Consider the following 127042-nt stretch of genomic DNA (forward strand, 5'->3'; position numbering starts at 1 on the left):
CTGTATCTTATTTAATTTTATCTTCTCTCTTTTTCCTCATCATTTTTGTTAGAGTCTGTCGATCTCATTTATCTAGTCAAAGGAACAGCTTGTGATTTTGCTAACCTATTTTTTTATTGAGATATAAATGGTTTTTTATTCATGTATAATTCATATACCATCAAATTCACCCTTTTAAAGTGGACAATTCAGTGGTTTTTAGCATATGCACAAGAATATGCAACCATTACCACTATGGAATTCCAGAACCTTTTCATTACCCTAAAAAGAGTGCTCATACCCATCGGTCGTTACTTTCCATTCCTTTCCCCCTGCCCCTGGAAAGCACTGATCTGCTGTCTCCATGGATTTCCTATCCTGGATAGTTCATGTAAATGGACTCATGCAATATGTGGCCTTTATGCCTGGTTCTTTTCAATTAGCATAATATTTTCAAGCATGTATCAGTGCTTCTTCCTTTTTAAGGTGGAATAATATTCCGTTGCATGGATATACCACATTTAGTTCATCTACTCATTACTTGATGAATACAACAACTCAAAGTTATTTCCAGTTTGGGGCTATTATGAATAACGCTGCTATGAACATTTATGTACAAGTTTTTGTGTGGATATATGCTTTCAGTTCTTCTGAGTATATACCCAGGAGTCAAATGATTGGGTTCCATGATAACTTTTTGAGGAACTACCAAATGTTTCCACAGTGGCAGCACCATTTTACACGCCCATCAGCAAAATGAATAAGGGTTTCAATTTCTCCATATCCTAGCGTGTGTAAAGTGGTAACTCATTGTGGTTTTGATTTGCATTTCCCTACTGGCTAATGATGTTGAGCACTTTTTCACATGCTTATTGGCATTTGTATATCTTCTTTGGAGAAATGTCTTCTCGAAGTCTTTGCCCATTTTTAAATTGGGTAATTTGTCTGTTTCTTATTGTGTTGTAAGAGTTACTTATATATTCTGGATACTAGAGTTTATGTTGTTATACCCACCACTTTTGAACATTCCTTTGGCCAAGATTTTACCTGTCAACTCAGGGAAGAGCAGCTTTGAGAGGAGGCAGTCTCCTGAGATTGTAATCCATCAGTCCTGGGAGCACGGAGGGGCAGAGGTTGGAGTGGTAAATTAGGAAAGACATGGTTAGCTTGCACATGCTTTTATCAACTGTTCACCCGTCAGGGCTCCGGCATCACCTGGATTTTACTGTCCCAACATCAAAGACTTGGATTCTAAGATTTCTGCAATAAATCCCTATTTTCAGTCCATGATCTTAAGCATATTCTTGATTCCTCAGTACCTCATCTGTAAAATGGAGATAGTATCCTTGAAACGTTGTCTTGAGGATTATATGACCTAATGTATAGAAATACATGGCTTATAATTAAAATATTAGACCCTCCTCTTCTTATTTTAATGTTTTTCCCCATATTCTGCCTTCCAACACCTTAATTTCTTTACTGTTTAAATATAATGAAGATTTTCTTGCCAAACTATAAATCATAAAGACTTGGGCTGCCCTGCTATGGGAAGAGGTACTTTTGCCTAGTTATATAACTATAAATCTAAATTTATATCTATATCTATATCTGTCTATATATATCCAGCCTTCTATGATGAGTTTATATCCTACAAGATTAAAAGTCAGGACTAAGTTAAGAGCTAGTCTTGTTTTCTGACTGCATTTCTGATACAGTTTGTTGTTTATCATTTATTTCCCATAGGTGTTGCTGAATGGACTTTTACCCTGAAGGTTCATTTGTTAAAAAGGACATTAACATAAAAGAATCCTCACCAGAGCTCCAAGGAAGATATATTACTCCATTTTTTTCTAGCCATCTAGTTGCAGAAAGCACATATTTTATTAAAAAGACTCAAAAGACTATTGATTACAAAAATGACACATGGAGATCTGATTCACAATTTATTTCTAAAAAATATAATGGGAAGATAAGTCATATAGTGGACATATGAGGAACTGAGGAATCTTTCTTTTAGTCAGTGTCTGATATTACAGTCAGTCTTCTAAAAAACAATTTCAGTCTTTACCATTTCATGATGGTCTGATAGGGAAACTATTCAGCCAAAAAGAATGCTCAATAAGGAATAATTAGCTCAGCATATAATATTCATAAAAAAAGAAGAGGTAATTTTATAAAATTAAGAGCCCCTTACCTTGGGGAAGGTAAGGCATTCCCAAGGTGATATTTTTGTTTTGTATGTGGTTTTTCCTTTATGCATATAAAGGTTCTCATTTTCAAAATCCTTGAGTTTGGCTTGAGGTAAAATTTGTTTGTTTTTAATTTTATATTCTTTTTAGTATAACTCTGTGACCAAAAATCTTACTCATCCTTCATTTGAATGTAGCTGATTCTTCCTATTGTTATCTGGAGAAAGGGAGAGAACATTCTTACTGTGCTGTCCACACAGTAGCCACTTAATAAATTCTGGTTACATAGATTAAGGAAAATATTCATAAAATTCCATATTCCAATTGGAATTCTTTACATTACCAAATTAATTAACCTTAATGTGAAGGGTATATTTACATGTATAATGATTTGCAAGAGGGCCTTCACGTGTAATCCTTATACCATTTGATTCTCATCATGGACCTGTTACATAACAGAGCCAAGGCTAAATGACTAAAAATCCCATGACTCTTTCTCCCTGCTGATGTGGCCTCTGAGCTGGCACAGAGTTGAAAATGTAATTTCTGCGAATGAAAACTGCCTTTATTGAAATTCAACAATTTCACAGTAATTATCCCTCCATATTTAATTTTTATATGATTTCATTTGGATAAAATTTCATTTTATATCATCAAATAAGTTCCCTTTTGGGTATAGTGATTTTCATATTGTCAGTTTAATAATCATTAGTCAAGTGTATGTCTTGGTGTTTCCCAGAATCATCCTTTTTCCTTTTCCTTTTTAAGTCAGTACTCCCCTTCTTAGGTTTAGGAGTATTTTATACTGAAGACACAAGATATCTTCTAGATTTTTAGAAAAAAAATCTTGTTGTTGGATTTGTAGCCAACTTTAACACCAAATTCAACGTCCTATTCACTCATTTACCACCTGAGAGCTTACAAACCAAGTTCCAATCTTTACCACCTCACCAGGAAATCTCACGGTCCTGTCACTGAAATCCACTGATGGCACGTAGACCAGTGGCCCTCAAACTTGAGCATGCATCAGAATCACCTGGAAACTTGTGAAAACAGACTTCTGATTCAGTAGGTCTCATCTGCACCCAAAAATTTGCAATTCTAACAAGTACCTGGATGCTGCTGCTGCTGCTGTTTCAATGACCATAAGTTGAAAACCACTGCATAAATTCCCGTGCATTAACCTCCTGTCTAAAAAGGTACTAATTCTTCTCAACACATGTCAACTTCAAAGAGTAAAAAGATTAGAAAAACTGCTAAAACCTTCAAGAACCCATTTGTAGCCTGCACCACCTCTAGAGATCATGGATTCCATAATCTTGCTGAAGTCACTCTCACTGATTCTCTGGCCTTCTGGATTCTGGACACTGCTCCTTTGCCTAGATTTTCAGAAATTTCCAGACTCCCTCTCCTTCTCTACCAAACCATTGTTGCCCTTGTCTCAGTATCAAGACATTATTGCTATATATCTTCTCGCTCTGATAAAAGCCCAGTGAAGAAAACATTTAGCCCATCTTCTGAAGGCAGCTGAAAACTGCTCACTAGGTCATAATTCCTCTAAAACATAAGCTCTTTAAAGAGTTTAACATTTATTAGCAATTTGGTAAGTCCTTGTACATTTTAAAACATTTCTAAACTAATGGGGAGGAGAGGTGCCTGACGTTAGCTTCCACTACTGCAAATATTTTAATAGCTTGTGAACAATTCAGAGAGGCAAAACCACATCCTCCATGAGCTGATGACTGCAATGGAGACTGCGCAAGGGCAGGAGAGGTGATATGTGCTGGGTCTCACACCCCCCACCCCCTTACAGTCCTCTTCATTCATTCTTCCTCATTCCAAGTAACTTACAAATGCATTTAAAATATAGCTTAGGCTCTGTCAGAGTCCCTGGCACAAAGGAGGTTTGCATAAGGCGCTGTTATTCTGGTCATGGAGGAAAACTATGTACTGATTACCTTACATCTAATACTGTATGTAAGATAATTCAGGGAGCAGTCGTGGGTAATCTTGATTAAAAACAAAAAACCCTTTCTGAATTATCTTCTCACAACTAACTCAAAGATTTATGACAATGTCAAAGCATATTAACAACTACAGTTAATTTATGGCAAAGAGCAAGGATTTAAAAGCACCAGTAAAAACACCCTGTCTTAGGAATCACAGCTCACCTGTTTCTCCCGTGCAGTCCAGTGTCTATATAACAGAGCCAGAGAGGAAAACCCAGTTGTTGCAACATCCAAAACGAGGCGGCCACCCTAGCACCTAAATTCATGGGGAACACGTGTCAGCCATGCTTGCCATCCTCTGGTTTTGGCTCCTTAATCTACCCTTGCCTTCTCTGAAGCTCTGATGCCTCTTCCCATCACACTTGGAGAAAGGAAAACCTCGTACTGTCGAGCAAAGAAATTGATTTCCATGGGCCAAATATACAGGGAGGCTTCTTGCTTCAACAGCACACCTCAGGGCTCCTCTTGGCGTCTTCCCTGCCTTAGGCATGAGAGGACGCAGAAGTGAGAGAGGCCTTTGTCAGTCCACACACAGACTAGAGTGAGTCAGGAGCAGCCTCTTCTGCTTTCCAGGCACCATCCCCATCACTTTCTTCCCCTCTATTTAGGAAAAACTTTCCTATCACCACCTAATATTTGTTGACTGATTATACTTTAGGGAAATGAATTCCAATGCTTCCTCTCAACCAGTTGTTTACTTTCATACATTTTAGCACTGATTACAGATTGAAATGCCTTCTCTTTTTACTAGTATTTTAGCCATCAGCCAGTAGACAGAGAGCAAATTTGTAGGGATCACTTAAGAACTGCTTTTTGGAAATAGAGGGTATAGGGTGAGTGGGTGGCATCAGCCAGAGGAAACTGGCACTCTATAAACACAGCCTGAGGGACCGGAGCCCTTCCTTCCCCAGCACAAACATCCCAACTTCGGTGCAGTCTCAGTCTGAGCACAGAGAGCGCTCCCTCTCCTTTCCCACCTCCCCGCCGTACCCACCCAGCGCCATCTACGCAGATGTCAGGCTCCTGGGCCCATTTGGAGATGTGGGGGTGTTTCTGGTTGTCACAAGAACTAGGGAGTAGCCCTAGCATTCCCCTGGCTTCCTTGCTCATCTTTTTGAACTGGGCAGAGGGTGGTAGGTCACTCTATCAATGGCCTTCATCGGGTCACACAAATGTCCAGTGATTCCCCTAAATGAGGGGCTCTTGGTAAACAGAACTGGAAAACACAGCTTAGGTCTGAGGCACCAGCAAGGCCTTTTATGTCAATCTGCTGTGTCCAGGAAGTATGTATGCTGTAGAAGAGGATACAACCTAACACTAATGCTATCAAGAGCTATGGACACGGCAGATTCCTAAAAAGGAGAGTGTGGGTGGACCCGCAATGACTGACTGCCATCTTTAATACAGGGGCCATGACTGGAACCTGATACTTAGATGCAGTAGCTTTGCATTACAGTATGAATACGTATGAGGGGGCTAATTTTTTATTATGAAAATGTTTAAATATGCACAAAAGTAGAGATAACAGTATAATCAACTATCATATCACTTCAACCCTACCTAATTCAGTATGTATGTCTGTAACACAAGGACGTTTTCCTACATAACCAGAACACTGTTGCTGTCCTTAATAAAATTCCTTGTTATCATATAACATTGGACAGAAATGTTTTTATTTTGTATGGAAAGCAGGAAAACTGATAACGTTGAAAAATACATAATAGAAATGCTGATTATTGAAAAGAAACAAAATTTACAAACATTTGGCTTGTTGAGCTGTATAAAAATAACACTAATTAAAACAATTTATTCAACTGCTCGACATTTATCCCCAGTGACCACAGATCATAATAACAATTATGCATGTCATTAAATGTGCACCAGATTAGAGTTGGAATCAAATAAAATGTACACAGAAGTACAGAAATCTGCTTGCAACCTTAAAAGAACATTGTTCACTTGCAAAGAAATTGAATTGACCTAGATAGTCTGTGTTGAGAACCAGGGAAGTGTAGTTGATATCAAAAGTACCAAAATAATTTGGACCTCATCAAACTCCTGACAACCTTCTCTCATTACCTTTACAATGACACATTACGCTCTTAGCTAGGTAAGAGAAATGCTGATAAGAATCTTCAGCACAGTTACAGAAAACGCAATTGTTCTGGGATCTCTGAGGAGGAACTCTTTTTCATATAACAACGTTGTGCCCGAAGGACCAGTTTTCACACTGTAATTGTTTAATAACTCCTCTTCCTCCTTCTCCTCCCTAAACCCACCTCAGTTTGCAGGACTGCACTTAGGTAAGGGTTCAGAAAACTGACCTTGAGTAAATTCCTTTTTGTGACTCAGTTTGTCACTTGGGAAACACTGATGGTCACATCAGAAGACTTTCTGCAATGTTACAGCACTGTCTTCACAGCAAATTGGCACAGTCCTTTCTAAATGTAGATATAAAAAGGATGCACTTGGTTCAAAGGAAAAAGGACTAAACAGAAGGGGAGCAGGAGCTCCATGCACTTAAATCTCCTTCATTCTGGCAGTTGGTGTTTGACATTAAGGCAGACCTGGACCTTTGTTCTCATCCTCTCCAGGTCTTGTGGCCACTTGGTTCTTTGGACGCAGAATCTAGTGAACTCAAGGACCCCAACCTGCCCCAGTGGTCAATCAGACTGGCTTAGAACCCTTCTGTCCATACCACCCTCTGAAATGTCGACCTTGACACATTAGTGAGGTTGAAGCATAACTGGGCAGCTTTTGTTAAGTTCACATTAGCCTCAGCCTTCTGCAAAAGGGAAGGAAGGGAGGCAGGGAGGAAGGCAGGAAGGAAAGAAGGATGGAAGGAAGGAAGGCAAGAAGGAAGGAAGGATGGAAGGAAGGAAATAAGGGAGTGAGGGAGGGAGGGAGGGCGGAAGGAAGGAAGGAAGGAAAGAAAGAAAGAAAGAAGGAAGGAAGGAAGGGCTGGCTATGCTTGGAATTGAACTCTCAGAAACTAAAGCACTGGTGAGCTTGTTAAAGATTTTAAATGACAGCCCAGGTTTCCCAAACCATGGCAGCCACAAAAGAAATATAATTATACTTAACAGAAGCCACCTGCATTTTGAAGTTGCCCTAAATTTAAAGCTTCTGGGAGATTTAATTAAATTTAATGAAAACCATAGCTGCTAAACAAAGATGTACTGTAGCTCCCATTGAGTTATTCCTGAGGAAATTAAGTAGCAGTCATGAAGACCTACCTCAGTTTTCACATTTAAACCTCTGGATATTAACACCCAACATCTATAAATAAGGTAACGCTCTCTTCTTTTCATTAGCTGATAACATTGTCAAACTACTCACCTACTCCTGTAGGAAAAAGGAGAAACAGAACTAGAAGGAAAATGAAGAGGAAGAAAGAAGGAAATACAGGAAAGTTGTCCTGAGTGTGAAATAGTGTAATATCCTAACTGACTTCTCACCCCTTGAGCCTCTCCACCACCTCCACCACTCCCTCCAGTGGCATTTCTTTCATTTTTAAACAAATTGTATGTTATTTGCCATTGCAGTGTAAGTGCCCAGTTAATTCAGATCAGGATGGATGTCTGTAAATCACAGCACAAGAATATGCAGCTCTTATGGTCCCATAGTAGTCTCACTTAACCTAGACTATTTACATGTAGAAACAATAGTGATCCTTTTGATGGATTTTAGCAACAGGCTGGTAGAGATACAGGGAAAGCTGACACCAGACAGAAATTCTACTCTAGGACTAGGACAGGAAGAAGGAGGAATTAAAGTGGCCTGATCTGCCTTCACAGAGGTCAACCAGACAGTGGCAGAAAGGGTGCTCAGGCATTAATGTGCATCAGAATCCCCCAGAGGGCTTACTAAACACAGATTGCTGTATGCTACCCTCAGAGTTTCTGATTCAGTGGTCTGGAGTGGGGCCTAAAAACTTGCCTCTCTAACAAATTTCCAGGAGATGGTGATACAAATCATCCACAGACCATATTTTGAAAATCACTAGTCTAAGACATAGTGTCTCAGAAGTTTAGAAAATTGAGGCACTATTTAGGAAGTGGTTTGGTACTAGGTGAGTCCAATCCAAAACGCAGAATGTAGTGTTGAGAATACTCAGTTGCCAATGATAGGAAGTAGGCAGGTAATGGCTGAGTCCCAGAAGGGCAGGCCCTTCGCCCTCAGGTGAGGAGCAAAGTCTCTCCCCGGGAAAGGTGAACAGAGCCAGGTGAGGTCCTATAGCCATGATCCACCTGCTGGAATCAAATCAGGGCCTTGGCCCTTAAGGAAACCAGCCAATATGTGTGGAAGGTCCCTGGGGGCTGAGGAATGAATCTGGGACAGAGAGCTTCAGGGCAGAGAACCTGGGAGCATCTCTCCCTACAAGAAAGATCTGACCCGTCTGCATATAGACTAGAACACATGTTCCCTCTCCTGATAGCAGATCTTTGACAACAAGAACCCACCCCCCTCCGACCCCCACACAGACAACCTCTTGCCCAAAAGTGCTCCAGGTCTTGACAATTCCTGTATAATTAAACAAAGCATCTGAATCACTGAACTCTATGCTCATCTGCCTACATCTAGAGCTTTGTCTGCACCAAGTGAATGAATCATAAAGCACAGAACTATAAGGCGGTGTTATTAAAACACTTTGATATTCACTTTCATTTAACTCTTAAAACAACCCCAAGAGATGTGACAAGAGAACAGCCAAGAGAAGGGATTCTCAGGCACCACATGACTGGTCCTCAGACACACTATTGTGTGAAGCTGCGGCCAGCCTCCTGATGCCAAGACTGGCCTCCTGACTCCAAGTCTAACGTTGTTCCCATCAGACCACATTCCCTCTCTTTCAAAAAGGATTTCAACCAACTCTACAGAACAAGAGAAATTTAATCTCTCCTGCTTCATTAAGTAAAAACCAAAATCAACAGATTATACCAGGAAACATATTTGATCATTACACTGAATTTTCTAACACTTAGCACAACCCACTTTCCTGAAGAAGTCTCTCCCTGCCTTAGGAAAAATAGAGTTCTCCATCACTAGAGGTAACCAAGCAAATGCTACATAACCACTATGGCAGGTATATTAAAAAGGCAATTCAAGTATCTAGTGGGATGGATATTGACTGATGCTACTGATTCTAAATTCTCTTAATTTCTCTATTAGGCTACTGGTTTTTTTTTGTTTTTGTTTTTGTTTTGTTTTTTTTGAGGAAGATTAGCCCTGAGCTAACATCTGCTGCCAATCCTCCTCTTTTTGCTGAGGAAGACTGGCCCTGAGCTAACATCTGTGCCCGTTTTCCTCTACTTTTTATGTGGGACTCCTACCACGGCATGGCTTGACAAGAGGTGCCATGTCCGCACCCGGGATCCAAACTGGTGAACCCCGGGGTACCAGAGCAGAACCTGCACACTTAACTGCTGCGCCACCAGGCCGGCTACTCTTTAAAAACAGACACAAGATCCCTATCACTCTTTCTGTAATTTTTACATGTAAAATGGATCTGTGGGCACATAATTTCAAAAAGACAATGAAAACTCAGTACTTCCACTGCAACATTCAACATAAATGACAACGTGTTTTTTCGTACATGCCAGTTAGCTTATTTTTGACAAGTTGAAGTGCGTGGTGAAATCTTTCTTACCAGAGTCCATGGGTTTGGAATTCCAAAATTAAATCAATACTAGTACCTCACAATCCCAAGAGCATGTACTTCTTGCGTGTCGTATCTTTACTACCTAAAGTGCCTTCTTTAATCTTTGATGCACTCTTTCTCTTTTTCTTTCTATTGTTCTCACTATAAACTTTTGAAATAAACATCCTTAGGCATCAACTCTGTGATGTTTATTATAAAATCTTGCAAATTTTTCATGGAATCATTATAAATTCTGTTTGTTAAACCCACGTAAAAGTCTAGATAACTTAATATTCTAAATGGAAAACCCATCAAGGCAACATACCACATGGACTTAAGAGTTGAGGAGCTGGGTTTGACTCTTGGCACCACTACATCCTGACTCCGTGACTTTGGGAAAGTTTCCTTTTTGGAAAAAATGATGAAAATTGCACATAACTCACAGGAATAAAATGCATTAATGTGTGTGGGGCACCAGCGTAACAGACAAGGCAGCAGCCTTTTACAGTGATTAAGCACAAGGATCACATGGCCAAACCCCAGATCTGCCCCTTCATAGCAACACGATCTTGAGCAAGTTATTTCACCTGCCCAAACCTGTTTCCTCATCTTCATAACAAGGTAAAGATCTTACCGACTTTATCAGCTTGTTTTCACCATTAGCTGGGATGATACTTGTAAAACCCTCGGCACAGGGTACTGCGGGTGACGGGCAGCTCGCACACCAGCTCCCTTTCCCTGCATCCTCTTCCTGAGCCATCTCCACGTCTTCCTACTCCACTTCTCCCTACCTCTCCATCCTACTTTGCCAGAAGGAAAAAATACACGTAAGCTGGAGGCAGAATTCCTCCGAGGGAGAGAAATGTCTTTCTTTAGACATAGCCATTGGAATCTTCATTAACTGTGAAAAGAAACACTCCAATGGTCTGGTTGAGAAACAAAGCTAAACTTTTATGTTTTATAAAGTAGGAGGAGTCTGGAGCTTCTGGAGGAGTGGGAGGGCAGATGTAAGAGGGATCAGCCTGTTTGGAACTTTGCAACAGTGAGAGTGGCCAAGCACTTCTAAGAACCAGAGTGTCTAGTACATTCCACAAGTAACCCACTGGGCTAAGCTGTGATGGAGACCCTCCATGTTAACCCTAACACTTCAGTGATGGTCGACTGCACGTAATTACCTTAAGATTGTATAGTTTGAGGGAAAATATCAATGAAAATGAATGCTGTTCCACATTTAGATTCAATGCATGATAAAAGAAGAGAGAGCTGAATAAGGTGAGATGAGAGACTGAATTAAAAGGAGTCAGAAAATCATATCAAAAGGTGGTTAGAAAAGCCACTAAAACCCTCCAAGAATACTGGGGCATGTTGGTGGGGACAGTGGATTTCCCACTGTAGGCAGGATGGGGATTCTTTTGATTTAAATACTGAATAAGAGGTGACCCATAGGGCTGGAAAACCTGGGGTCTCACCACCTTTTCTCCAACAAGACTGCTGACATCTTGATTATACCATTTTCTCCTTTTCATCACTGGCTTTTCATCGGACATACATATGCAGTATAATTCTTACTCAATAAAGTTAAATACTGGATTTCAATGCAAGGTTGGAACTTGAATGCTCATAGACTCCTAAAATCTTGAAACTAGAAGACCTTTGGTCATGATCTAGTCCAAGCTCTTAACAGCTAGGAAACCAGCCTAGAGAATGACTTGCCCAGTTCTCACCGCAAGTTACCAGCAGCAAATGGACTTGAATTTTTAGCCAAGGGCAACCATTCCCTTCCTTATCATTGGGCTGGCTGTTTTAGGCCAGAAAGGGAATAAAAATAAGCCTGAGTATGTAAGGTGGCTCACAAAACTAGGGAGCTATTTCTAGGTGCCTACAGATCTTCCTGAACTGAGACGTTAGTAATCCATTTCAACAATGGATAATCTCTATTTCAACTACATCAGTCAGCTCTGTCAATACGTTATCAGATAACTTTCTAATGCTCTCCTTAGAATAAATATCATGATGAAACTCATTCTTTGATATATAGAAGTGAATTTAAGTGAAACTGGTAGAGAGTAAGCCATTGATGATTAAGTAGCTAGGAATGAAAGGGTTTTTTTCTTTTTGCAATTACTGATTATAGCTTTTAGCTGTTTAACCCACCCATTGTTAACTGTGCTGCTTAGGCAATATGCTATCTGACTCCCACTAGGCTCCTAGAGATAACATCTCCCTGGAGCCTGGGTCCCCATGGTAATGGGTATGTGAGCTGTTTTTCAGGAATTAGAACTCCTTGTCCAATTCACGCTGGTTGGGACCACCATCTCTTCAACTGGGCCCACGCAGATGTCTGATAGGTGACATTTTGACATCAAGAGGCTGAAAACTCCACCCTCAGATCATGCTCACACCACCATTTTGTGAACATGGGTCCTATGAAGAGGCGTGGAGTCTGACTACGCTTGCACAGATCATCAATTCCCTCACCTCTCCTCACCTCCCATCACCTCTCTCCACACTTCAGACCACCTTGCCCCCATCCCATAAATATCTCTGAGTCTCCATTGTCGGGGAAGTGGATTTAAGACTAATGCTCTCACTTTCTCACATGTCTACCTTGGGATTAAACCTCTATCTGCTGCAATCTCGTCATCTTGGTGTTTGGCTTTCTGGGCCGCAGGCAAAAATGAACCTGCTTCGGTAAGAAAAGTATGAAACAAGCCCATTTGATTATCAGAACTTCCAAAGTTTTCATTTGCTTTCCTATGACTTGAACTGATTTTCAGGTGAGTTGAATTAAAGTGAACACAGTTTAGAAAACACCTAGAATGTGAGACTATGAATAATTTTTTTAGTCTAATATTGAATAAGCAATAAAACTAATTCTCATTGGACTTATAAAATGTAAATCAACTAAACATTTTAATTAACTCAATTTGGAGATTTGAAATCTGTGATTTTTTTTAAATAGTTGGATAATAAAGTCACAGTTTTATAGCAATTCAATATGTTTATAATAGTAACAGTTTCAGTTTTAAGATACACAAAAAAGATAAAGATGAGCTACTGTATAGAAATTGGAGTTAACAGACCATGTGTTAGGACTCTAAGTGTAATTCTTTTGTCATAGTTATGGTTATAGGGCTAATTAAATTCAAGAGAGAATTTGACTTTGTCAAATATAAGATTTTATCTGAAAAATACAAAGGATATTGGTTTGGATATTTGGATATTTGGAGGAGGGGTGGAGGTCCGGAAGAGATGAGTCCTTGAGGTGTTGTAAAAAGGCACTCAGGGAATGGGACTGTAATACATACAGAAAGCAGCTATAAAGGTATAAGCTACGGGCACATTCTCAACTCTGCAAGGAGAGTCAGAAATAAAAAAGGTCAAAGATAAAGGAGCTTCTGGTCCAAGGAGTTATACAATACCCAGGTTTCTCCTATTTCACCGTTAGCTAGAGAATTTTCTATAATTCCAAAGTTATAGAGTGAATATACTGCTGGCTTTAAAGAGACAGCACTCCTCAGAGCCCATTCACCTTCATTAAGGAGTCTAGGGCAAATCATGTTCCCCTTAAAATACAGGGACGGAAAGAGATTTTTTAGAGGCGCTGCTTGGAACGCATAGTAGAACAAACACGAACTAGCAGTCAGAGACCTTGTTTTTGGTCTCATACCTCTCCCAGTGTTACCTGGGACAACTCAGTAACTTCTCCGAGTTTCATTGCCATCAGTCAAAAGGGTTTTTTGTTTTTTTGTTTTTGTTTCTTTTAAAGATTGGCACCTGAGCTAACAATTGCTGCTAATCTTTTTTTTTTTCTGCTTTTTCTCCCCAAGTCCCCCCAGTACATAGTTGTATATTTTAGTTGTGGGTCCTTTTAGTTGTGGCATGTGGGACGCCACCTCAGCATGGCCTAATGAGCCATGCCATGTCCGCACCCAAGATCCAAAGCAGGGAAACCCTGGGCCACCGAAGCAGAGCACGTGAATGTAACCACTTGACCCTGGGGCCAGCCCAAAAGGGTTTTTTTTAATTATAAACTCCAGAGAATAGAAATTGACAATTCACATGTGAGGAAACACATATTTCTTAAACAATACATGGGAAAATGTTAATTCTCTAATTAATTAAAAGAACACAATTTAAAAACCAAGCTCATAGATACAGAAAACAGATTGGTAGTTGAGTGCAAGGGGCTGGTGGTGGGCGGGGGGGGGGGGGGGGCGGGTAAAGTGGGGTGGTTTCTTTTAGATTAAATAAATTGCATCAAAAATTTTTTAAAAATGAGATTTAAATAAAACTTGCAAAACCATGAACATCTGCTAAAGAGTAAGAATTTATTTAAATAATAACAAAGGTATCCCCTGCTATCTGAAAGATCGCTTTACGCCACTTTGCTTTATGAAAGACATACATTAGTACCTGTTTTCACTAACTGAAAGAAAGCAGAAGAAAATTTCTGTTTTAACGAGAAAAGGTGAAAAGTGAAAAATAGGGTACAGAGTTTGTTTTGCAGAGACCCTTACAGAGGCAGCGCACACCCCAAGCAGCCAGAGCAGCGCCACCCAGCTCCTTCCCCTGGAACTGCCCTCAGCCTCTCAGCATCAAGCCACCCTAGCTTTGAACTGTGTCAGTGAGCATCTGTACTTTATCTCTATTTATTTTGGTAGGTTATTTTTCGGCTCTGGGACTACTTAAACATTTTTCCCAAATAAATTAATCATAATTGCTTCGTCACTTTATGCCATTTCGGCTCATGAGAGGTTTCATAAGAACACTCTACTTTCGGATAGGGGGAAAACAGTAATCCTTAAGCAGTAACGTTAAAATTGAATTCGTTCATTCAATGCAATCAGCTACTTAAAGTCAGATTTTCTCTGTTCCTTATTCACACCTAAATCTCCAGTGCCCAGTACACATTAGGAGTTCATAAATACTGACTATCCACTGGCGGTCTTGAAAATTGTTATTTGGGAATCAGTACGGTTATATGCAGCAGAAGCCATATTTCTGGAATAGCTCCCATATTAAGCTGAAAGGGAAGAGCGAGGGGAAATGGTTTGTTCCAATGTGCCCGAACTCACCATAGTACTCTTAACCAGGCAGAAGAAAAAGAAGAGAGGCTTATTTTTATGGGGGACAGTGGTCCAGAAGGTGGTGGTACCAAACACCCCTCTCTCTACTTTTCCAGGTCTGAAATCTAAAGTGAAATACTTTCACTGTCCAGGTGTCCTCCCTCCGGACAAGCACAAAGGTGGTGGCTCACTTTGGACTGAGGCTTGGTTGCCAAGGAGCCCCAACTTCAGCTGATTATTCAAAAAGGCCAAAGATTCAAATCATTTAAATGCACAACACTATTTATTTTCTCATGACATTCTGTGAACGAGACTGCATATTCTGATAATGTCCCCATTCCCAGTAAGAAGCAGGGGCCTGCTCCTCCTGGTCCATCATCTACACACAGGAGCGCATACTTCTTGTCTAATTTATTCCCACGACCACCTCATTTGAATCAGAGATCTAAGTCTCATTGTTTCAATTGCCTTTTCTTGCTTGGTGATACAAAATTGAGTAACACTGGGAACCACAGCATTGTTGCAATCAGCAGGCAGTGACTTGCACAAGGCTGTCAGCTTTGTTTTTTATAAGGGAACTCGCCATTCACAAACATACTGACATTTGCTCTCCTTTCCTTACCTCCCACAGTGGGATAAGCACAAACAGAACCTTGTGGTTGCAAAGGACTCTCATAAAGCTGCTCTTACCCTTTGACCCAATAATTCCACTCCTAAAGTTTTAATCTAAGTCAATTCAGGAGAAGTGAAATGTCTACAATAGTATTGTTTAAATAGAGGGTAGCGGCTCATGAATGTTGATGGGATGAAAAGGGAAGATCAAGGTGATACTTGAGTGGCTGGTTTGGAAAACTGAGGAGACGTTGGTGCTGCTCACTGACACAGGGAATGTCCAGTGTGGGCCGGTAGGAGCAGGGCCACTGTGCGTGCCATGCACTTTAACTGCCCAGGTGCAGGAGTGGGAGATGGCCCTTCACACGTTCATAATTCATATGAATTCATACTCTCATAATTGTTTAAAGCCAATGAAGACAACAGTTTAAAATTTTCTTTTCTAAACTGGCACTCTCAACATCTATACTCAGGTCCCACCCTACAGGCCAAACCCAGCCTGTTGTTGTACAGGTTTTTACATTTTTTACAAAGCTGTTTAAAAAAAGAATACGCTACTGAGACCATATGTGACCCCCAAAGCCTAAAATATTTACTATATGGCCCTTGACAGAAAATGTTTGCTGACCTCTGATTTAACCCATCATTGTTCCTTTGTTTTTGTTTTTTCTTCCCCCACTGGGAAAAAGCTAACACCTGTTGCCAATCTTTTTTTTTTTCCTCCCCAAAGTCTCAGTACATAGTTGTGTATTCTAGTTCTAAGTCCTTCTAGTTCTTCTATGTGAGCCACCACCACAGCATGGCTACTGACAGACAAGTGGTATTGTTCCATGCCTGGGAACTGAACCTGGGCTGCTGAAGAGGAGCACACTGAACTTTAACCACCAGGCCATAGGGCTGGCTTGACCCATCGTTGTTCTTGACTGACATACTTGTAACTTCAAAAGAGATTAAAGAATATAGAGCTGCTCAGTCTTCCTTCTCTTGATACTCACTTGAAGTGATACTTTTTAGCCTCTGTTTTCTGGTTTCATTTTACATCTTCTTCCGTGCTGCCTTCAAAAACTTCTCCAGCCAGTGCTCCCCACAACAACACACGGCTCTTTCTACTTCTCTATTTTTTGATTCTTGTCAGCTGTGGACCCAAAAGTTATGCAACCAAGCTTCTTAAAAGATAGATTCTAGATGACGCTATAAACACCTCTTACACAAGTAAATTTTTAATTTTAGTGCCTCAACATTTTCCCCACCTCCTCAGATAGCCTTTTATTTTTTTAAGCTATGTTAACCCTGATATCTAGATGCCAGTAACTAAGCAGCTTCAGCCAATATACTGCATATACATGTCACACAAATCTGGATTCATTTTTAGCCAAGGATTGAAATTTTTCTATATTGCCCATTTATGGGTTTTTAAATAGGTTTCCTTTCCTCTCCCCTCATAAACAGCTTAGTCTGCATTGACCTAAAATCTGCTCTTCAGAAAATCACTTTCTATAACTTTCAGCTTTTGAGGTTTCTTAACTTCAGATTTCTTGGTGGAATTGGATTATCATTTAGTTTTGCTGCAAGATTTGTTGACCTAAAGGATAAAGTTAATGTTGGGCTGGCATTATTATTAGATAATTATTCAAATCTATTTCTGCCCAATAGAAAAATCAGCTTTCTCAGATTCTTCGCTTTAAAATATACAAAGTTCTGTGAGAAGTCGGAGATTTTTCAATCAGAGTTGGTTGAGAACAGCTCTGCACAGGTGACACACTTAGGAGGCTTAAGGACATAGAGGAGTTTTACCAGGTAACGAGGTAAAAAACTAATTTCCGAGAGCTAAAGAGCCTTTGTGGTGGACATTTGCCATTTGGCTCCCCACTACTCTCAATTTCCTCTGATATCACACCGGGGTCACTCTTGGGCCATGTAGTTTGGGAGGGGCTGATCCTACCAGTGGGGAAAAGAGTTACCACGGCAGGCCTGAGGCTGCGCTCCTTAGAAAGGTTGGCTTGCAAGGTCAGCCCTTGGCTGGCATCTGGGAACTTAAGATTTTGGGAAGGTTCCCACCATTCCCTCACTGAGAAGACTGGCTACCTGTGCCCAAACTGTACAAACAATGTGGTTTATGCTAAATACCTGCTTTCCTTCTAGGAGTCTGGAATTTTTGTATGTGCTTTGGCAGAAGAAGCCTGTGTCACCAGCCTCCTAATTAAAACCTTGGACACTTAGTCTTGGTAGACATTTCACGTGTTGTCACAATTTGATGCTGGGGGAATTAAGCAAGTCTTGTGTGACTCCATGGGGAAAGAACTCTTGGAAGCTTGTATCTGATTTCCTCTAGACTTCACTCCATGCAGTCTTTTCCCTTTTCTGATTTTGCTTGTATCGTTTTGATGTAATAAATCATAGTCATGAGTATGACTATATTCTGAGTTCTGTGAGTCCTCCTGGCCAATCACCAAACCCACCAAACCCAGGGGGCGTTTTGGAGACCCCCAACACACTATCCTCAGCTACACGTATGGGCCCTGACAGACGCAGGCCAATCAGCGAATCCAACACCTCTAGCTATAGTGATGGGCTCAGGATTGGCTTATGACCCAAGCATAGCTAGTGAGACCAGATGAGGCCTTCGTTGAGGCATTTTAGAAAATCCAGTGCTTTCTCTTCTGCTGGTTGATTCGGGATGGGACTGTGAGGCTGCACCTGTTGGCTGCCTTCTTGTGACCACAACAGAAATAACTGGGAGTTGCCAGGGTGGGTACCACATGCAGACTGTGGGTAAGCAGGCAGAGAGAACGGCAAGGAATTGGGCCTGCATAACACTGAATTACTTGGTCAAATCCCTTCAAAGCCAGTCCTATCCTAGAGTTTTTTCAGTTATGTGGAAAAGTTTTATACCAATTTGAACTGGTTTTATTACTTGCCACTGAAAGAATGCCTACTGCTGCAACTGTGAACCATGCTAAAGCATCTGACAAGAAGATGGCCAAGTAGGAATCATCACAGGTTTCTAAGTTGGGAAGTCACATATTCAGATGTGTGTTTTAGTAAGGCCTCTGGTGGCTGCAGGGAAGTGGGTGGTGAGAGAGTGGTGGCTAAAGACTGAAAGGCCATTAAAATGAGCTATTAAATATGAGTGCATACTTGAGGAGTAGTATCATACAGTAAAATAAATGACAAGAGTTGGTGAAGGACTGAATGTGGGGTGTAAGGAAGAGAAAAGTCAAAGATGACTCTGGTTTCTTAGTTTAGTTCAGCAAAAGGTGATGTTCTTAACTAAGACAACAAGAATAGATGCAGATTTAGGAGTGGAGAGGAAGATCACGTTTATTTTAAATGCATGTCTGCAGTAACTATACGACAACAGTATAGTAATGATTTGGAACTCTGGGTGAACTATGGAATTATGGAGAGATCAGAGGTAAAGATATAGACTCTGAGTTACCAGCACTCAGGTGATGGCTGAAGATATGACAGTAGATGCAACAATCCAGGAAGAAAATGTTTACCAAGAAGTGGAGAGGTATGAAACCTTGATTAAAAATCCTGAAAAGATAGACGGATGGAGGAAGTTACAAAAGAGACAAAGTAGAAGTCAGTGAGATTAACCCATAGGTTCATCAAGAAGTGAACATATTTCTCATTGGACTATAAAAGAGAAGTAAAAAATTAAGAAGGATAGTGCATTCAACAATAGTAAATATTACCAAAAGGTTACTGAGTATTAGGACTAATAAGAAGCCCCTAAATCTAGCTATCAGTAGCTCTATGACCTTTAAGATCGACAGAAATGGGTTAGTAAGATAATTAAAAGATCACTTTCTTAATATGTTTTAAGCATCTAGGGTTTATATTCAACACTTCCATTAATGTATGGTGGCATCTGATTAATTTTAATATGCTAGTTCTATTTGGAAGAACACTAAGCTTTTCCAAGCTAAACAGGAATAATAGCTGTTATAAAATACCAACATTAAAAGACTGCCATTGTTTTTTTTTATTCAGTTCGCATAACAATGAATTATTCTAAATTAAACTTATGGGATGCAACAAAAGCAGTTCTAAGAGGGAAGTTCATAGTGATAAAAGCCTACCTCAAGAAACAAGAAAAGTCTCAAGCCAGCCCTGATGGCCTAACAGTTAGTTTGGTGTGCTCCACTTTGGCGGCCCGAGTTTGGTTCCCAGGCACGGAACCACACCACTCATCTGTCAGTAGCCATGATGTGGCAGAGGCTCACACAGAAGAACCAGAAGAACTTACAACTATATACAACTATGTACTGAGGCTTTGAGGGGGAAAAAGGAATTTAAAAAAAAAGAGGAAGATTGGCAGCAGGTTTACCTTAGGGCAAATCTTCCCCTACAAAAAATAATAATAATAATAATAAATTTAAAAAAAGAAACAAGAAAAGTCTCAAATAAACAGCATAACTTTACACCCTCAAGGAACTAGAAAAAGAAGAATAAATGAAGCCCAAATTTAGCAGAAGGAAGGAAACAGCAAAGATTAGAGCAGAAATAAAAGAAACAGAGACTAAAAAGACAATAGAAAAGATCGATGAAACTAGGAATTGGTTCTTTGAAAAGATAACCCAAAGTGACATACCTTTAGCTAGCGTCCCCCCCAAAAAAAGAGAAAACTCAAATAAATAAAATCAGAAATTAAAGAGAAGACCTTAACAACTGATACCATATAAACACAAAGGATCATAAGAGACTACCATGAACAATTATATGCCAACAAACTGGATAACCCAGAAGAAATAGATAAATTCCTAGAAAAATACAACTTATCAAGATTAAATCATGAAGAGAGAGAAAATCTGAACAGACTGATTACTAGTAAGGAGATTGAATCAATAATCCAAAACATCCCAACAAACAAAAGACCAGGACCAGACAGCTTCACAGGTGAATTCCAACAAATATTCAAAGAAGAATACCACTCTTTCTCAAACTCTTCCAAAAATGGAAGACTCATTACCCTGATACCAAAACCAGAAAAGGACGCCAAAAGAAAAGAAAATTACAGGCCAATATGCCTGATGAACACAGATGCAAAAATCCTCAACAAACCAAATTAGCAAACCAAATTCAACATATATTAAAAGAATTATACACCACAATCAAGTGAGATTTATTCCAGGGGAGCAAGGATGGTTTGACATTTGCAAATAAGTCAATGTGATACATGACATTAACAAAATGAATGATAAAAATCATATGATCACCTCAATAGATGCAGAAAAAGCATTTGACAAAATTCAACATCCATTTATGATAAAAACTCTCAACAAAGGGGGTATAGAGGAAACATTCCTCAACATAATAAACTCCACATATACAAGCTCCATAGCTAACATCATACTCAACAGTGAAAATCTAAATGCTTTTCCTCTAAGATCAGGAACAAGACAAGGATGCCCTCTTGCCACTTTTATTTAACATAGTATTGGAAGTCCTAGCCAGAGCAATTAGACAAGAAAAAGAAATAAAAGGCATCCAAACTGGAAAGGAAGAAGTCAAACTGTCACTATTTGTGGATGACATGATTCTATATATTAAAAAGCCTAAAGAATCTACCAAAAAACTATTGGAAATAATCAATTCAGCAAAGTTGCAGAATACAGAATCAATATACAAAAATCAGTTGTGTTTCTATACACTAATAACGAGCTATCAGAAAGAGAAATTAAGAAAACAATCTCATTTAAAACTTCATGACAAAGAATAAAACACCAAGGGATAAATTTAACCTAGGAGTTGAAAGCCCTGTTTACTGAAAACTATAAGACACTGATGAAAGAAACTGAAGACACAAATAAACAGAAAAGTAATCCATGTTCATGGACAGGAAGAATTAATATTATTAAAATATCCATACTACCCAAAGCAATCTACAGATTTAGTGCAATCCCTATCAAAATTCCAATGGCATTCTTTACAGAAATAGAACAAACAATCCTAAATTTGTATGGAACCACAAAAGACTCTGAAGAGCCAAAGCAATCTTGAGAAAAAAGAATAAAGCTGGAGGCATCATACTCCCTGATTTCAAGCCAGATTACACAGTTATACTAATCAAAATAGTATGGTATTGGGATAAAAAGAGACACATACATGAACGGAAGAGAACAGACAGCCCAGAAATAAACCCAAGCATATAGGTCAATTAATTTACAACAAAGGAGCCAAGAATACACAATGGGGCAAGGACCGTCTCTTCAATAAATGCTGTTGGGAAAACTGGACAGCCACACACAAAAGAATGAAACTGGACCACTATCTTACACCATACACAAAAATTAACTCAAAATGGATTTAAAAACCAGAAGACCTGAAACCAGAAAACTCCTAGAAGAAAATACAGGCATTAAGCTCCTTGACATCAGTCTTGGCAATGGTTTTTTGAATCTGACACCAAAAGCAAAGAGAACAAAAGCAAAAACAAACAAGTGGAACTACATCAAACTAAAGAGCTTCTGCACAGCAAAAGAACCATCCACCACATGAAAAGGCAACCTACAGAACGGGAGAAAATATCTGCAAATCATATATCTGATAAGGGATTAATATATAAAAAACTCATACAACTCAATAGCAAAAAAACAAAGAATCTGATCAAAAAATAGGCAGATATGAACAGACATTTTTCCAAAGAAGACATACAGATGGCCTTCAGGTGCATGAAAAGATGCTCAACATCACAAATCAAAACCATGAGATATTACCTCACACCTATTAGAATGACTATTATCAAAAAGAGAAGAGATAAGTGTTGACAAGGATGTGGAGAAAAGGGAACCCTTGTGCACTATTGGTGGGAATGTAAATTGGTGCAGCCACTATGGAAAACAGTTTGGAGGTTCCTCAAAAAATTAAAAATAGAACTACCATATGATCCAGCTATTCCACTCCTGGGTATTTATCTGAAGAAAACAAAAACACTAACTCAAAAAGATACGTGTACCTCCATGTTCACTGTAGTATTATTTACAGTAGCCAAGATATGGAAACAACCTAAGTGTCTATCAATGGATGAATGGATAAGAAAATGTGGATGGATGTGTGTGTGTGTGTTTGTGTCTAATATATTACACACACCAAAAAAAATGAAATATTATTCAGCCATAAAAAAGAATGAAATCTTGCCATTTACAAGAACACAGATGGACATCAAAGGGCATTATGCTAAGTGAAATAAGTCAGAGAAGGACAAATACTGTATGATCTCTCTTATACGTGGAATCTAAAACAATGAAACGAAGCTCATAGAAACAGAGAACAGATTTGTGGTTGCCAGAGGAGGGGTAGAGGGGGTAGGGAATGAGAGAAGAGAGTGAAGGGGGTATTAAATATTAAAACTAACTAAATAAATAAAATTAAAAGTATGCTACCAAAAAAAGGTTAATTTTATGATACCATACAGAGTTCATGAAACTAAGGCATAATTGGCAAACATGTAACTTTTCTTCTACGCCTTCTATATATCCTGCTCATTCATTAAATCAACAATAATACACTGACATCCTCAACTATGTTCCATTACTGTGCAAAGTATTACAATTTCAAATTTTTGAGACTTTCTCCCTTGATCCCCAAGCTCTAGTTCCTTCAATCTTATTCCCTGAAGCAAACTGCTGTGCTGCACTTCCAGAAGCCCCATTCAGCTGATGACATATTATTCCCCCAGGTAGATTATCAACTGACATAAGAACATACCTGGAATCGCTCTGCTGCTTTGGCCCCTTTGCAGGGCAGGCTATAATCAATGACGAGTTAGCTCAGAACAATTCTGAAGGGCAGTCCCAGCTTCAGAGCTCCCAAAAGAATGGCTGAGGGCTTGTGGTAACTGCACCACAGCCTAACTTCTCCCTCGGCACAGCGCTGCTTTCTTTGCTTACCACCCCTTACCCCCAGGTATTGATCCCAAGAACACTCTCAAACAAATTTCCTGCCCATGAATCTCCTTCTCAAAGTCTGCTTCTCAGGGAACTCAGCCTATAACACCCACACAACCAAACATATTCTCCTCAGTTGTGCTCCATGATTGAAACTTACTCCATCCCTCAGCTGAGCATCCCACTAATTGGTCACCTTTGCAGCCAACTCATCAAAAGAGCATCTCCTCAACACACATCATCTCGCCAAAATGTTGGGGAAAACAGTGATATGACAGTACTTGCCAGTAACATGTTTATGATTTAAGATTATTGATTAAGCAAGAAAGCTATATATTTGGTAAATTTACAGCATCATATGAAAGCAAAGAATTTCTAGCAAAAGGGAGGGAGGAAGAAAGAAAACTATTTGGAAACCCAAAGACCTTTCTCTTGACTTAAAGCAGAGCATTATCTATTATAGCAAAGTGTGAAAAATGAGTACATGCATAAAAATTCATGTTAAAACTGGAGTATCAATTAGAGAACAGAAAATAACAAAATGAAGTATAAAAGGCATCCAAGTGGCCTTTATTTATTTAATTTTTCCTTCAACTTATAAGTGCTATCACAATTCTAAAGAGATTGGACTTGGGGGAAATTTTTTATCAAGATAGAGATCTAAGAACAGAAGGATAATCATGTGCTACCTTACAGTTTCTTGTAAAAATAATGATAACATGAAAAATTAGTAGAAAATGAAAACCTGAAAAGTTATCTGAAATCTGAAAATGTTAACCAATTTCCCCTGTATCTTAGTTTTGATCACTTTTGCACATTTGAGTGAAGAGAGTATTTAATTTTTCTCTTTTCATTAATAATGTAGTATGTCCTTCAGAGCTTGGCGTAGTCTTTCAGAATCTTCTGAAGCTTCTGGCTCACCATGATGTTCCCTTTGGCCTTCAGTTTGCCACTAAAGAATGCCTGGAAAGGACAGAGAGAAAAAGAGTACCTTCATCATGTTACATTTTATTTCTTTCTTTTAAAAGATCATTGTTCAGACTAAACACAATTGAGTTGTTAATTCTGGACAACAAAGGCAACTTTTATCTAGCAATGATAGTTTAATGATTACAGATAGCACCCATATTTTTAGATATCTAAGAAAAAATAAATGTTTCTTGTGTAGTTTAGAAAACCACAGAATAATTTATCTGCACTGACAGATCTGGGAGTTATGCTTCAACCTATGCTTCTGGCTTCAGTCTACGTTCTTAAACATAAATTTGAGACCATATGAATAAAAAGCCTTTACTGTATTCCTAAGAATAAAAATATTCAGAGGGGAAGAGGTAGGGGGTAGGGTAAAGGGGCGCATGCGTATGGTGACAGATGGCAACCGGACATCTGGTGGTGAACACAACACAGTCTATACAAAAGCTGAAATATAATGTTGTACATCTGAAATTTATATACTGTTATAAACCAATGTGACCTCAATAAAAAAAAATTTAAAAATTCAATTCAGAACTTTTGAAAGCAGATCAAAAATATTTATTACATCTTCATGAAATAGAAAGCCATATAATGCCAAAATAAGATAATATAACAAAGTCGTGAATAGATCCTAGGCTGTAGCATCGGAATGCCTGGGTTAAAATCTAAGGTCTGTCACTAACTAGCAAAGTGAGCTTCGGCAAATTAGTTAACCTCTCTGAGCTCCCACCTCCTCATCTATAATGGGCATGACAACAGTACCTAAAAAAGACAGCTTTGTTGTGTGAGTTAAATGAAATGGTGTGTAAAGTGCTTAGCTTAGCGCTTGACATGTTGCATATTAAGCTCATCATCACTAAGCACAAGGCTGGCAGGTTAAAACACTAAGAGCTTCCGTACTACCTCCGCATCTGACCTGACAACAGAAACTTGTGCAAGTTGCTTAAATTCTCCCTCAGTGTCAAGTTCCCTATCAGTAAAATAAAAATAGTAAATCACAGATCAGAGTTTTTACAGCTTATTGAGAAAATAACATGGAATATCAAGTGAAAAAGAAGTCCCTAGATTTTTAGCTAGATTGAAAAGTTAGTAATATCCATGTATACTTAACATTACAAAGCAGCCCTACAGATACTCTCACTTGAGAAGCACAGTCATCGACTTGAAGTGGCCATGTCAGCAGTTCTCATCCCAGTTGACAGATGAGAAAACTGAAGTTCAGGGAGCGTAAATAACCTGCTCAAGGCCACAGAGCCAGCAGGAAGGAGGGCCAGGACCTGAACTCGGTTGATCTTTGCTCAACATCATCTCCTGCTTATCAACTAGCAGCAACTTGATCTCAAAAGTAAATTCTCACCAACTTGACGAAAAGCAAAAACTACTTAAACTTTTCATCCCAGAAATAATAAGGGAGAACGCATTCAATCAGGATCAAGTGCCAGGTATTCAAACTGGAGATGGGAATTTCAAAACGAAGACTGCTTTCCCTGTACAGTTACAAAAACAATGGTCTGTGACTCCTGCAAAGAGGGCAGTACTTAGACTTGCTTGCCAGGGACTAAAGGCTGAGAAGAATTTACAACCTAAAATACGAACACCTAATTCCTTGAAGTAAATACACCAATATTTGATGGCTGTTATTGAGTGGAAGGATTTTGTACATAAGTCTTTGTTCCTATCTATTTTCTTAGGATGGATTCTTAGAAGAAGAATGACTAAATCATGACATTTCTTAAATAAGGTTCCTGACTATACTTTCATATTGCCACAATTTCCAAACTGTGCACCATGGCGCACCAGAGCATCACAGCAAACTCCCAGGGATACTGTGGAATATTTAAAATTTTCCAGGAAAATCCAGTAACATTGGTAAAACACAACATGAAAAACTACTATTGTTTGGGCCTAACTACTTACTTAACAGGACCTTTAGGTATTTCTTTTGGTCTAGGAGTGCCATGCAGAAAGTGGTGAGACCCTAAGTTGCTATAAAGGAAGAAAGCCAGCGAACCTCTGCCACAATGCTTTCCAGAAAGACTACACCAAACTGATATTCCTTCCAGCTATGTGTGAATTCTCTTATCCTGACCTTAACAATGCTATTTTCTTAATCTTTGAAAATCTGAGGGAAAAATGACATGCTTTAATTTGCATTTTTTGGATCCTGAGAAAAATTAATAGTTTTTCTCATGTATGTTATTCATTTCCATTTTTTTCATTAATTATTGGTTCATACCTTTCGCCCATTTTTTATATTGAGATCTACTGCTTTCTAGACTTTTTTATAGGTTACTGATACCAACATAGTGTGTATCATTTTCTTTCCCCCAGGCTTATGGGAATATCTTATGGAGTCTGACATGCAGAAGTTCTTAATTTCTAGATAGCCTAAACTACTGCTATTGAGCTTATGTTCCTTATTTCTATCCTTGCTTCAATCTACTCAAGTATTAGATTGGCAAGATTCTAGGCTAGGAAATATATCTCTCTCCCTGTGCTCATGAGTAACATTATAGAAAGGGAGTCAAAAAATAAAACGTAAACAAGTAAAGCCTGTTATAAATGCTATGAAGGAGAGAATAGGATGCTATTAGAGAGTCTAACAGGAAGGAACTACTTTGGATGAAATGAAGCTAGCCATGCAAAAAGTTGAAGGTAGAAATTTCAAAAACGTCAAATGCACAGACAGCAAAGGGGTGAAAGCTGATGGGAAGGAACTGAGAGGAAAAACAATGTTAGTGGAATTAGCATAATAAGTGATGAGGCAGGGCCGGCCGGTGACGCAGCAGTTAAGTTCGCACGTTCTGCTTTGGCCGCCTGCGGTTGACTGGTTCGGATCCCGGGTGAGGACATGGCACTGCTTGGCAAGCCACTGTAGGCGTCCCACAGATAAAGTAGAGGAAGATGGGCACAGATGTTAGCTCAGAGCCAGTCTTCCTCAGCAAAAAAAGGAGGATTGGGGGACCGGCCCCGTGGCTGAGTGGTTAAGTTTGTGCACTCCGCTGCAGGTGGCCCAGTGTTTCGTCAGTTCGAATCCTGGGCACGGACATGGCACCGCTCATCGAGCCACGCTGAGGCGGCGTCCCACGTGCCACAACTAGAAGGACCAACAACTAAGAATATACAACTATGTACCAGGGGGCTTTGGGGAGAAAAAGGAAAAAAATAAAATTTAAAAAAAAAAGGAGGATCGGCAGCAGTTAGCTCAGGGCTAATCTTCCTCAAAAAACAAAAAAAAACACAACTAAGTGATGAGGCAGGCAGTGTGGGATGAAGCTGAAAAGATGAGCAAGGAAAACATCATATGTAACATAACAACAGGTAGTTTGGATTTTATCCAAGTGCAAAAGGAAATCTTGGGAGTTTTTTATCAGGTGGAAAGAACTATAATCTGATCTACATTTTTAAAGTACTACCCTGGCTCCTGTGTGGAGAACAGATTGGTGGAGAGGTAAGACTGGAAGCAGCGAGATCAGTCAGGAAGCTACTGTAAGCCAAGTGAGAGGTGACAGAGGCTTGGATCAGGGTGCTATCCTTAGTGAGGAAGATGAAGTCAAAATATATTTTGGAGAAAAATCAGGAAGGATTAAGGATAGAAAGGACACACAGAGGTACAGAAGGAAACCAAGATGATGCTTACATTACTGAGCATATTAATTTGGGTAGACAGATGACAGCGCCATTTCCTGAAAACTGCTTATAACACTACGAAACTCAGAGAGGACGACCAAGCGAGACATTTAAATTTGTGAATTGTCAACATATAGATGGCTTTAAATACCATGGGATGGATGAACTCATTTAAGGAGAGTGTTATTTAGAGAAGCTCCCTGAAATGAGCCCTGAAAAACACCAAATTTAATGGTTGAGGGGAGAAGAAGACACCAAAGGAAATTAGGAATAGCCAAAGGTGGAGAAAGCGAAAAACAGGAAAACACAGAATCATAAAGCCAAGGGATGAAATTATTTTAAGCAGTTGGTGGTTGACTGACTTGAACATGACTGAAAGGTTGAGTAAGATGCAGATAGAGAAACAGTCATTGGATTTAGCAAAACAGAACCTTGACAAAAATGCTATCAGTGGACTAACAGACGTGGATGGAATAATAGACGTGGAAGTCAGATAAGAGAGGATAGAAGAGCAAAGTTAAGACAGAATGTTTAAACCGGTGCTGCCCAACAAAGTAGCCACTAGCGTATGTGGCTGCTGAGTACCTGAAATATGGTTAGTCTTGGCAGAGATGCACTGGATTTTAAAGATTGAGTATAAGAAAAAGGATATAAAATATCCCACTAATATTTTTAACATTGATTACATGCTGAAATATTTGACTGTATTGGGTTAAATACATGAAATTAAAATTAATTTCATTTGTTTCTTTTTAACTTTGTTTAATGTGTCTACTAGAAAAATTTTAATTATATATGTAGCTCACATTACATAACTATTGGACAGTGCTGGTTTAGACAATTCTTTTGTGAAAAGAATCACAGACATGCTGGATTGAAATCTGATATCAAGAGAAGGCATTTAGAGGCTGGCCCAGTGGCATAGTGGTTAAGTTCATGCACTCCACTTCTGCGGCTCAGGGTTTGCAGGTTCAGATCCCAGGTGCAGACCTACACACTGCAAATCAAGTCATGCTCTGGTGGCATCCAACATACAAAATAGAAGAAGATTGACACAAATGTTAGCTCAGTGACAATCTTCCTCAAGCAAAAGGAGGAAGACTGGCAACAGATGTTAGCTCAGGGCCAATCTTCTTCACCAAAAAAAAAAAAAAAAAAAGAACAGGAAGACATTTGCTTTAGAATCAAGATATTAGCCTGCCTGTATGCTGTGTGAGAATTATGTAGTGGAATGGGAGAGATTGATTCAGAAAAGAGAGAAAAGGGGAAGCAGCAATGATCTTGAGCAGATATCTGGAAGAGAATTGAAGGGACTAGTCTTTGACAGGAAGAGAAAAAATTCCTTTAATATAGTATATGGGAAGAGAAAAAGATGGATGCAGATGCTTATAGAATAGACCTGATGATAGGAGGGTAAAAGTGTTCATCTAAAAGCCTTTTGTTTTCAAGGAAACACGAAGGATGTTTGAAAGGGAGGTGGGGGTGTGTGAGAGTTTAGCGAAGACAAGTACGAAACAGTCAACAGGAATGGAAGTTTACTGGAAAATCATAATAAGATTGCTAGACAGTGCTTAGAGACTCTTTGAGGCTTGTGATCAAAAACTTAAAGGGAAGCCAATCTGTCTAGTTGGATGGCTTTTTTCCTGCCACGTTCATCTATTCAGGTACAGATACAAAAATGGCAGGGAATGGGGTTAAAACAGGGTGGAGTTTTCCAGGCAAGTAAGATGAGAGCGATACAAGGGAGTTGAGTATTTTCAAGGGAGATATTATGCAGATGAACCATGGAATCTAAGGTGAACAAGGAGAGAAGACAAAACAGAAGGGACCTGATGGATAGAAAGTGGTGGTGTCAACAAACTGAAGCCCTCAGCTCTAGTAATAGGAATAACATAACAGGTTAATGGAACTGTAGGTGATGGTATTGAAAAATAGAGATGTTTTGAAATAGATGTTGAAGTTGTACATTTTATGCTGCTAATAAGGACTAAAGCTGATATACAATAGAGTAAAAGATAATTAGAAGTGAGATCAATGAACGAAGAGAAGTCACTTTTATGAATCTTGAAGTAAGCCACCAAGGTTGACAAGAACTGGTGGCAGAGAAAGACTGTCCACTAGCAGACAAGGTCTTTGATAACTGAAGAAGAGTGATGACAGCACCGCGGTGGAGAAGGTAATAAAGCCAAATAAGTCTAGAAAATCCCTGATATTCAGTGTCTCTAAGAATTATCATTAAGAACAATAAATATCCAAGTTTTCATCAAGTTTTTGCTTTGCTTTTATTTTCCACATTTAATTCTATCCCATGTGCTATGATTTAGGTATACGGAATGACAGAAAGCACTACCACTTCCTACGCAACTCCCCAGTACCATTCACTGAATAACCCATTCATCCCCAAAAGGCCTGGTATTCCAAGCAATTATATAAATGTTTCCCTAATCCTACATTTAATCTTTATATACATGCATCTCAAATATAACATATCTAAAAAAGAACTCTTAATTACCCATTCTCTGCCCCAAAGTCAGCTTTCCACTTTAAAACTCAGATGCTGCCATTCCACAGCTCAGCGGCTTCCCACTACACAAGAGCTAAACTCCTCGGCAAGACCTACCAGGTCCTGTGGAATCTGGCCCTTGCCTACTTCTCCCATCTCACCTCCTACCACTCTCCTCCCTGTTCGTTTTACTAGCTCTACTGGCCTCCTCACAGTTAGAAAACCACAATAAGCCTCCAGCCTTTGCACTAGTTGTTTCCTTAGGCTCAAGGCTCATTCCCTCACTTCGTTTAGGTCTCTATCAGGCCTTTTCAGACAACTCTATCTAAAATAGTGCCTTTATCCCGTCACACTCTACTCTAGGGGTTGGCAAACTACTCCCTGTGGACCAAAACTAGTCTGCTGCCTGTTTTTGTAAATAAAGTTTTACTGGGACACAGCCCCATCCACGGGGTTTACATATATTCTACAGCTACTTTAACTCTTTAACAACAATGAAAGTGAGCAGGTGAAACAGAGAACCCTGGGCCAGCAAAGCCCAAAATATTTATTATGTGACCCTTCCAACCACTGCTCTAACCCATTACTCTAACCTGCTTTTCTTCATACCTGAAAGAAAAGTTGAATTCTATTTCTTTTCCATTCCCCTCTAGAAGTAAACTCCACACAGTAGGGGCACTGTCTTGTTCAGCCACACTTTGAATCCCAGTAACAGTAGGTACTAAATAAATTCCCGGGAAGGAACTAGGTGAGGACTCGGTGCCAAGCACTACACTAAGCTCTTCATGTATATTACTGGATTTAGTTATCATAACAATCCTTTGAGATTACTGCAATTATTATATTCATTTTACTAATGAGAAAATTGAAGTTTAGAGAGTAAGTGGCAGGGCTAAGATTCAAACTCAGATTTAACTGATGCCAAAGAACATATTTTTAACCACTATACTACTTTACAATTCTTTTTAAATAAATCTTTCTAGCCAGGAAAATTGAACATTGTCTTATTTATTCAAATTGTTTTGTGTCTCGTAAAGTTGTATAGTTTTCATCACATAAGCACTGTGCTTTTCTTGTTAGCGTGGTCATTGGTATTTTGTAGCCTGGGTTGTGATTATCAACAAATTTATTTCAATTATATCTTCTACTTGGTTTTTGCTTCTCTGTGAAAGCTATTTTTTAATAATTATTGTGCATTGAACCACTTGTTTGAACTCCTTTATTCTAAGAATCAATAAGTTGATTCTCTTGGGATTTCTAGCTACCAAATCATGATTTGAAAACAATAAACTTTTCTCCTCCATTCTAATTGCTAAATCAGTTACTTTAATTTTGTGTGCTTGTGGATTGGCTAAAGGCTTCAGAAGATTAACTCATAATGGTCAGAGAGTCTCTTGTCTTAATCATGATTTTCCAGTGACATGCCTCTAAATGTTCCACTTCCAATAAGACACTGACTGCTATGTTCTATCCTTCTATTTCCAGTTTTCAATAACAGTAAAGACTAGTTCTTAATCTTATATATCAGGAACAAATATCTTATTTTATAAAATATCTACTAATATCATACGGTTTTTCACCTCTGAACTAATGGCAATAATACATTAAAAGATCTAAATGTGGGTTTTATACTGTTTACAGACTAAAGAAGAATTTCACCCAAAAATTCAGTTTTAAAAAGTGTTCAGTTCAAACTCCATTAGAAAAATATATGATCTGTCAACTCAGATATTGCTATCAACTGTCTTCTTCAGAGTTGTAAGGGATCTATCTTAGAATTTGGGAGTCAGCTAAATACTTCAATTGTCAACAGGAAGCAATAATGATGAAGAAATGAACATTTTAAGAGTGTTACCTTCTGAGGATCAAGCTTGCCCTGGACTACCTCCATGAAATGCTCATCTGAAAGTGTCAAGGTTGTGTCAGCAGAGCCTCTTGCAGGGCCTTGATACACTTCTCCAGAACCATTTTTCAGGTCAATAGCTGGGAAAATAGGAAGAAACCAATATGTGCCATTTTTTCTTCACAACATGAGAGTAAAATACACCAACTAAAATGCAGACATTTCTATAGTTTCCAAGTGGTTACTTATAGTTAATGTGGTAGTTATTCTATGTTACATATTACCTGTCATTCAGAAAAACTATATAAATCCTTTATTTTTTGAGATGTCCTTTCTACAAAGAAGTTCTTCAAACGTCAAATCAATAATAGATTTTCCTCATTGAAGAAGTTTACAAAACAGAGATACTTTAAATGTGAATCAATGTAGGATGACATATTATAAGGAAGTTGTTGGAGGTTATATGGTTAAGGTCTTTAGGTTCAAATACAGACTCCACAGTCAACAAAGGACGAAAGCTGGATTTTAAAAGAGTTGTATGTTGTTGGGTTGGGAGAAGGGAAGACACACTCTACCCACCTTTCAAATACCTGAATTCATCAAAGGTTCTGTCATATGGATAGCAAGATAGTCAAAACACATTTTAAAAAGATTTTAATTAGTTTGTTATACTTATGATTTATTTATAAAGTTTTTATTGCCATAACTGTTGTAAACATTAAAATTAGCTTCTTTTTCCTTAACTCTTTTTGACAGTAGGCTTAAGTGCCCCAGAAACAGTCTGGGTAAGTGGGAAAACTACTAAAAATTTACCTTTATTGCTCTCTATCTAACACTTGTAGAGCTGTATGCCAAAGCTACATTTTAGAAAGTTTGAACTGTCTCATACATGACCGAAACCAGTCATCCAGGAAGCCCAATTACACTCATCCAGCTCCAGCCACATAAACGTGCTTTCTCTTGCCACAGTGAAGGAACTACAATTGCATCACTTTCCCTAAGAGTGTGAAGGGAACCCTCAATTTAGGGTCAAGGAAAAGCTACGCGTACATAAGAAAACAACAAGTGCTTAACTACATTCTGCTTAGCCAAGCCCTGCTCCAAAAAGAAAATAAAATCATTCCAACTCTCTTCAAAAGAGAATTTTGCCAACTAAACTAAAAATAACTTGTTGATAATGGTTACCTTGAGGAGGAGAAAGAGTGAGGAGGACCTTTTTACTTTGTATACTTCATTCACTCGCTTCACTGTGAAATTTCTACAATGGGTATCAGACCATGCAAGGTATCAGAAGTGAGGCACGAAGAGCAAAGGCTCTGTTCTTATTGGCACCTACATATTGTGAATGTGTTTCCATGTACTATTGGTACAGTTAAAATGAAAGAAAGGGAGAAAAAGAGAGTGATGGAGGTGGGGGGCAAGAGGAAGGAAAGGAGAGGAGAAGGAAAGAAAAGCAAGCCTCTGGCATTCGGCAGATAACATTCACAGTTTTAACTCTTCACAACTAAGACTAAGACCCACTATATACACTAGTCTTGCTCAGGAATAAAATTGGACCATAAACATCTTAATGCTTGCGTGTGGGAGTAAGTCTCAGGTAATGAAGGTTCTTAGCTGTCCACCTGCCCTCACACTCCCCTGGTGCTGCCTCACGGCCATGACTCTTGTAAGCAGTAAAACCTTTTTTTTTTTTTTAAAGATTTTACTTTTTCCTTTTTCTCCCCAAAGCCCCCTGGTGCATAGGGGGTCCTTCGTTGTGGGTCCTTCTAGTTGTGAGCAGTAAAACTTTTTACTGTGGAAAGCTAATAGCTAGGGCTGATAAAAGAAAAGAAGGCTAACAAAGGGAAGGTTCTTAGCAAGAATACAGAAATTTGGGGTGAAGGAGTGGAAATTCCAGTTCCACAGTGGCTCAAGTCATGCATGCAACATGGCTCCTGTGGGAGAATCATCCACCACCGTCACCTTGAGTTTACAGATGCCTATAAGGTCATGGCTAATCTTGCTAAAATGAAGAAACAGACTGTATGTATTTTCTTTTAGTGGAGATTTCAGAAGCTTTATGAATAACTTTAGCTCTGTTTTTACATAACCATTAAGGCTCTGAAAGAGTTCATAAAAATTTCAGTTATAGTTTACAGCATTTAATGGGGGAGGGAGAGGTGTTCAACAAGAACGTGCATCTGGAAACCTGGGGACCTTTGAAGGTCTTGGGATAAATACCGTACAAATTACAAAAGGCTACCACAGGAGAAAGGAGTTATTTTTATTGCTGCCTCTACCCCTTAAGATTATAAATTCTTTGCTGGAACAAGAACGTCTTGTCTTTGTATCCCCTACACTTCCTTGAATAGAAAGTACTTAGTAACTATTTGTTAAGTGTATGATCAGAAAAGCACATGGAAGAAGCATCTCTATAAAAAAAAATAACAACAAAGAAAAACTTCAGTTAAAAATAAAGGATTTTTTAAAAAATCACACCAAGAAGGACACAATACTTTTGTGCTAGTCCTACCAAAAATTCATAAACTCAGTCTAATAATCATGAAGAAACATTAAGCAAACACAAACTGAAGAAAATTCTACGAAATAACAAGCCTCTACTTTTCAAATATGTTGAGGTCATGAAAAACAAAAACAGACTGAGGCATTCATCCAGATTAAATGAAACTAAAGAGATCTAACAACTAAATGCAATATATGATCCCAAATTGGACCCTGATCAGTTCTTTTTCTTTCTTCATTTCTATTATTGTTATTATTATTATTATGATTACTATTATTATTAGTTTGCTACAAAGGACACTACTGGGACAATGGTACAATATTAATAAGGTCTATATAATAGATAATAATACTATATCAATGTTAATTTCCTGATATTGATAATTGTTCTATGAATAGATAAGAGCAAGACTTTGTTCTTAGGAAATGCTACTAGAGTATTTAGGGATAAAGGGACATTAGGTCTGTAAGTTACTCTCAAGTCCTTCAGAAAAAAAATAATATGTATGATGAAAATAAAATAGTAAAAAGCAAAAATGGAACAAAATGTTAACAATATGGAGAAACTTGGTGAAGGACAGATATAAGTTCTTAGTACTATTCTTGCAACTTTTCTGTAAGCCTGAAATTATTTCAAAATTTAAAAAAATATATGCTATTAAGATGAATCACATGCACAGCAAGATAGGAAGCCGTAACAGTTTTCAGTGGTTTTGTGTGTAAATGCACATGGGCAAGCAGTCAGGGGCTGTCCTGGTAAGAAGGGAAGCAGCCGCTGTTGCTAAGGGAATATAGAGTAACCTGAAGTAGATGACTCTCCAACAAAAAGGCTCCCATCCTTTACCGGACAGCATATTTCTTTCCAAAGGTCATCTTTCAAGTCTTTTCTATAAACACATGAGACTCTCATTTGGATCCCAATTCAAAATTTGGAAACAATACCTTTAAGATTTAGTTTATATCCAAGATGAGAAATCCTAAAGACCGGTTTGACTACTAAAAGATGAGCACCAACCCAGAAGCTACTAGGTTCTAATGATCAAATGGTATCCTCAAGAATGAATGTATCCTGATCTTAAAAGAACGCCAGTTGCCAAATCTGTCTACATTTTCCACATTCTGGCAAAATTCCAAGATCCAAAAGAGATGACCTCTAACATTCAAAGAACATCTTCACCCAATCATTGTGACATAGTGCATAACAGATGCCTGGATTTAATCCAAATATGCAGACTGAGCTCTACAAAATCACAGTATATATTTTTTAAAACCCAACTCACTTCATTACTTAACAAAATTCCAGCAAAATTGGACAGTATTTCTAAAATCTTGCTATATAAATGTAAATTCCAATTATGTTCCTTCAATGGAAAAGATTACAAATATGTGAAAGGAAACCAAAATTCCTTTAGGAAGAAAACAACCAAATTGCTCAGTGCTAACCAGCTTAAACCTATCATCCTAAGGAAAACAAAATATATTTTTTACTCAGCAACATTGTAACACTGTTACATGAAAAAAAATCTGTCTTTGTCAAAAGTTTCAATTGTATGGCTATTTTACCGGATACATTCAAACAAGTAGATTCTTACTTGGAAATATGGGATTATATTTCTGCCTAGAGTTACAATAAATTGCATATTTAAAATCTGTGGGCCAAATTCTAAGATGTTCAACTTTATTTATGGACAAATGGAAATACTGGTGTCATTACTCTACAAACCATGAATAGCAGATAATCTTGGAGGACAATGAAGATTTCTTTCCATTTTCTCCCCGCGTGTCATGAAGCAGAGTAGCAAAGCTAATGCTCTGAGTTCCAACTACTATTTCCATAAATATGGTTTCCAACTGTCTGTCTCTGGCTGTGAACTTACCCCTAAATTCCAGGCTGCAGTTCCCAGAATCCAGTCCAGATCTCGGTCTGCTATAGTTTTGGCACCACAGCGTGTCCTCTTCTGGCCTAAACTTCTCTCCTCTCCCATGTTTTGCATTTCTAGTAATGGAGTCAATATCCTTGGTCACTCACGCCAAAACCTCAGCATTAGTTTTGACTCTCTCTCATTCTTCTTGTTTTATTAACTGTCTTGTTTTTCAGACATCAGTCAATTCTATCTTAGCAATAGATCCAGTAAGGCCCTCTCCTCTCCATTATCACTTTAATTTAGGTCTTCCTTCCCTTTAATCTGCAATGCAACAACCCTTGTATCCTGAACCCCAGGATTTCACACTTTCCTAATACATTGCCTCTAACAGTTATTACCATGGACAAAAAAAGATATCCTGTCTTCATATTTGTAATCTACAACATCACAGAGAACTGGGTACACAGTAAACGTTCAAATTTTTGTTGAATGAACCAGCTTCCCATTCTGTGAAAGCCAATAGCACCTTTTCCACGTCTCTTATCACTTGTGTTCTATCAGAATTACTTATATATATATACACAAGCCCCAATTCCTTATTTGAACTCCCTGAGGCCAGATGTGTTTTGGAATTCAGAATTTTTCAGATTTTAGAAAGGAAATACAGTACATAAAACATGTATTATATATTATGAAAGCCCCTCCAATGGTGCAAAACTCTATAAAAAAATACATGATTTCCATACTCAACTAACCCACGGTAAGTGAGAGAAAGACAATCAATCTCATCGTGTAGGTTCAGACCAGGTTTTGCCACCAATGAGTTAGGAGAAAAAACATTCCATTTTTAGAGCTTATGGTTTCTGAATTTGCAGATAAAAGTAACTATGTTTTAATTTTCAGGAGCAGACTATTCTATAGGGCATATAAAGCCTCTGATTCCTTATCTTCTTTATGCCTTCCTGCCATCTTTTATTTTCTTTGAGTTTTCACTCTTGCTTACAACAACAGAATTGGATCCAAAGGGTTTACCAGAACAACTTTTGGGTGGTTTTAGAAATTAATAGTGATAAATATTGTAAAATATAATGCTTACTTATAAATGTTTTAATGGTATCATACTGTTCCCAGACATTTCACTCATACTAAATAGAAAATAAACGTCACTATCCATATGATAAACTTATTATTTTAATAGCGGGAAAGCTACTAATTCAGCACTTTTTTAAAAAGGCAGACATCTAATTCCATCTAAATCTATGCATTCTACGTGGCTTTTAGCATTTATTCAACACATACGGAATAGGCTACTATGTGTTATAGATCATACTAAAAGTTGGAAATAAATTAATCTGCAGCTCTTTCTCAGGGTTAAGCCCAAGACCAAGTGGGAGGAAACATACAATTATAAATGATAATACAGTAGGATAACTGTGACAAGCAACAGACTCTATTTAAACAGAATTCAGAGATTTATTTCTCTATCTGATGTCCATGTCACCTTTTCAACCTAATTGAAGAATCCCTAGCAAAATAAAAAGCTAAAGGACAACCATTATTCAAAATGGTAGAATACCTGAAGGCATAGGATATTGGAAAAAGGTGTTCAAATACGTCTGGGCATTCAATTACATTTTGGAGTAATAAAAAGACATAGATAAGATCACTGTGTTCTTTTTCTATTATTATTATTATTTTTTGCTGAAGAAGTTTTGCCCTGAGCTAACATCTGTTGCCAATCTTCTTCTTTTCGTATGTGAGCCACCACCACAGCACAGCCACTGACAAATGTGTGGCATAGGTCCACACCCGGGAACCGAACCCAGGCTGCTGAAGCAGAGCATGCCAAACTTAACCACTAGGTCACTGGGGCTGGCCCAAGATCACTGTGTTCTTGACATTATAACAGATATTAATAGTGAAGTAAGAAAGATAGGCTTCTATCTTGACCTCTACCTACCTAAGGAATCACTACCTACGGATATTTTTAATAATTCTAAGACAATAATTCATGATTAAAACATTGTCTCCAGGGGCTGGCCCCGTGGCCGAGTGGTTAAGTTCGCGCGCTCCGCTGCAGGCGGCCCAGTGTTTCGTTGGTTCGAGTCCTGGGCGCGGACATGGCACTGCTCACCAAGCCACGCTGGGGCGGCGTCCCACATGCCACGACTAGAGGGACCCACAACGAAGAATATACAACTATGTACTGGGGGGCTTTGGGGAGAAAAAGGAAAAAATAAAATCTTTAAAAAAAAAAAAAAAAACATTGTCTCCAGAGGTAGAAATTAGAAGGTGCCAGTGACTATTCCAGGATATGGCTTCCTTCCCAAAGGCAGCTCACTGAGGCCCTTCCTCTGGCTTCTTATGCAGATGAAGGGCCTCTATCTCTCTGTTACACACTCTCAGCCCACAGAGAAGACAAAGGGCTCTCCAGCCTCTCTCAGATCATCTAAGCCCAGAGAGGCAGAGGCCACACTGGCCCTCACCCCGGCAGCCCTCCTGCTCCTAGATGACCAGGCACAACAGGCTTCACAGGGGCCTAACCTTAAAGGACACAGCTACGACGCCTCCCCCTCCACAGCCAAAACCAACCCTGACCCAGCACTGAAATGAGAACTCTCCTAATTCTCTCTAGACTCAGACTAATTTGGTTTTAAAAGACCCCCAAGACATACATCCTGCCCAGAGATTTGTTGTTGGTGTTGTTTGGATGGCAGAATGGGGGAGGGATCAGGGAAGATGGGCACAGTCTAGCATCTTTGGGTTCGAATATGCCTTCCAGGTCTCTGAGCACAAACCCCTCAGTTCCAAGACTTGCTCAAGGTCAGTCACTTGTCTAACTCCACTGATACCTGTCCCCAGCCAAGGTGAACTGAGGAGCTTAGCCTTGTTGTCTGTAACCAGATTCTGGTATGCTATAATGTAAACAAGGCTGGGACAACTAACAGCAATTTAAAATACAAAACATTTGTAATTAAGTGTTTAGCAAAACATTTTTAAAACTGCTTGTAAAAAAAAAAAAAGGTAGGTATTCCCTAAGTCAAAGCATTCAATCATCTATTTGATGTCATTAAGCACCAAGATGCAAACTAGAGATGCCAACGTGGAATCTTCTAAGACATCATAAGTCAAAAGACTTAGATAGTTTCTACTGCTGCCAGCTACCGTGATTTAGCTCGGTGACACAAAGACTACGAGAAAACAACCAGAACTAAAAGAAGTTACACAGTTGAGAATCAAATCAAATAACAGATGGGCAGACAACCAAAGAGAACGGTAAATGCTTTTAGAGAAAGCTTTAAGATCCAATTTGATTGTTAGCTTTAATAAATAAGGACCTGAAGAAGAGATGACAAAACAGACAAAAGCCACAAGGCATCAATAATAAGTAGTTACAAACAAGATTTCCACATTCCCATTTTTCCAGTGGAAATGTAAGGAAAAACCCTTTTCCTAAGTTAATCAAATGTTACTTTTAAATGTAAGCACATTTTCTAATATTGCCTACAAGGAAAGTGCCACCAAGATAAGGCAACAAGCTTAGTTGGTATTGACACTACATTGAAGGAAACTGTCCTGTTTGCTAAGAATTAATCATCTGTACACCGTCACGTGTCACCTAATGACAGGGATACTTTCTGAGAAATGCATCGTTAGGCAATTTTGTCATTGTGTGAACATCACAGAGTGTACTTACACAAACCTAGATGGTATAGCCTACTACACACCTAAGCTATATGGTACTAATCTTATGGGATCACCATCTATATGTAGTCCGTCATGCACCAAAAGTTGTTCTTCAGTGCATGACTATACTTTATAAATCCCTACAGAGTTCTATTCTGCCAACTTTGAGACACACAATTCCAGCATATTTTTCTCACCCTTATAGATCACATTCCTCTCCTTCACCAATATCTTCAAAAACCTGGTGCTTTACATTTATAACTTAAATTTTAATATGCTTTCATCCATAGAGAAAAAGTTTAATTCCATCATGGACGGATACAAAGAAAGAAGGACAGAAAGAAGAAGGAAAGGAAAGGAATAACACCTACATATACACTGTTAATCTATGAATTTATTTAGAAAATATTAGGCACTTTGAAATTTGAGGGACTAAATACAGACTACATTTTTGCCTTCCTTTATCCCCCTTCTGAATTAATTAACTTTCTATAAACACAAACGTCTGTCAGAAGAACAAACATCAAAATGTTAACTGTGGGTAGTGGGATTATACATCATTATTTTCTTCTTTATATACCAAATTTTATATAATGAACATAAATTCATTTATATAATGAACTCCCTAAGAGGAACAGCAATTGTTATATTAAAAATAAACTTGTTTATTTTGAACCAAAATCAACTGAACAAAATTCCATAATGTTTTATAGGAATATGTAATAGAAGATCATCTCAAAAAGTTTCAGTTGATTTAGATACACAGTTTAATTTTTTTTGTTTAAGTGAGCATTTACAGTGATCTTTAGTTGTAATGAGGAATAAAACAATCTGATTTTTAAGGCACTTAGGCATTCTAAAATAGCAATCAGAATAAAAATAATGGAAATCTGTAAAATATTAGCTTCTACTGTACAAGTAAAAACCCAAACCTATAGATTTTTTTCCTTAAAAAAATGGTTTGAATAGACACATTACTTGCATGGTATGTGTTGTAGAAATATTGAGCGACGATGGTTCATTCCATCAGTTATGGGATTTTCAGAAGACAGCCTATACTCCTTGCTTTCCAGTACCACCTGAGTATACTACATCTCATACACTAGCCCATAGTCCCTAGAGAAGGATTACAACCAGGCTTCAGATGGGCCTAAAAGTTTAGATGGTCCTAGAGTATAAGCCAATCACAAGCCACCTCCAGGAGTCCCTTAGCCTTACAGGGGCTCTCAGCCAACCTAAAATACATGGGATCCCATTGTATTTCACAATAATGAAGGAAGGGAAGAATCTTATGAGCTAAAAACTATTCTGGATGCTTCCTACCCTACATTAGTAGACAGACTCAGGGGACCACAGCTGTCTGACTACAAATGAAAGGATCCTGTCCCTTAGGACTTCCAGGTAGAAAACATGAAAAATCAAAAAGCTTCAGCGAACATTCACTGGTACACCATATTTCTCCAACAACTCTAGAGGTCAGAATACTCTATAACATAAAGGTAAAAGAAATGATGGTCAACGTTCATTAATAGCATGTTTCAAGATTCAAAATATGAATAGCTGTGAGCCATGGAATGAATGTTTGTGTCTCTCCAAAATCCATATATTAAAGCCCTAATCCCCAATATGATGGTATTTGGAAGTGGGGCCTTTGGAAGGCAATTAGGTTTAGATGAGCTCATGAGAGTGCAGTCTCCACGATGAAATACATTAGTGTCCTTAGAAGAAGAGACATGAAAGAGATGACCTCTCTGTCATGTGAGAACATAGCAAGAAGGCAGTTGTCCACAAACCAGGAGGAGGGCTCTCCCTGAACCCAACCATGCTGGCACCTTCATCTGGGACTTCCCAGCCTCCAGACTATGAGAAAATAAATTTCTGTTGTTTAACCTACCCAGTCTAGGGGTAGTCTATTTGTTATAGCAGCCTGAACTAAGATATTCTCTTTGTTAGAAGCAGTGGCTCATCAATTTATAACTGATTGATGAGAAGAGAGAATGCATGTGTACTCTCTTCACTACTCTCCACTGTCCTGTAACCTACTTGGAAACAGCACAGTGAATCTGATACAGCCACACATTTTTCTGTCATGACAGAAAGACACTGGATGCTTCCAAACTCGCTAACGGATGACTGATTAGCAAAGTCAGCCCACAAAAGTGCTAGTGCCGTACTATGTATACAGAGAAAATTCTCTAATCTAGAAAAAACCTTTCACTCAACTTTAGTAATTTCATCTTACCTTTCCCGATTTTACTTTAAGAATTAAATTAAAATTGGACACTGCAATCTATTATATCCCACAACATAGAAAAGTTTGTGCCATGATTAATATGGGTCACATTCTTAAAAGTAGATGCAAAAGGTCTGGTAGGAATTTTTTTTATCTTCTTTCTCTTTTTATCACCTAATTTCCCTTTCTTTATAAAAGGGTACCAAGGTCCTTTTGGACCTCCATATTAGTGAATGGAAATGTGACTGCTTTCTTTCTGCAGCAACTTAGTTTATACAGGATGCTTTGCCAGGTTGCTAACATGGCACTCTAACAGATAATTTCCCTAGACTAGATATAATTAGCACCTTTGACTGCCATCCGTATAAGTCAAGAAAATAATTATGACTTTTCACTGATAATTAAGGTGATAAATCCAAATTATTAATGTTTGAGGATGAAAAAAGAAGTTTTAAAACTGTCAAAATTTAACAATTTAAAAACATTTCATTTGACCTGATATACTTTATGTTTAAAAGGAATTTGGAGATTAAAGAAGCATACAGCTAAGATGACTGTTTAAAACCACTATTTGAGGTTACAATGAAATCTTTAAAACAGATATTTTCATTTTAATTGATTCCCTATCTGTCTAAAAAACATACATGTCTTTGGGTGTCCTGAAACTTGCTACTTCCCAGGAAAAGCAATTTACCTAAGACGGTAGGATTTATTTACCTTCAAAAGACAGGCTTTCATTATAACAAGGATATTTCATCTCTATTTACTAAGAGTTATCTTAGAATATTATAAAGGCAGAGATATGACTTACTCCACGTAGCTGCGGTATTTCCACCTTCAGTGATATGCCACTCAAATACAGCGTTTACTGTCTTTACCACCTGGTGCCCAATATCCTTAAGGCGGCGACCTATTTCCTCAAAAACAAGGGTACTCTGAAGCTCCCCACCCTAGCAAAAAGGAGAAAATTTAAAGATTTTACTCTTCCGTTTTCTCCCCAAAACCCCCTAGTACCTAGTTGTGTATTTTTAGTTGTGGGTCCTTCTAGTTGTAGAAAATTTAATTTTAAAAGTTATATAAAAATGACTCAAGGGGAAAAATTATTACAAAATATACGTGCAATAAGGTGACGTGCAATATGGTTTTAAAAACCTATACATAAATAAACTAGTTTTTTTCACACCAGGCTTCTTTCACACTTTCCTTATGTTTATTTATGTCATGCAGAACCTCAGTCCTCTTAATAAAAGGATTTTACTTTGATCAGAATTCAGAAATAATATTTTAAAAGGAAACTAGGAACTGGACAGCCTATGTCCTAACTAACTTCAGCAGGGAGATACTGGACAAATCAATCTTCTGTGGTCTCATTTCTTGATTTGTAAAATGGGACTAAATTACATGAAGCCTGAATTTCTTTCTAGCTCTAAAACTTCTTAAGAGATTCTTTAATTCTTCTTAAAGGGACTTTAATTTTAGTTATACGATAATACGGCTGACAGACAATTAAAGACCATGGGTATGAAAACCTCAACATTACAAAGTTAATATTTTGGAGACAGAGAATACAAACATTTTTATTAAAAGTCTCAGTATGTTAATAGAGAATAACACAAATGTTTTAATAAATAATACATGCTATTGTTTTTATATTTGCATACAAAGCTTTATACAAATATTTAAATCAAGAAAAAGGTATAGGATATTTCTTTTTAATTGATTTTTCTCCAAAATACCATTATTTCTCATTAAATAACTGACTTAGTTACTCTAAACCTAGAAAATTATTTTCACTTGAAAGATACACTAATATCTTCGAAAAAAATTTTTCTTAAATTCCTAAGTTGTCAAAATATTCCCCTTTCATTCCAAGCAGTTCTGATTTAATGTCCTCCAGTTCAAGAATTAAGAATCTTTCATAGCTCTTAATTTTCTAAAGTAGCCTGAACATTCTTAAAGTGATCTTAACTGAAATTCATAAATCAGGAAATGACTTGGGTACCAGTTTTTACAACCTACCTTAGAGGGTGTCTTAGCTAACATATCAGATGTTGGCACAAGATCCACATATGCATTTGAAATGACGATGTCTCCAGTTTCTTGGATCTTATAAGGAGTACAAGAGAAAAAAACAGTTCACTCTTATGATTCCAATGAAAACACAATCATTGTGAAACAGTATAAAGTCTTTTTTTTTAAAAGAAATTTACATTTTTTCCTCATATGAAAAAGAAAATAACAATCCAAATTAAATAGTTTATAAATTAAATGTCAAGATGAACGAACATGAAGGCTTACTCATTTAATACAATTGCTATTAACCCTAACTGTACAATCAACTGGAGACCTTTTATTTATGATCAGGCCCCCTCCAAAAACTCCAATCTAAACGGTCTGGGGTGGAGCCTGGGCATCAGTATTTTTCAGGGATTTTTTTTTTTTTAACATAAGTGCATCTAATGGGGAGCCAGGGTGAGAACTGATAAATTCTTCTATAGTAAAAGGAAAGGCACAATATCCACATGAGGTCCTGCTACTCAAAGTGCATTTGCTCTGTTAATATAGAATAAAATTGGCTAGGAACAGACCACAGCAGTCTTTTTAAAGAAATACTTACAATTATTTCAAACAGGAAGTGTATAGAAGCATAAAATAAATGCTTAAACAGTGTTTTATCAAAATACTCATTAAATGAACTCGAATTCTAATTCCTAATACTTCATCTAAAATTATTCCAATGGCTATTCTTTCATAAAATTATGGTATTGCTACAAGAGCAGAGGATAGTGTCTAAAAATTAAGGTAGCATTTATTAAAGATTGATTTTTAACAATCAAGATCACTCTCGCTTGAATACTTCCCATCACACAGAAAAAAAGATCCTTCAAACAACTTGTTCATTTTATTTCAAATTATGTACAGTGAAAAGCATGGAAAGCGACAATTTATGAAGAAAATACAGTACACTTTAGTAAATTACTTTCTTGTAACCAAGCCAAGCATATCACTTGGAACATTAGTTTAAAACGTTTCTTAAAATATAACATGAAGCAAGGAAGAAAGGAAGGAAGGCGGGGAGGAAGGAGACATTGAGGGAGCGAGGAAGCATCCCTCTATATAACTAATAGGAAAGAATACATCTAATAACTGGAGGAAAAAATAGCCAATATACTGAATAGATAAGAAGACATGCTTAGAATTTATCAAAGTGGCAAGAATGTATCATATTTACATATTAAATTATTTTCAACTCTTTAAATTTGAATCCATAGAAACTATTTCTATACTGTTCACCACTAGAATCATAGAAAAATAAAAACCTGTAATGCAGTCATGGTCCTTAACACCTTTAGAGTTCATGACCTTATTCAAAAAATAAAACTTACATGAAATAATTAGAAAATAATAGGGCTCCAGAACATGCGTCACAAATATTAATTGTAAGAGGATTTCGGAGAGAGCCAATATGCATCTTTGTACGGGTGGGGAAAGGGGAGAGGCAAGGGACTGCCTCTACGGGCAAGGGAGAGCTCAAACTGAAGCCTAAAAGACGGAGGAATTCGAAACTGAAATAAAGTTTGCATAAATTAAGCAGGAGAATGATATTGCAAGCAGCAAGAAGTAATAAGAAGTAAGGCAACCTCACAAACAAGAGTTCTGCAGGGTTATTTATTTATGAAAGACATCATGACACAGTAAAAAAGAGTTAGGGCCCTGGGATCCAAGCTGTGAGACAGGCAGACCTCAATTTCTACCTCAGCTCCACCACTTTGTGTGTGACCACGCACAGGTTATTTAGGAGCCCCGAACCTCGATTTTCTTATATTAAATGTAGAGTTATTACGCATGTTAGAGATAATGATACAGCCTGCTTACAGGTACTCAACAACTGGAAGCTGTGATTATTGTTGGTGGTGTTTAAACTGCCCAAGACAAACAATCTGTGTAGTGCAAAATGAGCACGCCAAAAAGTATCAGCTTGGTCAACTGTGTGAACAAAACATACCTTTAAAAAACTTACAAATAAAAGGATGATTGCAGGTCTTTTTAGTATTTTACTGGAGCACAGCTAAGAGCCTCAACCAAAAATTACTTAATTCTATAGGGAAATATAATTTTGTCCCATCACTTTCTATTAATTAGGCCCAGGCTCTGATATAAGATATTAATTTGAGGATTTTTGTGCGATCAAGAGGCACACAATTTCTGACCAAAAGAAAAGATAACCATAACGGATATGATTTTATTGCTCTGTAAGATATTAACCAGTTTTGTCTCTAACTCAGCAAAAGTATTTTAGAATGCCTTTCCTGTAGGACTATATAAACACTGTCCTTCTAATTCTCTCTTTTTTGTGTGTGTGAGGAAGATTGTCCCTGAGGTAACATCTGTGCCAGTCTTCCTCTATTTTGTATGTGGAATGCTGCCACAGCATGGCTTGACGAGCAGTGTGTAGGTCCGTGCCCAGGATCCAAACCTGTGAACCCCAGGTCATGCAAGCAGGAACACACAAACTTAACCACTACACCACCAGGCTGGTCCCTCTAATTCTCTTGGGAACCAGTTTTATCATCTTGCTAGCCTCCTCACTAAAGAATTAAATAAATTTTTGTCATGTTTTCATTTTATATCTGTCTGAGGGTCACACCTTTAATTTCCTGAAGATTATATTTTGACAACTTGACTGACTGGTTGAGCCAAAAAGATATGGTTGGTTGGGTTTTCAGAATAGCTGTGCCACTGCTATGTAGACAAGCACCAACTTATTAGAGAATAAAAGAGAAAATAAAAAACAAGGTATGTAGACATTTTATTTTCAATTAAAAGTTACCACTGACTTAAAAAAAAATTTTCTAGGTTTTGTCTCATGTCCACAGTATTAACCAAAAGAATGCTAAGATGAAACATAATTAGAGGGTCTGGTGAAGAGGGTAACAAAACAAAGTACCTCGAACTACTTTATTCATACCTTGGTTTGGAAATGGATTCTATTTCCTTCCTTCCACATCTCAGTTTGTAGAGTTTGTCCTGGATATACTGGTTTTGCAAAACGAGCCTTTAAAAAAAAAAATGAGTATGGGAGTTAAAAATGTTTTAAAATAAAACTTTTCTACTTGCGCAGAAAAAAATTCAGAGGGAGACTGGAGAGTATAAAAGGAAGAAAATAGAGGTTTAAATATATATAAATTCATAAAGGAGCAAAAATAATAATATAATAAAATTAGTAGAGAAAGGATATAGTTGGTATGAGCTAATTCTTTGTCTTTCAAAGTATTGAGTCAATAAATAAGGCTTAAGCTTGACAAGTCAAGAAACTGAAGCACAATCATATTAAGTCGAATTCTACAGGTAACCATCAGAACAACTTAAAAGCAGCAGTTAAAGCTGGCACTATTTAATTCTAGGGATTAAGATCTGGGGTGGGTATATAGGACAAAATAATTCCACTTTTTATTTCATAATTTTCTATACTATTTTATTTGTTCTGTGTACATATTATTGTAAAAGATAGTTATAATAAAATGAAAAACATGAGAATAATCAGTGTTATCATAGGCAAGGAATCACAGAATGCATTTTCATTACTGTGTGGAGCACAAACTCATAAAACCATTTGGAGTGATCTGACACTCTCAAATTTTTTTTTAGTGTATCTCTCTTGACTTACACTTATGCAAAGATACTGTGCGCAGAGATAGTTTTCTTTGTAATTTATAATGGATGAAACCATCTTAAAATACAAAAGCTAAAATCAGTATGTACATCATATTGATATAGGTATATATTTATTAGAGTTCAAATGCAGCCACTTAATTTCAATTAAAGTAAGGCAAATTACAAAACAGTAAAAAAAAATTTTTTTAAAGATAAATCTTGAGTTTTTGTTAAAGCACATGCTGATATATGTATGGTGCTAATAATATATAAAGCAATCCAATCAACCTGTTAGCATTATAACTGTGCATGATATCCTTCACGATGCACGGGTAATAGAGGTGTTTATAACTACAAAAGAAAATATGCTGATTGCCGAGTCAATGAAATAATAAAAATATATATTGCTTCAGTACAGTACTTATTTTAAATGAAGTCACTAAAACTTTTCTTCTTTAAAATACAAAAAAAGGAAGTGACGTTCAAATTATGCAGTAATATACATATACCTTAATTGCCTTGAATCTTGACACATCGTGATCTGCAAACTGCTGTAAAACATGCCTGGCAGAAAATCCAAATGTACACAATCCATGTAATATTGGCTTGTCAAAACCTAAAAGAAAGAGAAAGAATTTAGTCAGATATGGGCACATGTCATGATTAAAAACCAAGAATAGTTAATTCAAGATTTCAAAAATAAATCTTTAAACTGCATTAGCAAGAATTATACAATCTATTTTAAGAAACATGGAAAATATTTTATTAATAATACTTCCTGGGAGAAAATTATGAAATAAACAAAGAAAGAAAAAAAAGAATGTTAGTGATCTGGGAACACAAAGAATTGTTTTGTTTAGCTTTGGTTGCAACTATGCAAGCATCTGTGGTCATTTCAATATCCGTGTACGTAGATGATCTTCCCTAACCTTTCAGTTCCTTGCTCTCTCCTCTAATGATAACTCAGACATCCAACCCCATCGTCCTATCCTAGACCCTGCACTAGCAGGAGCTTCCTTCCACCATAATCTGAATTTCATGCACCATTTTATGAACACTACTTCCTACTTTTCCATATCCTTTGTATAAATGTATTAGGAGAGAACTATTTTTAAAATGTTACTCAAACTACGAGTCATAAGTAGTAATGTCTTTAAGCATTATTTAGATGACTGAGCTAGTATTTTTCATTGATACATAATATTAGCAACTCACCTGCTAAGCTAGAGAAGTTAGGATCAATGTGTAAGGGATTCCAGTCTCCACTGAGGCGGTACAAAGCAGCCTGTGGAGAAAGAATTATAAAAGCAACTCCACTCAGTGTTTTCTTAGAATACATTAAAAGAAAAACAGGAAATATGACTTGTAATTATATAATAAATGCATCATAATGTACCTAATTGAAGCTTTGATTAAAAATAACTATTTCTAACAAAAAAATATTAACTGTAAATCAAATGCTTTTTGTAACACCTGCCACTGGAATCAGTTGAGAAGCAGAGGAGGACTGTCAAATAACAGGAAGGGGAGCCAAGAACTACATGTGAGTATAACCCTGGTCACCACTACCTAAAGAGAAATTCACAAAAAGGAATCCATCAATCTACTCTCATTAAAACACAATGAAGGGGCCGGCCCCATGGCCAAGTGGTTGGGTTTGTGCACTCTGCTTCAGTGGCCTAGGGTTTCTCGGGTTCAGACCCTGGGCACGGACATGGCACCGCTCATCAAGCCATGCTGGGGCAGTGTCCTGCATGCCACAACTAGAAAGACCCACAACTAAAAATACACAACTATGTACCAGGGGGCTTTGTGGAGAAAAAGGAAAAAAATAAAATCTTTAAAAAAAACCACAATGAAGATAAGGTAAATGTTTACAGCTTCTTCTGTCCAAGTAAAATTTATGCCAACTTTCTTAACAGAGTGTCTTAAATTGAAGCCACACAATACTAGACATATAAACATCAAAGACTTCTCACAAACTTTCATTCTCCAGGTACACTAAATCCTCAGCATCAGCTCATCCAGCAAGAAAACAGACCGATAGCTTGCCATTAAGATTAAATTTCTGCTTATTCTAGATTTTCAGATCACTTCTTTACTTAAATGAGGCAGAAAGATATAGATAATAGAAAAAAAAAGTCACCATACTTTCCAGCATTTAAATTTTCCTTTGTTCAAACTAGAGAGTATACTTTCCAGTTCTGAAGGGGAGAAATTCACAAAACAGCTAAGAGTAAGCATTTAAAATATCTGTAAATTAATTTGAGAGCCCTATGGATCTGCCTCAAGACTTCTTCCCTTTCTCACCAGTTGGTACGTTAAGCTTCTTTCCATGACTATTAAAATGTTGTGTAAGGACTAGCCATGTCAGCATATCTGACTTTCTTAATTACTGTTTTTTTGTTATTTTTAATTATTGATTATTCTTTTTAACGAATTTTATTTATAGAAAATAACACTGTCTATAATTCATAGGAAAATGCCATTTCCTTTTTAATATGCTTTGTACAAATTTAATAAGCTTTTTCCCTTCCCCATTACCCCATATGATAGTTCTATAAATTATTCATTTTTTTCAATGACTCAATATTTTTTCCCAGAATACATCATCTAAAAATAACTAAATCAAATCAACAACTATCAAATAGTGGTGACTTGCAAGATTCTGTAGAAGACGTTGGAGGATTAAATGATAATTTCAAAAAGTACTTTACAAACCAATAAAACATCAGGCAAATATACATCCTCATGTTTCATACAAATGAAAGAAAAGATACATTTCAGGGCCTGAAGGGAAAGTTGTCAAATGCATGATAAATCATGGGCTTTGGCACCCGACAGACCTGTTCAAATCCAGTTCTGCCATTAATGGGCAAGTTTCTTTATCACCCTAAGCCTCAATTTTTTCATTTAAAAAACTGAGATGTTAATAAACCTCTTACAAAGCATTATCCTTGATAAATATTTATACCTCAACAAATGTATGCTATTATTGTTGTTTTAAAAGATTTTAGCAACAGTATAAGGCAACCAAGTTTTTAGGATTAGTACCAGTATTCCTATCTCTCTGATATCATTTTTATAAATGAAAAGAAACAACTCTTCTAAAGAAATCATACTAAAGGAATATGAAAAATTTCATATTATTTCAATGAAAGCACTGCTTCCTACAGACAGCATAGTTAGCAAAGACGAAAAGAAAGATCCATCATGAGAAATGACTAAAGTCAATTGATTGGATATTTAACTAAATTCAATCATAATGCAAAATAATTGTTCTCCAAATAAAAAGGAAGGCTGTCAAGACATTTTCTGAATATTTTAAAGGACTTCCATATTTCAGAAGGAAAGCTAAAAGTTTCTTGTCTTGTTTCATTTCTGCCTAGATATAAAAATCACTAAACTTCATACAAACCCAAACACAGCCAACTAAGAAAAATAGCTATATATTGTCTTACTGGTGTATTACATGTGAGTGGGAGGCTCTACATACAAGTAAATTAGTTCTTAATTTTATTTTTAAAAATCGTGCCATTAAGTTAAACTAAATGTCAAATAAAAAGGCTCAGGAATCAGTGCTTCCCAAATCTTCACATCCTTCAAACAAGCACACAGATCAACAAGAAGAACAAACACAATTAGACAGATCCCAGGCCTACAGTGTAACTAGAAGACAGAGAACACCTCAAACTCAAATTCCTGCAATTAGAAAAATAAACACCAATTTCTAAAAGAGATATCTTCCAAGCACCCTCTCAAAGCTACCGTAGAGAGAGAGGCAGGAGGGCGGGTGGGGAGGAGAGTGCAGAAGCAGAACATGAAAAAGAGAAGAGCAAAAGAAAGAAAACGCTTCTAGAGAGAGAAAGTCCAACTTAAGGAGAAAAATCCTGGAAGATTAGAACACCGACTACAGAGAAAAGAAGTACAGATGTACAGGCCTTAAAAGGCAGTCCCAGAAACGCAATACTTCTAAGGGAGAAGAGGATAAAACAAAGACATCCCCTTTGAAGACCCAATAGTGAAGGGAAAAAAAAGCAAGAGGGGAAATTTATGATCCTGCAAGACAAAGAGAACTAAGAATAATTTGTTTTAATAAAACACCTGCCTACAGTGCCCTACTCCAAAAAGCCATCCATTAAAGAAAACGCACTTTGCTACACTGACAATAGGGAAATCTTGAATTCCTTGAAGAGCGAATCTTGTAAACCATCCCAAACTACCGACATTACCCATAAAATGCATATAGGTATGTAATGGTCATCTGTACTATAAAACCAAAAGAGAAAATAAGAAACAAAACATTATAATAAACCAAATTTCCCCCAAACAAAACAACTACCAATCAGAAGAAAACTATAACACAATATTCAAGCATTTGAGGATATGAAACAAACATCCTGAATCTGAAATTCAAAAACTAGAATATAAATGGACAACAAACATGAAGAACTGAAGTAAGATATGATTAAACCCAGCAAAGAACTGGAAGGAAAAAATCAAAATCATATCAGAAATAAAGACTAAATTATAAGATGCCCAAAAGAGAACATAGCCCCACAAAAATTTAATAAGGGGCATAGAAAAAAGGGAGGAAAAGAACCAAGAGAATGGAAATGAGATCAAGAAAGAAGAACAGAAAGAAAGTAGTTGAAAGGCAGACAGAAAAAGACCCAGTGTATATGACTGGAGTACTTGAAAGAAAAACAAAACAACGAATGAGAACTAATACTTAAAATTATAATCCTAGAAAACTTTTTGAAAATAAAAGAAGATCTGAATATACATTTTAAAAAGGCCCATGAGTTACATGGGAAAACCAAGCTGGAATGAGCAACACTGAGACATATCCTAGTAAAACTATCAGACTTTAAAGATAAAGAAAAAAATCCTAAGAGCCTCAAGAATAAAGATCAAGTAACTCAGAGGAAGATAATTAGACTGGTATCAGACTCCTCAAAAGCAACATACAAAGCATGGTAACAATGGAACACCATTTTTAAGAAACTCAAGATTTCATATCCAGCCAAGCTGTCCTTCAAGTCTAGGGCATAGAAAAAGTCCTAAATACATATGAACCAAAGGAATACCATAGACACGAGCCCTTCTTGGGGAACCTACTACAGGAGGAATTTCAACCAACCAGGAGATGATGGGGGAACCTTTGGCAAAAGAACTAATAGATTCAATTGCAAATCTAAGACTAAAACAAAGATGTGGAAGAGAGTGTAAGAATAATACATAAACATTAAATGTCCTGAAAAAGTAAAATTAATGCATCCCAAAAAATTGGAACAGTAAGGGAGAGAGAAACAAGAAAATAAAATAGGCTCTTTGATATACAAGAAGCAAGTAGAAAACAAAGGACAGCAATAAAAAACTGAAAAACCAGATAGTAATAAATCAGAAAATGAGGTACTAAGGGCATATACAAAGGTGTAGGACATCCACTTCTGGCCATGATGGAGTAACTGGGGTGGACTTACTCTTCCACTGAAAACAACTAAAAAAAAAAAATTTTTTTTTTGAGTGGGGAAGGAGATACTGTTCTTAGGCACTAGACAGTAGGTAGTATGGGATTGTGATTCTTGACAGAAGAGAAACAAACAAGATGAACTCTACAACTGCCACAGCTTTCTGCCTGACAGCACTTTCCAGACTGCCATGCAAGAAGGAAAACCCAAACAGAGCAAAACAGTCTCAATGAGTGAAAGAGGTGAAGATCAAAGTTCTGCGAGACTGTGCAGCTGGGACATGTATGTACTAAAGAGGAATAAGCTACACAGAAAAGAACTACAGAAATCTAAATAGAAGTCCCCTTGAGGGCCATACAGAAAGGCCCTGGAAGATGAGACACCACACGAAGGAAGAGGCCATGTGGACAAGATTAGAGACACCCCAGCCAACAGCCAGCACTAAGGTCCTCGACTTGTGAAAGAAGCCATCTTAGCCTTCCAGTCCTGTCCAGTCACCCTCTCAGAACAGCTACATGAGTGATAGCCAACACCATTTGTAGCAGAAGGACCATTCAGTCAACCCACAGAGTCTCCAAAAATAATAAATCATTGTTTCACAACAAAACAGCCAGGGGCCAACCCGGTGCCCTAGTGGTTAAGTTCACGCACTCTGCTTTGGCAGCCTGGAGTTTGCAGGTTCGGATGCTGGGAGCGGATCTACACACCACTCATCACACTCATCATGCTGTGGCAGCGTCCCACATACAAAATAGAGGAAGACTGGCACAGACGTTAGCTCAGGGCCCATCTTCCTCACACACCCACAAAAAAGACAAAAAACAGGCAGTACTTATAATACACATGGCAATTTAATAAAGTATTCTATTTTAATAGATAGTATAACCAATATGCCAAAAATTTACTTTATTTAGTAATGATGATAGCTAAAATCATAATTGTTAGAATAAATAGTATAAGATATGTATCTGGGGAAACCACAGATTTTTGTTTTTGTTCTCCCCAAATGCAAAGCCTGACATCTGATACCTATTCATTCTTTGATCTTCCTTGATTATTGGGGATGAATTTCCTATTTATTATGAAAAACTATAAAGTACACTTGTAATGTCATACCAATTTAAAGAGGAAGAAATTCTCCTAAAGACATGATAAACAGAATATCCCAGGAGTGATATTGGCAGAGGTAAAAATATGGTTGCCAGTTCCCTTACTGATTAAAAAGTCACAATACCTAGCACAAAGTTCATGCTATAATGGCATAATTTTTTCCTTATTTTCACTTCTCCTTAAAGATTTGCCCATCCACAATCATCTCCCCGTACTCTCCAACGTGAACACTGTCATTCTTACTCCTTGTACACTCATCAGGCTCTTCTCTCTTCCAGTCTGCTATCATTACTTCCTATCCCCTTCCTGGCAACACTGCAAGCCCTGCAACTCTGGTAAGACAGAACCTACACACCATTTTAGTTCAGCTAAGTCCCATCTTTTCTAACAAACCCTCCCATATATCATTTCCTAATGAGCATCCCTTCTCTGAAAGTCTACAGTACTCACTCTATAATTCCAAGCCTTGTACTTAATAATTCGTTGTTTGGAATAGGTGCCCTAGTTATTCAGACATCTACATCTTGAGTATCCGAGTGTCCTTCCAGCTCTTTGACAACAGACCACATTTCTTCCAGATTTGTATCTCCTATAGCACAGATCCAGCTGAACACAGCCCACAAATCCCCTGAAATTTATGCAAAGTTTTATACAAAATGTTTTTTGAACAAATAGTAGGTAGCTTTCATCATATTCTCAAACAGCCATATGATACAAAAGAGTCAGGAACCTCTGTCAAAGGATGAGTGCCCATTATTTATACAAAAAATATCTGTTAACTTAAAAACTGTCCTTCGTTGCACAGCAAAACAGTCAACTCTGCTAAAAGCTAACAAAAAGTTCTATTTATCTGAAGAAGAGTAAAAGAAAGAAATTCTCTCTACTTAATGTAGAAATCCAAGCCTTGGAAACTATTCAGCTTTTCTTATCTACAGCAGATACATTTTATTATTTCAGTAACCCCAGAATAATAAAGGAGCATTGTTGGGTTTTCTGAACCATGAAACCGTGAAGCCTTTTCTGTTCTTTAGCACCCTAATAAAATTAATTTCATTATGAAGCTTTAATTAAACATAAATATGGGTGGATTCTTAAGAAATTGATAAGAAACGGGGATGGGAAAAACATTCAAAGGCAAAAAACTAATCTGAGGAAAAAAGTATTGTTCTTTCCGTCACTCAATTATATAGTGCAGAAAAAAATACACTTAATATGTACCAATCTTAAGTCTTTCTGGCTCAGGAAATTATATCTATTTTCCAGTAAACAAATCCTGCATAAGTTCTCATATCAAGCATATCAAAATTAGCATCAAAAATTAAGTAAACTTTATGAATAATTTGCTGTCGTTACCTGGTCACTCACAGCATAACTCTGGAGCTTTACTTACTCTGTTCTGTATCTGCATGGTTAGTAGAGAAAAAATCTTTATATCTTTACATCTCTCAAAAACAAAGTTGCTTTTCTCATCTTTCTGGTTACCTTTTGTTTCTTAAGTCTTTGCATGCTCAAAGAATTTGTTAACTGATAGGGTATTTTATCTCCTTCATCAGAAAACAAATTATTTATGCTAAATAAAATATTAAATCACCTACCTCTTCTAAGATGCTTTATTTTGCCTGTCTACTAAAGTTAGCAAATAATAATCTGTTTCCAAGCCATGTACTCAGCTTTCTTTCCCAATAGAGAAAGGATGATTAAAATTTGCCTTTTAATTCTTTTTATCCTGCCTTCTGAGGCTTTCATGAAATTCTTCACCACTAAGCTAGGCAGTCTCTTTAGGGCAAGCACTCCATTGCCAACATAGCATGATGCTTTTTGAATTGACTAATGAAAAGCCATTTGATATTTTCTTTTGATACCTAATGGAGAAAAAACCTGGTAAGTAAAAATTTAGAAAGAATGAATTCCAACCACAGAAATATGTCATTATTTTTAATATGTTGAAAGACATAGCCACTAATTTTGGACTCACAAAATTATAGGCTATCTGAGTTATAAATTTAAAAGTGTCAGCAGTCAACAGCTTTATCACTTCTTGAAAATACAATCTTACCTGATTAAGTGAGGTGGTGTCTGTAAGTATAGCATCAGGAGGTCTGTTAGGTACGGCTACCGCTACCTGAAATCAAAAAATGTTATATGTTAAATACTAACAAAGTCATTGGTATTCTCTTTACCCAAACTGGTATTTGAGAAAGACCTATGTTTCAATATCATAAAAGCTGCAAGTTGAATAAAAAGTATTTTTTAAATATTTTATGCTCAGGAGATAATGACATTTAAAATTTCATAACTGCTGGCTTTATCAAGATTATGATTTTCCTGAAATGACTCTGTTTAATGAAAGGAATTATATAATCAGATCTATTCTCCAGGCCACAAAGGAGAAAAAGGTAAAGGCTCTTTTCCCAATGCAAAAGATGATAATAACTACAAGATTAGAAAAACAATTCACATCTAAATTTATTTAATCTTTAAATGCACTTTACTAAGGGTGTGGATCTCTGCATTTATATCATATTTGGAGGTAGTTAAGCTTCTTGGATGTGTTTTTCATCAAAGCCATTATTCCTTCAATTATTTTTTCTGCTGCTTTCTCTCCTCTCTTTCTGATAATCCTACTACATGAATGCTGGTATACTTAATGGTATCCCGCATTTTTCTGAGGCTCTTCATTCTTTTTCTTTTTTTCTCTCTGTTCTTCAGACAGACATAGACAGATAAATAAATAGATAAATCAACCTTCAAGCCTTTTTATTCTTTCTTCTGATAGTTCAAATGTACTATTGAGCCCCTCCAGTAAATTCTTCATTTTAGTTATTATACCTTCAGCTCCAGAACTTCTATTTGGATCTTTTTTATAATTTCTATTTATTTATTTTCTCTATTTAATGAGTCATTGTCATCATACTTTCCCTTAGTTCTTTAACCACGATTTCCTTTAGTTCTTGGAACATATTTACAATAGCTACTTTGAAGTCTTTGTTTGTTATGTCCTCTCAAAGGCAGTTTCTGTTGCCTGTTTTGTTTTGTTTTCCTGTCTATGAATCATGCTCTCCCATTCCTTTCAGGTCTTTGTAATTTTTTGTTGATAATCAGACATTTCAGATAATATATTGTAGTAACTCTAGATACTGATCCCCCTTCCCCTTCCAGGGGTTGTTACTGTTAACTTGTTTGTGTGGTGACTTGGCTGGACTACTTTAGTTAAGTCTATTTCCCCCACAGTGTGCAGCCTCTGATGTTGCTCCTCAGAGAGGCAGCCTTGGGCAAGCGCGCAGCCACCCTGGGATGACCATGGTTATAGCAGGGCTCTCTGTGCCCCTCTCTTTCTCATCTCTCTGTTAAACTGTCTGCCTCATTTGGTATTATACCCAGCTGTTAGGCTCCACTAATTGCCAGACAATTGCTCTATAATGTTCAACAATGCCCTGGGGCATAGATTGCTCCACAGTCTGATCCAATTAAAGTCAGGCCTCTTTGCAGGGGTAGTCTTTAACGGCAGCCTTTGAGATGTGTTATGATCCCATGAGGGCTCTTTCTCTCTAGTAAACTTCTAGTTGGACTAGTTTAGCTTACTGCTCTCATGGAGCTACCAGCCTCCTCTTGATTATCACGAAAGTAATCTTGTTTTTGAGTGCACTCTTACTTTTGAACTTCCAAATACTCCATTCCAAAACAAGTCAATTTCCTTGGAAAGAGCTTCAGAGCTCTCTATCATTACAGCCTGACTTGCCTCCTGGGCAAAACTTCTGCACCTCTGCAGCAGAGATGGGGACAAGGATAGTGGCCCACTTCTCTCCAAGTGACATCCGCACTTTATAATAGGGTGCTGGTCAGGGATAGTAGCTTCTGGTCTTTTCAGTTTGCTTCTCCCAGCTTGTAACCCCCATCCTATGAGCAAGCTGAGGCAAGAGTGAACAAGCCCAGTATTCTCAGCCTACCATGGGTAGAACAGAGTTTCCACCCTATAAGTAGGGGCTGGGCGGAGGAAGAGAGCCCCATAACTCCTAGCCCTTTTACCCAGAATAGCACTTCTGCAATACAAGCTGGTTGGAGAATAAGAAAAACTATGACCTGCTCCTCCTAAGAATATAGTGTGGCCCTATTCTGGGAGCTGGGGGCAGAGGGATCCTGTCTTTTTGGCTATACATGCCTAGAGTGGAGTTTCTGTCATGCTGAATCACTGGAAGAGGGAGGAAGGAGACAATTGTGGCTCAAATGCCATAGATTCTCACTGTTCTTACCAAGATACAGATTTTCTTGAATAAATATTTCTTCATTTGCTATATACCCTTATGACAATTCCCAGAGACTTTAAATATTTATAATTTTTACCAATTACGATTATTTCACTGGGGAGAGGGTCGAAGGAACTCCTCACACCATCATTCCAGAAGTAGTCTCTCAATACTTCTTTAAGTAATACTTTATTTACTCCAGAAAAATATTTATTACAGTATAATCTTAACTCAAATAAATTAGAGGCAAAGGTCAGGTAAAATCAGTGTAAAATCCAAGTTATAAAATATTTTTAGGAAAAATATGTTTTTAGATAGAATTTGAGAGCTAAAGAGTAATTAGAATTGTCTTACACAAGAGAAATGCTTAAGTTACTTAATGAATGAAGATTTTAATTTATACAAGGATCACCTGTATATGCTAGGTTTTTCTAAAGACTTTTGGGTGCTACAAAGTTTATATAAGAAAGTGAAAATATTCCCATAATTATATCAGGTATATTATACTTATCTCAGCCAGACTTCTTTATATATAACATATGTTATATATTAAAACAAACATAATCAGCACTTCAAATCCAAGGAACCAATTCTGATTCAAAAAACTGTGGATTACTGAGGCTCTCCTCTATGAAATTTCACATATGGTAATATGGTAAATTCAAAAAACAGATAAAGATCTTTAGCCACACATATTTTCCTTACAAAGGCATAGCCTACCTTCATTTTGTCTGACGTCCGTTTTCCACCAAAGCCTCCAGAGCCAACAAGGAAGAGTGAGAACTGATTATAACACAGAAGTTCGTTTCCAGAATAAGAATAAACTGAAAAGTCAATGAGAGAAAAAGTAAAGTTACATCAAAAGACATGACTAGTTAACCAATATACGACGAATAATTCCTCTAAAAGTTTCAAAAACAAAATCCAATTCCTAGAAGGTTTTGTAATTTAAAGATGCCAACTTTTGGGTTACAAAGCATTCATTTTATTCATTCACTGGCAGTCTCTGGAAGGCAGAGAGAAGAGATCTTCCCAAATCCTGTCTTGTCTATGAAATAGCAGTTTCTCTCACCTCTTCTTAAACCTCCCCAACCACCTTTCATACTTCAATTCTCTCTATCTCAAATATTTCAAATAATCCCACTATCAAGTGCAGGTAACCACACTCTCAAACTTTCAAACACTCTGCCAAGGCGCTCAAAAGAGCCTGAAATATGAAAGAGGAAATAAGTGATAATGAAGGTATAAGCTTCAGGAGGGCAGGATCATGACTGCTTTGCTCACCATCATATTTCTAGCAATTAGAATAGTACCTAGGACAGAAAAGACACCTAATAAATATTTATTAAATTAATGAATCAATGAATAAATGACATGAGACAGCAAGTTAGTGAATAAGCAAGTAATGAATGAAGGTAAGACAGCTGTCACTCTTTCTACTGACTAATTTCCTAGTCAGAGTTTGAGTATTATCTGTATCTCCTGCTCTAGAAAACTAGGAATATGATTTTGAACTGTAATCTAAATACAACAAAAAATAAGAAACGCCATGGCAATTTGTATTTAAAATAAGATTTTCATCTTTATTACACAAGAAATTGGATATCTAATTTCATCTATACTTTATCTATAAATTCTAATACATTATTACCTATTACCAAGCTATAGTTAAATAAATGGAGTAGGTCAAGAGAGAATAGTAAAAACTAAAGCTAAAGCTACTGCAGAGCTTCTGCTTTGTGGTATGTTACATTTGGCAGAATGGTGAGAAGAATAAAAGGAAACTGGGAGAACTGCAGCCACATGTTGGCCAACATCTGGAATGACAAGAAAATACAAAGATCTAAAAAAGGAGGAGGAGGAGGAAGAGGAAGATGAGGAAGAGGAAAAGGAGAGAGAACAGACATATGATGAAATACTGAGTTAACAAAAACAATGTAGTAGAAGAATATTTAACAGCATCAAAAATGTTCTCAACACATTAATAAGCAAAAATAAGGCAGTTCCAAAACAGCATATACAGTATAACCTCCTATGTATTTAGAACAAGAGTGACAAAGCCGATATTCCAAATATCAGACAATATTAAACTTTCCACTGTTATCTCTAAAATTTTTGACAATACCTATTTCTTGTTCTTAAACTTTAAAATAAACAAATTTCAAGCATTCTATCTTTAGCTTATGTTAAATTACTAGTATTTCAATGTCTATTAAACTACTATAACCTTTTTTCCCACTGCAAAAAAATGTGGCTATGGTGTTTTAAACCACATTATGAATTCAACGGGGTTGAATGCGCAAGGTCTCAGGAACCTAACTACCAGTTATAAGAATGATTGAGGGGTCAAATATGTACCAAATTCCAAAGAGCTAACATAAAAAAGACTATCTACAGTATAGCCTAATTATCAACTGAGGGCTATCTATGTATTCCTCTCTGCCAAAAACATACTCTAGCAAGCATAATTCTCCTCTTTGTTCTCTATACCAGCATGTTTCTCACCTCGGTGCTTTGGTTATGTTGTCTCAAATCCCCTGAAATGCCCCACCCTCCCCACCCCTGTCCAAATCTACTCCTTCTGCCCTCCCTCCCTTATTTTCTAAAAGAGCTTATAAATTTATGGAACGCTTATCTTGCTTTCTCACCAATTGGAAGATAAATACAAACTTACTGATCAACTTCTATGGTGAAGTATTATGTTACATACAAAGTCTATCAATCTAACAATATTACTTAAGAACTGGAAATGAGTTACCATCCAGAAGAATTACTACACCGGATCCTTTATCTAGGATATCAGCAACAACCCCTTCACATTTTAATTTTCCTAAAATGAAAAGTAAAGTAAATAAATAAATAGACAGTTTTAAAGATCATAAGTTATTATAGTAAGACATGAGAGAATTTAACAAAATTTCCAGTATATGTGCAGCAAAAGTAAAAAATTATAGCTTGAAATAAATTTCAATATAACGTTGAATTAAAAGCAATCAGAATATCTGAATGACTAAATTTGAAACATCAATATTTCTGATAAATTGGGTTTTAAAAAGTAATTTTCAATCATTCAACAAACATTTGTTAAGCATACAATCAATACCATTTACCCCATTCCTTCTCAAATCTCTACTCTACTAGCTTCAATGAGACATTGTTTCTTTCTAATCACTCTGTTCTTTTATGGACTCTTCTTTCCATCATTTTACTGGTGATGTCTTGATGGATTACCAATGTCTGAAGGTGAACTCATTTATTTTTGCTCAAACCTGCTTTTCTCTTTTGTTCCTTATATGAATGAATAGTACTAGCCACACTGCTGCCCAAGCCAAAAACTTGACTATCGCCCCAACTCATAAAATAGAGTCTAAATATGTGGCAAGACTGGAGTATGCAGAGATTGAAAGAAGCTGGATTACACTAAAGGCTTTTGACTTCATCCTAAAGTCTATGGATAACCATCTGGGGTTTTTAAAAGGAAAGTGACAAACACACTTGCATTCTGGAAACAGCATTCCGGCTGCAGTGGGGTGAACAGACCTGAGGGGAGCAAGAATAGAGGCAGAGAGAACATTTAGAAAGTGAGAGGTGATGGTGGCCTAAATGAAGAAGTGGAAGTGGAGGTGGACAGAAATAGAAATTCTCGATGCAGTGAAGGGAGAGAACCCAAGAACTTGCTAACTGTCTGGATATGAAAGAGGGTAAAAGAGAAGTCAAGGATGAGATCCAGATTTCTGTCACTTTCACCTGCTAAATATCTCTCTGATCCACCTATTTCTCTCCATCTCCTCACTACCACCTTAGTCTAAGCAACCATCATTTCATTTGAACTACCACAACGGACTTCTAACTAGGTACCTGCACATCCACTCTGACCAACTTTAAAACATGCTCCATCACTTCTCAAGGCTCTTGGGATAAATATAAAACTCCCTAAGGTGATCTATGTGATACTATTCTCTATCACCACTACCAGGCTCTCCAGCCACCCTGGCCTTCCTTTGCTCCTCCTTAGTCATGCTTCTCCTTATCTCTAGGATCTTTCCACAGGATGTTGGCACTGTCTGGAATGCTATTCTTTCCCTCTTTGCCTAACTTCTTACCTAGGTGAAATCTTTCTTTAAAATCTCTCCTCCTGTCAGTTCCTCAGAGAACACTTCCCTTACCAGCCTGATTATGTCAAATCCTTCTATTTTAAGTTCTAACAGTGGTGTGTATGTTTCATCTGTAATGCTTACCGTATGTAGTTGCAGTTGTACGTTTATTTGTGTGGTCATTTGATTATTGGCTGCCATCCCCAACAACTAGATGATATGCTCCATGAGGGCAGTCTAGATTTGTTTCTGTTCTCCATTTATTCACAGCCCAAGCAGAATGCTCAGAACTGAACAAGCAATCAATAAATAACTGACAAATTGGTGATGATCTCCCCAGATGATCAACTCCACATACAACCAAACAGGGCCTACTCCTTACACATCTCTACAACTCCTCCACTTGGATCCATCTTCATGCCTGTAATCCTATCCAATCAAGTACGGCCTCTAACCTAGATTATTACAACAGTCTCCCACAAAATCTCCTTCCCTCTGTCTCATTCCCTTATAATCGGAGCACCACAAAGATGAGCCAGAGTTGATGTTTTCTAGAATCCACATTTGATCACATAATTCTCTCCTGCTGACACTGCTTAAGTGGCTATCTATTGCCTTTAAAATAAAATCCAAACTTCTTCACCTGTCTTTCAAGCCTGTTCAAGATCATTTTTACTTCTCTGCTCTCATATCTTGCTTTCTTCCTCAACTTACCTTTAAAGAAGCTTGAAGTATTTTCAGTTCCCCTAACAGCCAACGTTCTTCCTCACTTCTAAACTTTTGCATATAGTGTTTCCTTTGCCTGAAATATTTTTTCAATCTCCTCCTAACACGGTTAACTCCTAATTTCAGAACTCAGTTTAGATTTCATTTCTACCAAGAAGCCTTCCTCAACCCCTCAAGTTTAGTTCCAGGTTAGAGACTTTCCTATGTGCTCTTGTGCCAAACCTACACTTCTCCCATAATACTGGATTACACAATGTTTATCATTGCCCATCGTCTCCATTCATCATTAGACAGACTCTAAGCTCTGTATAAATAAATAAAACGTCTTTTTTTGGTTATATTATCAGCCATTTGTGGACAGCCTAGCACATAATAGATATTTAATAAATATTCAATCAGTGAATAAAATTACAGACAATTGTTTTCTTGCTACACTTTCCTATAATTTCCAAATTTTCTATAATGAGTACATCTTATTTTATAATTTGGTAAAAATCTACTTAAATATGAGTACTTAAGGAGAAAAAGGTTAAATGTTTCCTAACAATCAAAATCACAGCTCCAGGGGCCAGCCCTTGGTGTAGCAGTTAAGTGTGCGCACCCTGATTTGGCAGCCCAGGGTTCACCAGTTCGGGTCCCAGGCACAGACCTACACACCCCTTATCAAGCCATGCTGTGGTAGGCGTCCCACATATAAAGTAGAGGGAGATGGGGATGGATGTTAGCTCAGGGCCAGTCTTCCCCAGCAAAAAGGAGGAGGATTGGCAGCCAGATGTTAGCTCAGGGCTAACCCCCTCAAAAGAATAAAATAAAACACCACAGCTCCATGGGGTACTATTTTGGGGATTTGGCATAATAATTATATTTGCATAATGCTTAACTGTTCAAAAGCACATTTACATATGCTAATATTTGATGATCACATATTTCCTGTAAGAGAATCAAGGCTGCTAACATTATCAATCTCACTTTCCAGACGAAATAAAGTATTGTTTTGCCCTAATAATAGAAATTATCTTCAAAAAGAAGTGATTCTAATTAAGAAAGACATCAAGTAGAAACATAATAAAGATCAAACTTTTGAACCCAGCAAATCTAGTGACCAGCACATCATGGACTAGAACATGTCTGGTTCATGATGGAAAATAAAGTACTGCTGTTAGGTTTCTTGTACTTCATCTAATGCTTATTTTTTTACCACAAGGAGGGATAAGTCAGCCTATGATGGTACCACTGTAGCTAACAAATGAGGCATTAAGAGATACGGAGATGGTGATATCAGTCTCCTGATGCTTGAGGTCCTAGGTATCAACTGGTGTGTTTTTATGGAAAGTTTATAAATATTAGTCATACCTTGGTTTTCTGCAGTTTAAAGAGGTTCCAAACCATAAGTACCTCAAATTCTGAATATTCATATTTACTAGAGAATAAACTTTAAACTTACTTAAAGAAAATGCACAGGAACTACCTCATGAGCACCATAACTTGAAGCTAAGGAGGTACAAGAAATTAAGTATTTTCTATCACCTTCCTATTCGTATCACTTTTCGGTTGTAATCATTTTTGAGTATATGCCTAATTTCTCTCTTCAGATTTAAAATCCCTACAGGCAGAAACCTATCTTACAACATTTATACTTCCCTTATAACAATGGTTCCCAAAAGAATGCCCGTTAGGCTGGTTGCATACAAAACATATAGAGAGCTTCCTAGCCTCCACCACTGCCACCAGTGCCACCACCAGAGCACATACACACAACACAGGCATACACACAAAATCTCCAAGGTTGGGATCCAGAATCCATATTTTATTCAAATAAGAGGTGATACAATATAATGTAATAATAGGCAATTTTGATATGCAGCCAGGTTAGAAAATTATCTGAAACAGAACACTGTGCCATGCACGTGGCAGGTATCCAGTGGATATCCGATGAATGCTCAGTCACCACACACTGTGCACTGCCTCAGATAAAAAAGAGTTCTGTGGAAACTTATGTTGTAACACTAACACTGAAATAAAGCTATTTAGCCTTAAGCAATGTGAATTTCATAATTTTTTTAGTAAAATAAAAAGATACAGGAAAAAAATAAAGTAGGATTCTAGCTACTTGCTGACCTCTGTTATATAATGTCACATGATAAACACTTTTTTTTTTTTTACCACCTTCTATGGCCACTATATAATTAGACAATATTCTGATATCAGAGTAGTGAAACAAACAAATATACCAAATTATAGTGAAAGAATAAAAAGAGAAGCTTTACTGAACAAGTAAATATTATTGAGAAAAATAAAACTGATCCCTAAGGCAGACTTGGTTTTATTTACTCTAAAACAAAACAGGAAAGAGTTAAGTACAAGAAATTCTGTATCTTTTAACATTGTCTACTTTATGAAAACAGTACTAATATAGATACCAAAAAAAAGAATGAAGAATCATATTAATAAGAATCATAAGTGATTATACACAATCACTAAGTTTAGAATACACGCACACAAAATGCTCCTTTCAGTTGTTAATAACACAGACATCAACAGAGAGAAACTGTTAGTATTTTGAAGCAATTTGTTAAACAAGATTATTAAAAGACAAAGTTTAAGGAAACCAAAACAGGTACTAGTTAACATCAATCTACTCTAATGGCTGACATGCACATAAATAACTTGTGATGTGATTTATTTAGGTCACGCTATGCCATCTTAACACACTGACAGTCTGGAAGGTTAGTCAGAAAAAGAAACTATGCTATGATTATGGAAACAGTGTATGAAGAACTCACCCGTTCTGGGAAGTGGCTTATATAACTCCAAGTATTGCTCTCCATGAAGAACCTATGTTAAGGTAAGTAAAATTTTATTAGCTGACTTTCTTTTTCCACAGGGTCTGCCTGTGTATATTGCTAATCAGAAGTGACATTTTACTGTCCACATGCTCACATCACTCCTTCCCCCAAATTATCTGCCTCGGTTTGGCTTCTATTTCTTAATCATATGATTCAGAAACAATCAGTCTTCCAATCTAAAGACTATCAACAGAGAAGATATCTTATATTTGTGTTCTTCCTTGTCAGTCATACATCCTGGTTGACTGATAATTATGGATTATTTGCCAATGGGGACACTAAACTGTGCTATACTTCTAGTGCTTATCACTGTGCCTGGAACATACTGGGTACCAAATCAATATCTGTTGAATGAAACTGAACAAATTGGCCAGTGCTAGTAATTTCAAGTCCCACATACCAAATACAAACAACTCACCAAAATACAAAGATAAACCTTACAACCACCTTCAAGGTAACAGCACTATCAATATCAACATTTCCTCAGTATGATATTTTGTAAATTATCTACAAAGATAGATACTAAGTGCACTGTGTAACTTCATAGCCACTTAACCTCAATGTATCGAAACAAGAATATACAAATACATGTAGGAAAACAATAGAACAGGAAAAACAAAACCCAATAGAACAGGAAAAACAAAACCCGACCCACATGTCCAAATGACCACACTCCACTGCCATGGGACAGCTTAATTCCCAGTCTTCCTCAGCACCCAGAAGGAAAAAAAGCAGAAGGCAGGTGCGGCGGAACGTGATAGGAAGACCCGTGAAGGACTGCCTCACTGTGTCAAATGGCCTGGAAACTCGAGGTTGGGAAGACTGGCATTCAAATTCTAAGGTGGTTATCACTCCTGGCCACAGATTTTTAACACCATTCATGATTTCCAACTCCTTCCAACTCAGAGAGAGAATTTTAAAACATTTGCTTTAATTGTTTGCACTTAACGTTATCCAAACAGAAGAACTGTTTGCAGCAAATACCATGGGAGAGTGACTCAAACAACAAACTGCTTGGCACATATTTCTCACCTCCCTCTCAACTTCATCAAACACTCTAATAAAATAAGTTCTCATAAATTGAGAGCAGCAGTGGGCTAACCAACCCTCCAGCGAATGGGTTCTACAATCAGCCAAGGTCGCAGAAATCAGCTCGCAGCTCTAGGAGTCAACAATTATCACTGGGCTCACAGCCTGAACCTTACTCGTGGAAATAAAATCTACACCACCTCAAAAGCTCTCGCATAGTTGTTCACTCCTTCCTTCTTGAAACAATGTATTCACTTTGCTTCTCAAATACCACATTCTCCTGATATTCCTCATACCTTACCAGCTATTCCTTCTCAGTCTTTCTTACTAATTCCTCCTCATCTCTTCAACCTCTAAACACTGCAGGGCCCCTAAACTCAGGCTCTTCCCTACCTACACTCACATATTAGGAGATTTCATCAAGTCTCATGTCTTTAAATATCACTTTAATGCTCAGAAACCCAGTTGGACCTCTCCCCAAAACTCCAGACTCATATACTCAACTGCCCCCTTTATATCTCCATTTGAATGTGCAATAGGCATCTGAAACCAATTCCTGATCATTCCCATCTTAAAGTAACTATATATATCTATTTTATTATACATAGTAATATGTCATATGTAACTATTGCACATATTAAGTATATTTTATATAATTATAAATAATATATATATGCAATATATCTATTTTATTATACATAGTAATATGTCATATGTAACTATTGCACATATTAAGTATATTTTATATAATTATAAATAATATATATATGCATATACATCATCCCAGTTGTCTTGACTAAAAACCTTCACCCTTGACTCCTCTTTCTTTCCCCACCTATCCAGCCTTTTGCCAGAATTACTCTAATGGACTCCTAAGCAGCTTCCCTGCTTCTGTACTTGGCTCCCATATAATCTATTCTCCATACAGTAGCAAAAATGTGCCTATGAGCGATCATAGCCAGATCATACCACTCCTCAGTTCAAAGCACTACAAATGGCCTCCCATGTTAATCAGAATATAACCCAAAATCCTTACAATACCTTCATTCAAGGCCCGCTTCTCCTACCACTGCCCCCTTGCTTACTTTACAGCTATACTGGCCTCTTAGCTGTTTCAAAAACAAGCCAAGTGTGCACCTACCTCAGGGCCTTTTATACTTTTTCTCTCTGCCTCAAATACTCTTCCTCCAGATAATTACCTGGCTTGCTCCTTCACCAATATTATCAGGTAAAGATTATCATATGCATTTTATAGATAAGGAAACTGGAGGTTGGAGAAGTTATTTGCCCTTGGTCAAACAGCAAGTAAATGGTAGAGAGGAAATTAATAACACAATGCTAGGGTTACGGGACTGTACATAATTGTTGTTTTCTTTTTGCTTGCCCTTTCAACTCTCTTCTTCTCTTACTCTTAAAAAGAAAAATCAAAAGATAGGCTAAATCTTTATTCCTGAATCAACCAATAAAAACTATTTTATTAATACACACATACACATATAAAGGATGTGACATTTATCAATCATATTTAAAGAAACAGAAGAAAAGCAAAATAAAGTTTGCTTATTATACACACCTTCGCAAAGTCGAGTGAAAGCCCAGGAATCTGTGCTAATTCTCCAAGCATAGATTTCTGAGCTGTAATAACTCCAAAGGTAGGCAAACAGGAGAAATCAGAACTTCCTTCATAAATAAATTTCATATCTTTTGGTTCCTTGATTGATGCTCCCACTCCAAGGGCATACATAATAGCTTCCAGTTCCGTATAAGTGGAAGAAAATGAAGGAAGTTTCTGGCCAATAGCTCCAACCTGTGGGACAATTGTAGAAAATAATTTTTTCCCTGATATTTTTGTCAAATCTGTAAGGTTTTAACTTTTCAAAACCACTAACTGCTTATATACCTAGTTTTGCTTTTGAAAAGAAGTGAACAGAATGTCATTTTAGTGAATTTGATGGAGTATCATAATTGTTTCATTATATTTGATTTTTTTAATAGAAATCAATTAGATAATGTGTGGGAAAGGAATCATTTACATATAAGTACTTAATTTTATCGCTTGCTTCTTGCTTACAGATAGTATGTCTCATTTTCAATTTTCCTATCTCCAATGGTGGAAAGCCCTATTAATTCAGCAACTATTAGCTACTGAAAAACACAAAAAATAATGAATTTATTATAAACAGGGATAGTGCATTGCCATATAAAATCTATTGTATAAAATTTACTGCAACAGATGAGCAAAACACTGCTTAATGCTTGTAAATTAGACTGCCTTATAATGGTTTTAAAGTGAGATTTTACTTGAAGTTCCTTCTTAGGAATGTCCTTTATCTAATCGGATATTGTATTTTTCTTTTTAGTGATGATATGCCCAGCATATGTGTGAAGCATATATTAGGTTATAAAAGAATAATGTCCAATTTTCAATCACTTTCATTCTAAAGCAGGAGTTGGCAAACAACGGCTGAGAGCTAAGAAGGGTTTTTACATTTTTAAAGGTAGTTAAAAAAAAGAAAACCAGGAAGAATATGTGACAGAAACAGTATGTGGTCCATCATTGCTAAAATATTTACGATTTGGCCTATTACTGAAAGTTGCCAACCCCTATTCTAAAGCAAAATCACATTTATAAACTGATAATATTCTCAGGGTTAATTAGATTGTTAATTTTGTCACTATGTCTGCCCTACAATGTTTTTTTTAAAGGATACGTACAGGAGACAGTATCAGCAAACTTCAGATGAGCTATAACCCCAACTCTACTAGAATTTCTGACACAATGGGAGGCTTTTTACTTGCAGCCATGTTGAAATATTTGCAAAATACAATCTATCATTTCCCTTAAAAGAAATGACTCAGAAGAGGCACTAAAATAAACAGTCTTTTATAAAATATTAGTAACTAAAGTAGGATTATCAATAATACTCCACAAAAAGAACCAGACACGTCTAATTATACTGAAGAAGAGAAAAGGTTACATTTAATATTTTAGCCTTATGTTCAAATTTATAAACATTTAGTACATATTTTATGAGAAGTCTTATAGTCATATCTTTCCTATTTAACAATAAATTAATAATTAATAGCTTGGAAAATAATTTTTTGTATGAAAAAAGAGAAATGAAAAAAAAAGAAACAAAAAAATAGAAGAAAATCTCCACAGAAGGCACAGCTTTAGGCTTTTTCCCCCCCGCTTACAAATCCTGATGTGGCCGTTGATGCCGCATGACTGGTATGATTTGTTGAAACTCCTCCATTGGAATCCATTTTACTTACAAGTCCAATTATACCGCCAGTTGATTCTACAAATAATAATAATGCTTTTGTTAAAGATATGACTAAGAAAAGTGTGGGGACCGGGAATTGGCCACCCCAAGATATGTCTCTTAGGCATCAGGATTATTTGAGGCTGATTGCTTTTGATAAACTGGGACAGGGAAGGAGGCTCTGAGGAATGGAACTTGCCCTTTGTTAGGACACATTTACATTTGCAAGGTAAATCTCTATCTGTAAAGGTGCCTCCCTCTCTGTACCAGGAAGAAGAAAGGAGATGACCTTCTCTCTAGAAACTCTTAGTCAATACCAAAGGCATGGACTTAAATCTGCATTTTATTGTGCTAGTCTGGTAACCTCCTGTAACTGACTTCCCTCCCCCTCCCAATGCTGGCATTTCTTTAAGGATTAAGCATCTTTCTTTAGGCTAGGAACTAACTGATTGCTGCACTCACCTGTGACCACCCAGCTCAAGACAATAGACTTGCCTCCTGCTACGCCCATAGCAGACCACTATCTGCTGTGTCCATCAAGCACTGTGCCAACAGGGCAATCTTGTGACTATTGTGGGAGGGACATTTCAATCACATGTGAAACACCCCGTTTGGGGGTATATAACCACTATGTGCACCCCACTTCTTCAGTGCCCTTTCTTCCTTCGGGAAGAAAGGTCCCGGGCCATGGCTCCTCATAAAGCTTTGTTTAATTTTCTCTTGCTATTCTGTCTCATGTGAATTTAATTCGTTCTCCGGCCAGACGAACCCACATTTGGGAAGAGGAAATGTCTTCCTCCCCTACAAAAGCTACACTGTGCTAGATAATTATTCCTACAACATTCAGCAAGCCTGCTGCAGAACCTCCACTGGCACCCATGAACTGAATGTATGATGTCAGGCTATCATAGGAAAAAATTATGAAAGACTTTGAAACAGACCAAAAGTAACAGGGTGCCGTCAATGGAAAACAAGGCACTGTCCAACCTACTCTTCCCAGGTTACGACTCTAAGGAGGCTCTGAGCTTTGCAATGTCTTTGAGTGATTTTCCAACTCTGTCAAGTGGGATCCCTGTCCATAGACATGCAATTTCTATCTGGTGGAGGGACAACTAATTTCCCTTCTCTCCCTACCATCACCCTCCCGTGGGAGAGAACAATGTCAAGATTACCCCCCAAAGTTTCCGAACAAATAATAGCTCTGAAGATAGTACTAAAAATTCTTCCCGAGAAAACAGTCAATATGATGAGCGACTCCAGACAGGGTTCAGAAGCTGCTGTTCTGGGGTCCAAAAGGTTAATAAAGGAAACTCATGGAGTAGCCACATGTGCCATAAGTCCAAAGGCTCTGGGACCTTCCTAACAAACCTTAGAGATATGGGCCTCCTTCTAAACTCAAACAAAAACTATGACCAAACTACAGACTTTGAGATGACCAGAGATAACTGCCATCCCTGGCAACACCAGTGGAGAGGCTTCTTGCCTACTAACCCTCCCCTTACCGATCCATTCAGACTGCTGCCTAGAGGGAGGGCTATTTAACTGAAAGTCATCTTGGTACAGGCTGAAAGTACTGCACTCAGAGACAGGCAATCTGACAAAAAAAGATTTTTCTGTAAAATAACTCTGATTCATGATCTTTCCCAGAAAGGCCCTTTAAATCTCATATACTATACGCATACGTGATTTATACTGGAAAAAAATAATGTGACTTTCATTGGTGATCTAGTCCTGTGACACATCCTCGATGATTCGATAACTCAAGGTAGCGAGCATTTACTAAATCCTTTCTACAAGTTCAGCACTATGCTAACACCAAATACAAAAAAAGGACATAGAACACACAGTTTCTGCCTCCAAAGGAACTTACCATATGATTAAGAAACCACATACGGATGAAACAAAAGTTGTGGAAAATTATCATGAGATGTTCAAGTGGTAAGAATTCAGCTAAGAAGAGAGATTAGTGTAGCCCAGAATATCTGGGGAGGTTTTGCTGAACATCTGGGGCTTGACTTTTCTAAAGCAGCACTAAGATTAGCACAGGTGATAAAAGGAAGACGCAGCATTTTAGAAAGAGAAGCAGTTAACAAAGACAAAGTGCTAAAACAAAGCAAAATCTATTCACTAGACAGAAAAGAGCTAAGCCTAAACAAAATAGGCTTAAATAAACTTTTTGGGAAATACAGAAAACTCAGGTCAGATAAGGATCACGTGGTTAGATAACAGAAGACTTTGAAATCAACCATCGGATGGGGAGTAGAAGCATTCAGCACAAACAGATAAACACTTCATACCATCCCCCAACCACCCACAGACCAGAAAAACAGGATTATAAAAAAACTGGAAAATTGACAGTGGAAGTGACATACATATCTTAACTTTGAAGAATTCTAATACCTACTAGAAAGGAGAAATGTGCTCTAGCTGATTCAAGTGTCTAAACCACCACAGTTAAAAGTAGAAGACAATTCCCTAAGAAAAGAAAATACTTGGTTGCCTCTGGTTGCCCAGCCAGGACTGAACGGGATCGGGACTCTTTACCTTGAATTGTCTGAGGATTGCTGACACTACCAAAGTCACAGATCTTCTTCCAGTTCGCCTTCACTGCCTCAGGAGTCATTGGCTGATTCCTCTGTCTTACAAGGGCTCCAAGGGTCCGCTCCCAGCGTACTGGTTATAGAAACAAAGCTAAGATACTGAGCAGTTGAAGAGGGAGACAGAAAGTAAAATTCACAAGAGCCCCCGGAATTTTCTTTCAACTTCAAGAAAAAGGGAATTCAGAAAAAAGATTCTAACTTCTAAAGAATTTTACTATAAGTCTTAAAATGTATTTTTCCTAAAATAACAAAGCCATTAGGATAACGTCCATTTTTTTTTTAAAACATTGAAGCTGAAGGGAAAAATTTCTCCTCTGACTATGCCAGACACTACTACAGGTAGAATGAAATGCTGAATCAGAAAAAGTTAAATTATAAATAACCATGCCACAAGACTGACTTCATGACCACAGATTATTCGGGTAATACACTTCAAAATAACAGAATGGAGGTTTGTTAGATAGCAAACTAAGGACAAGAGATAATAACACGTCAAAGAATCCAGATAACCAAATTAATATATCAGATAGCCCCAAATAATTATCCCTTTTCCCCTTTTTGCTCTTCCTCCTTTTCCACAGGAAGTCAACTAGAATGCACAGATTCACAAAAGTCATTATTACTGTTTAAGTTCCATGAAGAGAATTTTTAACATTGTTTTCTTTTTAAAAAGCCCAAGGAATAAATAACCACTAGTAACTTATTTAAACATAATGGTCAGACTTTGATGATGATTAAATGGAAGATTTGTCTTGGGGAATGCCAGAAATGCCTAATTCTAGAGCTTTCCTATTGATAAAGTCCCAGACACAGCTTTTATTGTAACAACTGATCATCCTTTCTTATACGGGTGTCATAAGACACTTAAAAATGCTTGAGTAATATGTTACTTTAATAACTGGAGAGAATAGTCACTTATAATGAAAATACTGATACTCTACAATACGTTGTAACAATGCCCTCCCATAATGGCAATCTTTTAAATAACTCAATTAATTTTAATACAAGCAGCCAATGAAAACTTGAATTGGGATATTGGAATTTTTCACCAATTTTTTAAATGTCATAAAGCAATTACCCAATGTGGTGCTCACAAGGTTTGAGAGGTGGGGTAAGAGAGAGTTGAAGCCAAATGAATTTACTACTGGGCTGAAGGGGAATAATTTCCAGAGATCAGTTGCAATTTCTGCCCCAGAAAGTTGTTCAATGTGATTCATCACTGTCTCCTACTGACGTCCCATGCCCCAAAGAAGAAAAGCAGCAAATGAGAGAACTAGAGAACCTGCCTGCTGTGCCGTCTGGGAAAGGGTTCTTCCCATCTTTTCAAAACAGCCCTCCCTCCCACTCACTTCTCTGCTGAAACAGCAGGCACAAGCATGTGGGATGCCAGAGACATGAGAGGACAAACATCAGTATAAAGAGAGACTGTGCTATCTGAAGGAACAGCCAGTTCTGAATAAGACAGGACAAGTCCTGAAGAAGGACTGCCAACAGGAAGAAAATTGAAGAGAATCTTGAAAATGCCACAGGCCTGCAGGACAACTTCCATGTTTTAGAGGACCTGTTGGCATAACAATGTTTGAGTTTGAATATGTGTGCATTAGAACCAATGTTTAGACATTTGACAAGATCTTTACCCAGCTCTAATTCAATATGCAGGTTTAAAGATATGGAAATAATGTATGGCAACCCAAAAACCGAAAGAGACTTACATTTTCCAATCCATCCTGCTCCAACCTACCAAAAAGAGGAGAAAAAAGTTATATCATCTAATGTGAAATCACTAATAGAATTTTTTAAATGAAAAAAACAGACAGCTATCTTACTATTAGAATACTAGACGACAATGATGAAAATAATACGGCTCCACAGAAGTCCATTGGCCCCCATGACTTTGCACTCTTCATGTTACCAAGAGCAGAAATATGAAGCAGCACAACGCAGTAAGAAAGGCACTGTGCTTTCTACACACTCTACACTCTGACATCAGAAATCTCAGAAATCAAGGTTTAATACCAGTTCTTCTACTGACTAGCTGTGTGACCCTGGTCAAGTTATTTGACTTCCCTAAATCCAAGGTCCCCCTTATATAAACCAAGGATAACAATACACTCTTCATGAGGTAACCATGAAGGTTAAATACCATAAATAGTAAAATCGCCCAGCATTATCACAGGCTTGAAATACATGGCCCTCTAGAAAGACCTAGTGAATAAAAAAATAAAAAGCAAAGAAAACAAAACCAGGATTTGACTTAATAAACGATACATAGCCATTTTAATGAAGCACCTTTATATAAAGATAAGACAAATGACTTAATATATTAATATATGTTAATATATTAACTGCCATGCAGAAAGATAATTTTTTTCTAGAGGTCATTCAAGGAAATCCTCAGAAGAAAATGTCTGATGTAAAGACACGCCTGATGTTTGTCATATCTTCAAAGACCAGGCTACAGTGTGCCCGAACTTATCACAAGAATTCCGCATGCATGTGACTGAAGAACATACCAGCAGACGGCACATATCTTAGTGCTCATGGGTATGGGTTTTAATCACCTTTTGCCTTTATATTAATATGCCCCCACCTTTTACAATAGACCAATCAGCCTTGATGCTATCAGAGCTGATAAATCAGCAGTGGTTGTGATAACAGGCAGAAGAGAGATCATCTTTTATCTTATTCTGGGAGTAAAGCAACAAGCTGCAAGATCCTCTCAGGTGTGAGAAAAAACAGCTCCACTGAGCCAAAGAATCTTTATCTGCCACACTAGATCTCTCTCAGAACTTCACAAAGTGGCAATTTACTTTCGAGGTTTAAGTCTGGATACTACACACATCTCTTACTATATTGGATCAATTACACATACCAAATGCTCCTCACTAAGAATGTTCACAATATAGTAAAAGAAAACAACATACAAAACCTCATCACGGCATGATCCTAATTGTCTGTATATATCTGGATGTGTGTATAAAATGCATATCTAAAAAAGGACTATTCATGTAAAATGTACATCTAAAAAAAAATAAAAATATTAATTGTGGGTGACTTTTATTTTGTTCTATATACTTTCCTGTACATTTGAAGTTTTCTACAAAAAGTATATATTATTTTTGTTCACAGAATTAATAATAAATGTAATTGTAAAATATAAAAAATTTTAAAAATTCCTTAATGAGGTAAAAGATAGGCAGGCCAAATTTTGACCTCCAGTTGGCTTGATATTATTAAATTTTCCTCTTCTGTAAATTTAGAGTTTTAAAGTTCTTTCCACCTCTAATTTTCCACAATTCACATTCAATGGCTGTGATTAAGAAAGTGGGGGCACATATCTCTACCTAGACATGTGCAGACTGTTTTTTCTTTACCTATCAGCTTTATATTCAAATAATCAGGCAAATATATCATTCACTTCAACCTGAACCAAGTTATTTTACTATCAAAAAATATTTTTGGATGTCATAGTTTTCCTCATACAACAGGTTCACTATTATCACAGAGAATCAAATAAACCTGGGAGGGGAATCTAAAATATAATTGTTCATGCTAGAAAAGAAAAAAGTGAGCAAACCCAAATGAGGAACCAAAAATGCATAAACTGACATGAAGAGATCTAAAAGGAATTTGACTATGGAGTGAAAACTCGATCTCATTGGATGGTGGGATTATGTTTGATTTTTATTTTTACAATAAACATTTAAAGCTTTGCAACAAGGAGAAATAGAAAAAAAATTTTAAAGTTAAGATAAATAGTAAGTTGTGTTTACTGACTATCATACCCAGACTAGATTCCTGCTACATTAAAATAACAGTTAAAATTGAGGGGTGATTGCTATGTACTAGGTCCTATGCTAAGAGTTTTTAAAAAGATGATTTCTAGTTGCTAGCACAAAACCCCAAGAATACTAAACCCCAGGGAGGTTAATTTGTACAATATTCAAGCAAGCCAGCAATTATCGGAACAAGAATTCCGAAAATGTGGCCCAGCTGACTCTAAATCCTAACCCCTGTCCTTCTGCTTTACCATTCAGCTTCTCAAACCAAATGAGACTAAACACATCAAACCGGCCACATTTTCATTTGATAAGAGTATTAGAAACGAAGAACTAAGGAAAAACAGAATTTATGAAAGTGCTGTTACTTTCTCAAAAAAGGACATTGGTCAACACTTATTCCTTAATTGTAACATAAACATAATATTTAAAAATATACAAGTAGCATCAGCTGATGTAGATTTTCACAAATGTGAACAAGTGGAAAATACTAATTTTTAAATCTTTTTTTATATTTAATTACACAAATATTGCTTTGGGAGAAAGAAGGAAGGGGCAGAATACCTCAAACAAGCTACCATTTTCCTCACAACTTTCGTGACAAAGCCAAAGGACCAGGGGGGCCACGTAATCTGGCTTCAAAGCTTCTACAACATCTGAAATAAACACCAAAAAAAAGTTTATAGAAAACAATATGTACATACTTAATCACCTTACCTTCTGAAAATTCCTTACTTATAAAATCACAGGTAATTTAGAGACTTTTTAAACAAGAACAAAATTAGATATACATAATTAGTCTAACATTCAAAGCTTTTGGAATAACTTTTTACATCCCAAAGGAGACATTCCTGAAGCTCTCTCAAGCTTCTAATATTGAAGGTATCAGACACACCTTTTCAAAATGGATAACATACTGTTCAGGCGAAAATAAGTTAGAGCTGCCTAGGTAGACTGGTGAGCAAAGCTATATATAATGTGAGGAACTTAGGACCATTCATTCCCAAAACTATTTTGCTCTCCCAGCTATTTAAGCAGAATCCAGAAAACTACAAAACAGCCTTAACAATTGCAATAGCAGTAAGATAATGATGTGAAACGGACCTTGCAACCATTACTGACAAGTAACAAGGTGTAAGAAATATTTTCCCGTTGCATACTTTCTCTGAGCAACTTAATAGAGCAGAAAGGTACCACACGAGGAGTATGAAGACCTGGATTTTACTGCTGGCCCCGTCATGGAGGCAACTTAGGACTCTGAGCACATCACTCAATTCCCCTGGATCAGTAAGTAATTATCAGTAAGACGGTAATTAAAATGCTTTCTCTGCCTAGTCCACCAGTTGTTCCAAGGCTCAAATGAGATCCAATTTGTTAATACATCTTACAATCTTTAAAGAATCAATAAATGCAAATTTTAATTGTGAAACGACGAAATATAATTTTAAATTAATATGCTAAAGTAACAAAAAAAAATTAAAGAGCAACTCCAAAATCTTTCACTTCATAGCCTCTAAAAGCTTTCAAGTATGCAAAAAATCCAATGGCACACTGTTCTCCATTCTCCAATAAATGAACGAAGAGAAAACCAAAGGCAGACTCCACCCACGTCAAATTACACGACAAAACACATTCTTAACCTACATACCATTCACCTTAATCTATAACATTTCTCTAATTTCCCTTATATATCAACTGACAGATGAATGTTAAAGTATATTCACACAGATTCAGATGTTTGAGTTGACTAATTTTATAATGACTGCAACAATAAACACATCTATGAAATCCAACTGAGTATCTATTATCTTAGGTAAGAAAAAAGAAGAAAAAGGGGTCAACTCAATGGCGGAATGGCTACGTTCACACACTCCACGTCAGTGGCCCCAGGTTCGCTGGTTTGGATCCTGAATGCGGACCTACACTCTGCTCATCAAGCCATGCTCTGGCAGCGTCCCACACAGAAGAACTAGAATGACTTACAACTAGGATACACAACCATGTACTGAGGCTTTGAGAAGGAAAAAAAAAAAAAGAGGAAGATTGGCAACAGATGCTAGTTTACAGCCAAAAAAAGAAAGAAAGGAGAGGAAAAGAAAAGAATTTAAGCCATACAGGAAAAATACTTCTAACTTGCATCTTATTTCACATATTATCACTAATAATGTAAGTAAATATTCTTGCTTTCCAGTTCTCAAACACGTTCCCAAACTCCTAGGTTAGCTTCTTAATAAACACAATTTTATGAACAAAAACCAAGGCTCAAGAGGGTAAGTGAAATTCCTGAGAAGTCTCATAGCTAAAAAGATATAAAGTTATATGAAATCAAAGGTAGACCTTAAGATTATTTACTCAATCCAGTGTTCTTTTACACAATACCAGACGATAGGATTTCTAGCATTACAGTGAGCTAGGTACATTGAGGAACCCTTCTCCTGCTAGAAATGAGACTTTCGAAGTATTACTGAGACAGAGAAAGTACTCAACAAAAAAGAAACAGGAAAAAGAGCCCTTAGCTCTGCGCTGCAGGGAATGCAGGGTTGCCCCGAAAACAGATACAAACAACAGTACTAATATATGGGTACTTAGAGGTAGGCCAGCATCAAGATGGGGTCTGGAGCCTAAACTGTTATACACTGAACCTCAGCTGTCAAGGAAGGTGGAAGTAGTCCAAGGCTGGCTGTGTCTCCTGGTTACCAGCAGGAGCAAAGAAAAATCCTCTCTGAGGAAAACATTGGTAATTTAAAACACAAAACAAACACAGATTAAGATCAGGCAAAGAACTCATGATTAAAAATCACCAAAAATACATGAAGGAAAGCCACCATGAGTAAAAGTCAAAAGAAACAACAGATTTAAACTACAATGAGACAGAGGTACTGGAATTTAAAATATATCATACACAAAACCTAATTATGATTCAGAAAATAAAGAATACAATCACAACGGTAAGCAAGCACTAAGAAACTGTCAGGAATAAATAGAGTAGATCTGGCAGGGGAGAAGGAAGAAAATCAAAAGATATGTTAAACAGTAGATTAGATACAGATGAAGAGTGAATTAGTGAAGTAGATGACATATTTGATGAAATTACTCAAAATTCAATATAAGAGAAAAGAACATAGAAATATAAAAGAGAAGTTAAGAGAAATAGAGGACAGAATTAGGTCTAACATACATCTAACTGACATCTGGAAAGAAAGAAGAAAGAGAGTGGAGGAGTAATGCTTCAAAAGATAAAAGCTAGGGGTCATCCCGGTGGCACAGTGGTTAAGTTTGCACGTTCTGCTTCGGCGGCCCGGGATTCACTGGTTTGGATCCCGGGTACAGACATGGCACTGCTTGGCAGGCCATGCTGTGGCAGACGTCCCACATATAAAGAAGAGGAAGATGGGCATGGATGTTAGCTCAGGGCCAGTCTTCCTCAGAAAAAAGAGGAGGATTGGCAGCAGTTAGCTCAGGGCTAATCCTCCCCCCTGCCCCCCCAAAAAAAGATAAAAGATAAAATTTTTCCAGAACTTGTAAAACTAAACAAAAATATAAACATGAATCCACAGATCAAGAAACTACAATGTAAGCCAAGGATGCTCAACACATAAGAAGAAATCATGCCCAGAGACATCCGTGAAAGAACAGAAGACAAAAGATGAAGAGACAATCTTAAAAGCACCAGAGAAAAGAACAAATCATCTGAAAAAAATGACAATTCATCAACAATGGATACCAGAAGGAGTGGAATGGCTTTATCAAAATGCTGAGGGAAAATAAGGATCACCCTAGAACTGTGATCCCAGAAAAACTGTTATTCAAGAATGAAAAGTGAAATAAATACATTTAAAGATAAAGTAAAGATAAAAGAAACTGAGAGAATATACAAAAGACACTAGCGCTAAAGTAACTTCTAAAGGACATATTCTAGGGAGACGAAAAATGACTCCAAAAGGACGGTCAAAGATACAAGAAGGAAAGTGAATTTAAAAAACGATAAACAGGAGCTGGCCTGATAGCATAGTGATTGGGTTTGGTGCACTCCGCTTTGATGGCCCAGGTTCGCAGGTTTGGATCCCAGGCACCACTCGTCAGCCATGCTGTGACGGCAACACACATACAAAATACAGGAAGACTGGCACAGATGTTAGCTCAGGGCAAATCTTCCTCAAGCACAAAGAGGAAGATTGGTGACAGATGTTAGCTCAGGGTGAATCTTCCTCAGCAAAAAACAAAAGAAAAAAGAAATGTATATAAATCCAAACAAATGTTTTACACACAAAATAATAACTACAATGATAATATCTAATTTATAGAGGTAAAAAAGGAAAACTATAAAAATGGAAAGCAATAACACATAAGTCAAAAGGCAGATGACAGGGCTAAAGTCTTCTTAGATCCTTATACTGTTCAAAAAAGAGGTTAAAATATTATTTAAGGCAACCAGAAAAAGAACAGAAATAGAAACAGAATATGTACATTTTAACAGAAAACAGCAAACAAATGAAATTTTCAAACAATCTCCAGTAATCAAAATACAAAAAGCAAGAGATGCACAGAAAAAGTAGTATTAACAGACATCATAATCCAAACATATCAATGATACAATAAATGTAAATAAACTAAACTCATCAGTTAAAAAAGAGTTTGTCAGATTTGATTTTCTTTTTTAAATCTCAGGCAGTTTACCAAAGAAAAACAACAGAAAGACATGGAAAGATTGGAAGTAAAAATATAAAAACAGAAAAAGGAAAGAAATCCCAGGAAAACACCTATCCACAAAAAATCACCTATTTTAACATTAGACAAAATAGACTTTTTAAAAAAATTAGGAATAGTAAAGGGCCTAACACAAAAATAAATAATCCAATAACAAGAAAGATTCTAAAAACATATGCAAATCAATAAAATAGCCTCAAAAATTACAAATCAAAAGCTGATAGAAATACAGGAGGAAACTAATATTTATTTATATATTATTTCCAAAGCATGACATTCAATATATCTTTCTCAATAACTGAAAAGTTGAGCTAAAAAAGCCAATAAATACATAGAATATTTCAAAAACATAATTATCAGGCTTGTTATGCTATAAAGAGCTCTGCTACCACCAACTAGAAGACACTCTTTCTTCTCAAGAATACAACGAACATTTACAAAAACCAATCATATACTAGCCTATTCAGAATATCTCAAGAAATTCCAAATAACCAGTATTACAAAGATCATGTTTTCTGACTACAAAGCAATTAAGTTTAAAACCAATAACAAAAAAATCAATGATTAAATACCCATGTTTGAAAATTTAAAGTATGCTTGCCACATATATATATTTGCAAAATATATTTCAAAACATGTCTGACGTAAGAAACACGTAAAGTTATATATATATATATTACTTTCCGTTTATCAAATATATTTCAAAGGGAGAAACTGCAAATGTCTCCATATATTACTCATAACGTGGTTCTTTAACAAATAATTCCTTTAATAACCTATAAGTGTATATTTCAGAGGAAGAGAAGAAAAAGTATGGGGCAAAATAAATTTTCAGCGCTTTCTAAACTGCAAGAGTAATAAAAAACAAAATAAAAAATAACAGAAATTTAGAATCTGAAGAGTCTTTTTAAAATGATCTACAATAACTCTCTTTACAGAAGGGAAACAGGGCAAGAAAGATTAAGTCATTAAAGTAGATGTTATTTTCCAAACTTCTTTTACTAAAGTATGGTAGGCATAAAGGATACTACAACAAACATTTACCTAACCTCTCTAGAGACAGAGACCCGTCCAAAGAAACGGAAACTACATTCTCAAAGGAAAACAAATTTAAAACCTAAACTTTTCAATATTTTCTTGAAAACTTACTGCTTCCCAAGAAGAATCTACAACCAAGAGCAAAAAGTGACTAAGGTAGAAGTCCAGTAAAGAATGGTAAACACGAAATTCTAAATAGTGGTTATCTCTTGGTATGAAGCAGAGAAGGTAGAACAGAGGGTACGAAGTTAGACACAAGTCATCGGTAATATTCCAATTCTTGGGCTGAGTAGTGAGTTCAAGACAATTCAGTATATTTTTATGCTTTACTTCTTACCAGTAACCTGCATTATTTCGCATAGATATGTAGCATCACACTTAAAAGGAAAAAAAATGAATTGTATCTGTCCTTCATATAATCTGGCTCTTTCACAAGAATTCCTTTGACATAAATATGAGAGTATAAAGAGTTTTTAAAATAAGAAAGTTTTAAAAATGGCCCTGCTGACATAGAAAAGGAAAAAAATTAGATCTCAGGTCCAAATAGCTCTATTCTACCCTAAAGCAAATTGGTTAGGCACAGCTCTTAGCAAGGGCTGGTAGGTATATGCCTGGTATTACAAATTCTAAGTTCCAAAACGAACGTTAGCTCAAATGTAGGAAGTAAATGGTACTGTGAATAAATATTTGTGTTTCATGAAGGAGCTAACTTTAAAATCATTTCATCAATTGTTTTGTACCATTTCACAGAAGCTACTTTTAAAGTATTTTGGAGATTTTCTTTTTATAAATATGTCAAAACCAGGAGTATCAAAAACAACAAACAGTTTTCCACTAGTCAAGTATTCTATTTATTATATAAATAAATAAATAAGAACAGGTTCTCAGTCATAGATTTAAATTTTTAAATTTCATCTTTTCAAAGAACAAAGTTGGAAGACTCACATTACTTGATTTCAAGACTTAGTATAAAACTATAGTAATCAAAACATCATGGATTTGGTAAAAAGGTAGGCACATAGATCAATGGAACAAAACAGAATCCAGAAATAGCCTCACACTTATGTGGTCAATTGATTTTCCCCAAAAGTGCAAAGGCAACCCAAATCAAGAATGAGGAATAGTCTATAGGACAAATGAACTAGATTTTTCAACAAATAAATGGCTTTTTTTAAAAAAAGAGAACAAACTATTATGTGTTAAATGAAACAAGAGATATAGTAGCAAAATGCCTGTGGACTTTGGATCCATGTGTAGTAAACCAACTCTAAAAAGATATCTTTTGTACAACTAGGAAATTTTAACACAAATTTGGTATTAGGTGATGTTAACAAATTATTTTGTTTGGTATGATAATGGCATTATGGTTATAAAGCTCCTGTCTGTTAGAGATACATTTCCAAGTATTTATGAAGTGAAATATAATGTCTAAGATTTGCTTTGAAATATTAGAGAAAAAAAGGGAGAAGGTAACAAAAAAATAAATAAAACAAAATCATTTTGAAATACGGCCAGAGCATTCTGTTCTCTTTAACAAAGGCCCATCTTCAAGGGAAACTACCAGAGACTTATCTGACCCAGGGGAAGGGCAATTAGACAACTGGAGCCCCTCTAGCCTTCCTGTCCCAAATACGGGGAGGAAAAGAGAAAGGCTAAGAAATTCTTCCACAAGTCACAACCCAGGGACTCTGACCCATTAAAAAAAAGAGGTTTAATCCTAAAATCATAGAACACTTCCCTTCCCCAATAACTTACAGCCACATCAACACAGCTCCAGTGTAACAACAGTGGATTACAACTGAGAGCACTCCAAGACACATACTCTATTTAACAAAGAGTTTCTAGGGAAACCCAAAGACAACAGGGAACACAAAAACAAGGACACAGAGGGAAATGAAGCCTCTGACAGTGACAGCTATAGCAAACAGTAAACACAGCCTAACTCCTAGCCAGATAAACATAAAACCTCACACTAAAGACCTATTTACCTCACTTTATATTACCCCAATACATCACGTTCAGCTTCCAACAAAAATTTCAAGGCATGCTAAAAGGCAAGAAATGCACAGCCTGAAGAGACAAAGCAAGCATCAGAACCAGACTCAAATAAAGCAGAGATTTTGGAATTTTCAGACCAGGAATTTAAAGTAAATGTGATTAACAGGCTAAGGGTTCTAATGAAAAAGTGGACAACATGCAAGAACAGATGGCTATTGTAAGCAGACAGATGAAAACCCTAAGAAAAAATCAAAAGGAAGTGCTAGAAAATAAAAACAGTGTAACAGAAATGAAAAAAGAATCAGTGAGTTTGAATATATGTCAAAAGAAACCTCCCAAACTGAAATGCAAAGGGGACAAAGAATGAAAAAAAAGGGAACAGAATATCCAAGAACTGTGGGATAATTACAAAAAATATAACATGCCCATAATGGGAATACCGGAAGGAAAAGAGAGAGAGAAACAGAATAAATATTTGAAATAATGATGGTTGAGAATTTTCCAAAATTAATGACAGACACCAAACCACATATCCAGGAAGCTCAGCAGATATCAAGCAATGTATTGCCAAAAATCTATAATTAAGCATAATATATTCAAACTGCAGAAAAAACAAGGAGAAAAGCTTAGAAGAAGATAGAGGAGAAAACACTTTACCTATAGAGGAACAAGGGAGTATTATGTCAGACTTCCCTTTAGAAACCATATAAGCAAGCAGAGAGGAACATGAAATATTTAAAGTGCTGAAAGAAAAAAAAAACACCAACCCAGAATTCTGTCTCCAGTAAAATTATCCTTCAAAAGCAAGACATTAAGAGAGTAAAAGGACAAGCTAGAGACTGGTGAAAAAATATTCACAAAATATCTATCTGATAAACAACTTGTTTCCAAAATACACAAAGAACACTTCAAACACAACAATAAGAAAACAAACCAATTTAAAAATAAGCAAAAGATCTGAACAGACACATCACCAAACAAGATAAATAAATGGCAAAAAAGCATAGGAAGAAATGCATGACATCATATGTCATTAGGGAACTGAAAATTAAAACAGTAAGATACCGCTACATACCTGTTAGAAGGAATAACATGCAAAAGACTGACTACAATAAATGCTGACAAAAATGTGGAGCAACAAGAACTCTCATTCATTGCTAGTGGGAAAGCAAAATTATAGTCATTCTGGAAGATAGCTTGGAAATATCAAAGCTAAACATAGTTTTACTATACGACCCAGCAATCGTAATATTTACCCATATGAGTTGAAAACGTGTCCATGCAAAAACGTATACATGAATGTTTACAGCAGCTTTATTCATAATTGCCAAAAACTGGAAGCAACCAAGATGTTCCTCAATAGATAAATGAATAAACAAAGTGTGGTACATCCATATCATGGAATATTACTCAATAATAAAAAGAAGTGTGCTTCAATCTTCCCAGACATTCAGGAGGAAAAGGAGAGGGCTGAAGAGGTGAAGCACAGGGGATTTTTAGGGCAGTGAAACTATTCTGTATGATCTGTAATGGTAGATATATATCATTACGTGTTTGTGAAAACCCACACAACTGTACAAGACAAAGAGTAAGCCCTAATGTAAACTATGAACTTTAGTTAATAATAATGGATCCATACTGGTTCATCAATTGTAACAAATGTAGCACATTAGTGCAAGATGTTAATAATACGGGAAACTGGGGGGAGGGGGGTAGTTTATGGGAACTCTCTTTACTGTCTGCTCAATTTTTTTATAAATCTAAAACTGTCCTGAAAAGTATAGTCCATTAATTTTAAAAAATAATTATTTTTTATAAAACAGTAAGAATGCTATTATCTCATTATGTAAAACAACACGTATGTATGTTTACCTGCACAAAGAAAAAGAATGAAAGTTTATCTCAGTGTGGTAGAATTATGGGCCATTTTTTATTTTATCCTTTGTGCTTTTCTAAATTTTCCATAATGATCATAAATTATACATAATGCTTCCTGATACTGTAAGGAAAATAATTTCTTTAACTATTCAGATTAAATATTTTTGAAAGCTCACTCCATACAGATTTATGGGTAATAGCAAAGAAAAAATCTAAGGTACTTACCCTCAGGAAAAACAGTCTGGGTCAACCGTGATCCAGCTTGAGGGGCAATAGTGTTACAATGAATGTTATTTTTCTTGCCTTCAATTGCAAGAGTATTTGAAAGGCCCAGAAGACCCAGCTTTGCAGCACTATAATTTGCCTGGCCAAAGTTGCCATATATTCCCGAAGCTGACGAAGTCATAATGATCCTAAAAGAAAAATCGGTCTCTCAATAGTATCTTTTCTGTTTTGATAACATTGCCATGCTAAGCCTTTCTTTTTTCTTTTTCAGTATTATTACATTTGTCAAAAGCAACTCTGTATACTGTCATTAGGTTCTTAGAGTCATGATTCACATATCTAAAATAATATTAATAATAAAAGTAATCTCAAAATTCAACTATAAGATTTAACTATTTTTTTAAAAATCCTTGGTAGGACCAAATGAATTCAAGTCTAAGAATGAATATTCAGTATCTATTGTAAATAATGATAAATATTTGTAAACATAAAGTAAATTGGCAATATATGTTAAAATTTTAATAAGAAATATTAGCAAAAGTAGTTCTAATTCTTTAGTCCTCATCACTTTGCCTCTTTCTTTTTCTGGATAATATTAAATGCCTCATATCAAAACAATGCTATCTCATACGAGAACCCATTCTCACTCACTCTACTTAGTAGACCAAGTAAAATAAATCATATCATTTACTTTGAGAAACTGCTAGGATCAGGATACAGTAGAAATCTCCAATAAGAATAGGTATTACAAATGATTTACTTCTAGGAGATGTGTGTGAAGCCTAAGTTAACAGCAGTGACCTTGATATTAGAGTGCATCGAGCTACTTACTAGCTCTGCCACATTGAGTCACTCACATAGATGCAACCCCAAGAGTCCTACAGTCTCTAAACAGTTTATAAAGACTAACTCATGTCCAACCAGTACCAGCTAGGAGGAAATAACCACTCTTCTCTCCCCAGTTGGTCACTAGACACACAAATGATATTGTGATTAGACAATAAAATACAGCTAAATCCTCAATATTTGTACTGCTAAAATATCAGAGAACAGCAGGAAAACCATTAATAATAAACAGTAGGAGGTGAAAGAAAATATAAAGCTGTCCAGCTCAGGTAATCTGTAACCAAATGACACCAATTTAATGAGAGGGTATATGCCAAAACTATATTTAAAAAGCGTGCACATATCTGAAAATATTTTACTCAATGTCAAACCAATTATCTTTCCCTGTACCGAAGAACCCACACACTCTATCTCCAATCCCCCTTTACAGCCTCATTCAACTCTACCTTCCAAACTTCTGTTTCTTCATGTGATCCCACGCTGCCCGGGTCACTAGAAAGGAGCCCCGCAAATGAACTCTATGGATTATATCTAAAACAAGAAATTATTTTTATTACATATTTTGTGAAAAATTGGATATGCACATCTCAGAATCAACATAAGCAATGATTTACTTATACAAAGATGCCCACTGCATACCTAGCATTCAAAATCAACTATTGTCGCACTGCTAAGTAACTATTTTTGTTTTTGTTCCAATTGTGTAACCAATCAATAGTTTATATCCATTTTCCCTATAATTTATGATAAAATTGTTATAATCCTTGTATACATCTAAATACAATGCCATCTTTAATTTATGCCTACTTTATATAAATATTCACTAATACAAATATCCAAGAATTTTACATATAAAATTGGGACTCAACACAAACATCAGTTAAAGCATAATCATAAACCACACAGTTCATCATCAGAAATGTTTACAAAATGCTCACTATTTCCCTATATCCCTATTTTTACCAAGGTTTGCAAAAGAGTTAGGGAGGGGAAGATGGGGGGAGGCTAGTAGGAGAGGAGAAAGGAGAAAGAGAGAGAGAAGCCTATCAGGTTTTAAAGATGTCAATCTAATGAATAGACAACTTGGAGAATGATTTAGATAGACAAACAATTCTAGATTTAATTTTATTTTTTTAATTATGAAGTTTTTAACAATTTTTACTTATCGTTGCTTCAATCTGGGGCCTCAACAAATGTTTTCACATGTATATTAGAAAAATAACGTAAGAATGAAAAGAGGAACCAAAAAACATGAAAGGGTAGTTAGGAGTGGTGAGCTTATGGGGAAATAGCCCAGTCCCACCAGAGCAGAAAAGAAAGTGCCCACATAAGCTCCCTTTGCCAACAAATCTTATCTTTCTCAGCTTCTTCTTTACCATAGTTGTTACAAAGGAAGAGGAAACTAAAAGCCATTTTTTGCTTAATTCTGAGTCACAAAGATATTTTGCTTCTTCCAAAGAACTTGTAGCAATATTCCCCAGAAGCACACTCTACAAACAGTGACATAATTCCCCTCAGTTACCATGCCTGCGACTACTGTCTCAGCCACCATTGTTGGTTTTGTTCTGACTGGGAGGGCCCAGGAAAGTAAGGGCAAAGAAGAGCAAACACAAAACAAATTTTTTCATAACTATGATTTGTTCATGATCTAAACTCAATCTTTCCAACATGGCATTCCTAATGGAAATTTTTCCTACTTATTAGAAGGTTCAAAATACTATTTAGGTTTTTCCCACTCATTCTCAGATCTCCATCATTTTTAGAGCCCAAGACTCCCTTCCATATCCTGCTCTCACTCTTGAAATGAGAATCACACAGTGAGATAAGCAGGCTAAAGGCAGTTAGAATGAGTTAATACTGCTAACAAATGCTGACAACCTCTTAAGAAGAAAAAGGGAGAAACAAATCAAAAAGCACAAAATCCTTTTGCATAACTTCCACCAATTGATTTAAAATTTATTTAATTTATCAAATGTTAAAAAAGAAATAGACTACTTCTAATCGTTCATTGTTTTCAGTTGCAAAGCTTATTCTTCACTTATATTAGCCAAAGCAAAAGCAGGCAGAAGCAAGTTTATCCTTAAATATATAAATTTATCAAATATTAAAAAGCTGAATGGTTAGGTATGTTCCACAGAGACATATATTAAAAACAACTTACCCCAGTCTTCATCACTTAGTCTACCAAAGGAACGGTCCCTCAGAATTCTAAAATATTGATATTACAGAGGTTAGGTGGGGAGGGAGTATGCATTTTGGAAAAAAAAAAGCTTTTTAGGCACATTACTAAAAATGAAAAAAAGAAACACTCACCCAGCATTGTTGACCACAACATCTACAATATAAAAAGATCCAAGTCACAAATATAAAAGCAAGCATATTAATTTGCATTTGCTTACAACTCACATTTCTTTCAAAAGTGTTTTCTTCCTCATGGAAAAGTAAATATAATAGGTAAAGAGTACTATTAGAACAAAATTTTATACCTACAGCAAAAAAAAAATCTGACTCACAAAAGCACAGTATCACATTATATCAGCACTTTCCTCTCAAACTTACATATTTAAATTTTTCCACCACTACCTTCTGCTGAAATTCTAACAGCTTATTCATAGAATTAGCTGTTGCCTAACTCTTAGGTTCTTAGGATTCAGTGGTAACCATAAGCCCTCCCTCATTTAACCTCAAAATTCACTAGGAAAGTTAAAGTTTAAAATATTTTTCCTTGCCATTCAAAAGTCAAAAGCCTAGAAAGGAAACCATTAGAGTTAGAAACTGATGGCCTATCTCAATAGATAATTATATTCTCACTATGAAAAGAAAGGACTTATTTTCCAAGGTTCAATCACCATCTTGCGGCTATTTTCACCCTATGACTTCATACCTTTGTGGTCTCTATCCCTCTGGCAGATGACATGTAAACACGTCTCTTATGAGCTTAACCAGACATAACCAGAAAAATAAATACACTAGACAAGAAAAAAGGGGGCAGGAAGGGAGTACATCCAAATTATAATTACTGCTTTTCAGATTGTAAACATGTTGGGCTTCTCTGCAGGAATGTTTCCCTCCAGTAATTCAATAATCTTTTATTAACAGTGTGTAGGACTAAACCAGGAAGACTATCTAAAGAAGGATGGACTAAACAATATATTTGAAACGCTTCTTAAAAATGAAGATTTTGATTATATGATTCACCTTGATTAATTTGAAAGATACCGAATCATTTTAATCCAAATCATTATAACTATCCAAAAGATTCCACTGGGTCCTCTACTGCCATAAAAATATTTGAAGTAAAATTAAATTATCATAAAAAATGAATGTAGAGAACGCTTACAAGTTCTTTAAAAGCTCTTAAAGTACAAAAAACTATATAACAAACTCAACACATAGATGCATAAAAATTGTCACCTTGAGCCCTTTGTGGAATAAGGTAGGGTATGTAAAATAATTAATTTGTAAAACAAATCTAAAAATTTGGTTATCAAGAAAGAGGGAGTTTTTAATAAACAAAGGTTAAATCAAAAAAATTTTATTAGGAAGGTAGAAGCCTCTCCCTTAGTACCACACATGCAAAGAAACATCACCTATTCTTCCAAACGCATCCAAGGCTGTCTTCACAATCTTCTCTCCTGCTTCCACTGAATCTGAGGGAAAGGGAAAGTAGTACAAAACCTCAGTAATATCCCTCACAAATGACTTCTAAATTCTATGGATCAGTGCACATGACAGCTACTATTCACGCAACAGAACTCATTTCCAAGAAGAATACATTCCAAGAAAAGTACAATATAAATGTATATTTCAGGTACATGATGAATCAAAATATAGAGGCGCGGACCCTGTGGCCGAGTGGTTAAGTTCACGCACTCCGCTTCGGTGGCCCAGGGTTTCGCCAGTTGGGATCCTGGGCACGGACATGGCACTGCTCATTAGGCAGCATCCCACAAGCCACAACCAGAAGGACCCACAACTAAAAACTATACAACTATGTACTGGGGGGATTTCGGGAGAAAAAGCAGAAAATATATATATATAAATAATCTAGTGTTATAAAAGAAATTTAGCCCCATGACAATTCTTTAACCTACAAAAACAAGGCAAAAAAAAAAAGGAGACGGGGTGAATAGGAAATATTTGGTAAATACTATCTAAAATAGCACTGTCCAACACAACTTTCTGTGAGGACAGAAATGTCCTATTTCTGCACTAATACAGAAGCCACTAACTACACGTGGCTGTTGAGCACCTGACATGTGGCTAATACGACAAACTGAATATTTAATTTTATTTAATTTATATTTAATTTTAAATAGCCACATAAGCACGTCCCCTTAAGGATGCAAATCAGAATTTGGGAGGGAGAGAAGATGAATGTTTAATTTGAAAAAGCATGTTCAATGCTATATAACTCATATGGAAAGCAAACCTACTGTTTTTGTAATACTAACTACAAAAAGCAAAGCTCAACAAAATATTATGGCTTCATTATTTTCTACTAATCAGCCCAGGGGAAAGGCTCATATCCCCAGAGTTGTGTGTCAAGTGGTCAGCTATCAATTCAACATCACCAATGCTTCTTTCTATATTCTCTGCAATCATAGGAGAGGAGCCAGGAAACACAGTCCCTTCCCTGAGACCCATATAGTCTGCCAAAAAGAGATACTCATCTAAAGGATGGAAAAGTAGGAGATTCCTGCAGATGTACGCAACATTCTGAGCAGACTGCAGACGTTAAGACTGGCAGCACATCTCCCAGGTGAGCTCTTGAGAAGCACATGAGGCAGGATGAGATGGTCATCGACAGCTTCCCTGACATGCACTTGCCCAACCCTTCCAATGGTTACAGAAGCCGCTAATTCCCTGTATTAAAACCCTTCACACTGGGGAAAACCTAGTGGGGGCTTCTGTTTTCCAACCTGATTGATACAGGTTGCATAGCAACCCTTGGGGAAGGAGAGTCTGCAATGTTTATCTTTATAAAATAGGTTTTTAAAACACCAGAATTAAAAAAAAAAAAAGTGAAGACATTTTTCTAGATCATCAATGTGGAAAGAAGATACTAAGATGTCTGCCTTATTATTCTCTCAAACACAAAAAACAAATCATATCGCATTTCCTTTCCTCTAAAATTTCAAAATGAAGTCACTAGCAATCTAATTTTATCCCTAGCCCATAAAAACAATCTAATTTGCAGAAAAGTCAGTAAGCGCTAGGTTTTTTAAAGTAAATCTATTCAAGAAGGTTCTTTACAAATACTATTAGAATGAATACGTCAAACGTAAAGGTTGTATTTGCCGTTTTTGACGTGTCTTTATTTTAACGCCTAACTTTGACACTTAAGTTTTTATAAAGATAAGAAAGCTACATAGAGCAACAACTACTTGTGCAGAATGGAATATGGAGGTTGGGTACAGAAAGGAGGCATTTCACTTCTTACACTATATTACTTTAAGAACTTTTTTAAAACAATTTTAAAAAGAAGAATTTAACGTTATTCTGTAGAAAAACATACGACCTTTTAGCTAAAACCAGTCTTTTAAGAACATCTACAATAATTTACTGATTATATCATGTGCTCATTAATAAAAATATTAAATAACCAATAGAATAAAAGTTATACTTGTGAAATAATCTACACCAAAAGTGCAAAAAATTCTCACATATCATAGAAAATATGCAGTCAAATAGCTCTGGCTGACAGATAAAATCTAATTTCACAATTACACTGAAATGCTGAGGTACTTGCTCAGTGATTATTAATGTAAGCAGTAACATCAGTGGAAGGAAAATAAAAGAAACAGTACAGTTCTCTCAGATAGCATACCATAGCTGGCCACTGCTTTTCCGCCTCTGCTTCTTATTTCTTCAACAACCTTATCAGCGGCTAAGGAGCTTTTACCAACTCCCTTCATGTCCCCTCCTAAATCATTCACTGCAAAGCAGAAACAAACAAGCATTCATTTCTGGACCTTCAAAATATGAGTTGGAAATGAAATTCTATTATTAGTGTATTTCTTCAGTCATTTGCCCAATCCCCTCCTACCTCTACCCCACCTTATTAAACACACCGTGAGATATGTTCTTTCAAAATATGCCTCTTTGTTTTTAAATACAGATATGAAGAAGCAGCAAAATATTTAAACACGGTTCATTTCATGGGACTTTTTTAACTTTGCAATGCTTTTCCTTTTTTGAAAAGAAAAAGAATATGATTCAACTCACTTTTAGCAAAAAAAGAAAGAAAAGAAACAACCTGAAGTTTACTTTAAGGTTAAACACACAGGAAAACAGTATGGAGGTTCCTCCAAAAATTAAAAATAGAACTGCCATAAGATCTAGCAATCCCACTAGAATTCTAGGTACTCCTTCAAAAGAACTGAAACCACAATCTCAAAGAGAGTAACCCCCTGTAACATGGGCATTACAGAAGGGCAAATACTGCATGATTCCACTTACATGAAAGTATTTAAAACAGTCAAACTCATAAAATCAGAGAGTAGAACAGTGGTTGCTAGAGACTGTGGGGAGGAGGAAATGGGGAGTTGCTAATCAACGGGCATAAAGTTTGAATAATGCAGATGACTAAGCTGTAGAGATCTACTGTCCAACTGAGTGCTTATAGTTAATAATACTGTATTGTACACTTAAAATTTGTTAAGAGGGTAGATCTCATATTAAGTATTCTCACCACAATTAAAAAAGAAAAAAATTAAAAGCACAATGTGAAATATCTTCTCCATGTCAAGAAAGCCTTTGTTTACAGGAATGGTGATAAAGAACAAGCATAATATCAAACTACTAGAGAAGCACACTTGTAAACTTTCATAAAACATACTATGTCATGGTCTATGATGAAAGAAATAAAAACTATTTAAAAAGGTCCAGAACTAATAACTGTTCAGTTGCTAATTTATACCGTGACTCCATCTTTATATGTTTAACAACTGACTACACTTACCACATAAAATCTCCCTATGTCCAATTACATAGATACAAACATTAACTGAGCATTTACTATTTGCAAGGAAATCTACAAAGGGACACACAGATATATAAGAAGGGTGATTGTCCTCAAAGAGTTTATAATCTATTGAAAGTTAACGTACACTTGAAATTTACATAATGTTATAAACCAACGTCACCTCAATTAAAAAAGAAAGTCAAGTATGTGATGATTATAGAAATGCACAGATTTTAGCATAAGGTATTTAAAGGCCAACATAACTAAGTACAGGGACAAGTAAAATTAATTTATACAATAATTTAAGGTAATATTTGCAAAATAACATGCAAAAACTACTGAAAATATAAATAGATCAATCTCAAATAACTTGAAAAAACTTTGAGAAAATGACTTGGGACAAAGAATTAATTTGCACTGCAAACTGGTCGTTTTTGTAGGGTCGTTGCATAGATTTTGAGAAATATAACAACAAAAAATTACTAATTAGTAAATGGCATATGGCATGGTGGCATACACTAAACTTCAAAGTCTTTTACTATTATCAAATTGATGATTACCACATCTGAAAAAAAGATCTTTTTTTCTTCTGAAGAATGGCTATCTCTTTTTGGACTGGGGTGAAGGTTGCAAGTGGGCTGGCTGGTAAAGGAGATAAAGGGATGATACAAAGAAAAAGTTAATGCCTAATCACACTTAAAATCTACTAAGTCAAATGCGTTTCTACTTTTTTTTTTAATACTTTTTCTTTTTAAGGAAATGAGTTTTTCAAAATGTGGACTGGGATATATTTTTCTAACAATATAGTCTTATCAGTCTTACTGCAAATAAAAAATGCTATGAAGACACAAAATAAAGGAAAGGGGATTACATTAGCCCTCAAGAGATGAAAAAAGCAGTAAGATTCTCAAGACTAAATTCCTATTAATTGTTCATTTCCATGCAATTATTGAAATGACAGGAAACAAGCAGCAAAAAATATCAAGATGTTAAGACATGCAGCTAATAGTCTTTTAAGACCCTTTTAAGACCCAAAGAAAAGTTCAAAAGCAAACTGGCAAGTGCAATATTTAAGAAAGAAAGAAGTGTTCAAATATGCAATGAAATACTACCCCCAAGTGGAAATTGCTCAAAGTGCAACCAAATAGGTAAACACTGAAGTCTGGATAAATAATTTATCGAGACCAATGATGTGCAGTGAAACAGTATCAGAATAGATTATTCAAGACAAGTTTCTACATTAGAGAGCACTAAATTAACACCGACCCCATTCAGTCATCCCACTATCACCAGAGCTAAATCACAAGAATTAATCACAACCTTATCTAGAAAAGCACTGGTTACCTGCCGAAGGGCTTAGATAGCAACAAAGGTAGAAGATCTTTTTTGCAATTGTATACAAAGAAATGTATAAATACTGTGAGACACTGTTACTGCTTAAATGCATGGCCAACAATTCTAATAAGAATAATAATAAATAAAAATTTTAAATACCATCACCACCTTATACTGGTATACTTTGCATTTTCAGAGAACCATTCTGTACACTGCTGCACCTGATCCCTATACAGCTGCTTAGGAGGTTGGCAGGAACAGTCGTTCCCACTTTCACTGATAAGGAACCAGTTTGGGGAAAGTTAGGTAATTTGCCCCACGCTCCAAGGCTGTATGAAACGGCAAAACCCAGACTAGAACCTGGACCTACCACTCTGCTCCTGTAATGCTGTAAGCAAGTTTCTTTTATCCTAAAAATAATGCAATTATTTCCAACAAACAAACAAAAAAATCACATTTGTTTGGGGAGGGTATAGGGGAAACGATCAATCAGCCATCCCACTGAAACAAATAGCTTTAAAACAGGTAGTAAAAATAGTAAGATCATGATAGTTAAGGATAGTCTTTTCAGCTGAAACCATCAAAACATCCCAAAATGTGACAACTTTGTAAATCTTCCATATATAATCCAGTTTATAACCCTGAAAAGTTTTTTTTAAAAGATGAAAAATCTTTGCCTATTTCCGTCATATTAAAGAAATCAATGACTTGGATAGTCTATTAAAGACTACATAAGTATTTTCCTAAAAATCCATCCCTGAGATTTTATTAAATACCCACTATATGCCAATCACTAGAGTGGGAATGTAAGGATCCAGGAAATTCTAAAGCACACTTAGAGTTTATAAAAGTACTCTTGCCAGACCAGTGGCGCAGTGGCTAAGTTCGCACATTCCGCTTCAGCAGCGCAGGGTCCGCCAGTTCAGATCCCAGGTGCGGACCTATGCATCGCTTGTCAAGCCATGCTGTGGTAGATATATGTGGTACATATAAAGTAGAGGAAGATGGGCACAGATGTTAGCTCAGGGCCAATCTTCCTCACACACAAAAAAAAGAATCACATCACTGATTTTAGAGCTGTGGGCCCAATAGGGATTTCCTCCTGTATTCTGTTTATGTCCTGACTGCTACCAAAACATATTTAAAGTGACTAAAATATAAAGTACATGTGCAAGGACTATTAAAGAACAGAAAAATTAACAAACAAAACGTTATGTTAGGGAAAGACAAGCCTACTGAAAGCACAGGCCAGTGGTAGTTACTCCAGCTGACGACGGTGTCAGGTTTACCTTTAAGATTCTTGACAGCCAAGAAAAACGGGGAAATGCAGGGTTGCCATACTATTTTCACTGTTTGGTAGTGTGAAAATTAATAAACAGAAACCTCATTTATAATAGAGTTGGGAGGCCAGAAGAGAGAACTCTCACACACCTGTCACTCAACACACACTACAGACTACAGACCTCACAGGAAGAGACATAGCTTGTACTCCCACAGGAAGTGATACTACTTTACAACCCCAGCAGAAAGAAGAAAGAAATTCCTCCTTGCCCAGCAACAGCTCAGCCAATCAGAGACTGCCATAACTCAGCCAAGCAAAAGCCACTACATTTCGAACTCCCTGTCTCCTCCAAAGGACTCTTTGTTTACAACAGCCCCTCTCAACTTCATAAAAGAATTTCCTTTCCTTTGTTTCTCTGAACTTGCATGTGGTTCGCCATAGACCACAAGTCCCAGATTGCAATTGCAATTCTTTGCCATTCTCAGAGAAACCCATACTGCTGGTAAAATAACTGCCTATTTATGTGTTTTAGGTCAAGAGTAGAAAGATACAATTACCCTAAGTTCATCAGGAATCTTTTCCAGAATGACCATAAATGTATCTAAGTATCTGAAGGACTCCCAAATGTGGTGGTGGTAGATTAGAGAGCAGTGTCTTACATTAGGTCCCTTTAATTGATTTTCTTTGTCTCAAAAAGAAGGCATCGGGGCTCCGGTTAAGTTCGCGTGCTCTGCTTCGGCAGCCCAGGGTTTCGCTGGTTCGAATCCTGGGTGCAGACATGGCACCGCTCACCAAGCCATGCTGAGATGGCATCCCACATGCCACAACCAGAAGGACCTACAACTAAAAGTACACAACTATATACTAGGGAGCTTTGGGAGAAAAAGGCGGTATCAAAAGTATCCTTAAAGGGAGAAGGAACTGAAAATGAGACACTGAGTCATCCAGATTTACTCCTTGGAGCTCTTCTCCTGTTTATCTGTACTCATGACCTGGGGAATCTGATCTAGTCTCCCGTCTTTAAATACCATCTATAACTGAGAACATTCAGATTTACATAGCTTCAACCTGTCCCCACGACTACAGAGTCCTATATCCCACTGCCTACTTAATATCTCCACTTGTAAGTCTAACAGGAATGTCTCCTCTCTGCCAATCTGGTCTTCCTTCAGTTTTTCTTATCTCAGTAAACGGCCACTCTATCTTCTTTCCCTTAACCCACATCAGCAAATCAGCAAATCCCGCTGCATCTACCTTCAACCCTCCCACCATATTAATTTTTAATGTCATTTAATCCCCACCACAATCCTGGAAATTAAGTAAAGTGGCTACTAATACTCAGAGAGGTCATGTAATCAGGGAGCAGAGCCAGGGTTTGAAGCCTGACCTAATTTCAAAAGCAATTCACTTTCCCAACTAGAGTTCACCTTCCAGCTGTCAGGATCACACAATGCTTAAAAACACAGGCTCTGGCTTCAGGCCAAAGGAACTTAAAATTCAACTTTGTCAGTTATCATGTAACTGCAGCACAGAAATCATGTCAATCTTACTTTAAAGGATTATAACTTCTATTTCCCAAAGGTATTACTTCTCCGGTTCTAGAAAACTTTCTGCCTTTCTTACTGTGAAAGAAGTCCTTGCTGCAACACTTCAATCACCTTTGTGTTAACGCTCTCAACATAACACTTAACATTCATCTACTGAGGAAACCTCAGGACTATTCCATTCCTAACATTTACTTCAGATATGTGCAAACATTTCCTGAAAGATATAATTTATACAAAACCAAATGCCCCTGCTATAATTATCAGCCAAAGACTTAGCAGTTCTTATATCCAGATTTAAATCTCCTATAATTCTTTACATGATGGAATATAAGATATAGTAATCACATTAACACGAAGTTGGAGAATATCTTAAGTGATGCCCTTAACTTTGGACTTGGCCGAGTGATTTCCTCTGGCCAATGAAATATGAATGGAAGCAGCATGCCACTTCTGAACAAAAAAATTAAGAGCCACCAAGTGGACACATTGTTTTTTCCCTCTGTCCCACGAATGGCAATGTCTCTGATAGAAGCTGCTCCTTCAGCTGGGATCCTGAAATTAGGAATACACACAGAGCAGAGACACAGTTGACCAAAAGCTGAAAGGTCACGTAAGCATGAAATAATCCTTTAGTATTGCAAGCCATTGAGATTTGTTTGTTAACCGAGTGCAACAGAGCAAAAGTTGACTTATACCAGAAGCATGCTACTCTATTTCTTAAGGACTTGCTTCTTACTGGCCTCTGAGCTAGTCACTGAATTACCTCATTAATCGCTTTTCCACAAACAAGATACTCTGATGTCATAACATCCTAGGTTTACTTATTCCTCTTTCTATTTTATGCTTACTTAGATAAAAAAAATATGTTGAGCAGGGGCTGGCCCAGTGGCATAGTGGTTAAGTTTGCATGCTCCACTTTGGTGGCCCAGGGTTCACAAGTTTGGATCCCCAGTGCAGACCTACACACAGCTCACCAAGCCATGATGTGGCAGCATCCCACATACCAAATAGAGGAAGACTGCCATAGACGTTAGCTCAGTGACAATCTTCCTCAAGTAAAGAGAAGAAGATTGGCAACAGATGTTAGCTCAGGGCCGATATTCCTCACAAAAAAAAAAAAGGTGCAGATCCGGGAGGCAGACAGTCCTGAGCTGCAATCCCGGCTCTGCCATTAAGGGAAAGAAAAACAAATATGCTGAGCAGAACAAAAATTAACAGAGAAGCAATGTTAGTACACGTTACGCAAACTGGAAGTAGGGTATCTACATTTTAAAAAGTTAAACTAGAGGGTAGTGGTGGTTAGGGAAGAACACATCCCACTGCTGGTCCAGAAAGTGCACAGATAGGTCGTAGTCCAAAAAGCGGTAAAAAATATCAGCCAAAAGTTCTACAGTCTCACGTAGATGATTTTCCCCTAAACTAAACTCAATCTGGCCCTACAGGTAAGTTTGGTAAATATTTTTCCAAGATAGAAATCTCCTACCTTCCTGGACTTCAACCAGCACTTGCTGCAATACCATCTCTAAGGCAATGACAAAATAAAGACACATTGTACCTGTTTATTTTTTTCAGAGAACTCAAAAACTCCTCATCTGAATTTAACAAATTCAAAGGTAACATATAAATATAGGAAAACCGATCCACACAAACACACATTGCTGTAAAATTTTTATAAAACAAGTTTATAAACTAAGATTATACCTTAGTTACAAACAAAAAAAAGAAATTTATTCAACCAATCTCAGACATGCTGGCTTCTCCCCCCAAAAAAAGTCTCTATCAAACAACAAAAAAACCAATGAACAAAGTACCCTCTTTGCACAAGGGAATATTCTAGGTCCTTTAGGAGATAAAATGAGGCACTCACAGAATCAAGTGGAAAAGATGCAAATAAGTAAAAAGTTATAAGATAAAATATTAAGAATAAATAGCAATATTAAAAAAAAAGAACGAAAAGAAAAAACAATAACAGTATGTCTTTAGGCCCTGACATGAAATATTCTTGGGACAATCTGGCAAAGAGGGCCTGAACTATATACCCCATGGCCAAATACCATGTCAAAGTTTGTCCTTGCCACAAGAAGCAGATGGGATTAACAGACAGCAGCTCTGAGCTGAAACAAGAACCATCCCAAGTCCCTGCATCCCCTCCATCAAGAAAAGCTACCCATCCACACTGAGGGAGAAGAGCATATTCAGGCCCTGAATAGGTCTTCTTTGTTTAGAAACCTGGGGGTTTGCTTACTCTTTTGTTAGACGTCTCCATAAACAAATTGGGGGAAATCTGTCTCTCTGTATTCCCTAGTAAAATGTAGAAAAATTAGGATTCGGAGGTCATTGTGGGCAAATAAGGAAAGATTCCAATTAACATTGGGCCATAACATCTGCCATAACGCCCTGTTCTAAGCACTCATTCAGTTTCCCCACGAAGGCTTGGCTGTGGACAAATCCGCTCCTGCATCCACACCAACTGCCAAGTACATCAGGCCAGTCCAAGGCAGTAAATCACCAAAACCTCCCACCTTCAGGATTCTTCAATACAGCATCTTCCAACTGACCTCCCCCCCCATAATAAAATCATGCACCTGCCTCTTCCATTAAAAATTTTAAAAAATCGTTGGAAACAGCTTCCATTTTAAAAATTTTGATGAATGAGATAAAAAAATACTTTGGATTCCCTGACTCCAAACTTCCAGTTTTCGAAACGTACTTACTTCTTACTCTTATCAATATATTTACATTTACAGGGATTCATCTCGCACCAGCCTTCTATCTTAAAAAATTACAGCCCACAATTTACCAGATTCAAGAATTTCCTTTTATACAATGAATACCTGTCCATTTTTAGCAATTCTGTTAAGCAGCAAATGCAGTGAAACTAGTTTACTTTAAAAAGTAAGTCATAGCTGGTGGGAATGCAAACTGGTGCAGCCACTATGGAAAACAGTATGGAGATTCCTCAAAAAATTAAAAACAGAAATACCATATGACCCAACCATCCCAGTACTGGGTATTTATCCAAACAACTTGAAATCAGCAATTCAGAGAGACTTGTGCACCCTTATGTTCATTGCAGCACTATTCACAATAGCCAAGACCTGGAAGCACCCTAAGTGCCCATCGACTGAGGACTGGATAAAGAAGATGGGTGTGTATATATATACACAATAGAATACTACTCAGCCATAAAAAATGACAAAATCGTCCCATTCACAACAACATGGACGGACCCTGAGGGCATTGTGTTAAGCAAAATAAGCCAGACAGAGGAAGACAAACACTGTGTGATTCCACTCATATGTGGAAGACAAACAAACACATGGACAAAGAGAACAGGTTAGTGGTTACCAGGGGGAAGGGGGGTGGGGAGGTGGGCACAAAGGGTGAAGGGGCGCACTTATAAGATGACTGATAAATAATAATGTACAACTGAAATTTCACAATGTTGTAAACAATCATGACCTTAATTTAAAAAAAAAAAAGTAAGTTATAAAGTCAGCCTCAAGGGGACAAAAGCCTCCTGGTAGACAAAAAACATAGTAATCAAGTTTGATCTTAACAAATTAATTGGTACAAGGACAAAGGTGGCTGGCTTGTGAAGACTGTGCTCTAATCACCAGTCACCAATTAAAAAGAAAAACGTATCAACTTACCAACAACTGACGCACCTCTTTCTCCAAAAGCCAGGGCATAGGCTCGGCCCAGTCCTAATGAAAAACAAAATAATCAGAAAGGTGAGCAAAGGTCAGCAGAATTTCTTCTGTCCCCTCAACTGAATCCCTATTTTGAAGTAACTGGTGAAAATTAATTACATTAAAATGGTAGTCTTCATTGGTACTCTCAACTTGTATTTCACCCTCTTCTACTTACAGAAGTTGGAAAGCTTAAAACTATATTTTCCAACTATTCCACCTACCATTTCATACCATTCTACCTACCTGCTAGGATACCAGATGTGAACTGGGTTCCACCATTAAATGCATTTGCATGAAATCTAGAAGGTGGAAGAGTCCTCGGTATTAACAACACAGACGCAGGCCCAGCGGGCATTCATGGACACCTTCCTGGGATGTTCAGCAGTGCCTCAATTCTGCAGGTATGGATCTCTAAATAAGAACACCAAGAGCTCAAGGACAATAGTCTCCATGGTAGGGCTGCAATTAGACTTCTCAGTGATGGCCTATGACAATCTCAACTTCACTACAAAATTCTATTGCTCCCTCAGACAAGTATTCAAGTCTAATGGCTAGTGACTGTAGCATAATCCAGGCAATGGAAAGTCTGCAGGGCTCTTTAAAATATGAACCGGTTTATGAACAGGAGGGATTAAACTCATAATCGTCTCATCACAACTCATTAACACTTCACAAAATCAACACAGGGTGGTGGCAGTCTGCATTTACTTAATGAAACAGAACAGAAATTTCGGAGTGTATTTCATTAACTATGTACCGTGTCAGGAATTTGTTTCAAATATAAATAGTGTGTGTGTACTGGGTCCTGGTGTAAAATGTATTTCATTTCTGTGAATCACTCGCTATCAAAAGAGTGATTAAAACTTAAAACCAGTGACTTAAACACTAAGTGCATTTCCATCAAAAGCAAAGTGTAAACAAAACGTTTTCCCAAAAACAGATGACCATTTTAGAATGAATATACCTATGACTATAAAATACTTGGCCACCAATTAATACTAAATGCATTTTCTGAAAGGCCGCATTGGAATCCACTTCATCAACAGAGAGGTAAAAGTATATATGGATTAACGAAAAGAATTCCATTGCTGTTACTTTTAATAAATAATTCAACTTAATTGTGCATTAGGTCTATTCTAGGTATACGGCACTGCCAGCAGGGAATCAAAGGTGCATGAGGTCAAGATCCCTGCACTTGGAGATTATAAAGGTCCACCACTGGTGAGAAATAGTGTCAAATCCCACTGCAGAGCATCGGTGTGGGCGTGAGTGGTTTGTTTTAATTTTTTGTCCTTTAAAAAGTTATTTCACATAAATCTCCATTCTGCTTCTCCTTAAACATAGGAATATGGCACCCACTTGAGAAATGTCTCTGCTCACCAGTTCCTACTGTCCCCATCCCACTCCCATTTTATTCCTCTACCACCTGCTTGACTCCTACAGGCATCTGAGTTTCCAACCCAGGCCAAGACTCCAGCGAACTCTGAGTAGAATGCTTGGCTTCATAAGCAAGATCCAACGAGCAGGGTCTGATCAAATGACCTCTTTAAAGAAGGCCCTCTCGAGAACTTAAAATCATCCGAAAGCGGATGAATTTGAATCATCCTGAATGACTGACTTTTCAAAGGCAAGGGGCCGACATCTCTAATCCTCCGGGGTGATTCCAGGCTCCGGAAGGTTCTTCTTCAACCTCTGAAAGACCTGACAGAGGCCTAAGAGAGTGTATTGGCCGGAAGAGTCACAAGTGAGGCTCACAGAAGAGAGTCAGGAAGAACTTTTACCTAGTCCTGCAACCCACAGCCCAGACGGGCCTCTCCGCTCATGCAAGACCTGGAGCCTCGGGAAGCTCCCACAGAAAAGCTTGGGGGAAGCGGGCTGCTGCACCTGCCAGTGCGACCAGGTGTTTCTGGCTCCCCACTGAAGGCAGGCCAACTCCATCCCTCCCCTCCTCAGCAGATTCGGCGCCCCAACAACAGCCATTCTTTCCCACCAGGCGCACTCGCCTACTCCCCAAACCGCCCCCGTCCGCAACCCCGACACTGGGACCGCAGCTGCGGCAGGGCATGTGTCCCCGGCCCGAAAAGGGGGATCGTGCCCCGAGAGCGAGGCAGGCGCCCACCCTCCAGCCTTCGCGTGCTCACCTCCCCCCGCGCCGGTGACCAGTACCACCCGCCCGTCGAATCTCAGCTGTGAGGCCATGAGTCTCGTCTGCAGCGACACACACACACACACAGGAGCTGCAGTGGACCTGTGTAAAGACCAGTGGACCTCAGACTGCGGGACAAGAAGAAAAGGAGTGGCGCGGGCGGGAATAAGCGTGACCTGCAATTTTCTGGGAAGGAGACGGACGCCGTAGTTTTCCAAGTGCGCCTGTGCGGGTATCCCTTGGAACTCTGGGAAATGTAGTGCTTCTAGTGGCTGCGAGAGCCTGCCCCAGAGGCTTGGCTTGAAATGGCAGTTTCTACTGCTAGAAGTAATAAGAGCTGCTGGGACCTGCGTAGTAAGCTGACTGATTGGGCACCTTGCATTCATCCATTCACCCATCGTTTTGTCATTCACTCAACAGGCGTTTTCTGGATTTAGGCACTAGCCTAGGGAAATAGAACGCAGTCCTTATCCTTAAGTAGCTTTCAAAAATAGCCCCTCAGGGGGCTGGCCCCGTGGCCGAGTGGTTAAGTTCGCGCGCTCCGCTGCAGGCGGCCCAGTGTTTCGTTGGTTCGAATCCTGCGCGCGGACATGGCACTGCTCATCAGACCACGCTGAGGCAGCGTCCCACATGCCACAACTAGAAGGACCCACAACGAAGAATATACAACTATGTACCGGGGGCCTTTGGGGAGAAAAAGGAAATAATAAAAATCTGTAAAAAAAAAAAAAAAATAGCCCCTAAGAAGGAAAGACGTACTTGCCAATAGGTAAAGATTTCTCAGAATGTAATCCCTGGACCTCCTGCATGAAAATCATCTGAGAACTGCCAAAAATGCAGAGTCCTGGACCCCCAATGCTCACCTCCTGAAATGGAATCTCGGGGGACAAAAACATGGTAACAAATGTTCCTAAATGATTTGTGCTTTTGTAATGTCGAGAACAGTCACATGGTGTAATTCATTCATTTAACATTCATTAAACATCTACTTAATGGCAGTAGGGTGGTAGGCACAAGTTTACAGATGAACAATAAGGATCTCAGGAGCTATTTTAAGTCAGATGGTAAAGCTTTATTAAGAGTTGCAGCATGATGACTTGTGACAAATGTGTACAGGTCGGCTAATGGTGCCAAATAAACGGATCCTATCCCTGCTGGGGAGAAGGGGAAACTTTCCATAGGAGATGATGCACAAAGAACCTTAAGAAGTGAGCTCTGCAAACAAAGGTGGACATTACAAGCAACGGAAGTGCCAGCTAGATTTCTGGGGGCCTGTGGGGGTGGGGAGTGGAGCTGCACAGAAATAAGGAGAGTCAGTCAGATCACGTTTAGATGTTTTAATTTAGTGCTGAAAATGGTTTTCAGCAGGATTACTCCAGAGAACACATCTACATCATGGAAAGATCACTCTGCCCCATTATTGAGGATTGATTAGCGATGGACAAGGAGAACAGATAGAAATGAAACCAGCAGAGAGCTACCATTGATGATCAAGTACCTAGGAACTAAAGTTCTTTTTCCTTTTTGCAACTACTGATTATAGCTTTTAGCTGTTTCACCCACCCATTGTTAACTGTGCTGTTTAGGCAATATGCTGTCTGACTCCCACTAGGCTCCTAGAGATAACATCTCCCTGGAGCCTGGGTCACCATGGTAATGGGTGTGTGAGCTGTTTTTCAGGAATTGGAACTCCTTGTCCACTTCAGGCAGGTTGAGACCACCAACTCATCAACTGGGCCCATCCAGATGTCTAATAGGCAACCTACTGACGTCAAGAGGCTAAAAACTCCACCCTCAGATCATGCTAACACCGCCACTGAAGAGGCATGAAGTCTGACTACGTTTGTGCAGATCATTAATTACCTCATCTCTCCTCACCTCCCATCACTTCTCTCCACATTTGAGACCACCTTGCCCTCTATCCCATAAATATCCCTGAGTCCCTATTTTTGGGGAAGTGAATTTGAGGCTTAGACTCTCGCTTCCTCACGTGGCTGTCGTATAATTAAACCTTCTCTCTGCTGCAATCTCGTCACCTCCGTGTTTGGCTTTCCGGGCAGCGGACAAAAACGAACCTGGTTCAGTAACGGAAACTTATTGGGAAAAATTATGGACGTCAGAAGTAAGGCAGAGGAAATGTTGAAGAAGGAAAATTCGGAGATATTTTTTGGAAATGGAGTCAGGTCTTTGAGATTATTTGGATGTGGATGTGAGGGAGAACTGACTAAAATAACCACCATATTTCTGGCTTGAGAATCTAGGTTATGGTGGGCCATTCATTAAAATAAGGAATAGCGGGGGGCTGGCCCCGTGGCCGAGTGGTTAAGTTCGCGCGCTCCGCTGCAGGCGGCCCAGTGTTTCGTTGGTTCGAATCCTGGGCGCGGACATGGCACTGCTCATCAAACCGCGCTGAGGCAGCGTCCCACATGCCACAACCAAAAGGACCCACAACGAAGAATATACAACTATGTACCGGGGGGCTTTGGGGAGAAAAAGGAAAAAATAAAATCTTTAAAAAAAAAAAAAAAAAGGAATAGCGGGAGAAGAGCAGCTTCTGGTGGGAACATGACTTCGATATGGGGCAAACAGCGGTTGGGAAGCGGAGTGGCTGGAGATGCCTAACAGACAGCTGTTGTTCTAGAGCTCTGAATTTGGTTTCTATGCTTAGGCCGAGCAAGAAAACTCTCTCTGTAACTGAAGCCTGAATCTCCAAAGAGCACCTTTCACTGAAAGCGCGCCCCTAAACCAGCACCTTGCTCTCTTGGCCATTTGTGCACATCTGCCTTACTGACGATCGACCCCTGAATTCTGGTGCTCACTGAAACCCAGGAAGGCTGGCCGCGAGAGCGCTGGACCCAAAGATAAGAAAGCCCAGGCGACAAGAAGGAGGCCACCCCTGGAGATTTAAACTAGACCTGGCCCCGCCCCGGCGCCGCCCACAACCAATGGGGACTGCCTGGAGGCGGAGCCCTCTTAGCCCTGCGCCGCTGCCGCCCCCGCAGCCCCCGGGTCCCCGCAAAGTCGCGTCTACCCGTCAGGCTCTCCTTGGTTCAGACCAATGGCGATCCTCTTTCCTTATTGGCCGTGAGGAAGGCCCGGCGGTCCAGTCCGCAGGCATTTCGAATCCACGTTCGAATCAAGACGTAAAAGTGAACCTTGGACATGGTCGTTTGAATCCTAGGTTCAAAGGTAAGCCTGCGTGACAACTCAGTAAACTTTGGTCTCCACGACTCTGCTTCGTGCCGAGGAAGCTGATGGAGCTACGGCAACTGAGCAGAGCCAAATTTTCTCAAATTCCATCCCACCAGGATGCCTGGTGAGCCGGCCCGTTCGCCAAGCTCTTTCTGGTGTAAGTGTGGAGCTCTCCATGGCGAGTATCTCTTTCAGTCTTGTGTTGTAATCTTTCTTGTTTAATCCAGTACCCCTGTTCTTCTGTTTAAAAAATAATAATAAATTTAACTTTAAACAGAAATAAAAGGCTGTGTGCATTATTCCTACTTTCAGAAATGTAAGTGCAGAATCAACCCCGTTGTTACCTACCATGAGGTGCGTTCGGCCACAGGCCTGAAACAGGAGGGAGAATTAAGGCTATCTCAGATATTTCTGGGGAGCCGATAGTCCACTTCCCAGACTCACAGCTGGGCCCCAGCTAGTCCCAGACCAGAGCCAACAGGGATGGTTAAATGCAAGTGCCCGTCTCGATATATCTCAAATATGAATGAGAGGCCATACAGATTTAGGAATTACAGGTGTGGAAGAAGAGTGAGGAGTATAATTTAATACACTACAAAAGAGTGTTGCTGTATAAGTGTAGGTTATGTTCTCTAATGGTCTCATCTTGCTCTCCAGTCCTCATTCTTGTGGGAGGGGAGGCAGAAAAGGAGACTTAAACTTGCCAGTTAAAGGGGTAACTCAGTCTGTTTGGAGTAAATGCTATCTTTCAGGCTTCTCCCTCCTCCCTTCTCTAGCCTATATGTCCCCTTAACATAGAGGAAAGGTTTGGCAGGGGTAGGGTGGTCCTTAAAGTCGTGCTGCCCTCTCCACTCCCCAGCTACTGATAAAGTCTGTGGTAGATGAAACTTGTGGTTTATTCTCTCAGCATAATTGAGGGGTCTCAGTGGTTCTCCACCCACCTGCACTTGACCCCAGCACAAATTAATCTAGCCTCTAAATCGTATTTACGTCCATGTGTGGGCTTAGGGATTCCTAGAATCTGCTGTGTATCTCTCACTCTCTGACCTATTTTAGCAACTTCTATGTGAGTCTAAACTTATTTCAAATCAAAAAAAGAATTCAAATAAAATTTTAAAAACAAACAAAAATAGAACTATTCCAGGCCAGCTAGGAACCAAGGGAGTTAGGGGTAGGACCTTCAGCTCACTCACTGCATGAACCAAGGCCGTTACCACTCTGCTGCAGTCACCCTATGATGATTCAGGGTCACCTGCATGGCAGTGTCTTCTCAGAGTCAAAATCTTTCTGGAGCTTCTATCCTTTTCACTGCCCCAGCCCTTCAGGCTCAGGCCTTGGAAGGGGTGAGGGGTGTCGGGTCCCTGAGGAACCCAGGCCAACCACACTCCATGTTATCCACCCTCCTAATCTTCTCCATCCTCTGCCCAGTAAGAATTCTACTGTATCTTTCCTTCTGGTCAGAACTCCTTGCAAGTTTATCCTCTTTGCTCATCCTTAGGGATATCTCTTTTCTAAGGAGTCACTCCTCTAAGGGAGACACTAACTTTTGTGGCTTAGCCTAATGGTATATGGAGAGCTGGGAGAGCATGAAGGGATATTTCAGGGAACAGGATTCTTCTCTTTTTGTTGCTCAGTCTCTGAACCTGCTTCCTATTGTTGGAGAATATCTCCGCCTCTTTCCTACCTCAGAGGCTGAAAATACCAGATACTCACAATCCTAGCCTCCCTTGCCACCAGGCATAGCACATGACCTAAGTTCTGCCAATCAGATGCTTCCTCCCCCCACTTTGAATTGGGCTGGAGAGAACAACAAAATATACAGAATCCATTCTGGCAATGGGTGGTAGAAGCAGCAATGGCATCAGATCTAATGTAGGAGTGGGCACAATGCAATGGCAGTGATGTCAGAGGTGCAAGTGGCAGCGTCTAGTAGGCAGCTGCAAGGATAATGGTATCTCCATCAGAGCATCTAAGGCATGATTTGGGCATAGTTCCTGGCTGCAGAGCCTCTGAACCTCACTCTCTGGCCCTTTTAGGGATTCTGTCAGCTGTCACTGAGCTGCAGCTGGTTTGAGATTGCAGCTGCCCAGGCTGATTTAGCTCTTGTACACCACAGTAGCCGAGTTTAATACGAAAACAGATGCCTTTGGGAATCAACACAGGCTTTCCAGGAACTCATACTGCATGTGTCAGGATCAAGGCTTGAGTGGAGACAGAAATTTCTGGGGTCACGTGAAAGCTCTCTAGAGAACCCTGTACTGCAAAGGCAGCTGTACTTTGCATGAACTTCAGACCTTTTGCTAGCGCCAAGAATGAAGCACTTCAGACCTGGCTTTTTCTCAAGCTTAGCTTAGTAGGTAGAAATCTAATGGATTTTTTGCTGATTTTTTTTCTCCTTTATCTTGTTCATTAGCCTTGGATTGATGACCCAAGTTGGACCTGATGCAGCAAGAAAATATTTACAGGAAAGAAATATTTATGCATCTTTTTGAGTAGGAAAGTTTATGTCAATGTGCCTTCCCTGGGACTCTGAAGCACCATCTTGGTAGTGACAATAGCTACCAACACAGCTGGAGAAAGCCTTGGGTTTCTACAAGAAGAGCATATGGAAGCACAACTAACCTCTTCACAGAAGATTTTTCCCGATTGAGTTTAGGTTCACAGACTCTGGCCAACTGGCACGTGTGACTTGTAGTCTGTTAAGCTCAAATGAGAAGCTTTTCTCTTTTCTCCATCCCCCAGATAATCCTAAATGAATTGGCTGGCAACTGCAATATAGATCTGGATTGTGCTGGAATCTTGGAAAGTCATTTTTGCTTGTGATAACTGCTGCTAGTGTTTTTCTAAATATGGGAATGTGGCTGCTGCTACACTGACCTTATATATCCTGTGCTCTTTGGAAAGGTAAGAGACACAAGAGAATTGCAGTTGGGTTAATCCTACTTTGGAGGTATTACAGGAGTTACATCCGTTCTAGTGTAACAGCACAAAATAGAGTGATAGCATCTAGTGGTGGCCAGTGTATAAAAGTCAAAAGCTTTTAATAAAAGCAGGACCATGTTTTCCATTTTAAACTTAGCTCTTGTGCTCACAGACGTCTATGCAGGAGGTAAGATTTGAATATTCATACGTTCAACCTTTATTTATTAAGGGCGGTATAAGTCAGGCACTGTTCTTGGTGCTGAGAACAAAACAGATAAGGTCCTTGCACTTGTAGAATGTAGTCTTACATTCTAGAGAGGAGAGAGGATAAACATACAAATAAATAAATGATTCCATATAATTGCAAGTGCTAAGCAAAAAATTCATCAATTTATCAAACAGATATGTTTGTCCTAGGCACTTTCTTAGTGTTTTACAAATATTAACTCATTTGATTTCCTGACAATCTATAAAGTAGGTGCTATAATTATCCTCATTTTCAGATGAGGAAGCTAAAGTACAAAAAGGTTAAATAACTTAGCTAGCATGTAGTGAAATAAGGATTCAAATTCCAGTGATGTAGGTCTGCTGTCTGAAACAAGGCAATGGGATTCAAAAGAGATTAGAAGTGAAGAAGGGAGGGAGGTACTAATTTAGAGAGGGTAGCTAGGAAAGGCTTATGATCTGAGACTTGAATGTTGAAAAGAACTGGTCAAGCATTTATTGGGATGGAGCTTTCTGAGCAGAATGAACAGCACATACAAAGGCCCTGTGGGAGAACACCTTCGTACCTCCTGGCACGTGAGGAGGTCAAAGAGGTAGGCAGGGACCAGATTGTGTCTTGTAGGCCACAGTTGGGAGTATGGATTTTATTCTAATTATATTGAGAAACCCTTGAAAATCAGGGGAGTAAAATGATCTGATATGCAAAACTACAGATTCCCCTTTGTACACTTATGAGAGTGTGAACACACAGAGAAAAACCCAGGAGGAGCACACCACCTGATGATTGGTTCATTCTGGAGCTGAGTCAGGAACCGCGGCAGTGATCAAGGGGACTTTTGCTTTATCTGTTTTTCACATGAAAATATATTGTGTAATTATACAAATGGATAGCTTTTAAAAATAATTATTTCCCTTTCTATCTCTGTAGACTTAGATAAATTATAACTTACACTCACAGATGGTTAGATATGTTTATGCTTAACCATGTGTAGAGTTCCTAGTATGAACCATGAATTTAGTACTTCTCATCTAATTCTCAATATCAAAGAGTCTCTTCAATATTTGTATATGAAAGGTGGCTTAATATTAGTTACTGCTACACAACAAATTACTAGAAAACCTAATTTAAGCTCCAGGGGCCGGCCCAGTGGCATAGTGGTTAAATTCACACGTTCCGCTTCTCGGAGGCCTGGGGTTCGCCGGTTCGGATCCTGGTTTCAGACGTGGCACTGCTTGGCATAAGCCATGCTGTGGTAGGCGTCCCATGTATAAACTAAAGGAAGATGGGCATGGATGTTAGCTCAGGGCCAGTCTTCCTCAGCAAAAAGAGGAGGATTGGCAGTAGTTAGCTCAGGGCTAATCTTCCTCAAAAAAGAAAAAAATTTAAAAAATTAAAAAATTAAATAATTTAAGCTCCATAAAATCCCCTGTAGTATGTAGCTGAAAACCCACTCAATTACAAGCAGATGCATGATGCTAAAGAAAGCAGTATTTGTGCAGCTTGTGAAGCTTGCTTTAGACACAAACCTGAGTTAAAGGATGTATATCTCCCTTAGAGAAACCACAAACAGTCATGTGTGTTGAGACGGTCATCTTAGGGAAGAAGTTCAGCATACCGAGAAGAGGCGTGCTAAGTAAAACTGCACCGTGAGGCTGAGAAAACCCACGTAAGGAGTCAGAACTTGGCTGGTTTCGCCCAGTGGGCAACTGATAATCCTGTGCATTTTCAGTATGTGGCGAGCTACTACCATTTTTGTTTTTCTTTACAGAATGTACTAGATGGAATGTGCTTTAGGAGTAAACCTGGCTTACGTCTTACACCTACTCCTTTGACACTTGAGTCTCTTGGGATTTACCACCCACTTTCATATCTCTTTGCTTTCAATCTTCCAACTTCCTCTTCACCACCCCTCATGCATCACGTAGTTTATTTCCTGCTGCCTTACTCTTCACCTCTTTTCATTCCGTGTGGAGACTTCAGAATCCATGCACATGATCCATCCAATTGCCCTGCCTCTTAGTTACTTAATGCTCTCCCTTCCAGAAACTGTTTTTTAATCCAATCAGCTATTGGCATTTTCTCCCATGGACGTGTGCTGAACATGTTCATTACCACTTACCACTTCTGAAATCTCACGTCCAAACATTCTACCTTTCCAGTTCAAGTACTCCCATTGTGGAATTCTTCTCTATCATCATGACCTCCAATGGGTGACTCTTGTGGCTCCCTCAATACCCATCGTTCCTCTCTCTTCATTTCTGTCTTGCTTAGACTCCATGACTCATCGTTATAATCCACAACCTTGTTTTCTTTTCCTATCATGCACTCCTGGAAAATTTTGACCTTTTCCAGTTTAAAATGCCTTCTAATTTCTATTATTACTTCTTTCTTGATGCATGAGTTATTTAAAGGTGTATTTCTTAATATCAGACATAAGGAGATTTCCTAGTAATCTCTTTGTTGTTGATTTTCAGCTTAATGCACTATGATCAGAGAACATACTCTGTTTTCAACTCTTTTAAATATATCAAGGTTGGCTTTATGACCTAGATATGGTCAATTTTAGTAAAGATTCCATGCGTATATGAAAAGAACGTGTAATTTGCAGTTTGGGGCTCAGGATTCTATATGTGGCCATTAAAGTCTGTAGATCATATTTTTCAAGTCTTTTATATCCTTACTGATATTTTGCCTTCTTGTTCTATCAGTTACTGAGAAAAGTATGTATAAACTATCCCACTGTGATTGTGGACTGTGGGGCAGGTCTAACTATTTAACACAGATTAATGGAGAATACAGAATTCAGCAAATGCAAAGAAAAGTTCTGGAAAGAATGATACAAGTTACTTTTACTTGAAAGTGACAGCTCAATTTTAGTCCCTTTTCTTTCCCTTTCTATCTCTGTAGACTTAGATAAATTAAGTACTTTAATCTCCTTCTAAAAGATGTCATTTAAGTGCCTAGTAAATAGTAAGTGCTCAGTAAAAGTTAATTCTCTTTATTTTATGAGGAGGGATTGAAAGTTTACTCCAGAACAACACACTGATTATAACTTACACTCACAGATGGTTGGATATATTTATGCTTAACCATGTGTAGAGTTCCTAGTATGAACCATGAATTTAGTACTTCTCATCTAATTCTGAATATTAAAGAGTCTCTTCAATATTTGTATATGAAAGGTGGCTTAATATTAGTTACTGCTACACAACAAATTACTAGAAAACCTAGATGGCTTAAAATCACAAACATTTATTTATTTTCTCAGTTTCTGTGGGTTGGAAACCTAGACATCATTTAGCTGGGGACTTCAAGCTCAGAGTCCCTCAAAATGTCTCTCACGAGCCTGAAATCAAGGTGTCTACTGTGGCTACAGTCATCTCAAGGCTCATTTGGGGGAGGATCCACTCCGAGCTCATTCCTGTGGCCATCAGTAGACCTCTGGTCTTTGCTGGCTGTTGACTGGAAACATGAATCCCTTGCCACATAAGCCTCTCCCTAAAGCTGCTCACAACATGGCAGCTGGCTTCCCTCAGAGAAAGCAAATGAGAGAGCAGCAGAAGCCACCCAAGTCAGAAGCCATGGTCTTTTTCCTTTTTTAATAGACTTTATTTTTAGAGCAGTTTTAGGTTCACAGCAAAACTGCACAGAAAGTACAGAGTTCTCATACTCCCGACCTCCACACGCACACAACCTCCCATATCGTTGACATCCTCCACCAAAGTGGTACATTTGTTAGAATTGATGAGCCTACATTTGCACTTCATCATCACCCAAAGTCCATAGTTTACATTCGAGTTCACTCTTGATGTTGTACATTTTATGCGTTTTGACAAATGGATAATGATGTGTATCCACCACTATAGTATCAGACAAATAGTTTCACTGCCTCAAAAATCTCTTTGCTCTGCCTACTCATCCCTCCCTCCCCCAACCCCTGGAAACCACTAATCTTTTTACTGTCTCCATAGTTTTGTCTTTTCCAGAATGCCATATACTGGGAATAACAGTACTGTAACCTTTACAGATGGCTTCTCTCAGTTAGTAATATGCATTTACATTTCCTCTATGTCTTTTTATGGCTTGATAACTCACTTCTTTTTAGCACTAAATAATATTCCATTGTCTGGGTGTACCACCATTTATTTATCCATTCACCTACTTATGGTTGCTTCCAAGTTTTGGCAAGCCATAGTCTTTTTGTAACCTAATCTTGTAGGTAACATCCCATTGCTTCTGCATTCAATTCACTAGAAGTCAATAAATTCAGTCCACACTCAAAGGGGAGAGATTACACAAGGGTGTGAGTACCAAGAGGAGAGGATCATAGAAAGCCATCTTAGAGGTTGCCTACCACACCAGGAGATCAATGTTTACAGCTACCTTGACCATGCTGAAGCAGCAAGGCCAGTTAAAGAATGCCCATTAGAGAGTCTGTGCCTGAAAAGTCTCTACTCTTGTTTTGATGTAGCATAATTTACCAAAGCACTGAAAACTCTTGAGCAACACAATGGATGCACTTGGCCCTATACTGAATAATCCTAAAGCCACGCAGAGCACTTTAAAACTTGCTGCCTTCTCATTTTTCTAGAGAAACAGAATCTGTTTCTGCCACCTTTTCTTGAACAGATGCCTATCCCATTCAGGTTTACAAAAAGGGACCTCCCAATTAAACCATGTCATTTGTTCCAGTCCTCTCTGTGCTGGAGAGTGGAGTATATGATAGAGGATGAAATATCCAATAAATAAATTGCTTTCAGTATTATTACATATATTATACCACATATTATATCACATTATATATAATGATATATATCATTATATCGTATCATTATATATATCATTTATATCATATATATGAGATATATATATCATTATATATATATATATATCACTGGAATGTATATCTGAATTCAGATCCTACATTTTTATTTTTGATAGGGAAAATTTCTATTATTTATCCTCAGATGGAATTGAAGGGTGAAAAGTTGATGCTTTCTTCCTCCCCAGATCATAAAATTCCCATACTAGCCCAACATTTGGTGCAAAAGGTGTTTGTGAGACCATCTCTTGGTGATTACAGTGGATCTACACGCTTATTTACAGCTTCTCACAGCTGAAGTACTTAACTCTCTGAGAGATGTGTCCAAAGGCAGCATCGACCCTCTACCTTCATCTTACTGGATCATTACATCCAACCTAAATATGTTTCATGTTAAACCACCTGGTGATTTCTGCCTTAGGCTGAAACGTGATGGTTTTTGATGGTTAGAAGACAGTGGCACCACATCACCACAAGAGGGAGTACAGAGCCATAGAAGCATCTCGCTCGGTATTTTTATGGCTAGGTTTTACCGTTCTGGAGAAAACAGAACTTTTGCTGTTTCTATCTCCCCCATCCTCTTTCCCCTTCTAATAATCCTGAGACTTTCTTCTGGCCAAAGCCAGGACCAATAGCTGAAGATCTCTCTGTAAAGATGAGGAAAATATAACTAGGAGCAGCTTTTTTCTCCTGCTGCTGTCCAGGCTATCCCAAAGAAATACTCCCCAATACCAATTCACACAGAGTGGGTTCCTGTCTCAGTGCTGAGGGAACCCTCCAGTGCCTGTCTCTGCTCTCTGATTTACCACCAGAGCCCAAATATCTGGTTTATGAGAGTACTTATTATGTTCAGCAATTCAAGTACATCTTGAATTAATTTATCACAGCACTAAAGCAACTAGGTAATATAGAGGCCAATGAGTAACACAGCCTACAGTAAGCACTCAGTAAGCAGAGAAAAGTCAGACTCAGAGCCTGGGAAAACACACCTTTCTTGGAATGACATAAATAGAAATCCCCAGGTATAATCCACAATCATTCTTGAGTCCTTTGCACCTAGGGAAGTTCTAAACTTCTGAGCCCCATATATGGTGGCACATTATACCCAATTACCACACAGGGTGTTTGAGGATTTTTTTTTATTGTTAGCACAGCCTGAAAAGAAGAATGATGAATAGAGCTGAGTAAGATAGTTTTCCCTCAGCAGAGTTAGTCAGACGCTGCAGGCAGAATGTCAGGCAACAAAATACAGGGAGGAGTAAATACAATGGGAGATAAGTCATGACTGTGACAATAGAAATATGATTCCTTGAGTCCTGGCTGATGCTTACTAGTACATACAGATTCAACAGAACAGGTTTCCAAACCACAATAGAAAAAAAATTGAAAATAAATTACCAAATGTCTGTCACAAGAGTTCATTCTTTTACTAGATTTCTATGATATATATCTCTTATTGAAAGAGTTCAAAGCGTTGTACTGAATGGAAATGTAAACTTCTTTGCCAGAGGCAATGCCGAGTCTAGTCATGGTGGTGGGAGAAAAGATGGGAGATGGAAAAAACAATAATCAAGATGCCTTAAAGACTGGAGATGACTCCAGATGACTGCAGAAAGAGCAATGGCTAAATCTTTTGGCGTGAAGACATTCTGCTGGCTGAAGGAATGAGAATACAGCCAAGACCCTGTACTATAGCAGTCGTGAAAGCTTGGGGGAGCTTATTGCGACTTGGGAGATACATCACATCTTGAATCTTGGAATCCTCCAGCAGATTTCAGATCCAGACTGTCTCATGATGCAATTCCCCAAACTCCTCTGCCTAACACTCTTCTGCTATTAACACTGGTCCCTATTATACAATGCTCATTTATTATGGAGAGATATATGCCTCCAACTCACCACAAACTTGTATTCCTGCCTTTGCATAGTGTCCCTTCCCAGCTTTAGGTCTGGTCGAGTCAAAATGATTTTACAATTGGGTCCTCAAAGCTCAGGAACTTCGGAGAAGCAGGTCAGCCTTGTACCCAGGCTGAGAAGTCAGTCCCTAGGTCAAGGTCTATCTCAGAAGTCTCAGCAAAGGAGCATGGAGTCCCAGTGGCTTGTCATTATCCCTCTCTGCAGTAAAGTAAATATGAAGCTTTGATTAGTCAGACTAGGGTCACATGCCACCTTTAGAGCTCCGCTTGCATTGAGAGTAGGAGAAGGGTAGATTCCTGGTGAATGTCGGAAGCTGTTAGAAATAGAGTAAGTGAATTCTGGGCAGCCAAGAAGCAATACATGTCCCCCTACTTTTCAGCCTTTCCCTCTCCATAGTCATCCAGCACAGGCCCATTTGGCTTCCAGGGAAACTTGAATGTCTGAATTTAGTGCAAATGGAGCCCTTGGTGTTGTGCAATGTGGTGGCCCTGACTATCAGCAACCACGCCCTGGCCATTGCTGTGTGATGAGGATCATTAGTATTTGTTTTCTGGATACTGTTTCAATCTCTGCTCATATCTTTCTGTAATTTCTATTGTTACCAAGTCACACACCCCCCACCCACACACATACCACACACAGGCAAATCACAGAGAGACAAGTCAAGTCAATGACAACATCTGACAGCAACAACAAAGACCTCAGATAACAATCACAGTGATAGAGGAAACTTCAGGGATGGTGAGGGTGGTAGAAGGTGTTCACTACCACTGTTTTAAATTCATCTTAGAACAAGTCATGTTATCAATACAAAATTCACATAAAATAAATAATTCATGGGGCCGGCCTGGTGGCACAGCGGTTAAGTTTGCACGTTTCGCTCCTAGGAGGCCCAGGGTTCACCAGTTTGGATCCCAGGTGCGGACATGGCACCGCTTGGCACGCCATGCTGTAGTAGGCGTCCCACATAGAAAGTAGAGGAAGATGGGCATGGATGTTAGCTCAGGGCCAGTCTTCCTCAGCAAAAAGAGGAGGATTGGCAGCAGATGTTAGCTCAGGGCTAATCTTCCTCAAAAAAATTAAAAATAAATAAATAAATAAATAAATGATTTGTTTCAAGTAAACCTACTTCCCCCTTTGAGCATTGTATTTAAAAAAATAAAAAGAGTAGATACTTTTTACCCACATCTGGTTCCCATATTAACCACATGTAATCAAATCAATTATTGAGTGGTTCATTAGGAAGGAGTGATTGTCCTTCCATAATGAGGCATCTCCAAATTTACAGAGCAACAAGCAGATATAATGAGACTGTAATAGTTTTTCCCAGGAAGACATCCTTTTTCCTCAGAGTGATTCAGTTCTGCCCCCACAGTCTGCAGCTTGCCGCGGGAAAACCCCACTATCAGCCTTTTGGGTGATCCTGGGGGCGCTGACTCCTGGGAACTAGGTCTCCTGGAGCTCTTGGACCTACAGTGAACAAATGTGGGCTGGGAATCTAGAGGGTGAGAACTCCCATCCTGCTAGACTCGAGAGTGCACAGGCAAGGAAACAGTGTGTGCCGTGGCTAAAAGCGCAGGCTCTGGAGTCAGGCCGCCTGGGCTATCCTCCCAGCTCCACCACTCACCACCCATGTGTCCTTCAACAGTCCTTTCTTTCTGAGTCTGAGTTTTCTCACCTGTAACAGGGTAATAAGAGTTCCTATTTTCCAGAGTTGTGATGGAGTCAAGCTGGTTCACAAAGAAAGTTTAGCATAGTGCTAGGCACATAGTACCAAATAAAGGTTAGTTTGGATCAAGCTTTTTGATTAGTGTGATTGTTTTATTTTTGAAAGGAGCTGCTTTTGTTTATTTATTTTGGTGAGGAAGATTGGCCCTGAGCTAACATCTGTTGCCAATCTTCCTCTGTTTCCTATGTAGGACATCACTACAGCATGGCTTGCTGAGCAGTGTGTAGGTCTGCTCCCGGGATCCAAATACTGAACCCTGGGCCACCAAAGTGGAGTGTGCAAACTTAACCATTAGGCCACTGGGCTGGCCCCAATTTTGTTTTTTTTCAAGTGTGCAGGAGGTAAAGCTTGGCCTGAACTCTTACTTCCATTAGGAAAAGTACTGGCACTGACCACTTATAGTAGCCTTTAACTGAGAGAGGGGAACACCATTGGCTAATTTGGTCCTTCACTAAAAATAAGAAAACAACTAGTACTTAGGTTTCCCTTCACCTACCAACTTGGAAGGGCTAGCAAAGAAATCTTAGGCAGCCAAAGGAGTATTTAATACACCTAATATCCTCTTTCTAGAGAGTTTGTACTTCTAGCTTACATTATTTTGACTCAATTCTGGATCAAGGATATAATATGATACATCACACAATCCAAGAAGAAAAAAATCAGAGCGTTAAGGGTGATAACTTCTATTTATTGAGGATGTACTAGATATCCTCACCTGAGTGCTTTATGTGCCTTTAATAATTATTTGAGATAGGCACTGTGGATATGCCCATTTTACAGATGAGGAAACTGAGGCTCAAAGAAATGAAACACTTTCTTAAGCTTCAACTACAAAGTTTGTTTTCTTATCCTGAGAACACTTTGCAGCCTTCCCAAATACTTTAAATAATTGATCACAGATGCTTAAAAATAATAAGCCTTACTTTGAATCAATACATTCTGGCAATTCTTCAGGACTGACTTTAATCCTGGGTTCCAGTTGGTCTGTCTCCACTGACCATGCCTGGTGTCCACTAGTCTGTTTCTCGGCAAAGGTTCCTGTGACTAGAGGTTTGTAGGTTCCCTCTCCTTTCTCTAAAAGAGCAAGAATTGGCAAATGCTTTCAAGTTGTAGCCCGGCCCCTGGGAGCACCCACCGAGCTGCTAGTGCTGCCTCTGGGAATGCTCCCCACTGAGTGGTGGAGCTCAGCCCCCATGAAGGAGCCCCTACCAAGCACAGCAGCTCACAGGCTCAGATCCTGCATGCCCCCAAAAGAAAATGACCCTCCCCTCCCACCCAGGGCACCAGCTTGGCCAGTCCTCTGCTGAGATCAGTGCTCCAGCACCAGAAGGAGCCCCAGCGGAGCACGGAGGCCCTGCCTGCGCGTGCACCAGTGGCTTGCCAAGCAGCTGCGCCAGCGCGCAAATGCAAAGAAGCCCTACCAGCACAACTTCCAGCAGATGGAGTGGGATCAGAAAACACAGCTCCTGCCCCCTACCCTCTATGCCAGCCATGGCAGGTGGAATCTGCGACCTGATACTACCACAAATGCACCGGCAAGGGATCACTTCATCAAACACCGTGAAGAACTGTAGTAACACTTCAGAGCAGAAGGAAAACGATGAGTCTCTAGAAACCAATCCTGACCTCACAGAAATTTAAAAGAGCAAGAACTTTACACAGGGCATGCAAAACCAACCTAGCAATCATCTTGTATCACTCAGAACTCCTTCATTTATAAGGAAAGAAATTAGCTCAAACTGGCTCAAGTAAAAAAGTCAAATGTATCAGCTCTTGAAACAGAAGTCGTCCAGGGGAAAGCTGACTGCGGGTGTGGCTGAAAACACTGCCTCAGATGACGGCATCAGGACTCACTTTCTCTCCTCTCTTGACTCTGCTTTCCAGGTTTGTTTCTCAGGCTGGCTTTCTCCTCATGGAAGCACATTGGCTGCCAGAAGCTCCAGACTCATAGCCTCAGAGTTTCAGTTCTGGTGAGAGGAGGGAACGGTTCTTTGCCTGTATCTCACGTGGAAGTCCTAAACTCCAGGCACATGGAATGACAACAAGACATAACATTAGAAATCAGGACAATTCCTAAAATCCAGGCCAGATAACTACTGCCAACACCTGGGTAGAGGTTCTGTTCTGGCAAAGCATGGATTTAATCAGTTTATATAAAGCACCTCTCACTCAACAGTTAAATTATGCCAGAGTCAATACCTGTGAATCCAGAGCAATGTAACAAGTGTCAATCATCCCTCTTGCCCCACACTCACTTTGTCGTAACCTTGGAAATTCCAGGATTTAAAACGAAGGAGCCAGAGGCAAGCAGGCTCAGAAGTTTTCAGTTTATCCTAAAGAGCTACCAGAGGAGACAGACTCTTCTCAGACGATGTCCATATGATTTACATATTGTGTCCATGGAATTTATGTCAAATCTACAGCCAGGGACAAGGGTGATATGATGATGATGATGGAAGCTAACAGGAATGGAGCACTCACTTTATGCTAGGCACTCATCTTTACACAAGTGCTTTACATGAATTATGTATAAGAGCTACAATTATCTCCATGTAACAGATGAAAATAACAATCACCTTTCTTAGAGCTGGAATCCACCAAGAACACCATCTCAGTCAGGCACTGGGGAATGAGAGGGCTCATTGCTGGAGGAAGCCAGCTGATGGGTAAGATGGAATTCGATTTTGCTTGGATGAAACTGCTAGCACAGCCCTGGTACCATTGGTTGAATATGTTATTATATTCCAAAAGTAAAGAGAAAGGTACAACATGATAGCTAGTGAATATTTTCAAAATGAAGATTAACATTGAACTCTAAATCTGAATTTTCTTCAAAAAGAAACTACTAATTTAAAATATCCCAAGGATTAAGCAAGTCTCCTAAATAAACTGTTTATGCATCAGACCCCTTCTCATAAAACAGCCTGGATGATGGCTAAAGTGTGCTTCAAATCTAAAATTCAACAACTAGCATTTTCTTAGAAAGGCAGCTGCTGGGGCCGGCCCTGTGGCCGAGTGGTTAAGTTTGCATGCTCCGCTTCAGCGGCCTGGGGTTTGTCAGTTGGGTTCCTGGGTGCAGACCTACACACTGCTCATCAAGCCATGCTGTGGTGGCATCCCACATAGAAGAACTAGAATGACTTACAACTAGGATATACGACTATGTACTGGGGCTTTGGGGAGGAAAAAAAGAAAAGAAGATTGGCAACAGATGTTAGCTCACAGCCAGTCTTCCTCACCAAAAAGGCATTAAAAAAAATAAAGAAAGGCAGCTGCTAACTACAGAGGTATCTCAGCCCAGAAACCTGCACTCAGTTCACATTCAGGACCACTCCCATCACCTCCACATCCTTGTCCACTTTCTCCAGGTGATATGATGATGATGATGGAAGCTAACAGGAATGGAGCACTCACTATATGCTAGGCACTCATCTTTACCCAAGTTCTTTACATGAATTATATATAAGAGCTACAATTATCTCCACTTAGATGAAAATAACAAGAGACAGAGAAAATAAGTAACCTGCACGAGGTTACAGCCAGTACGAGGCTCCATTGTCCACATGTTCAACCCAATCATCTGATTTGTGGACATGATAGTAAGCATCTCAATTTTCTCACTTTCTGTAACAAGCTAGTTGCTATTTTTGATAATTTTCAGTTTTCTAATTTGGATATGCATGAACGAGCCTCATGTAAGTAAGGACAGGTCTAAGATGATTCAGATAATTTTTTTCCCTTCTTCTCCCCAAAGCACTCCTAAAAAATGGTGATAATGCCAAGTGCTGGCAAGGATTTGGAGAAACTTGGTCCCATACATTGTTGGTGTGACTGTAAAATGACATAGCCACCCTGGAAAATGTTTTTTTGCAGTATTTACCACATGATTCAGCAATCACACTCTTGGGCATTTATCTCAGAGAAATAAAACCTTATTTCACACAAAAGTCTGTACATAAATATTCATAGCAACTTTGTTCATAGTAGAAAAATATTGGAAACAACCCAAATGTTCTTAAGGGAAAGAATAGTTGAACAAACTCTAGTACATCCATATAATGGAATACTACTCAACAATAAAAAGGGATAAATTATCGATACACGCAACAACCTAGATAGACTTCAAGGGCATTACACTTAGGGAAAAAAGTCAATCTCAAAAGCTTACATAATTTATGAATCCATTTTTACAACATTCTCAAAATAATAAAATGATAGAGATGGAGAACAGATGACTGGTTACTAGGGATGGGAGGGGGATGGAGTGGGAAGGGGTGTGAGTATAGAGAGGTAGGTAGCCTGAGAAAGTTCTTGTGTGGTGATGGAACAGTTCTGTACCTTGATTGTGGTGGTGGTGACACAAACCTATACATGGGATAAAATTATGTAGAACTACACAAACACACACACCCATACATACACACACACACACACAAATGAATATAGGTCAGGTTAAAAAAAAAGAACCCTGTTTAGTGAAAAGTAAATGAGGTCTGTAGTCTAGTACCAATACCCCAACGTAATTTCCAGTTTTGATATTCTACTACACCTATATAACAGGATGAAGTGTACACAGGACTCTGTACTATTTTTACAACTTCCTATGAGTCTATAATTATTTTAAAATGGAAAGTTTAAAAGAAAACAAGAGAAGAATCTTCAACCCTGTCCAGTTTCGATTAGCCCCACACGTTTGCAAATGCTGCTCCCCTCAGGTAGGCTGTTACCCCAGAAGTCCTATATCTTAGTGTCAAGCACTGTTAGATGAAAACACAGTCCTTACATGGAAGCCCATCTACAGAAAATACTTGCAAATAGTGAAGGAAGGGAGCAACCGAACTATGCTTCTTAGGCTCAAGGGTTCATCTCTCTTGATCCTTGGGCTTGTATGATTTGCATAACAGGTTTCATATCAACTTAGAATTTGACTTTTTTCCTAAAAGTGGAATCTTCATACACATATAGAAATATTTTCTTAAATATGAGAACAAAACAGAAGAATTAAAGGTAAGCTACTTAGGGAAAATATCTGTATTGAAATTAGCAGTGGAAAAAGACTGAAAAACTTAGGCTGTCTTAAATTGCAAACTCAATTTTTGCTGACAGGAACCAGGAAGTCAAAGCCTCTTACCAAGATGGCAGCTTTCCTTTTTCTTAAGCAAAAAAGAGTGGGGAACTTATGTCCTATCATTGGGAATGCTTCCTTTAAAGTCTGGGAGAAAGGAGTGTGGCAAATGCAACCCTAACACCAATTAGAGAGGTCATCTTCTTTCCTGTCTTGCTAATAAAAGCCAAGTTGGTTCAGGACATAAGGTGGATTTTTAAGCAATCAGTCATGTTTATATTATTACTCTTGATTGAAATCATGGGGTTAGTCAAGAAATAGATAAAATAAACTAAAACTAACACTTCAAAAGCCCATCTTTTTGGAATCAAGAGAAAAAGTCCTGTGGTGAGTTAACAAGTATCAGGAAGTGTTGTGATTTGTCCAAAAAGGACTTCGGACACCAACTTTCTGGATGTAACCCAGTGAAAAGGAAAAGACCTTTGCCTTGTCTAGAGCCACAGGGAAATCCACTGGGGATGAAACACAGTCAGGGTCTAAATCCCACATGGGGCTTCGTTTTGGAGCTGTATTTCTAGGCCTGATTTCCAATCTTTTCCCAGCAAGAAGACACACTGTTTGCTAATGTTTCTTCTCCAAGCCTCAGTGAGCGTGGGCCAGTGATTAGCAACAAGTGAGCAGACAGAACCAAATAGCAGGCAGGACGCACTGAGAGATGGCTTGTGGCGTGGCTGGCAAGAAACATGGAGGGCCATGCTCACTGGACCAGTTCAATCATGAACTTCTGTGTCCTGGCCTGAGGCCTCAGGGGACACAGCTATACCTCACTGAGGACAAGGATATGAAGCCAGAGTCTATCCAGCTTCACAAGTTGGGTAACAATCTATTGCTGAAAAAATTATTTAAAAAAAATCCTTTCCTGTTGTTACTTCTCAGATATTCCCAAGAATTAAATATTAAATAATGTTAATTAAAATGTTAATTAGAATGTTTATTAAATGTTAACTAAAATGTTACTTCTTAATTTACACTTAGATTCTTCCACTCGGTACAGTGTGTAATCTACATTTTGCCACGGTCTCATTTACAACCATTTTTATTTTGAATGAAAAAAATGGCCTGTAAACATTTTTCTTTTACCTGTACTGTCACGTCACACACACACGCACACACGCATGTGTACTTGCCATTGGTTATGAAAACGAAATCTGCCACTACTTTGAGTGGGTTGCTTTTAAATCATGAATTTAAAACTTGAAAAACTGCTTGAAAATTTTAAAGCCAGAAAACCTGCCTGTGGCTAACAAAGCCTTTCTGGGGCTCCTCTTCATCCTGGGAATCCCAATTTAGTAGCAACTCACCTATGCATTGTCGGCGTGCCCACCTTCTAGTAAACTCCCCAAGTGGAGGAACTAGGTGTGATTGTGTAGTTCCAAGGCCCAGCCTGGTGTCAGACACATAACAGGTATTCAATTATCATTTCTTGAAGAGATTAATCCATCAGGCATAGATGGGACTCACATCTTCACATGGACAAGAATGTGATTAACAGGTGAGTCAACTATTTCATATTTTATACATATATGTGTTTGTATCCAGTTAAAACAAACTATTCCATGAAGAATTTCAGACTCCATAACTACTCAGTTATCTCTGTTAGAGTCAGGAGGGGAAAATAATAATATGGTAGCTGGTCTCCAAGGATGGCCCCCAAGAACCATGCATCCCAGAATTCATGCCTTTGTGCAGTCTGTCCTATACTTAATCGGCGTTGGACCTGTGTGCAATTAAGGGATAACTCAGCAGGCTAGGGATGATCAAACTCTGCACATTCCAAAGAAAGGACTGACCCTTGACTAGGTCCTGGCAGATAATTTTTAAGCCCTTAGTATATCTTGCCTGATAACAGTGCCTTTGTATAACTAGGGCCTTGGGCCACAAGAGATAGTTTATGCTAACAATGTGATTTATAGTAAACACCTATTTTTATTCACCTGGGACTCTAGGACATCCTGTATCAGTTTGACCTCTGGAGGGGCTGGAGACTGAG

At 38.0% G+C, this 127042-nt stretch overlaps 1 protein-coding gene across 1 annotated transcript; it reads right to left on the reverse strand.

Annotated features, from left to right (window-relative positions):
* Positions 1 to 23936: 23936 nt before the first annotated feature.
* On the reverse strand, positions 23937 to 105843 carry HSD17B4 (hydroxysteroid 17-beta dehydrogenase 4). The gene is made up of 24 exons (XM_008516032.2): positions 105115 to 105843; positions 102932 to 102985; positions 93978 to 94085; positions 91738 to 91797; positions 90461 to 90482; positions 90309 to 90355; positions 88594 to 88678; positions 87302 to 87489; positions 78020 to 78111; positions 75389 to 75413; positions 73621 to 73749; positions 71009 to 71112; positions 69384 to 69617; positions 66719 to 66770; positions 61874 to 61945; positions 59836 to 59939; positions 56928 to 56993; positions 49503 to 49572; positions 48797 to 48903; positions 47602 to 47688; positions 44652 to 44738; positions 43444 to 43582; positions 32358 to 32485; positions 23937 to 24357 (listed from the first exon to the last, which is right to left on the reverse strand). The coding sequence occupies exons 1-24, from the start codon at positions 105515 to 105517 to the stop codon at positions 24268 to 24270; spliced, it is 2553 nt and encodes an 850-aa protein (XP_008514254.2). The 5' UTR covers positions 105518 to 105843; the 3' UTR covers positions 23937 to 24267.
* Positions 105844 to 127042: the final 21199 nt, after the last annotated feature.

This window comes from Equus przewalskii, chromosome 13 (assembly GCF_037783145.1).
Source record: "Equus przewalskii isolate Varuska chromosome 13, EquPr2, whole genome shotgun sequence".
NCBI lineage: Eukaryota > Metazoa > Chordata > Mammalia > Perissodactyla > Equidae > Equus > Equus przewalskii.

Coding starts and splice junctions, on each gene's coding strand:
- HSD17B4 (XM_008516032.2), bottom strand. CDS start 105,517: ATGGGTGAATGGATGAATGCAAGGTGCCCAATCAGTCAGCTTACTACG. Junction 94,086..102,931: donor AAGAGGTGCGTCAGTTGTTG/GTAAGTTGATAC, acceptor TCTGCTTTGCAG/TGAATGATTTAGGAGGGGAC. Junction 87,490..88,593: donor AAGAAACAGAAGTTTGGAAG/GTAGAGTTGAAT, acceptor TTTTTCTTTTAG/GATCATTATGACTTCGTCAG.